Below are 144,179 nucleotides of genomic sequence, written 5' to 3'. Positions count from 1 at the left end.
AAAGCTCAATAAAAGAACTGCAGATCCTCTGAGGATGCATCATGCAGGTACACATGTCTCTGACCACATCAGTATTCAAGAAGCTTTTGAACATGCCATATTAACTTGATCCTTGTATGCACCTTCTGATTTTTGTTTTCCTTTTTTCTTATAGATTTATAACCAGCAGCCCATGTTTTACTTATACTGTGAAATGAAAGCATAAAATATAGTTGTCCTGTGGGTTATAAGGTCTTTCTTGAAAAAGTTGGACAAATGGCACATGGGATATTGTGAGCACTGTCCATCAGCAAACAACAGAGGTCAGATGACCCTGAATATCTGTCATTGTTCCTGATGTTATGAAATGACAACTACAGATTGGAGTCATAAAAAGAATGAGTGTAAGTAATTGGCTGGGCAAAGTATATTTGTTCTATGGAAAAGCTCACTACAGTCCCATTCCATTAGCCAATCCACTACCGCAGTAATAGTAAAATTATGACAATGTGAGCAGTCTAACATGGTAACAGCAATTATGTGTTTCTAAAGTCAACTAGAAACTGCAACTGCACCCACAATGTAAACATCCAAAAGGAAATCCCATTCCGTTGAAGGAGTTAAAAATGAGCCTTTCAATGGAAGTGTTTTTGTGGTATAGTTTATGTTTCTGGTAAGCCAGATGGCCTGTTGCTTTAAATAATACCAACAGGGAATATCCTGGACTTGTCATTGGTGCAGCAATGGGCTTTTAGAGAATACTTCCTTTTCCCACGCACTGAGAAAAGGCTAAACAATTGACAGTGCTGCATAAACAAGACCACCACTTATTAGAGCATACAAAAGCATACAGCAACCTACTGGTCTCACCAGTGTACTAAAAACAAAAGCCCAGCTTTCGAGGATGTAAACGGTCAGCCACTGTTAATAATGATGTTATACAAGAAGAAGAACATTTTCAAGGCAGTGGAGCTGTAGTACTGAATTGTACAGGAAATGATAAATACAGAAAGGAATTTCATAGATTCCAGATGTACCAAAGCTGAAAGGAAGCACAAGGGGGAATAAAGAAAAGAAATTGCTGTATGAGGCAAAGGGCTTAAAAAAAATAAATACACTGGAGGTTATACACCATTATCTAGTCAACTTGGAAAGTAATCACAGCAGTGATGACATTATTTTCCTGTTTATTGAGATTTAAGATAATAGTGAAAGCAAAGTGTCATGCAGTGTGGCTAGCCATAGACAACAACCTAACTTGTTGGCTTTCCAGGAACTGGAATTACACTGCCCACCCACTGGTGTGTGTCTAAAGGAGTCAGATCTGACTAATCCACTCAGTGGCCTCAAAGCAAGTTCTTTTTGAATTCCTGGTTCGGAGGAAAGTTTTGGTAGCATACAAACCAAATAGCCAATCACAGCCTTTATTTGGTATCCCCAGAAACACATTTCATGTGTGTGTTGCTCCCCAAACCATTTTACATTTGAATGTGGCTCATGGGTTAAAAAAGTTGAAGACCCCTGCTCTTCTAGACTGCAACCCAACCACCAGAAATTTGGGTTGTCTGGTAAAAGACGTGGCTAGTTCAATTCCATAAATGGATTCCAACAAAATGGGAAATAGGGAAGAACAGCAGAGGGCAAGTCATGCTGTGAGAGTTTTTGACAGGGGGGTTTGAAACAATGAGATGGCAGGATTGGTAGTACATTAGAGTCAAATGAACTGGCCTCACAAATAATTATGGGAATAATTAAAAAGAGAGCAAATTGAGAGAGTCGCTACTTCATGTAGTGTAATAGTTAGGACTTACCAAAGAGATCTGCCTTGATAGTGCTAGTAAGCTTAATTCTCTATGGCCATCTGGTAAAAAATACATCTATTTCTTTTTAATAACTCAGTGCAGGCATTTATGCAGCAAAGAAAATTTCTTAAAGGTTATGTGAGCTAATTTTTAGTAAGTTGCATTCTAATTTTGACACTTATATGAGAGTATATCAAATAAATAACTGAACAGCAATATATTTTCAATTTCTAATTAATAATATCCTATTCAGAAGCAAGCATATTTAGGTTTGTATGGCCTACTATTGCCATTGACCCCACCCTGCTATGATCAATGGAAAGTTCTGCATGTTGCCTAGGACACAAATTCAACAATGTGTTTTTGACAAGTTGCACCAAAGCCAGAAGATTTTGCCAAATCTTTAGCGATTGTTTAAAAAAAATTGAACCCTTAGGGTCCTTTAGACTGATTCTGCAGTCTTATCATGTATGGTCACCTTTAGGCTAGGGCCACATTGCTAGGGCTAGGGCCTGTGGAGAAACACAGGCTGAGAATCCGCTCCCCTGCCCCTTTTCTGCCTGCACCCGGGTGCGCTGTCTCCACTCGGATGCAGGCAGGCGTTGTGGATTTTGGCACTGAAACGCGACATTTCGTGCCGAAATCCGCCCTCCCTACAGAAGAGAATGGGAGCAGCCAGGTAGCAGATTCGATGCCTGTGGAGAATCCGTAGCGCCTGGTCATAGCCATACATTTTTCAAGTACTACATAAATCTGTATTATTTATAGGTGATCTAGTATTTTATTATTTTTTTTTTTTAAATGGATATGCCATTTCTACGAAGTGATCATTTAAATGAAATTTCCAATTTAAAACAATGCAGGCAAAGTTCTACATGACAAATTTGTTTCTGGACACACACAGATTATCTAAGACACACAGTTTATCTTTCAGTCCCATTTGCAGCTGGTAATCAGAATGAAAACAGGCACAAAAGAAGGATGTCATAACATCAGGACACTCTTCCTGCTAAGTCCATCAGTTTACAGCCTCTGAAGCCAGACGCTGCACTTGCAGAAAGGATTTCTTATTTTGTAACCGTCTCACACCAATGTCTCAGACAGGACACTCTTTCTCTTTCGTCTATTGTATTTAAATGTTGGGTCACTTCCGCCAACAATAGTCATTTATATCAGTAGAACCAGAAAAGTCAGTATCATTATTTTCCCTAAGTAGTATTTATTCAAAGTATTTACACTTTGTATTTCTGATGTAGGAAGAAGGGCAACATGTTAACAAAAACAGAATGTTCCTTATGACATGGACCTATGGAGAAGTCACAACTGACCTAAATTATATATATATATATATATATATATAATATTTTAGGTCAGTTGTGACTTCTATATATATATATATATTATATATATATATATAATATATATATATATATATATATATATATATATATATATATATATATTATATATATATATATATATATATATATTTTATTTTTTTTAAACCACCTCTCAGTATTATAGTATGGTGAGTGATGGGGTTAGTAAAAAGAAAGATTGGATTATTTGTGTGCATTAAAAAAGTCCTGAGAACTCCACAAATTGTTCTTTGTGCTGGTGTCATAACTTGTAAGCACATGCTTACAATATGAACAGACAAAGTGTAGGAATAACCACTGCTTTGGGCTTTTTGCATGTTGGCTTTCATATTTTAAACACCACATTCCACTCTACAAAAGAACAATTTTCCTATATGCTAAATGCAGAAGGTTTTAATTTAGGGTATGTGATAAATATTTGCAAGGAAGTGTGTACATTTTCCCAACACAAGAAGAAAATATTCTGCTAGTAAAGGGGGGGGGGGGTTGTTTTCTTGTTGGGTTTCCTCATATACGGCCCAAAGGGACAGTAAATCTAAGGACATCTAACTCGTGGTTTAACAGATTTTGTGATCTGCAATTCCCAGAGTCCTCAGCTAGAGAGAGTTCTAAGTGGATGCAGATTGCCATTAGATAGATAAGACAAAATAAGACTGACACAGCGGCTGCAGTAAGTAACTGAAAATGTCACGTGCAAGAGGGTTTTGTTTTTAGTAGTAACATCCAATGGAAACTTCTGTTACAGTAAAAACAAATAATTTTCATTAACGTGCATACTACAAACCCTGAGGTGCAATATAAAGGAATGTGTTATGTAAGAATGAAATGTGAAGAGTGGATAAATATTAGTTAGGGATCATTATCGCAACATCAGTGTTACCAAGTTCATATAGTTGCATGGAATCTTTACCCACATACAGTATAACTGGGGGGCTGCTAGCATGATGTAAATTCAAGTCAAACAGTAGGGCTCACAATTTACACTATACTGACCATTTCAGTTGTGCATTTCTTGTGACACACGCTAGCCAGCGAGATTACAAACAGCAGCTGGCATGGTCTAGTAGTGGTTGGAATGTCCCCAGCCGCTTCAGGTTCCTCTACCAAGTGCTGCTAAGTAATGAACAAAATATAAATGGCAGGATCAGTCTAGTAATAGTATCTTGTCCCCAGTGTACTTAACCTACATTGGTTTATGTACACTTCCGCTAGAGTCAGCTTATCGCATAGTATCTTTCTGCCCATAAATTAACATCAAGAGACATTAAAGGGGGTGCTATACCCAAAAACTGGATTTTTGCATAATGAAAGTAAATGTAGTCCTGAGCAATGTACAAGGTTCAATGGTTTTAAAGTTATTTGAACATGTAATTGCAGTTGAAGTGGTAAATGTGTGGGCCGACCCAATACCTGTGGGTCAAGAGGGTTTGAGCTGACCTGAGCACACCGTTAGCTGGACACGGACCGGTTTGGGTTGAGCTCTTCTGCCTGCTCTCCCTGTCCGCAACCTTAGACTGTTGGCTTCCCGCTTCCTGTTTTATAGACGAGCACTCGTCCTGCCCCTTTTGCGATGTCATTGGCAGGGCTGTGTGGGTCTACAAATAGAGGGGAGGAGACGAGTGAGGGCGGGTTCAGGTCGGGTCAGGTGTGGGTTGAGTTTTTCTCGACCCGCATATCACTAGTAAACGCAGTGTTTATCACGAACTGTTCTCTGGGTTTGACTCTTAGAACAGGAAGAGACCTGACTCCTGTTATGTTGTTTTAACTATATTGTATCAGCTGGCTTGCAACATTGTTTCACGAGTCATAACCCTGTGATAATATAGTTACTCACTGGCTCTTAGAATACTCATACAAATATAAATTACCCATAGAACTTGAAATACATATCTTAAACCCTTGGCCAAGGTCACACAGAAGGTGAAACATGCCTCATAAAAGAAACTGGTCACACAGCAATATCACATCTCCTGTACTATCTAAAGCAACAGTCTTATCTGTTATTTTAAATGAATATTGATTCCATGAATTACAAATTGACAAATACATTCATCAAAGCAGTAAAAAAAGGCAACCTAATGAATCACAACACTTTCTAGACACAGTCTCCAGTTTCTTAAATGGCCTGTATTGAAGTTTTTAGCATTTCTTATAGTAGGGAAAACAATTATCTAAAAACACAACTGGCACAAATCACTGGACAGCTGGCAAGACTGGAACATAGTGTAGCTGCCCAGCACTTCATTCATGAGTGTACCAATAAAAGGACAGTTTTCTCCAGTGATGTCCAGGACATGCCAGCTTTGCAGATTCATCGAAGGTCAACTTCATAGCATACTATATTTATTCTGCTGCCTGACAAATTGTTGGCAGCATCAGGAAAGGAACGGAGGAATATTAAAGAGCCCTAATACTGGGGAAGAATGAAACAAGAAGATGCAGTAATAAGGGGAAAAAATTATTTGCCACTTTAGACAAGACTTTAAACAAAGTACTAACATTTACCTGCGTTCGACATGAACAACCTTAGATGAACTATGGATTTGTTTGCTTGCTAAAACCACTTAGAGCTAGAATTGTGTAGCTCTTGCCATGTCAGAATTGTAGCTAAAATCCTAATCCTATACCCTGGCTTTGTTATAATTATATATAGTATCCAAATCCTTAGTATCCTCACCAGAGAAGCATGTTCAAAACACGCCTATGAGCATGTTATGCGGGAGGGAGCAAGAGCCAAGGTGAACGGATATTTTGTATGTAGTGGCATCTCCTACCTGCTGCCCTCCAGATGTCACTGAACTACAAATGCCAGAATATGCCTTGCATTTCTGTTTAGCATCAGCTCATATAACTGGCCCAAATTACTATTGCCTTATCACAAAAAAGCTTGGATGATGGAAATGTTCACACAGGTTGTACTGCTGCTTGATTATCTTGCAGCTGAACAGTTCTTGTCCTAAGAAATTAGTTTTTTGACAGCCTATATTAAAAGGAAATTATAAAGCAACCAAAATTATTACATTTCATTTACTTGACATCTCAATGTGTCAAGTACATTTTAAAAGGAGCACCACCAAAGAGCATGTGCTACATATGAATATGCTATATATAAATTACAGTTTACAGTGGTTTTAGATTCATTTGTAAATCATTACGTATCTCTAGATATGAAATGCGCTAGGACTCTGATTTTGACCTATGGAATAAAGAACAAAATTTTATTCAACTTGATGTGTCGCAGGAGTGCGTGCTCATTCAACTCTTTCCTTAATTATACCTTGGTTAGGATCAAGTATGAGGTTGATTATTTGATTACAGTGGAAGATGGACTTCCCTAATTTTGAGCATTCTGGACTACTGGTTTCCATATAATGGATCCAATTACTGTACAAATATTATATCCCACAAAAAAATTTGAATACTTACTTGTCATCTAGTTTTCAAACAATATTTGTTTTATGTTCCCCTTCTAACCACTTAGGGGCATATTTATCAAGGGTCGAATTTTGACTTGAAAAAAACTTTGAAATTCAAATTCAAAAAGACAAACCGAAATTAAGTCGAATTTTTTTTTTTGTTCGAATAGGTCAGTTTTAGATCGAATAGGTCCATATTCGAATCATACGAATTTAAGGAATAGCGCATTTGATCGAATTCGATCAATAAAATAGCTCAAAATTTGTTTTTGTTTTTTCATTGGACAATTCACCTCAACCTTTGATAAATCTGCCCCTTAATTCTCTATCAAGTATCTTATATATCTGTTTATTCTATGAAGGCTTTCAAAGGGATTCCATTGTCCCTAGTAGTTAATTCACTGTCACCAAAATTGTTAAGGCAAAAATGGTACAGAACTATTGTGGCAGCAGACAGGAATTAACTGCACACAGAAATTGGAGCTCGAGAGTAGTACCAAAACAGCTTTAATTTAACAGCATCCCTTAAGCTGGCCATAGACGCAACGATCCGATCGTACCAATCGTGGATTCGTACGATTTTCAGACCACGTGTGGAGAGTCCCGACATTTTTCGTCCGGCGGAGATAGATAGTTTCGTCGATCATACAGGTTAGAAAATTTCTGTCGCCTGCCGATAATATCTCTGCATATATTGCCGATCGTACTATTTTCAGGGGGAGACTAGCTTTGTCAGACATAACTATCGTACGATTGCTGTCAGAGGTAGAACATTGGCTGATCTGTTCTTTTACTACTTTATTTGATCGGTGTCAGGATAAGCCCAGGATCGATCCCTGGGTTCTGGACACGGCACCTTGCCAGATGAGCCACCAGGGGCTCTTGGGGCTCATCATGAACTCTTGTTGTTACTTATGTTATCTGCCTGTTCACAGTTTGTTCTTCTGTTCCTCCCTATTCTCCACCCACCTCGTTTACCCTCATGTGTTCCCCATTCCCAATTACCTGCCCTTTATTAACCCCGCCCTGAGCTTTGCTCAGGGCTGAGTCATAAATGTTTCTGTGCTGTTGTATCCTGGATCCTGTGCCCTAAATGCTTTGGACTTTGATTACCTTGTTCCTGAAATCCTTGTTTCCTGTGTGAGTACCCCATTACCTCGTATCCCGTGGAACCCCTGTTTTGACTTTGGCCTGACCCTATCTTCACCTTGCCCTTCTTGCCTTTGTTTACCCTTTTGTTGCTATTAAATCATCGTTTCAACCCTGCCCATGCCTTCTACCATCTTTGGCTACACCCCAGGGCTTCCCCCATATCCGCTCCCCAGGGAGTGGCTCTCCTCGATCACCCTGGTTCCCAGCGGTGATCATTACAATCGGAATGGTAAGACTTTGATCTGGATGGTTAGTGGAGGGTCGGGAGAAGGGAAAGTCCGATCGTACGTTAATTCGTATGATCGGATCTTTGCGTCTATGGCCAGCTTTACTCAGTTCATGGTTACAACGTTCATCTGCAGCCTGTTCCTATTTATAGCCTGTTGCCTTGCTCCTAACCACTGTATGTACTGCTGTTTGGCCCACCAGTCTTTTTACTGACTTTGCTAATTTATACCTAAACAAGGGTGAAGTGTCTAAGCCTGTGATCAATTCTTGAAGATTGTGCAGTATTGAACAGCTCAACTTAAAGACAAAAGGGTAGAATAAGAAATGTAAAACATATGTTTATGGTGTTCTGAAGTCACTCTCAAGTTCTACATGGAAAGCCTTAATAAAGCATCATCCACAGGACTGTATGAAGGATAAGCTTCAACAGATCACAATACCAAAGAACTCCCAGAATGCCACTAGCACCCTCTCTAATTAGGTTCAAATAAGCAGCATTATTCCTATAACTTAAACATGTTCATAAAAAAGCAGTCCTCGGGTATTCATGCATGCAAAAATGTAACAATGCAGTCTGTATTTTACGGTTCATTTTGCTCTGCAGATTGCATGGGTAAATACCACCACCATCACTATATTTTGCTGACCCCTCCTTTCCAGTTGGCTAAGTATGTGTAGTGATAAAATTTAAGGGAATGTGGTTACTCTGCATACTTGAAGACTCACAGTAGCCAATAATTACGTTACACATTAACTATGGATTGGACAGAGTACAAAGCTAAGTGATGTGCAGTCTAACCAAAACAATTGTCACTTATGCTTCTAGGTGTTTCTTAGGCAGTATCCCTTTCTTCCTCTGTTCCCCCCTTCCTGATGAAACACATATCCAGTACAGAGAACAGTCTGCTAGAGTCCTCACCAGAGAAACATATTAAAACATGTCTATGAGCATATTATGCGGGAGGGAGTGAGAGCCAAGGTGAACCAATATTTGGTTATGTAGTGGCATCTCCTGTTCTACTGCCCTGCTGCCCTCCAGATGTCACGGAAGTACAAATGCCAACATTTGCTGAGCACTGAAGTCAATCAGTGAATGATGGATGCCTTGCAATTCAGTTTAGCACCAGCTGATATAACTGACCCAAACTACTCTTGCCTGATCAGAAAAGACTTGGATGATGGAAATGGAAATCTTCACACAAGTTGGTTGGACTGCTGCTTGATTATCTTGCAAGTGAACATTTCTTGTCACCCACGTTCTATTCGTTCCTGTGGGATTTTTGGGAATGTATTTATCAAATGGTTACAACTTTCACCCATTGATAAATATGCTTCTAAAAATGCTATAGGAATGAACAGAATGTGGGTAAGTTTTTATTTATTAAAATCTAAACTCACATGTTGATAGATCTGCCCCTCAGAGGAAACGATAAAGCAACCAAAATAATTAAATTATATGGCAAGTAAAAGATTAGAGTGAAAATATCATTAAATATACTAAATCTTATTATAGTTTTCAGTGGTTTTAAAGTCATTTGTATATTTAATTGCTATTAAAAGCAATATCTGCCTGGCTGTTTACATTCTTAGCACTTCTCTTCCTGACTATGGCAAAAACAAAAAACAAAACATGAGCCACTCTTCTGCCCACTGTCTGTAGATACACTGACAATCATGGCATTGGCATGTCAGCTCACGCACAGGACAGATTTCATTGCAAAAATACAAAAGTATGCATTTTTGTGCCAAAATCCACCCCGTGAGTGCAGAAGGGAGCAGATCATAGACCTCATTTACAGTGTCCCAAACAGTGTGCAGAGCGAAAAAGTGTCTGCAATCGGCCATTTTTTGTACTGTGCACACTGTGTGTAGCAGGCGAATTATGCCACAGGTAAGGCTCTTTCAGTGGATTGAGCACTGACTGCATTAGTTAGTGCTTGATATGAGAGGGACTTGGAGGGATGCATGTAGGCACCCACCTGCACCCTATCTGCTCCTAACGTCATTTACATGTGCAATGAGGCACAGCACATATTGGGGCCTTGTCCCTTACTAAGGCAGGTGGTAGCAGAGACTAGTTACCCTGGGAATGCAATTGCTCTGTAAGTGAGCACTAAGGGGCAAGACCTGCCTTAATTTGTCAGACAAAATAAAATTGATTATTTGACCCGTCTGTGCAGTCATAACCATCACATTCACAATTTATCATACATGCTCAATTTTACTATGCCACCTGTGGGATGTATTTATTCTCATTATGGTAATGTATGGCATTCTCCAGTAAGACTTGTATACCCGTAAAAGGCATTACAAAGCAGATATACTGGTCCTTGGAACCTATGAAACAGCAGCTCCAGGCACAAATTCATCCGCCTATAAGAGGTAAAATTATAAGAGGTAAAATAATAAGAGCAACCAGTTCTAAAGCTGATATACTACCATAAGTCACATTCTGATAAAACAACTTCCTTCCATTTCCTTTAACAATCCTAACAAATTCCCTGCTTGCCATATGGTGAAGAGAATCAATAATATTTTCTCTGTTATGTATAATACTCAGTAATGTCAATGGTTACTATGCCCAGAACATTCCATATTACAAATAAAACATCTTCTATGTTGACTCTGGCAGCTGTTATGATCAGAGATAAGAATGCAGGGTTACAGCTAATGCAGGAATCAGACAATTAGCCAATAATTTTAAGACAAATTTCCTATCAGCCAGATAGAAAAACCATTAAAGGAGAGTTGACATTTAAATTAACTTTTTGTATGGTTTTTAGACCATACAGTTATTTAGACCATATCGTTATTTAACTTCTTATGCAAAAGCCCTAGGGATGCACCGAATCCACTATTTCGGGATTCGGCCGAACCGAATCCGAACCCTAATTTGCTAATTAGGGGTAGGAAGGGGAAAACATTTTTTACTTCCTTGTTTTGTGACAAAAAGTCATGCAATTTCCCCGCCCCCTAATTTGAATATGCAAATTAGGATTTGGATTCTGGCCCAAATTCTGGCCCAATCACAAACCGAATCCTGGATTCAGTGCATCCCTAAAAAGCGCTCCAGTTTGGAATTTCAGCAGTAATATGGTTGCAAATTTACCCTAGAAACCAAGCAGTGGTTTAAATAAGAAACTAAAATATGAACAAGTGATGTCTTGAATAGAAGATAAATAATAAAAAAGGAATAATAATGACAATGTAGTCTCAAAAAAGTTTCAAAAACAATAGTTTTATAGTGTAGGAATTAATTCTTAAAGTGAAGTCAATTTTATCCTGTTGCTTATTATGTCAATATCTGTCCAGCAATTGTACGCTGCAACTAGTGCAACCCCCAGCATACCCTAACTATGCAACCTATTCAGCTCATGTTGAAAGGCATCAACTGTGCAGAGTTGAGTATGCGAAGTGACCTATCCATTTTCTAGACATCGGAGCTAAACGGTTCTGTAGGGCAATGACCCAGTCTTATATGCTTTATATGTTTAGGAAATAGAAATACTGTGACAAAAGACAAATTAAATTTTTTAAGCAGAATCATCAATATTTTACACTAAAAATAATAGTTAATATTTATTATTAATAATAAATTATCACTGTTCCACATTTCACTCTTTAAAAGTAAAATATAAACTAAATTGTATTCACCCCAGTGTAGCATCGGCATTTCTGCCTAGATGCCAAAGCAACAGCTGTTACAATACCTGCCTGAAAAGTGCTTAAAAAGGCAAGCAATAAAAATGCCATCTACAAAAACTAAGCATGCAAAGAATTATTCTTTGTTTATATATTGTGGATAGTTATACAGTGCTCACATCAGACCCTGACCATTGGAACTTACAATGTAAGGTCCCTATCACCTTCACAAATGATAGAAAATTCTATCAGGTGCCAGGTAACCTGCCCACATATTTTTGGATTGCTGAAAGAAGCTGAAGTACCCAGAGCAAGCAAGATGTTCTGATCATGTTAAAGTTGACAGTGATACTCGACACTTTACCATCTAAATGAAAATAAATCGATTATACTGTGAATTTAATAACATTGTGCCCCTATAAACATCCATGCAATTCCATGAATGCTTGCTACCTCAGTTCTAATTCTTGTTTACTAGATAGCAAAGGTTCTTTGATACTTTTTCTATGATAAAATGAATGCTCTGCTTAATGCAAGGCAATTGTAGCTAAAAATAGCCAGAGTTAATGGAGACATGATTTCTCTGAATATTTGTGTAGGAAGACTAGAGACAGAAACCCTGACATGAGATTCTGTAGAATTAAATCCATTGTCTGTTCCTATATCATCACACAGTGAATAGTTAGGAATCTGACAGCTGTGTGATGTGCTATAGGACTGCACCACTGCCTTCCTTCTACAGCAATACATTTACAGTAAATGGCCATATCTAGTCCTTAATTATAGCTAAGCTGCTATGGCATCTTAGAAAATAAGTAAAAAACTGCTGGGTGCTGGGGGTTGTAAAGGCTTATAAGTCTATAGGTCTAAACCCCAAAGCAGTCCTGGAAAGGACAAAGGTGCACAATATGTGACTAAGTTCATATCAAATTTGATTTGCTAAAGTGTCAAACAGATTTTGGGCAACAAAACACACATGCTTGTGATTTCCAGCAATTTGAAGATCATGCTGAAATACGCAGGCCGATTTAACCCCCTACCATGGGCAGCAACCTCCTTCTTCTGTTCCCATCCGGAACCACTGTGTCAGCTTCAGCGCTTTTAGAGCTGACTCAATGGTTCTGGATGCAAAGGAGGCTTCTGCCCACAATATGGATTGCAATCGGACTGCATTTTTCAGCCAGCTGATTTCCTGTGTGGCCCTAGAGTAAACGATCCCCTCTCTCCCCTCGCTTACTGTTTTGGCCTACAGATAAGCGTAAGTCCATCATGAAGGGAATTATCTTTGTACTGGCAATTTCTCCGTTTACCCTGTTTAGTTCAAGTAAGAACAAAAACATGGATCAAGAACATGGATTTTTCTTGGTTAGGCAAAAAATCTACTCTGCACAACCCCTACTTATTCAACTCCTGTGGAGCAAGTGGTATACAGCTCATATAAGCACCAAACACATACAAAACAATTCAGCTGGTCAGAAAATGACTGAACTGTTTAAATAATCCACTTGTACTGTTGACCAACATCTAATCTATAATAATATTTAAATAAAATAATATGTAGCTCAAACACTCCTGACAGATGTAGTGATATGTCCCCCTCAGGAGATCCGCATTCTTCTGCATTTCAAAGTATTTTCTGACACCCACTGAAAAAGCGTTCTCCTGCGGGCGACATATGTGTGCCATTGGCCTTAAAATGACATTATCTTTTGAAAAATAGATTATATTGACATCTAAAAACTTTGTAAAAAGTTTAAGCAAACGGGACATATACGCTTTTTTTTCACTTTTACTCTTGTCAACTCATGCATATGGTTTTTAGGCAATAATTGTAACAATATCTGGCCACTAGAATGGTGCTTTAAAGGGGAACTCCGGCTTCCATACCAAAATTTGATAAAGAAGCCCACATAACACAGAAACCCCTAATATATCAATCACAGCTACCAGTTTCTTCAAAAAGTAGGAATAAATGCTAAAAACCTTTGCTAAAAAACAGCTGTTTAACAGTTCTTCTCTTTCTGCATTATTAGAAATCCTGGCAGAGAAGCAGGAACTAAAACACTTACATTACAAATTGTAACAACTTCTCCACAGCTTACAGACAGCATGCAGGAACTACATAACCCACAATGCATTGCACTGTGATGTTCCGTTCCTTATTGAAATCATGTGTGCAGGGAATTGTGCGGTTTGGAGGATGCAGGCTGAGGACAGATGGCTGTTGATACAAAGTAACAGTAGTCAGCCAGCTCGGCAAAGTAGTCAGAGAGATCAGCAGGAGAGCAGGGGGCTAGGCTTAGGGAACTGTCAGAAACCACTAAAAATCATGAAAAGTCTGCTTATTTTTTTTTAATTGATGTATATTGCAAAGTTGCTTGAAATTATGTATGCTTTTCAAAAAGCTTAAGTTATGTTTTTGTGGAGTTCCCCTTTAAGGTTACCAACTGCTTGAAGAATACTGGTAATGTTATAAAATTAAAATATTTCTAAGAACACATTGGTAGCTCTTTAAAATCTCCAAACACAGGTCATTGTAATACCCCTTCACCAGGTACATTCAGTACACTGACTCGTCTACAAACAGAAGTATGATTAAAAAGGTATTGTAAATGTTCCTTTATTGGTTCATTCCCATCAGTGATAACATCTGCAACAGGTTGCCTCACAATCACCACCACCACATTAGTTTTATTTGCAAGGCTTTAGATAGCACTAACATATTCTGCAGCAGTATGTGTAGGGCACACAAAAAAGCTGTCCTATACATAAGGACAGAAGAGCTTTGTATTTTATTAAAAAACCTGTATTCCTGATTGCAACCAATGTACAAGTACCAAGACCTTACTGTGAAAAAAGGCCTATATATTGGTCTTTCTGTGACCCCATGGGAAAATGTCTAAGAAGAAATTATTTATATCCTACAACCAACACAAATGTCAACTCTATTAATATAATTTCATTCCAGAGTTATCAGAAGAACCCTCTCTAGTAAATGAATCATATAAAGCTCCTGTCAGCCATTTATGCCAGATCAACATGTAACTCAAACACCAAAAATGCCTCAGTTGAGCAAAAAAAACAAATCAAATTGCAAATATGTTCACAATTCAGAGCTCATGATTAGCTATGCCGGCACATTCATCTATATATTTTAATAATCATGTGTCACTTTTTAATTAAAAACAAATAAGTCAAACCTTTTAAAACGTTTCAAAAATAATAAGTCAGATCGCCGGATCTAGTGAAAAAGTAGCATTACAAAAATATTCTATTAACCTGTTTTACAATATCTTTCTGCTGTAATTATCAACACAAAATGAATGGCTGGTCACTTACAGTAGCTCAATAATATATCCCTTTTAAGAAATAAATGATGTATTTAAAAACCAAAAGAATCCCTTGAAAGGAATACAAGATGTAAGCTTAGTAATAGGATCCTTTTTTCCCATTATAACATTACATAGGATGAGACTTAAAGGATGCATATATTCTAAGAAGGGATTACATTCATTTAAAATTTCTGATGAACTGGCAGAGGGGTGACAATATGTTAGCATTCCCCAGTGAATTCAATTGCCAAGTCTATTCCCTTGGCTGGAGAATTTCTAAATCTGCTTCACACTGCCATCTTTCATATAGTTTACAGGTGTGCAGACTTTGGGGCAGATTTAGCAAAAGGCGAGATAAGATCTTACTGCAAAAAAACCTCACACGTTCTACTTATTCCTATTGGATTTTTAGAAGTGTATTTATCAAATAGTTAACTCTAACTTTCACCCATTGAAAAATCCCATAGGAATAAACAGAAAGTGTGTGGACCTTATTTTAAAACACTGGACAGCTGCTAGTTAAACAATGGATGCATGCATTTGATTGGTTGCCAAGGGTTACTAGCCGGGGCAGATTTGCCCAGTGTTTACAAATGACTCCCAGTGAATTTTAATCTCACATTTTCATACATCTGCCCCTTAGACTTGCACAGAAGACTAAAACTGTAAACTGTTAGTATTCAGGTGATAATGCGCAAAATTGTGGGGAATGTTTATTATGCTGTTTAAAAAACTTTGGAATAATACACCACACATCAGGCTTTGCTGTGTAAATAACCGCGTAAAAAAGTGTTTTCTCTACGTGACTTCCCTTGGAATAATGGCAGCAAATCTGACAATCGCATGCCTTAAAACCCACACACACCATGTGACATTTTACACCATTTTTTCAGTGAATTAAATTTTACACAGCATAATAAATACGCCCCCAAGTCTAGTGAAGCATGTCTGCAAAATAAGGGTATGATGGTGGTACAGCGCTGCTTAGAAACTCCCTGGACTAGTACATTTTTTTTCTGCAGCGAGCGAAGACCTGGGTAATATATTTAGTGATTGGTTTGAACTTATTAGAATCTCAGTGTATTTAGCTTTCTTCTTCCTAAATTCAAATGCAAACATTTCCAGACATTTAAGTTTTGGATTTAATGTTCGACACTTTGTCAAGCCCTACTCCAAGGCAACATACAAGTAAAAATATGGCCTACAAGACAGCAATTTAGCAATGATCCCTTTAAGGGGCTCTAACCCACTCCAACTAGGGTGTGCTGGTTATGACATTTGAGAAACTTTACACTAATGAAAAAGATCTCTAGTAGTCATATGTCTATAAAAAAAAAAGGCTGTATGAGCTTACATGGATTTAGTAAAACGTAATCAAGAACTACACATCTCTTGGATGTGGTTACCCTCAGCAAGAGAACCCCACACAAAGCCTGCAGGTTACAGATTGATGAGTTGACGGATGCATGCAAATAGCCACCAAGAGGATTTTCTTTTAGAAACCAATTAACCCTGTCTCAGTGTCTCTATTGTTCATGAAAGAAAAATCACACACTGGTTTCTACTGAACTGAAATCCTTTTCAGTCAGTATCTTTTCAGCCCTGAACTTGGGAACTGTGCCTAAAGGTGAAAAAAAAATGAATCAGATTTGACACTTGATATGAAACCACAACCAAACTGTCAGTTCCTTTCATATATCCGCAAAGGAAAGTCTCTCAACATGTTAAAGAAAAACATTTTACTACTATTTAGTTTAGCAGCATACCAAGCGCAAGTTTTTACTGTCAGCTATAGAAACAAAGACTGACAAAATACTATACATCTGATAAGAATTTGGTCAGCATTAGCCAATTTCCCTCCTTTGCATGCTATGTCAATGCCTCTCTGTTATATGGGATAAGAAATCAACTCTACTTTGAAATGCAGGGATATTGGAAGGAGATCCCTGCCCATATTACTGCATAGGGGATCAGGCAGAATTCTTTTCTACAGATTTTGGAAGTTGGATTTGAGTCCTAGTATATCGTATTTTAACCCTTTTATGGAAACAAATAGAAGAATCTCCAACATTCCTTTAGGAATCACCAGTTGCATGGCATCTTGTAGTCTCATTTAGCGGAGATCCACCAGCACATTAAAAGTCAGGGTGCATTATGTCTTAATATGTCTGAACGAATCATATGACATGGGACATCACCAAGTGCAGTTTATAACGGAGGATATCACTAAGCAAGTTATCCCAGGCATCAGCGTATTATTCAGCTCATTTGGCACAATATAAAAATATTAGAATTCACTTAAAAAATAAAAGATTTTATAAAGGAACAAATCACACAGGTGACTTCACAAAACATGGGTTATAACTGATGACACCACTAAGCTTCGTTTAAACAGGGTATATTGTAGCCGCCCTAATGTAAAATATGAGGATGATAGTAGTGGAGGAGTTCCAATACCATATAAACACACAAGGTCAAGAGTTTTAATAAAGATCATAGTGACTTAATATGATATTTTCCAGCGGGGGATATATTAATTTATTTTTCCAACAATGCAAAGAAAATCCACACTCACGGGACTTATATCATTTTAAATGTGCATTTATTTGGGAGACTAACATTCTGGTTGTCAAATTAAGTTTTTATCATGCACAAGTTTCAGTCAGTCGTGTGACACAAATTACATCACTAACCACTGACATTGTGATAAGTGTTGACATTGGTAAGAACTCTTTAAAAGGGATATCATTTATAGCTCTTGTATATTATAAGAATCTATTTTACAAGTTATACCTCATTTATATATATATTGGTTTTGCCACTGATGCCGATAGGTTTCAACTTACAGAAAGGTATATCTGCCTAAATGGGAATATAAAGCAACATTAAATCGACACATTGAGCAACTAAAAGGATACAGTTACTAACTTTATAGCTGGAAAATTCTCAAAGCTTTGATAATTTGTGGGTGGGCAGAAAAGTCTGCCCATAGCAAGGGTTAACCCAGAAAACACAAGTTCTGTTATGTTCTGTTAAGAAACAAGCTGACATCAGTTTTATATTCAAGTCACTTAGGGCCTGGCATTAAAAAGAATTTCCACAGGGAAGGAATAATGAGCGCATTGTTACATCCAAAATGCTTATGCTGTCCCAAGGAGATGATTCTCTGACAAGGAAATAAGGCAGACATGTGCATCAACTTCTGCTTTCCACCAGTATAACCCCAGCGAATTGCACAGAACCATTACACATATGTTTTGCAGTACAGTGCAATCCAATGCAGTCTTTCTGAAAAGAGGATCAGACTATGTGTGCCCTATTACACCACTCGTTGACACACACATATATATACACAGAAATGATGCGATAGTTGGTCTGAATATATTGCAACATGCTGCAGCTTCTTTTAAACCCTTGGATACAAACTATAACTGACTGTGTAACACAGTGATCCCCAACCAGTAGCTTGTGAGCAACATGTTTCTCTCCAACCCCTTGGATGTTGCTCCCAGTGGCCTCAAAGCACGTACTTATTTATGAATTCCTGGCTTGGAGGCAAGTTTTGGTTGCATAAAAACCAGGTGAAGCCAAATAGAGCCTCTTGTAGTCTGCCAGTCCACAAAGGGGCCACCAAATAGCCAATCACATCCCTTATTTGGCACCCCAGGAACATTTAGCATGCCTGTGTTGCTCCCCAACTCTTTTTATTTTTGAATATGGCTCATGGGTAAAAAAGGTTGGGGATCCCTGGTGTAACATGAACAGATGCATCAGATTGTCAAATGTGGGGGTCGGGGGGAACTGTTGCTTGAAAGAGTTTTTAGAGCAAGAATATCATGCAGACCTCCAGCTGCTGAGGCAACAACACTTATCCAACTGTCAGTATTCCAATGTACATGGCCAACAGCTGGAGGCTGACAAACAGGGCTTCCCTGCAATATGGTGAGAAAATAAATAGTCTGAATCTGACAGGCAGCAGTATATAGTTACAGTACACCATACCACTGATTCACAATATCCAGGTCAGGGCCTACTAAAGGCACCCGCTTGTAGACCATTGGGTCACATTCATGTACCAGGTGTCTGGGCTGCTGTGCACAACAACTAAGGAATACATACAGCAGTAAACATGAACACAACATATGGGACTTCAAATTTCTGCCTAAAACTGCCAACAACTAGACAGAAGAGGACTGTCCCCTGAGATTACAGCAAATCTATTGAAAAAGAGATACATTTGTTACAATCACTAATCCTAGTACGATACTTTCATCACTAGGGGCGCTGTTTCATTGGAGTTTATAGACCTCTAGGCATTTGGCATATGGAAAAGGCATATGTGTAGTTCTATGCAGAGTTCAGACAGATGGACATAGTGAACATTATGCTGAAACAAATCGCCAGTAAATACGACTAAAGTTTCCTTAGAGCAGCACCAAGAGAGAAGCAGAAAGAGATCCCAGCAAGCTGCTGGAGATGATGACAGTTTAGAGAAAAGAGAGAGCTGACAGCTCTACTTGCTTCCTGGTTGCCCAAAGGGTGCAGACATGGTGCAAAATAACTTTGCAGCTTATTAGTGTTGCACAATGCAAAATGATATCCCCCTGGCATTACCACACACACCATGCATAGACTTCCACTCACCTATTTTTATCTTGACACTCTGGAACACCCGGATTCCTTCTTCCTCCACTGCCATGATTCGGCTCGCACTCAGCAGCTCCTTGCACTGTGCTGCAATAGCCCGCGCTCCGCGGGATTCTCTCTGGGATTCTTCTTTATGTTTCCGGCTCCTCCAAGCGCCGCTACTCGCGCTACTTCTGCAGTAGCACAGAACTTAGCAGAGCGCCAAGCAGATACAAGTGCCATCCTCCAGCCTTACCAGCCCCGGAGCCTGCAGACATGTACTGCCCAACTACGCCCCTCCAGCACCCCATTGGATTGTTCCGACGCTCGCTGTGACCGTAAGAAGTTTAGAGGTACTGCTATTGGTGGAGGGGCGGGAAGGGCGTGGCTTTCTTCTACTTATATTGGGAATGCGCCGGCTGTTAGAAGGCGCTAGTGAAAGGATTTCTGTGGTAAGACGAGTGCAAAAAACGCTAAGATCTCCTTCATTGTCAGACTAAAGAACAATTAAAGGAGTTGTTCTCCTCTGAGACAGCTTTAAGTATGATGTGGAGAGGGATATTCTGAGACAATTTGCAATTGGTTTTCATTTTTTATTATTTGTGGTTTTCGAGTTATTTAGCTCGATATTTTTATTCAGCAGCTCTTCAAATTGCATCTTAAGCAATCTGGTAACTAGGGTTCCATATACCCTAGCAACCATGCATTGTATGTAAACAAGAGATTGGAATATGAATAGGAGAGGTCTGAAGATGAGTAATAAAAAGTAGCAATAGCAATACATTTGTAGCCTTAGAGCAGAGACACACTGCTATTTCGGGAGATTAGTCGCCCAGCGACAAATCGCTTCTTCGGGCGACAAACCCCCCCGAATTGCCTTCCCGCCAGCTAGAATGTAAATCGCCAGTGGGATGGCACTCGGAACGCTTCATTTTCCGAAGTCTCCCGAAGTTGCTTCACGAGGAGCCCTTGCAGAGCATTTGTTTTTTTTTTTAGAAGGGGTCAGTGATGCCCTTTTGAAAGCTGGAAAGAGTCAGAAGAAAAAGGCAAATAATTATAAAGCTGTTATAAATAAATAATGAAAACCAATTGAAAAGTTGATTAGAATTGGCCCTTCTATTGCATACTAAAAGTTACCCTACAGGTGAACCACCCCTTTAACAGACACACACTCACTGCGGGGTGCTCATACCACAGGAGGCTACCCATAGGTCTCCAAAAAGTAAATGCAAATTTAGAAAAGTGGAAAGCACACTCTGTAAAAAAATAAAGTTTTATAAACTTATAAAGACCCTTTCAATATTATTTGTTTTGTTTCACCCATTAAAATGTTTTAATCATCATTATCATGGGCGTACTGCAATAAAACATTTTTGTACTCAGTGTCGGACTTGGCCGGGGACACTGGGAAAAAAACCCAGCGGGCCCCTGCCCTTGTGGGCCCCGTCGACCCAGACCCACTGCCACTGCTGTCTGAGACACAACTGCCGCTACTCCCTGATCTGATCACGGCCACTGTTGCATAAAGAGAGAAACAGGCACGCTCTGCCAGGGGTGGTGAAGCTGGAAGCTCGTGAGGGGTGCCTGAGGGGAGGGTGGTGGCCCAGTGGGAGGTGTGCAGGCCCCTAATGCGGCAGGGCCCCTCATTCCGATGCTGTTTATACTGAATTTCAGATAAAGCTAGTCTAATGCTAATGCAGTATAAATTAGGGATGCACCAAATCCAGGATTCGGTTCGGGATTCAGCCAAATCCAAAATAGTGGATTTGGTGCATCCCTAGTATAAATACAGGCCAAGGAACAGCCCATACACTTCTAGCTCCTGTCCAGAGCGGAATTGTGTTAGTATGGATATCAGTGGCCATGTGATGTCATAATAGTGAAAATTCTGTCATAATGGCACACTTTTTTTTGAGCAAGTACACTTGAATGCAACAGTTTGGGCACCCCTTGTCAAATTATGTATTTAGTTCCTATGTTTAAAATTCCTATATTTTAAAGTAAACGTGTTATGTAAAAAAACAAGAATGTACCAGTGCATTACATATTTTAGATATAGAAGAAATGTGCTTTATAAAGGTTGCATTTATGGTTACTTTATTGGAAATTTCTGCAAAAACACTACTGGTCCCGCCCATCTGTTCCACTTGCTGCTGCCTCCTTTCCAAGGCTGTGCAGGGGAGCCAGCAGCACTCAGCACATTGCACTGCTAGGCTGACCTGATAGGGAACTGAAGTCGGTCTGTGCTGTCCTCCTCTTCCTATTGTGCTTCTGGCAGGGGCCGTTAGGACACACCCATTCCTCATTTGAAATAGGGACAGGGACCAGAGAACATCAATGGGGAGCTCCAATAAAGGGGCTAATTTTGAAGACAATATTTATTTACAACCAAAAGTAAAACCCGCACCATATAGTATACATTATTGCCAACAAAATTAAAGGACAAGGACAAGGAAAGTTAAACTAAAGAAGTAGGCTAGAAATGTTGTACGTTATCTTTTGGGCCTCTGTACCAGCCCAAGGCAACCACAGCGCTTTAGCAGGGAAGACCTCTGCCTCCAAAGATGCCCCAGTAGCTCCCTATCTTCTTTTCTACTTATTTACTGCACATGCTCTGTGCTGCTGTCAGTTACTGAGCTTAGGGACTGACTCAAAATATACAGTACACATAGAATATACATGTCACAATATAAGGCTGAGTAATAATTAATACAGATAATTACTACGTGGCAGCATAGAAAACAGTGTAATAATCAGCCCTGTAGCATCAGCTTATATGACAGGCCAACCTCATTTTCTTCTTGATAATTTGCGACAACCCCTAAGCTTAGCTTCTCAACAGCTGATCAGAGCCCACTGAGCATGTGAGTGTCACAGACACTTCCCAAGATGGTGACCCCCCTGTGACAAGTTTGAAATCCTGGATCATTGCTGCTATTGAGAAGCTGAAACTTTAGGCTGGTGCAATAAGTTCAGTATATAAAACATGACATGTTTAGCCATATTCATTTTTAGGGTTTAGTTCTTCTTTAAGGGGGGTTTCATTTATCCTATATGTCTCCATTAAAGTCTGTAAAATCAAATGTAACTGTGAATATTTGCATATATGATGTTTTTCTTTACTCACTGATTCCTGCAGTAATAGTTGGTAAATTTGCACCTAACTAGGGGGATTGTGGATGCACACCTAAGGCCAATTTCAAAAAGTTTAAAGCCCTGTCTAAATGATTCAAGTAAATATGCAAGTGCATGTTATTTTGAAACAGGGTTTTTTTTGTTACAAAGTTATGATCATAATATTGATAAGCCACCATACCACGTCAAGGTAAAACCCCACATGGTGGTCCCTAACTTTAGTTATCTTTAGTCATAGTAAAAAAGGAATATTACCTCTCTGTGTAGTAACAATTCTTTATGTAAACATCTCCTGTGCTTTGGTTTCAAACTCTGTGCTAAATCCTCCCCCGCATCCACAACCCCCTTATAGTTATAAAATTTGCACCTAGGCAGTAAAGGTCAACCAATCACATTTTTGCTTTGTTTCTATGCAGCTGGCTGGACAAAGCTAATCTCTTAGTGATTTTCAAGGGTTACTAATTTCATATTTCTCCAGTGTTAGTAAATACGCCCCAGTGGGAACTCTGAAATTACTTTTAAGTTCAGGGTGGCAGTAGCTCCAGGGTTCGTCTTGCAGACTAGATGGGCACGATGGTACTTGGCAGAAATATATGCAAACCCAAGGAGCCTGTTTATGTGCAAGTACCTTAAACAAATGGCATCAAGACATGCAATGATTGTGTCAATTTTCACATCCACTTTTTGTGATTCAGTAGTAAATTAGCTAAACCCCCTTTATAGTGGTTTGAATGAGAGACTGATACATGAATAGGAGAGTGCCTGAATAGAAAGATAAGCAATCAAATGTAAACAATAACATTTTAGCCTCACAGAGCAATATTTTTTTTGGCTGTTGGGGTGCGTGACCAAGATTTGGAAGAGTCAGAAGAAGAAGGCAAGCAAAAACTATTGGCAGGGACTGATAAATAGTTTCCCCATTTATTGTGCAATCCCCTAAAATTTTGCCACTAAAGGGCCCCTTAGTTTTAGAGGGGGTAATGCCTCTCTTCCTGGGTCAAAGTATGACCCCTTGTAAGGGAACCTTACCCTGGTGGTCTAGTGGGCAGCGGGGTCCTACACCGCTCCTTCGGCGTGGACGCCCGCTGCGCTGCTCCTGTCTCCTGCTCTGCCGGTTCCCCTATTGTGCGCGCGCCAGGGAGCTTCCTGGCTTTTGTGCTGGCGTGATGAAGTCACGCGCATTGGCACGAAATTCAAACAGTATTTAAGGGGAATTTAGTTTTCAGCAAGTTGCCCGTTGTTAGGTTCAATTAGTTTGTTCCTGGGTGTTTATTACTTGTGATTCCTGTTTGATCTACTGACCCTTGCCTGCCTGCTTACTACTCTGATCTCTCCAATCCTGACCTTGCCTGCCTGAAACTACGTTGATCTCTCCAATCCTGAAACCTTTGCCTGTCCTCCGACTATTCTACGATCTCTAATCTGATTCTGGCCTGTCTGACTATTCTAACTGCTTGTGCTGGCCCGTTAGCTTTGCTCCTCTCTCTGTTAAGACCTGGCGGCATCCAATTAGCTGAGGGCTCCTCCGGAGGTTAAAGGCGGCGGTTAAAGGCAGAAGTGACCAGGGAGCTTAACTTGGGTTCTGGATATAGGGTGCCGAACGTGACACCCCTAGAGTTCTATTGTTTGGCCACTAGGTGGCAATATGTAAATATGTATAAAATGAGCACATGTGCTCAGGGTCAATTTTTTCCAGTCCCCTCACCCAGCAGGCAGGAAGGGAGCAGTGAACCTAGACAGGCCAGGCTAGAAAGGATAAGCTACTCACTTTAATAGATCACTGTAGGAGTGATAGACAATCAGGGCTATTTAGCTGAGCTCCACCGAGGAGTGTGAGAGGGATTTGATTTCAGAGTGTATTATTGCCCAGAACTACAGATTAAGTGTTTAGAACCAGGGATTAGAGAGATTCCCATGGGGTTCCACTTAGGATAACTCCTGAAAGCTGTAAAAAGAGTGCCTCTGTACAAACTGTTCTCACTCTCTCTTACCACAATATATCATGGAATGATGGGGCCAGTGTCTCTATGGGCAATTTGTGCTTCTGATGCTGCCGTTTCCATAAAACTGTTCATCTACTGGGTTTTTTTAGTGTTGGAAGGTATGCATCTGCCAGCCAGAGTAGTTATTCATTAGTCCTCAAAAGGGGGACATATATACAGTAGCTTATACAAATCCAAGTACGGGGAGCATACTACCTCTCCAAACACTGCTTCTCCATGCTGCACACCCCTTCCATCCCCCATTGGAGAATATCCAGACAATAGTGAGCAATTCATGGAGCATCAGGAGAAGGATTTTTTAAAAACGTATAAACTTTAATTGTCCATATTAAAAGGTTATTTCAGAAATTGAGCATACACAACAGTGGATCATTTGCTTTACGCGTTTGGTGGTGTCGAAGAAGTGGCGAGACGCCACGAAAAGCGTAAAGCATATGATCCACTGTTCTGTATGCTGAAATGCTGAAATAACCTTTTAATATGGACCATTAAAGTTTATACGTTTTTAAAAAACCCTTCTCCTAAAGCTCCGTGAATTGCTCACTATATATACTTCAGATGGGTTTTTTTTTGCCTTCCTCTGGATCAAAAAGGTTGAACTTGATGGATGTGTGTCTTTTTTCAACCTTACTTACTATGTTACTATGTCTACAGTAGCTGTCTACATTATATTACCATTGCCTGTCATTGAGGATCACAATATTCTAGTAGTGTAAATTACCCTATCCCTCCAAACACCAGGGCTCCCCAGGGGGCAGTTGTATGGAGAGGTCCATGCAATAAACTATGAGTATAAAAAGTATAAATTGTGCTAAAGTCTGTACCTTTAGTATAAAGTTTATAATTTGAATTGTACCCCTTATAGCGTTGGCTCGGCTGCTATAAGCCTGTGTTTGGAGAGGATCGGAGATTGGCCTGAAAAAGGGAAATCAGTCACTTTAGGGCTGACTGCTCTGTGTACCTGCACTAAACCAGATGCTGTCGTTTTCAGCGCAGATCAACTGAGCTGGGGAAGAATCTGCTTCTCACAGCCTGCAAAAACAATGCAGCGGAGCCATCGCTCTGTGTGGCCTGTCCCTAATGGGATTTGCTGGGTAGCTGAGTTACCACTAGGGTGCTACATGTAACAATGTAAAATGTATCACATGCATAACCTGCACTGATGATATTAAACTGCTGTTTAACTATTGTTATTGTATATCTAATAAAAAATTGGTACCAAGTAAATGGATCTGAGTTCTTTTTCACAGATAATAACTGGTTGGACTGGATGCCTTGCTTAACAGCTTCCTAGTGAATGTAAATTCAAGCAATGGGATAACACCTCCACCAATAGTCAATGCAAACAACTAATTATATGCCTTCTAGAGAGAACACAAGCTTCTGGTAACTCATATTTACCTTAACTAAATAAAGTGAGCGGTTTGAGCAATGTGTGGCATGAACAATAGTCTGTAGCTTGTAATTGCCTTGCTGTGGATAAACTTTATACCTGTGAAACCTCATCTAATTTTCTATATATATATAATTGCATTGTAAAAAAGAGTGCAGTGAACTGTGGCAATGAAAGAACCATAGAATGCAGTGTGCAAAAAACAGCCAATTGTGGCTTTTTTGCACTTTGCACACTGTGTTCTACATGGTGAATGACCCTGTCACGTTCGGCACCCTAAATCCAGAACCAGTGCTAGGCTCCCTGGTCTCAGCTCTTGCTTCTGCCGTTAACAGCTGCCTTTCACCTCAGGAGGAGCCCTCGGCTAATTGGATGCAACCAGGTCTTACTAAGAGAGGAGCAAAGCTAAAGGTTCTGAACAAAGGGGAATGATCGTTTGGCCAAGGATACTGGATGGAAGACAGGCCAGACAATATAACATGAACGAGCAGACTGGGCCAGCACAAGCAGAGTAGAGAATAGTCCGACAGACTGGGTCGGCGCAGGCAGAGTTCAGAGAGTCAGGCCAGGATCAGGATTGGAGAGCGTAGAATAGTCAGGCAGGCAAGGTTCAGCTTGGCGAGCGTAGAATAGTCAGACAGGCAATGGTCAGATTGGTGAGCTCAGAAAAACAGGTAGGCAAGGGACAGGATACAGAGTTCAGAATAGTCAGGTAAAAGGCAAGGGTCAAACCAGAAGAACAGGCAGGATTCAAATAGAGTTAAGCACCAGGAACTAATGAAACCTAACAACGAGCAATGTGCTAAACACTGAAATCCCTTTATATAGTCTTTGAATTTCGCACCATTGCACAATGACGTCATCACGCCAGCGCATAAACCCGGAAGCGCCATAGGCGAACCGGCGTTGGAGGAAGAAGGACACATGCGGCAGGCATCCCTGCCGGAGGCGCGGCGGGCACCCCCGTCGGCCACTAGACTACCAGGGAGAGCCACTGGACCGCCAAGGTAAACTATCGTCATTACAGACCCCTGTAGGAACTTGGAATGTTCATTGGTCCTTCATGGACCAATGACTATACTAAGGGGCCCATTTACTTAGGTCGAGTGAAGGAATAGAATAAAAAATACTTCGGATTTCGAATGGGCTACTTCAACCCTCGACTACAACTTCGACTACAATTAGAACGATTCGAACTAAAAATCGTTTGACTATTCAACCATTCGATAGTCGAAGTACTGTCTCTTTAAAAAAAACTTAGACTCCCTAGTTCGCTACCTAAAACCTACCGAAGTCAATGTTAGCCTATGGGGAAGGTCCCCATAGGCTTTGCTATCTTTTTTAGGTAGAAGAAAAACGTTCGATTGATGGATTAAAATCCTTCGGTAAATCCTTCGATATTCGAAGTCGAAGGATTCCAATTTGGCAGTCGAATATCGAGGGTTAATTAACCCTCGATATTCGACCATAAGTAAATTTGCCCCTAAGTAACAGTAATTAATACAGTGCTGGATACACTGGTGGTATAACTCTGATGAAACATATATGTACATTTGCTTGTTTGGTGGAAGGGCAGTTTACCAATTTTATAATTATTCAAGATAAATCTTTTTTCCCCAACTACCTCAATACGTTTTTCCAGAAACTGACTGCTCTTAGAAATCCTGTTTTTTCTGAAAGGGAAACCTTAAAATCTCATTGGATTTCTTCTTATTACCTGAATTGTCCCAGAAAAGAAAAGTTCATTTTAGAAATCTATATGCTGACCTTGGATAATGAAAACGTGTCAGTCATGTTCCCTCCGTGGCACCTCTTTTCTAAGTAAAGAAATATGTTTGCCTTTTTGCACATTTGAGCATTTTCTGGACAAAACACCTGTACCAACGTTGACAGAAAGTTTCCATTAAACTCAGTGACATACCCCATGGATGGTTTGGCTATTTTTTTTAAAGTGGAAATTTATTGGCCCAGAAATAACGATGCATGATGTTATCCTTATACCATTACAAGGCGTGATTACTAAATAGACTGTGTGGCACGTGCTTATGTGATCACTGAAATCCTTGCTTGTCCAATATAGCGCTGCTTTCTCATTGTAAGAGTTGAGCTCCAGCAAACTGAATTGTGGTCTCCTGAGTGATACCTACTTAAATGGGTGGTTCACCTTTAAGTTAGTAAGTTATAAAATGGATAATTCTAAGCAAATTTTCCGTTGGCCTTTATTTTTTTCTTTATAGTTTTTTAATTATTTGCCTTCTTCTTTTGACACTTTCCAGCTTTCAAATGGGGGTCACTGACCCCATCTAAAAACAAATGCTCTGTAAGTCTACACATTAGTTATTGTTACTTTTTATTACTAATGTTCTATTCAAGACCTCTCCTATTCATATTCCAGTCTCTTATTCAAATTAATGCATGGTTTCTTCGGTAATTTGGACCCTAGCAACCAGATTATTGAAATTGCAAACTGGAGAGCTGCTGAATAAAAAGATAAATAAGTCAAAAACCATAAATAATAACAAATGAAAACCTATTGCAAAGTGTCTCAAAATATCACTCTCTACGTCATACAGTGTGCCATAGGAAGCCAGTTCCCCTTTCCTTATACTGGAAAGATGATACTGACAGATAAGCATTTTTATCAGCACAGTTTTAACGGTGGACTGTGAGAATCAACACTTTTGTGCAAATAGCATAATTTTAGTTCCTATAAAGTAATTAAGAGTGGTTTAGTTGTGAGGTGAGAAGTATATGGCACTACTGCAATTACACAGTCATTGAATGGCAGTGCCTAACTGAACTGACATTCATTTTTAGTGATAAGTGATTTCAATGGCCTGCCCAGTTTAGAGCTCTACAAATTCATTTTTACCATTTATTTCTTCAGTATAGACTGAAGTATTTAAAGTGTAAAAAATATGTTATGTTCTAACACATTTTCCCCACACCTTTCAATATATTCATAATCCTTTCTAATTACCTATTTTATTGGCTGTATGATTTCCTATTTAATTTTACACTTTAATTCTTTTGAACTCTACTGGTTTAATTAATTCTTCACTTTCTTTCTTTCTTTCTCTCTTTCTTTCTTTCTTTTTCTTACTTTCTTTCCTTCTTTCTTTCTTTTCCCCAGTCTTCTTATTTGCAAATTCATTGTTTGTTGCTACTTACAATTTACAATATAAATAATGATTTATTTCTTAAGTTTCCAGGAGTCTCCTTTTTACTCCTATATCTTTATCCACAAAACTATTTATACCATTATACCATATACCATTGGTTAGGGCTTAAAATGACCACCCACATAGACAAAACTAGGGATGCCCAAATCCAATTTTTAGATTTGCCAATTACTGAACACTCCATAAAGGAATTGGCTGAATACTGAACCAAATCCAAATGCTAATTAGCATATGCAAAGCAGCAAAATCATGGTTATGCGAAGTATACAAAGCAAAAAAAAAAACCTGGCAATACCGTAGTCACATGTACTAAAGTCACATGGTTTAAAGGGTGGCCAGGCACTTGGATCTGGGCAAATCTGAATCCTGACGGAAAAATTTCTTGGATATAGGATTCGGTGTATCCCTGACAAAACTTATCTCTTTTCCTTTTGTCGTATACTTTCCAGTATAACCTTCAATGTGATTAATCCAGCCACATTTTGGAGATACCCAATATATTAGTGTTCTTGTGAGCTCTATGGGACCAAAATGCTTTATAGCCACCTTCTCTCTCTCACAGTAAATTCTACTTCCACAATTGAAAAGCAATGTATGAAGTACATACAGTTATTCCTTTATCTCCCCCTGTATGAGCAACCAATTTTAGTGTAATTTATTTATTTCAAGTGTTAATTAAAGAACAGTGGAAATTTTGGTGGCCCTCCTTCCATACAGCATCACGTGTGTCAACCGAGGAAAAACTAATTCAAATGTCGGCTATGGTCCTGTGCTATACCACCTCTCACATCCCTTTTCTTATCCCATCTTACTTTTAATCTTTTATTAAACTTTGATTGTAACATATAGTTAATACACTGGCACAGATAAAGCTTTGCACACTGAGAAAATGGTTTTAACAATATATTTTAACAGTTTTCTGGCAACTAGTTCCAGCAATACATGAGTCAAATAATATGCTGATCTTTTGTTTCAAGATATACAGAGCATGTGCTCATCTGCCCTTCAGGAAGCTTCTCTCCAAACTCATTGTATATGCCTGTTCTGCAGAGTGACAGGCGGGCCTCCCCAGGCACCCACTAGCCACTTTCATCTCAGCAGGAGTACCGGCTTTTCCCATAAAACAGTTCAATAGTAATTAGACACATTGACAATTATGCTCTATTTCCTTTCTTTTCTTTTCAGTCAATACTCTAGCTGTAGAATGAGACATACTGCTATAAAATTACAGTAGAACCCCCATTTTACGTTTTTCAGGGGTCCTGGAAAAATGATGTAAAATCAGGGAAAATGTAAAATCAGGGAAATGTGTTAAAGTAACATTTTCTTCAAGTACTGAATGGATATAAGCACAGGAGTCCTTTTTACTTTGAGATACACTATTTACTGTGTTAGTAACAAGGGTTAAGCTTTACAGCATTAATATTACACTATGGGGGGCATGTACAAGGCCTCTCTGTCAGTCACATACACAACCTAAAGCAATAAGTGATTGGTACAGGACTGTATAAGGGGCACACTAATTGGAATTGACCATTTACAGGCAGAACCATGGCAAAATATACATCTGGTTAGAATTTCAAACCTCTTTATTTCACAAATAATAAAATTCATAGAGGAAAAAAAGCAGTTTTGAGGTACATCAGGACAATATTTAGATGTAAAATCTGGGAAAACATGACTTAAAATAAGGGAAATGAACCTATTGAAATGCAGTTTAAATTGGTGGGACCACAAATAAAAAATGTAAAATGCGGGAAAACTTAAAATCAGGGGACTTAAAATCGAGGTTTCACTGTATATTAAATAGTAACCAAAATATATCAAGTCAACTGGACTGGACCTGTTAAAAAAAAAATGCAGTAATTAACACCATCTTTTCTGCTGCCGTCTGAAACCTTCTGAAATGTCATGTAAGAAAAGGAGTGATGAATTCAGTCGGACGCAGTGGGTTGCTGCAAAAACTGTGTTTTTTATTTTAACACAACATGTTTCGAGCTGTGCTCTAGAGCACAGCTCGAAACATGTTGTGTTAAAATAAAAAACACAGTTTTTGCAGCAACCTACTGCGTCCGACTGAATTCATCACTCCTTTTCTTACAAGTTATTGTCTTCATTGGACGGAAGCACAGTGAATGATCAGTCTAAATTGAATCCAATCGATTTGGCTTCTGAAATGTCAACTGCTGTAAAACAGCTCATCATTGCCACCTGATGGTCAGTTATTCAATAGCTGTTTGAAAAACATTATAATAAAGGAGTAACTCACCTTCACAAAGTGTCTTGTTTTCAAATAGTACAGACTACAGTTTTTTTTTTTTACAGTTTTTCTCAAATTTATCCCCCCCCCATGTCCTGCTTTCCAGTAGCAACTCAGTAAGCTATTTTGCCAACTCTTTAAACTGTTATATTTTGATTAGTGATGGGCGGATCTCTCCCGTTTGCAAAATTTGCGAAACGGCAAAAAATTATCGAAAAATCGTGAAATCAGAAAGTTCAAACGTTTTCATGAAAAAATCTAGCAATTCGAACATTTTCACGAAAAAATCTAGCAATTCGAATGTTTTCACGATAAAATCGAGCAATTCGAACGTTTCCACTTAAAAATAGTGAAAATCTGAAATTGACGCCGGAGATTCGCGAATTTATTCGCTGGCGGTGAAACGCGGGAATCGCCACAAATTCGTGCCAGGTGAATTTATTCGCCCATCACTAATTTTGATACATTATTTGTAGTGTTGCACCAAATCCACTATTTGGGATTCGGCCGAATCCCCGAATCCTTGGTAACAGATTCTGCAGAATGCCGAACCGAAGCCTAATTTGCATATACAAATTAGGGTCAGGAAAGGAAAAAGTGGAAAAAAAATCTTCTTTTGTGATGAAAAGTGATTTCCCTACCCGCCCCTAATTTACATATGCAAATTAGGATTGAGATTCGGTTCAGCCAGACACAAGGATTCGGCCGAATCCTGCTAAAAAAGGCTGAATCCTGGCCTGGATTTGGTGCATCCCTAATTATTTGCTGCCACTTCTCAGCACCACCTTCAGCAACTGTCACAATTTGGTATATTAGTTGCTAGCATTACAAAACTCTTCTTCAGAAGGTAGAGCAATACATGAATCAAACTGCGATATCTTAGAAAGTCGATGATCAAGATTAGTGAGCTGCTACTGGGAAATAGGAGAGAGTAGGGCATAAAACTGATTCCTGATTAAAAAGGATCTCCACCCAAAAAAATTATATTTGCATTAACTATATATTAATTCAAAATGTAATGGGTTTTAAAAATATTTATAAATGTAATTGCAAGTGAAAGCAGAAGTTTGTAATCCCTTTTGCAAACTCATGGTCCTGACTCTTTAAACGATGTAGCAAAAGTCTTTTTTCCTCCAGCTACATTGTTTCAGGATAAACAGTAGCACACAAAATATAAACAGAAAACTAGATATTGCTTTATGTAGCTATTACATTTACAAATATAGATGTATAGATACAAATGCAGATTTGCCAGTCCCTGTAAAACTACCCTTTACCTTTAGTGAGGTCTATTCACTATCAAGACAGTAACTGAATCACATAAAGGCTGAAGGCTGCATATGCTTTTCAGTTGTGTCCTTAGATTTTGCAGTTATCCTGTAAAAATGTCAAATAATTTTTTTATAGAAACAGGGCTCGTTTTTTTATTATATTCCCACAGTGATTTACAGAGAATATACACCAAACACATCAGTCCCTAACCCAGTGAAGCTTACAATCCAAGGTTCATATTGCATAAAGATACAAAATCTGTAATCACTGAAGTGTCAAGAGCACCATCTATTGAATTCATACACTATGGACAGGAGCCAATTAATCTGCTTGTATGTTTTTAGAGTGTGTACAGAACCCATGCAGGTTGGGTGGGGGAGAACATACAAAATACCCTGACTGGAACAAACCTAAGACTCCTAAGCTAAGCTTCCCCTTTTTATAAGAATTGTTCCGTATAAAAATAAAAGCTGGGTAAATAGATAGGCTGTGCAAAATAAAAAATGTTACTTAGCTAAAAATGTTATGTATAAAGGCTCGAGTGACTGGATGTCTAACATACTGTAATAGCCAGAACACTACTTCCTGTTTTTCAGTTCTCTTAGTTTTCACTGATTGGTTACCAGGTGACCTGAATTCTAAGGATATATTGCAAACTCACTGAACAGTTATGTCCCATGTGGGCCCCCTTAAAGTTGCTGACTAACTCAGAATTAGAGATCTAAAAAGCAGAAAGTTCTGTTCTTTTATGTTAGACGTCCTGTCACTTTATAGATTACACTTTTTTAACTGTATACTTGAAACATTTTTTTTATTTTGAACAACCTATTAACCCAGCTTTTATTTTTATACTGAACTGTTCCTTTAAAGGGGTGGTTCGCTTTTATATTAACTTTTAGGGGCAGATTTATCAAGGGTCGAATTTCGAGGGTTAATAAACCCTCAAAGTAAAATCCTTCGAATTCGATAGGATTTTAGTGCAAATGCTTCGATCGAACGATCGAATAAAAATCGATAAAACAGAACTATTCGAACGATTTTAAGTGATCGATTGAAGGATTTTTATTCAATCAAAAAAAGCTTACAAATAGTGCTGGGGAAGGTCCCCATGGGCTAACATTGCACCTCGGTAGGCTTAAATTGCCAAAGTATGAAGTCGAAGTATTTTTTAAAGAGACAGTACTTCGACTATCGAATGGTCGAATAGTCGAACGATTTTTACTTCAAATCATTCGATTCGATTGAATTCCATCGAATTCGATCGAATTTGATCAATTCGATGGTCGATGTACCCAAAAAATACTTCGAAATTCAAATTTTTTTCCATTCGAATTCTTCACTCGAGCTTAGTAAATCTGCCCCATGAATGTAATAGAATGGCCAATTCTAAACAACTTTTCAATTGGCCTTAATTTTTTCTTTTTTATAGTTTTTGAATTACTTTCCTTCTTCTTCTGCCTCTTTCCAGCTTTCAAATGAGGGTCACTGTTCCCATCTATAAAACAAATGCTCTGTAAGGCTACAAATGAATTGTTATTGCTACTTTTTATTATTCATCTTTCCATCCAGGCTCTCTCATATTCGAGTTTCCTATTTAAATCAATGCATGGTTGCTAGGGTAACAATTACATAAACTCAAAATAACTAAATAACTCAAAACCACAAATGATAAAAACTAAAACCAACTACTAATTGTCCCAGAATATCACTCTCTACATCATGCTAAAAGTTAAAGGGATACTGTCATCTGAAAACATGTTTTTTTCAAAACGCATCAGCTAATAGTGCTACTCCAGCAGAATTCTGCACTGAAATCCATTTCTCAAAAGAGCAAACAGATTTTTTTTATATTCAATTTTGAAATCTGACATGGGGCTAGACATTTTGTCTATTTCCCAGCTGCCCCTGGTCATGTGACTTGTGCCTGCACTTGCTTTTTGGCAGGCTGTTTTTCCTTCTCAATGTAACTGAATGTGTCTCAGTGAGACATGGGTTTTTACTATTGAGTGTTGTTCTTAGATCTACCAGACAACTGTTATCTTGTGTTAGGGAGCTGTTATCTGGTTACCTTCCCATTGTTCTTTTGTTTGGCTGCTGGATGGGAAGGGAGGGGGGTGATATCACTCCAACTTGCAGTACAGCAGTAAAGAGTGATTGAAGTTTATCAGAGCACAAGTCACATGACTTGGGGCAGCTGGGCAATTGACAATATGTCTAGCCCCATGTCAGATTTCAAAATTGAATATAAAAAAATATGTTTGCTCTTTTGAGAAATGGATTTTAGTGCAGAATTCTGCTGGAGCACCAATATTAACTGATTTATTTTGAAAATATTTTTTTTCCCATGCCAGTATCCCTTTAACAACCTCTTTAAAGGAGAAGTAAACCCTAAAAAAGAAAATGGATAAAAATGCCATATCTTATATACTGAACTTATAACACCAGCCTAAAGTTTCAGCAATGATCCGGGACTTCTAACTTGTCACAGGGGGTCACCATCTTGGAAAGTGTCTGTGACACTCACATGCTCAGTGGGCTCTGAGCAGCTATTGAGAAGCTAAGCTTAGGGGTCAAGCAGAAAATTAGGTTGGTCTGATGCTACAGGGCTGATTATTAAATTCTGATGCTAGTTGCACTGGTTTCTGTGCTGCCATGTAGTAATTATCTGTATTAATTACTAATCAGCCTAATATTGTGAAATTTCTATTCTATGTGTACTGTATATTGTGAGCTGGTCCCTAAGTTCAGTAAGTGACATCAGCACAGAGCATGTGCAGTGAATCAGCAGAAAAAAAGATGGGGAGCTACTGGGGCATATTTGAAGACACAGATCTTTACTGCTAAAGGGTTGTGGTTGCCTTGGGCTGGTACAGAAGCCCAGAACATAATGTACAACATTTCTTTAGTTAAGCTTTAGTTCTCCTTTAAATCTCAGCATTTTAGGCAGCCTATTTCTAATTTTAGAGAATAGGTAGTGAATACTGGGGAAGATGACAGTAAGCCATGGTTCTAAGACTAAATGCCCGAACAGGAACATTAAAATGTGGCCCAATTTGGTCCTGACTTCTGCTGCTTATTCTCCTGGTTGGTGATCACTGCCAGAGAGCTATGGACAGTGAATTAAGCGTCAGACAGCCTTGCTGCAATAATTTAACACAAAGAAGAACCAAGATTCTCATTTCATTCTGTTATTGTGCATAGCTTCTTTTATAAGGGATCACAAAACGTCTAATCTTCTGTTAGCAATATTACGTTTCCCCAAAATCAGGGGAAAAAAGTTAATAAGAAGGTTTCTCTGGAATTGGTTTAGATACGTTCCAAAGGTTTTCATCAATGAACTCTGATCTCTATAACACTATTTTTATGACACTGCTCAAAGGTTTGATATACCCTTCTTTTTCTAAATAATATCAAGAGTTATTATTAGTATTATGTTCCCTTCTGTATACTTCACATAAGAAGATACTATTTGTTAATAGTTTGTGTACTTATTGTACAGGGATCAGAGACAAGGATACACCACAGATCTAATTACAGTTATTGTTTGCTATTCTCTGAGCACGGTGTTTGAATAGCTACCACCAGCTATTCATTTTTCTCCAATACAAATGCCATGACAACCACCACATGACCGGCTTTAAACACACCACCGTCTCCAAGGCTTCCCTTCTCCACAAGCTGAGAAGTTGCTCACTTGCTGGGAAGTCTTCCACTTTGGCAGAATGCATCGATCCTATCAGCCAATCTTACCATGTGGTAATAAATACTTACAGCAAAAATGGGATGAAACCTACTACGATGAGCATAAAAGAAAGGTATGTCTAGTATAATGATATCAATAACAGCATTTAAAAAATTAGTAAAGTTGTTTGAACACATGTATCATACAGAACCTTGTTATAGCTCAGTGTTTATAGCTGTGAGTGAAGTCCCCAAATAGGTGCAAACTACCCTTGATAAATATGCTCCTTAATGAATTCTGTGTGGGACTAGGCTTAACCCATTAGAAAAGCCTAATCACATACAGAAAATTACATCCTAAATCAACAACATACACTTACAATGCATAAAATAGAGACATTAATATAAAAGACTGTCCAAAATTAATTATGGTAGTGTACATCATATCCCTAATGTTAAATAAATGAACTTTCATTTAAACTGTCCCAGTCACAAACTAATTACATTAAAGCTGTAAGCTACATGTGAATGGGGTATTTATAGTAAAGCGGGCCCAACTGGTTTTTTCACAAGATGCTGGTGTCAGAGGTGCTTTATAAAGTCTACCTCCAAGTTTCATGGATGCACTCACATGTAATAAGAAATAGACACTTTGTTGAAAATTGATTTTAAAAAATCATGTATATATAAACTATGGTGCCATAAAAAGTTTACACAAATCCACCAATAACATATGCCCTTTAATATATAATATGCACATAGTAAGCTGGCATAATTGTAATCTGGACATTATTTCCATTACCCCAAGGCCTAAATCATTGTTGGAGCAAACAGTTAGCTGCCTATGGGCACAATGATGCAATTTCACCCATGAGGTGCAATATTTGTTGCCCTATGATTCAAATACATATATCATATCTTTAGCTGTTGTAACTGTTGCAGTCATTCACTGGCATATTTTGTCTGTTTTGGGGACAACATCTCATTAAGGTTTTGGCATCACAGAAATGCATTAAGTGCCAAAGTAACACAATCATCACATAAATATGTTTATAAATCTGCCGCTATATCCCCATGCTTTCATTTTGATCTTCCAGCTCATGCATGTTTTATTCTAGTTGGATGACATTTTATTTTTCCAGTGATGCTTGTTGTCCCTAACACAGCACATAGGGCAGTCCATGAGGAGTCCTGCAGGTCAGATGTGACATTTCAAGATATATTTATAGTCCCCAACCTCTCTGTGTGTGCTAAAGGGCCTTCTCTGTATTGCATCTTCTCCTATGTTAGGTGGCATATTAGCAAGTAAAATGGCTGCCTGGAGAAATGCCCCTATTGTTTGTGCATGTTTTTTTTATCCAAATGAATTCTTAATATGAAATACCCTTAGATTACAAAATCTATAATCATTCTCAGAATGTGTTGTGACATTTCATCCAGCTTTTTCAGATCACTTTTTCTGGTTATTTATTGTAACAACAGAGATGGGGCTGAAAAGCCTAGGGCTGCCTTTGATATCCCAGAAGTGCAAGTCACAGCAAATGTGGTATTGCCATCAGCCTGAATGCATATGAGGCACACTTGTGTCAGCTTCCATAGGTGGCAGAAATACAATTGCTTCCAATTTATGCAAATGTCCCAAGGAAGCAGAGCTGTCACTTGATTTTATACTTCACAGAACAAGCTCCTCAAGAAACTGAATGTAATTGCCAACATTGTTTACTATGATTTTCTATGACAATACAAGTCAGAGGGGTAATGTAATAAAATGTCCAAGGTTGCAAAAGGTCTATTAAATTACAGTAATTAGGCTAAATTTACTGATTAGCTGTTTCAAAGCAAATAGCTTATTGGTTGGTAAGGGCTGGTACACCTGAACATACTTTTGGTCTTTTATTCCATTTCCCAAAGTCTACACCAGGGTTGAGGGAGCTCTGATCCTTCAGATGATGTCAGACTACAACTCTCAACAACCCTTGTCAATAATGGGCAGGATTGTGTAACCCATCTATAATTTAATGTGGAAATAGTATAGTGGAGTATAGAATGCTTATCCAGAATCAGTTATCTTAAAGGGATACTGTCATGGTGAAAACATTTTTTTTCAAAATGAATCAGTTAATAGTGCTGCTCCAGCAGAATTCTGCACTGAAATCCATTTCTCTAAAGAGCAAACAGATTTTTTTATATTCAATTTTGAAATCTGACATGGGGCTAGACATATTGTCAATTTCCCAGCTGCCCCAAGTCATGTGACTTGTGCTCTGATAAACTTCAATCACTCTTTACTGCTGTACTGCAAGTTGGAGTGATAGCACCCCCTTCCTCCCCCCCCAGCAGCCAAACAAAAGAACAATGGGAAGGTAACCAGATAGCAGCCCCCTAACACAAGATAACAGCTGCCTGGTAGATCTAAGAACAACACTCAATAGTAACAACCCATGTCCCAATGAGACACATTCAGTTACATTGAGAAGGAAAAACAGCAGCCTGCCAGAAAGCATTTCTCTCCTAAAGTGAAGGCACAAGTCACATGACCAGGGGCAGCTGGGATATTGACAAAATGTCTAGCCCCATGTCAGATTTCAAAATTGAATATAAAAAAATCTGTTTGCTCTTTTGAGAAATGGATTTCAGTGCAGAATTCTGCTGGAGCAGCACTATTAACTGATTCATTTTGAAAACATTTTTTTTCCCATGACAGTATCCCTTTAATGCCGGAATTGCAAAACTTTCAAAACTGCCTTGCCCCCAAAACTGTGTGAAAATATCTTGCAAAGTTTATATTTGTACAAGCAAAGGTTTCTTCCAACATTCCTGTTGCAGTGTACCATCACTGTGCAAATGAGTCAGAAATAATGAAATGGATTGCAGGGTGTTAGGCTATACTTTTATGTACTATATTCATGCTCAAGCAACGTCAGAAGGGATTTGATTAACATTTAACGTCAGATGTTGCATCAGTGGTATAAAGCTTACGCACTGGAGCACGAGCAACACAGGTCAGATAGTTTAGTGCCAAGAGACCTGTGGTGTATAACAATATCATGCAGGTAGCTAATTCTCTGCGACCTAAAATCTCATATTTTCCATAGAAAATGTCACGTTACTGCATTTCTACTATTGTGATGATTCACAGAGCAACATATTTCTAAGGAGCAAGAATTTGTTTCTAATGTTCCTTAGCTTGTGAACTGACTATTTTTCATACGATTAATAGATCTCATTGATCATTTGCCAGGAAATTGTTACATGATTGAATGGCTGACGTCAGATTTATCAGACAGAAGGATCTTTTTTAAAGCAACAAGCTTGATGTGGTTGCTAATTTTTTTTTCTATTTTAAATGCAAGCTGGGTTGGTTTGTTTATTATTTGTTGTTTACGTGTTGTTTAGTCTATGAGAGAGATTGCACGGCTTTAATAAAACCCCTCTAACAAATATTAGAACTATATATGTAGATTAACTCATTGTAATGACATGATGGCATGACTCCAAGCATTAAATTGCACAGAGGCTCCAAAATGTACTGACTTCCAGCATTTAATGTTAATTTAATGTTTTGCTGATACAAAATACTAAGGGGCCCATTTACTAATAATTGAATTTCGATTTTTTTTCCACAAATCTCTAAAAAGTTGTGGTTTTCTAATTTTTTTTTAAAAAAGCTCTAAAAATTAGAGATTTATTAAGGATAAAAACCACCAAAACCACTAATACAGTACGTAGCCAGGTAAAGGTTATTGAGGTCCTATGGAGCAATGGGAGCTGTACTGATCCTATTGGACCACTTTAAATCAATTCAGACTTTTTTTCGCTAGGAATTGTCTGAAAAACTCAAATTTTTAGAGGTTGAATTATCAGATATACAGGTAAAAACAATAGTATTCTACCTCTATCTGACGATTCAGCAGTGAACCCTGGCCGATATTCGTGAGTCTTTTCCGTCTTCGGTGATCGATGAACCAATGGATATCCAAGGCTTTTGCCGATATCGGTAAGTCTGTGAGTGCATGGTCAACTTTACATTCTGTCTCTTATCAGTCTATGTTTGTTTTGTGTATTCATGGTAATAATTGCCTACCTACACCATCATGCAAGCACTTACATCAGACCTCATTTAAAAAGCCAGGGGCATTGTGCAAAGTACAATAAAGAATGTAAAGCAATAAGTACAGTGCAGCCTATTGCCCAACAGCGCTGCACTGAAGTTTTCATCTCGAGCAAGGTGCAAAGAGCAGCCTTCAGAGACTATGGGGCAGATTCACTAAAGGGCGAAGTGGCCAATGCTAGAATCCCATCTGCAGGGACATCGCCAATTCACTTACAGGTGTAGAGGACAATTCGCTAGCCAACAAGATCGTCGGTAGTGTTCATTCGCACTCTATCACCAGGCAACTTTTTGCCCTGTCAAACGGTCGTTACTTCATGAATTCAGTAAAGTGTGAATTTTACTGAACGTTACCTCTTTCGCCAGAGTTTACTTCTACTTTCAGGCAAAACAACCGAGCAACATATTCCTCAGTCTTATGTCAGTGACATCATATCCTGTATGCCGGAAATGTATTAAAGTTGTAAAGAACTGCTGGCAACTTTTCTTTTTTTAATGTGGGATTGCGTGCAAAAGTCCAATCTATTAAAGGCTTATGCGTGAACAATTTTTATTAACTAATTAGAGGGACATGCCACATTTATATAAGTGTGGGCTCATGTCTGTGGCTTTAGAGGATCTCTTATGTCTTTATTATGGCTCATTGGACATTTGTTTTAAAAATTGGCCACTTCAAACATTTGCACCAACATTACTATTAAAGACGTCAATGCGACTTTTAGATACCGCCCTTTTCAAATTAACCTGTGCACACAAACATACCAACAAACCATACTTGTCAGGTCACATGAGACAATTAACAAACAGAGTTGTGTCTTTTTGCTTCCAGGCAGTACACAGACATTCACAAAATGGTGGCTCAAGGCAAGAGATGTAAAAGGGCAATATTTACTTATATATATATACCAGTTTGGTAATAATATGCCACTTAATATGATGTAAACTATTTGTTGCTTAATTGTTCATTTGGGGGGGTATAGTTTTCCTTTAAGGAAAACTATACCGTTTTCTACCCCTTAGTGCTCTGGCACTTGCGTTTAGGGCAATAACATATCACTGACATTTATTGTAAAATGTATTTATCTTATCTTTCTGCCCATGGGCTCCAGTCTCAATAACTATGCCTCTGGGTACCAATCAGTGTTTCATTATTTCTAGCCAGGAATAGCCAATCATCCCTAGTACAATGTCCACATTACCTTACTTGTCCCCCTTTCATTCTGTTCCATAACGAGTGAAAGAAACATGTTCTTCCTCTAGACTGTTACAAAAATAGTTATCATACATAGTTTGTGCATCAAATTAATGAACCATGAACAGATAAACATATTTATATGCATGACTCTAAACACATTGATGAAAACAGTGCTGCCACTTCAAAGACAATTGAATACAGTATATTCATTTTTCAGAAAAGAACAGTTTATTTATTCAAATACTATGGAAAGAAATAATGCAAATTATATGATTTATCTTAAATCTCTTGAAACTACAATGCATAAAAAAATGACAAGTGTATATTTTACTAGTTGTATCAAAGAGAACTATGCAAATTCAGAACAGTTCTGCTTAAAGTATTCTGGGGCATTATTCATTAACTAATATAAGTATGTGTATATACAGTATGTACAATAAAATAAAACTGTATTATAGAAAAAGTAAGCCAGCATGGGTAACAGTGTTTTTGCTTTGTGACTAAATATTATACTTTCAGCACTCATATTCATGCAAATTGCCAGGGTTTTACAGTAATGCAGGATTTCCCCCCAGAATAATGGGCATCCATTTAATGGCATGTGCCACAACTTGTGTACAATTTACAATAGTGGAAGCTGATTTACTGCTGATTTGGTAAAACATTTCCAAATTGTGTTCATATTTTACACAAGTCAGTGGGTTCGAAAATAATCTGAATTTTGCAGGAAGGTGTAGTGCAATTGTACCAAGCGCATTGCCCCTTTACGACCACAATGGAATTCTGGGGGGAAAAGTTGCATTGTGGGGAAAAAACATGGCAATTGTTCTCAAAATTGCAAATTCTCATTGCACTGGCAAATTATTGTGTGCCCTAACATGCTTTCATACTTCTTTTATCAGTTTAAAAACATAAATGTGTTGTGTGTCCTTAAATACTAATAAGTCCTTTAGGGTGAAGACACACAGAGCTACTAGTAGCAGCTACTTGTCACAGCTACAAAATAGTAATAATCGGCTATTCTAAGACGCTGCGTATGTTTTAGCAGAGGCAATTCTCAGTACTATTTTTTGCATTTTGTTGGGCAACAAGTAGCTGCTACTATTAGTTCCAGCGCTACTGGTAGCAGCTATTACTTGTGGCTACAAAATACCCTGCCAGGGCTGGGGCAAAAGGGGACCGTGTGCCCTACGCAAAACTGAGCGAATGCGCGGTGAGGGGAGGGCAAGGAGAAGAAGAGGGGAGGGGGGAGGAGGGTGAAGGAGAGGGGATGAGGGAGGGGAGAAGTAGAGAGGGCAGTGAACAAGGATGAATAATAGGTACCTGCCAAGCACCCAAGGCAGGTGCCTCTTCTGCCTACCCCTAGTTCTGGCCCTGTACCCTGCCATAAACAATACTGAGAATTGCCCCTGCTAAAACACATGTCGTGTCTTAGCAAAGCCAACAATCACTATTGTCTATTTTGTAGCCGTGACAAGTAGCTGCTACTAGTAGCTCTGTGTATCTTCACCCTAAGGCTTGTGACACACGGGCAGATTCGGGGAAATTTAGTCGCCTGGCCACTAATCGCCTCTTCTTCTGGGCGAAGATCAGGGAGATTAGTCACCGCGAAGAAGAGGAGATTTGTCGCCTGGCGACTAATCTCCCCGAATCTGCCCGTGTGGCCAGTCCCTTATTGTGAATGGAAGTAATTCACACTAATTCGCTACTAAGTAACTATGTAACCGTGTTGGGCTAACTTGATCCCTGTGAACTCGCGTGGCAAGTAGCACTAGGAAGGTTCAATGATTGATAGACTGCCTGGGGGAAATGCTACAGACAATGAGTACAATTGAATTGTAGATCACACGTCTGAAAATGACAAGTCTTTTCGGATGAATAGTTACTATTGAAATTTCACTGTAAATGCTACGAGGCATATCGGCCTGATCATCACTGGTGTTTTGTTGCTCCAAGGAGACACACGTGATGATGGACACCACCGAATAAAAAGCTCAGTAGACAAAAAGTAGACAAGTAGAAAGTATTCACTTTAACACTAAATTTATTGTGTCTGACAGTGAGCACAACTGTGTTTTAAAAAGCAAAAGAGAAAGCAGTATTTATTTTATTCAAATTGTATACTATATATTTATAAAGATTTTCCCTCTTAATCTGGAAATACGATGTTAATGCAGCTAAACTTATTTGTGCTTTTACAACCAGTTACTAATGAAGGTTCATATAAAGCTAAGTGGTTGGAGCTTTACTGATATATGGCCTATGCACTGAGTAATATTAGGGTGCAAGTTTGAGTGAGACACTTCCCCTTTCAATTCCACAGAGCAATACTGAAAGAGTGGGCTTCTTATATTACGTCACTTGCATTGCAATTTTATTACATCAACAAGTAGCAATTATTTTTATGTAGTATATTTGTTTGTGTGTAAGTACTGTTTACTAGTGTGGATTAAAGCTAGGAAAGCTATCTTAGTTTTATTCTATAGAACAGTGATCCCCAACCAGTAACTCATGAGCAACATGTTGCTCTTCAACCCCTTGGATGTTGCTCCCAGTGGTCTCAAAGCAGGTGATTATTTTTGAATTCCTGGCTTGGAGGCAAGTTTTGGTTGTATAAAAACCAGGTGCATTGCCAAACAGAGCCTCAATGTAGGTTGACAATCCACATAGGGGCTACCAAATAGCCAATCACAGCACCTCAAGAACATTTTTCATGTTTGTATTGCTCCCCAACTCCTTTTACTTTTGAATGTTGCTCCCGGGTTCAAAAGGTTGGGGATCCCTGCTATAGAACAATTTGCAATGCTTGTTAGAATGTTTAAATGTCCTTAAGACATATACTGATGTATAGGAACTTTTTGCACTTATCAAGGTATGTTATATCAGAACCTTTCATGTGAAATAGCTTAACCTTTCCTGTTGAATCACGGGAGTCCCTTTTATCTAATGAAATTATAATTTCTCAATTAAATGTATTCTAAATCAATAAACAATAGAATATACTTTGCAGTGTTGCTTAGGAAACAGGCACCAATAGAATGCAATAAAATTGAATGCTGGTTATGTTATCACCTGAACAGAACTGCCAAGAGTTGTGTTAATGCCAAAGATAGACAGTTAGTGGACCACCACAAATATGATAACCTTAGACAGGCTTTTAGTGCTAGTGTTTTGAATGCTGTGGAAAAGTTGTATTACTGATCATTACCATAATCATTTATTTATATAGCACAGTGTTTTACATTATGCGTTAAATTACACAGTGCTTTACATTACAAAAACGTACAGGGAACAAACAGTAAATAACAAACTAGGGTTTATGGGGTGCAATAGAATTAGAGGGCCCTACTCACAAACTAAAGGGTAATGATGAGAGATTTCTGATAAACAACATTGGTGCCATCCCTTGGATGCCTTCTCTTTAGATTAGTATTAGCATCTGATTAAACACAAGTAAGCTGTGCATTTTCAATTTCCCAATGATATCCTATTTTAATAAATTAAATTGATACTTGCTCTCACAGACAGGTTTGCTGACAACACAACCCTAAAAAACTAGACCAAGAGCACAATCTATACACTGTCCTCAATGTAAACACATTTATACAGTGTTTTACAGAAATATCATTCACATCAGTCTCTTTCCCATTCCCCATCATCCTCAAGACATATGTATAGAACATGCAGAATCAATATATTAGTCAGTAATTAGTATTTGGGACAAACTAATTTCATTTAGATACCTCTACAAGACATGCTTGAATCCCCACAGGACCCAAATTATGTCATCAGCTATTCCTGGCCCATGGCCCAGATGTAGATGATCATCTGCAAACGTTATAGTATATATTATACACTAAAGCCATGAATATCTCAGCCTTCGGCCTCGTATTTTTTATATGGTCATGAAACTCCTAGGTTATTTATAATATCCTTATATTTTACAAGAGGGGATACTTTATTAACTATATATATACTATAGCACTATAGCCTTTGATAAGAGTGCTAGCCGAAACGTTAGCTATTTGTTCCAATAAACACCAGAATTTTTGCATTAAGTCCTGTGAGTGTGATCAGCTGTCTACATTGTACCGTATTTTTTGGCTATTGCACCCAGGCACGATATACCTACTATACAAGTAGTGCCGGCATCCATTTCTCTCTCTCTCTATATTATACTTATGTTACTAAATCAGGTGAAGGATATTGCTCCATATACCTACTATACGAGTAGTGCCGGCATCCATTGCTCTCTCTCTCTCTCTCTCTCTCTCTCTCTCTATATTATACTTATGTTACTAAATCAGGTGAAGGATATTGCTCCAAAAATGCAAAACATGCAAAATGATTGGTGATATGTTTATTCTGCCTTTAATGCTAATCAGAGTAAATCTACCTGGCTCATATTGAATAGAAATAATAAAAAAAGTCTTTCCTTATAAATGGCCATACTACCAAAAATCTTGCCCCCCAATTCAAAGACCACAGTGAGGGACAGAGACAAAATGGTGCATATGTTATCAAAAGGTGTCACTTTTGATAAAAAAAAATGTTTGATCACCATTCTCTATTCACTTGTATGGGATTTTTAGGAGCATATTTCACCCTTAGATAAATATGTGAGGCAAGCTTCTTTCCCCTTTTGATAAATATGCACCAGAATCTTCCCGTCCCTTTCCCTTAATTTTCTTGACTATCTGTTTACTTGAGTTACTAATTATCATTGCTATAATGTATATGTTACAAAGTTTATGCTTTCTGGTAAACTTGCAATATATAATATTTATATGTTATAATCTGACAATGTTCCCTATAATAGATTTGATTAAAATCTAAAATAAAACATTGCAAACAGAAACCTTACATTTTTATTTTTCAGGTTCAGTCTGCCAAACCAATGGTAGATACAAACAGTCCACACACGTACGTTCATCTTAACCAAAAACTGAAGAAGCTAAAGGTATATATTTTATTGGTGTTTTTAGTATTTTTGCTAAGGGACGTGGTTCCTCAATGTAAATTAGTGATTTGTAAAAGGGATTATATGCGGGGGGGGGGTTATGTTATCTGTTCTTGGGCAGCTGCTGTCCTGACACCGTCACCTCACCCCAGTTTAATTCTCTTGTGTTCTTGCCCTTTCTGAACTAATAAAGCAGAGTTTTAAAAAAATAAGTTAGTCTTACATGATCATGTGCACCTATCTGCACAAAATTGTTTGTTGCATTGTTTATCTTGCCCAAAGGAACTGAACAGTGCAAAGGAAAATGTTGCCACTTTTTTTTAGATAAACTAAAATTATTTCTGAGGCCCATTTCTGCCCTTTAGCTGATTAATATCCAAATATGGAAAAAGGTGAACATACAATCATGCCTTCTCCAAAGGCCACAAAACCTATAATACAACTGTCAGAGGTAATTTGCATAACCATGCTTATGACTGACAAGATATTGCACTGCCAATATGTATGTGTGTTATTTCATTATCTTGTCAAAATCTCCTGACCTTGTTGATTTCTAGGCCACTTCTTTTTGTGTATAGAGATACAAATCAGTATGGATGTAGTAAATGTCAATATGGTTCTTTCTGTAGGAAATGAGTAATGCCTTTGTATGTTTGCTCTTATTAACAGCTAGAGGAGGAACGTTTAGCAGTGATTGAAAGAGACAACCATTTGCTACTTCAGAAGATGTCAACCATCATGAAAACAAAGGGGAGGGTGGACAATAAAAATGAGTATGAAGCAAAAAGGTATAACTACCTTTCACTTACACAGTATTGTACATAAACTTCTCAGATATCTTGCTTTAGCTGTGACATTATACAAATGTACAAAAGGTATACAAAAATACCTTATTATCTCATTCGTGGAATCAATTAGTGCTGAAATTTAATTTCCTCTTCTCCCCAACCAGTTTAAATAAAGAAAAACGGGACAGAGAATTATTAAAGGTATCCAGAGAAAATCAGACCATTCTGGACAGGATAACAAAGTGTGAACCTCAGTATCAGGTGGAGAAGTGGCATGAAGATTGGGTGAAAGCAGAAAAATACATGGACAGCATTGCTAGATACCCAAGAGGGTGGTGGTGCCTTGCACACCAAGAGAAGGTAATGTAGATTCTTGACTCCTGTGAACCAGTTGAAAGCTTTATCTTGTAAAGCTGGGCATATATGAAAAGATCTGCTCACTTGATTTGAGTCAAATCCAGATGATCTAATAGTTTATCCATAGGGCAAATGGTTGAATCATAATATGAGGCTATGCAAACCTGTCTGGAGAGGTTTGTATCAAAGGGATAATGCTTGTCCAATTGATCCAATTATCTCGATAGATCCCAAATTCCTACCCTGATACTGGTCAGATAGACTTAGCCCAAACAAATATAAAATAAGCATTGATTCACTTTGACAGGCTAAGTAAAAGTAAATAATGAAGACCAGTTGCACAGGTGCTAGTAATAGGCCTAGGAATAGGCAATTTTATAAAATACCATATTGACTTAAAGTGGACACGTCACCCAGACATAAAATCTGTATAATACAAGTCCGTTTCAAATTAAATATGAAATCCAATTTCTTTTTTTTAATAAAGCATTCATAGCTGTTGTAAACTCATTTAAAAATATCAGCTGTCAATCAAATATTGCCTGCCGCTCCTCTATGCCTAGGCATAGAGGTGGGGCAAGCAATTACTTTCACTTTCCATTCAGCACTTATTTGGTGTCACTGCTCTCCGCTCTCCCTACATTCCCCCAGCTCTCTAAACCATTTAATTGTATAGCCAGGGCATGGGGATGGAAATTGGGTCCCCCATTCTGGTGCACAAACAAGACTCTGAGATGATGCAAGACTTGTCTTAATAACAGTGTCCACAAAATGGCTCCTTCCTGCTTGCTATAATTATGAGTCCCAGACTGATGGAAACAAGATTCAAATAATTTATACAGTGTAATTAAAGTTCATTTTGCTTGAATAACATGATAAAATAGTATTTGAAATATTCCCCTTTAAGACAACTAATATTCACTTTTCTAAATCATGTCTAAAAGAGGGTTTAATGTCATAATGAGTAGGACTTAAAGATACATTATTAAAATAAAACTTTTAAGCCTAGAATTTTGCATTCCACTTTGGAGAGAGGCAAATAATTCAGAAACCACAACAAAAAAATGGGAACTGTGTAGCAACTTTCCCTTTCCTTAATAGGGCCTACATTCTAGGGGCACATTTACTTAGCTAGAGTGAAGGAATAGAATAAAAAATACTTTGAATTTCGAAGTATTTTTTTGGCTACTTCGACCATCGAATTGGCTACTTCAACCTTCGACTACGACTTTGAATCGAACGATTCAAACTAAAAATCGTTCGACTATTCAACCATTCGATAGTTGAAGTACTGTCTCTTTAAAAAAACTTTGACCCCCTACTTCGCCACCTAAATCCTACCGAACCTCAATGTTAGCCCCCCATAGGCTTTCTAGCCAATTTGTAGCTAGGAGGATTTAATCGTTCGATCAAACGATTATTCCTTCGATCGTTCGTTCGATCGAACAAATGAATATCGATAAATCCTTCGACTTCGATATTCGAAGGATTTAACTTCCACAGTCAAATATCGAGGGTTAATTAACCCTCGATATTCGACCCTAGGTAAATGTGCCCCCTAGTGTGGGTCCTTCCTTGAAGTACTTTCACTTCCCAGGGTGTCTGAAAGAAACGTAGTTGATTGTATAGGAAGTAAATCAGTAAAACACGGTGCACACTAGTACTGCTAAATGTATATTTCAAAATATTTTTTTTTGCAGAAATCTGCCAAACAAGTGGATTCAAGTGAAAGTTCAATTAGGGAGAAAACAACAAAAAAAGAAAATGTGGAACAGAAGAGGGCATCAGGGGTGGACAAATACAAAAGGAAGAGAATGGTTACAAATAGTGATGGACTAGTTACAAATAAAGAAGTTGGTGCAAAATCAAGGGCAACCAAGGGAAAACAGGCAAAGGCTACAAATGCAGCCAAGGAACTACATCAACAAGAACCTAAAAATGATACTAATAAACATGAGTTAGAAGGAAGAGACAGTGACTTTGGAGGTGATGGAAAAGGACATGATGATTCAGCAGATGATGAAGAAGGAAAAGAACATGCAGCAGATGAAAATCCTGCCAATGAAAATTATGATAAGGAAGCACTAGAGAAAGAATATTTAGAATATGATGAGAATGAAAATGGAGATGATTCTGACAGTGTTGCCAAATCAGAGAGTAGCAAATCAACACACAGTGGAGTGACAAAAGAAGATGAGCATTCTGAGGATGAGGACAACTCTGATGCAGAATAGATTTGTTTAGAATAGGCATGGACTACCTGTGGCCCTCTAGGTGTTCTTAAACTACAACTTTTTATGGTGGAATGCCAGGAGATGCAGTTCAAAAACATTAGAAACACAAGTTTCCCATTCCTGGTATAGAAAATGGGAGTATTTATTAAATACACTCAAATATAAAATTATTTAATTGCTGATTTCCCAGCAATTGTGCCAAATTAGCACTAAAACTTGAAGATGTTTCATTATCACTTTAACATGTCAGTCCAAAATATCTAACATACATTGAAAATAATTAAATTGATTTTACATATATTTATGAACAAATCCCATTACACTTTACATGGATTATGAATAGAAGTGCAGAATAGAACTACACTGAAATGTTTTTTCAGGAAATAGAGTGTGTAATCACCAATACCTTGGTAATAAAATGTATTTAAATAAAATAAGGCAGTTGTCCATTTTAATTAAAGTTAATGGCCTAGGTTAACTAAGGCATACACTGAACACATTATATGGTTATGGCTCTTTCCAAATGGGCGTGTCTGGCACAAGCCAATACTTCAATGAAAAAAACACACCATATTTTTGCTTGCTGACTGAAAAGTCATAGATATAACCGTGCAACATAACAATGAAAAATACAACAATCAGACAGAATAAAGGATAACACAAAGTTTTATAAATGCCATTTATTTTCCACTTTTCTTCCAGGGTAAATAATTTTACATATGATAAATAAGCTCCTTAGTATTACTTAATATACTGTATGAGCAATTAAATCAGAAGTACAGACTGTCCTTCAGTGCCATCTGCTGGGAAACTGTATATATTTCAGAACATATAAAACTTCTTAAAGGAACAGTAACATCAAAAAATCAAAAGTATGTTAAATTAATTGAAATATTTAATTTAAATTTAATATTGCTTTGAAGCAGTTGTTTTTGGACTCTTCACATCAGAGCCCTGTAGCTGATAGCAAGGATTTAGACGATTGCAGCTTTACTCAACTACGATTCTAAGAATCCCGAAATTTTGTCCACCTCCAAATTTAAGTCAAGTTGTGGAAGCTGTGCATCCAGGAGTATCTAGCAAAGCTGACATGCATTCTCCCAAAATTTCACCATAACTAGCCTTTAGCCTGGGTCCTTTCATTCACTGCTAAGAACATTCCTACCCAAACTCTAAGGCCATTCCCACATTGCCTTGGGTACCAAGGAAACCATATTAGATCAATTCACTATAACCTATACTGTGATTGTCATTTAGTAGTCATGAGTCATATGAAGCGGCATATTTGTCTAGGAAAAAGGCTGCTGTTCCGTGTGTAAATTGTAGGAAAAGTCAAAGAATGCTTGTGGTCTCACACATTTTTGGGAGTACCCATGTACAGGTATGGAATCATTCATCTGGAAACCTGTTATCCAGAATCTTTGAATTACAGGAGTCCATTTCAAGTAAATAATTCTAATTGTTTTTAATTATTTCATTTTGCTCTGTATTAATAAAACATAACCTTGTACTTGAAGGTAACTAAGCTACATGCATATTAGTGGCTAAACAATTCTACTGGGTTTATTTAATGTTTAAATTAGTTTTAGTAGTAGACTTATGGTATGGAGATTCAAACACACCATTTCTGGAAAATTTCAGGTACCAAGTATTCTGGAAAATAGATGCTAAACTACGTAGTATAATGTCTCTATAAGGGCGTGTCTGAAATTTTACTGGCATTTAGGGCCTGATTTATGATTGCTCAAGCTTTTTGGCTCCAGGAACTTTAAGGAAACCCTATGCGAGTTTCCTAGGGGTTTGAATTGAAAAAGCTCAGCTATTTCCATTATTTTGCCTGAAAGAGTTTTTGCAACAAAGATTTTGATGCCTAAACGTATTTGGGTTCAGGCCCTTCTTTGGTATTCAAAAAAGATTCCTTATCAGCTGTTTAATAATAGGTTTTTCAAAGTTTTTATCAAAGATAGGTTACAAAGCAAAGATACATACCGTAATAAAATGTCATTTTACACAATTATGCATGAGAACATCAATAAAATTTACATTTCTTCTGACAATTACAGTGTCCTGTGTCTCGTTATTAAAGGGGAGGTCAGGGTTGTGTAGTTAGGAGAAAGGGCCATTGGGGACACTTCCAGTAACCAAATCCTGGGGTAGTTCAAATCTACGAATCCAGGAAAGGAAAGATTTAAAGATTGCAAATGAACAGGTTACTATCAAAACTTAATGATCATAAAAATCATAACTATCAAACAATTCAATATGGTGCCTCCTTTAACTCTTCTCCGGGTCATAGAGTTTCCTAAAAAGGGAGACCCCATTTATGCAGTGATCTTCTTGGTTATCTCAGTTGGGGAGCATGTCAGTAAGATATTGCCCATTATATTCACTGTATTGAGTGGGGATCTTAGGTGATAATTCTACTTTGCTCATGTTTGCCCACTGGCCCATAGGCGTGTATTTCTTGCGGCAAGCGCAAGAAATACAGATAAACACAATGAATACAATTACTATTTAATATACCCAACTTTGTTATCAAGAATTACCGCTTCTAAATACAGCTTAAACAGTATTTATCCACTTATTTTTATAGTTAGATTGTGATTAGGGGTCATTAATAAAGACCCCAAACAGAAGTGCACAAGCACTAAGGAGCACAAAAAGCATGAGCCTTAGTGATTATTCAGGGAGTGCTTTTATCAGGGGTCTAGCACCATACCTGCCAAAAGCAAGCATTAGGGCAGCTCTGTTTTGGAGCACAGAGTCCTCAGCCAATTTATTTTCCATGGAAGGCAGGGGACAAAGAACAATTTGCTCCCTGCCTTTAATGACGTAAAAGTCCCTTATTGAGTTTGAAAAAAAGATGCACATCCATCAGGTTATTGCCACCATTATAAAATGCTGGTAATATTTTTGCATCTGCTAAACCCACAGATATTATCCAAACTACTATGTTTGTGCCCATAATCAAACAGAGTTAAAAAGCATGGTGGTTAGTTGTTAATTTTTTACCATGTACTTTCTGTTTAAACCCTCATTGATCTCATAGCTGGAATATGCACACTGAAATTGACATGGGTCTTGGTTTTGAGTGCTCATGTTCTTCAAGGGTGATAAAAAGTGCATTTAACATTTGAATATTGGAGAACAGAGCCAGTGTCGGACTGGGATGCCAGGGACCCACTAGAAAATGTTAGACCGTGGGCCCACTTTCCAAACTCTTATTCCTCATGCTCTTTATTCTCCTAGTCTTTTATATCTACTTACTATATTCTTCCATTATTAAGCATTTTTTATTTTTAATAAATAAATAGGGAAGGACCGTGAAATAGGCTAATTGGTTAGAAGCAAGAGGGCCCACAGACACCTGGGCCCAGCAGGAGTTTTCCTGGTATCCCGGTGGGCCAGCCCGACACTGAACAGAGCCCTACATCCTATTTTGTGGTATTTAGTTGGATAGGGGGTCTGTGCAGTGGTCAAAACAGGGTTTAAATGGTTAAAACTTATATTTGCTCAAACCTCAAATTCCCCATTCTCTTTATCACTGAAGTTATTACCCAGATATTTTCTTCTGGGTACTCCTACTGGCTGATGTTGATGCCAGCTGATGATGCCTGGTAAATAGAAACAATCTGTGAATCATCTATCTAGTTGAAATTCTTAAAGGAGAACTAACCCCCCCCCCATGATGTTAAGTCCCCACTCTCTCCCACTGTTGGCCCTGCTCCCTGCCTCCCCCTACACAGTCTTACCCCAGAATTCTGTCCCCTCTTGAAATAGTGACTGCACAGCGGAGCTCACGGGTGCCGTCTTCTACTCTTTGATAATCTTTGGATCTTCTTCCTCCCATTCGGCAATTTCTGCCTCTTTCGGCGCATGCGCAGTTGTCACGAACCGGAAGATTGCTCCAAATGCACATGCGCCATTACCCCGCTCAATTCACAAAGAGAGGACATGGCGCCCGTGAGCTTATCACATCCTTTTAGCTTCCTTTAAATATGCTGTTTAAATTAATATTATGTAGCTCAATGTGATGCTGAGTTGGTAAAAAAAATACAAAGATCAGGAACAAATATTTGCCATGTGTTTAAAAGCAGCATTTTTCTCATAATTCTAAATTAATTGTGGCGGCACTCCAAGTTGAATCTGCTGCAATTGCACATGATCATAAATAAGGGATGGAATTATGCTTTTATTTTGATCACCTGTGAATTCGAATTTGGGTATGGGGGAGGGGAATGGGGCCTACAGAGTAGTCTGTGTGATTTGATAGGGGACCTGTATTGGGGCCAAAATAGGTTTAAAATGGTTTAAAATTATTTAAGCTCAAACCTCAAAACTCTTCTCATACTCTTCATCAGTGAGGTAACTTACCAGATATTTGTCTTCCAGGTTCTCGTTCTGGCTGATGTCACTGTTCAGTCATCATCTAAAACTGATGATGACTCCTGGTAAATTTCACAATATCCAAAGAATAGAAAAGAACCCCCACTGGAACAGACTAAACTCAGGCAGTCACAAAATATTATTAACACACTTATTTGTAGTAGGTTAAAAAATTAAAATTAAACACCACTGGTCAGTGCATGAGGCTGAATATGCCACTTATTATTGTTGTAAAGTGCTGTGCAATAAATTATAAAGTGCACAGGTCAAAAAAATCATGGGTGTTTTCCCTGTGGGGACTGCAATATGTGCAATAAGTTACAAAAAATCACTACCTTTGTAGATCGTTTTGGTAAGACCCACAGGGTGAACGACTACATAAATTGCAGGACCCAAGGTGTAATCTATTGCATTGAATGTCCATGTAGGAAACAGTATATAGGCATGACCACACAGATGTTAAAAACTAGGATGCAGCAACACTGTAGTGCCATTAGAACAGCAGGAAATGGCAATAAAAATGAAAAAACTATCTCTACTGTAGCTCAACACTTCAAAAAAGCACACCACATGGATCCATCAAGAATGAAATTCTGGGCCTTGGAGAAGGTAGAAATGGGAATTCGAAAAGGAAACCTTGAACAGGCCCTACTAAAACGTGAAAGTTATTGGATCTTTAAATTAAATACGGTGTCCCCGAATGGGATAAATGAAAACAATTTATTTACATCATACATTTAATAAATCCCACATGAAACTGAAATGTTTTTAATAAAAAATTTTTATTAATAAAAACAAGAAAATTTTAGGAGTTCATATGATATGCTACATTTATGATTTTATGAATTTCATTTAATTAACAATTAATAAATATAATTTTAGGAATAATTCATATATGTAGTTAATAAGAGCAATGAATGTTTTTAAAAAGTTATAGAAATAAATAATTTAATTAAAAAACAAGTTCAGATATAATGGTGATCTATATAAATAAATAATAAATGCTCCCCAATGTCCCTGTGTGCATGGCAGCCCTTGATGTGGTAAGATTAATGCAGGATCTGCAAGTAAAGAATTGGAATAAGTAAGGGCGAGCCATAAGGGGTGTCATGTCTTGCGAGTTGGCTCCGAGTTGCGGCATGGGTGTCATGGCAACGGCGGCACCAATAGGAGGGAGGTACACGCACTCCTCGCGATAAGTGTAGTGGGAGCGTGTGAGTACGCGCGATCTCGGGGCGAGATCTCGCGAGAACTGATTGACGTGACGCAGGACGCGGAAGTAATTTAAACCACGCGTCCAAGGGAACACTATTATTACGCCTTGACAAAGCTAACATAGCGAAACGCGCGTCAGCGTTTCATTTCCAGATCTGGTTATCTTTTAAACTATTATTTAAACTTGGGGTCAAACAATTTCGGAGGGTGGTGGATAGAATCTTTGCTCGGTTCAACTCCTTCTCTTTCTCTGCAATACTAAAACTCCCAGGAGACCGCGGAATTGTGGTTTTATAGGATATCGTAGTCTCTCAAATCAGCTTAGGGCTCAGTTAATTACGAGACCACAGTCCCGGTTACTCTGCCTTCTCCACCTTTGTGGTGTCCCAGGGATAGAACAAATTAGGTAGCAGTTTTGGGACAACTCCACCATCTCCTTTTTCATTTTCCTCCTTTTCTTATGAATTTGAACATTGATTTATTTTTATTCTATCTAATGGCAGCCTAGTTAATTAACTAATCGAATCTTAGTAAGGATTACCTAATCCATTTAGCACTGTAGCACTTTATAATCTATTGTATTATATATTTCCATTTTAGTCAATCAATTATAACTATCAATTTATTCCTTAGTATTACTAGTAATTTAGAAACTGGTTATTAATTTTGGTATCACTTTATTAATCGCCGAATTTGTTGTGGGAAACAATAAATTTGGCCTCCCATGCTCCTCACTTATAATCCTTTGCACTGCACTTTATAATTTATTGCACAGCACTTTACAACAATAATAAGTGGCATATTCAGCCTCATGCACTGACCAGTGGTGTTTAATTTTAATTTTTTAACCTACTACAAATAAGTGTGTTAATAATATTTTGTGACTGCCTGAGTTTAGTCTGTTCCAGTGGGGGTTCTTTTCTATTCTTTGGATATTGTGAAATTTTTGAATACTGACTGCAGTCAGACCTCCACCAGAATTAGAAGGATAAAAACTAAGGGGTGTTTTGTGTTTGTAATTGACTCCTGGTAAATAGAAACAATTTGTCAACCATCTATCTAGGGGAAGTGCTTAAAAGTATCATTCAAATCATCATGTTCCTGCTGAGCAGAATCTCTGATTTTCATTACAGGCAGCTGTTAGAATTGATACAATAGTTGCTAATACTCCAGAGATGCTGCTGAGAAATGTATCAACTAAATGTAGCAAAATTGTAACAGTTTAGAGTCTGCGCCTGAATTACTGAGCTGCCAGACTGAAACACCAGAGACAGGGAAAATAAACTTTAAATTTAGAATTTGGAAAAAGAGTAAAAAATTAAACGTGGAAAGTATTTGAAAAAAGTCTATTTCTGGTGAAATCTGAAAATAAATGAACTGAAAAAAGTGTTTGGAAGGTGAACAACCCCTTTAAGAGAGAAACAAATGTTCAATACCAAGTACTTGTCATGTGTTTAAATGCAGCATTTCTCTCATGTGTTTTTAGCTTCTACTTGGTGTATACCATATAAGACTTGCTACTAAGCTGTTTTGTGGTTACATGCATTGTAGTCTTTTTTTTTTTTTTACCAAGCTATTCCTATTTCCATGTAACATACAAGCCAGTATTAATGTTCTTGATTGGAATATTTGGTGCATAAAGGTTTACCGATCTGAATAAACATGTTCTTACCCATTGCTCATCATATGGCATGTTGCTTTCAGAGGAATGGTAATGAAATGCCTCATAACAGTAGTCAGCATTGATTTGAACTTTAACCATTTGGAGAATCTCCCGGTGTTCAATGATGTGTAGTTCTTTCTAAATTCAAACAAAAGAGATAAAGTTAAATAAAATGCAGAACTTACTTATGAGGAATTACTGCTTCTAAATACAACTAAAACAGTATTTGTCCACTTATCTTTACAGTTACAGGGTGATTAGGGGTTATTAATAAAGACCCCAAACAGAAGTGCACAAACACTAAGGAGCACAAAAAGCATAAGCCTTAGTGATCATTCAGGGAGTGCTTTTATCAGGGGTCTCGCTTTACTCTGCACCACACCTGCCAAAAGCAAGCGTTAGGGCAGCTCTGTTTTGGAGCACAGAGGCCTGTGCTAATTTATTTTCCATGGAAGGCAGGGGACAAAGAATAACTTTCCCCTTGCCTTTCATGACATAAAAGACCATCATTGAGTCTGAAAAAAAGATGCACATCCATCAGGTTATTGCCACCATTCTGAAATGCTGGTAATATTTTTGCATCTGCTAAACCCACAGACCTGGGAACATGCCAGTATCTGGTTAGCATTGCCTACTTCTACTGCTGATCATAACATACAGTAAGGGGCCGATTCAATAACTTCGAGTGAAGGATTCGAAGTTAAAAAACTTTGAATTTCAAAGGTTTTTTTGGGCTACTTTGACCATTGAATGGGCTACTTTGACCTTCGACTATGACTTCGAATCGAAGGATTCGAACTAAAAATCGTTTGACTATTCGACCATTCGATAGTCGAAGTACTGTCTCTTTAAAAAAAACTTTGACCCCCTAGTTCGACATCTAAAAGCTACCGAACTCAATGTTAGCCTATGGGGCAGGTCCCCATAGGCTTGGCTAACTTTTTTTGATCGAAGGATATTCCTTTGATCGTTGGATTAAAATCCTTCGAATCGTTCGATTCGAAGGATTTTATCGTTCGATCGAAGGAATAATCCTTCGATCATTTGATCTAACTATCTGCGCTAAATCCTTTGACTTCGATATTCGAAGTCGAAGGATTTTAATTCCTAGTCGAATATCGAGGGTTAATTAACCCTCGATATTCTACCCTTAGTGAATCGGCCCCTAGGTGTAACCAAAGGCCTATTAGTATCTAATAACAGTAATAGTATGAAATCATTACCTCCCCCTGGTCATTGATGACTTCTATGACCACTTTTCTTATTTGCACTTGTTGCCATCCCTGTAACAAAAGTAGAGAAAGAAACTCTGTGATGTTTATAACCATAACAGTTTGGTAAAGCCAACAGATATAACATGTAGCTAGGGTAAGGTTTAGTGGCAGACTTAGAAACACAGAAAAAAAGAACAATTGGCACCCTGCCTTTCATGACGTAAAATAGCCTTATTGAGTTTGAAAAAAAAAAAATATGCACAAGCATCGGGTTATTGGCACCATTCTGAAATGCTGGTAATATTTTTGCATCTGCTAAACCCACAGACCTGGGAACATGCCAGTATCTGGTTAGTATTTTCTACTTCTACTGGTGATCATAACGTAGGTGTAACCAAAGGCTTAGTATCTAATAATGGTATGAAGTCATTACCTCCTTTCCATCGTTTTCTATGGTCGTTTCTTTTATTTCTTCTTCTTGCCATACCTGTAACAAAAGTAGAGAAAGACGCTCAGTGATGTTTATTAACTTAGCAGTTTGGTAAAGCCAACAGATATAACATGTGGCTAGGGTAAGGTTTAGTGGCAGACTCAAAAACACAAAAAATACAGAAAGGACAATACTATAGAGAGTATGACTAATTGGCAGAAATATAAAATGTACACTGAAACTGAAAGGGGTCTTGGTTTTCAGTGCTCATGTTCTTCAAGGATGATAAAAGTGCATTTCACACGGGAGAACAGGGCCCTACATTTTGTGGGATATAGTTGGGTCGGGGGTCTATGCCGGGGCCAAAATAGGTTTAAAATGCTTTAAAGTTATATAAGCGCAAACCTCAACAATCTCTTCAGCCTTTTCCTCCCGGAGGTCACTGCCCAGATAATCTTCCTCTGGGCATTACTGGCCAATGTTGTTGCCAGTTTCAGATGAGGACTCATCATTTTCATGCTGACAGTTGTACTGATAAGAGAGAGAAAACATTGTTTTATAAGATGGACTTGTCACTAGAGAATATGATGAAATACATCTTTTTTTTAAATGGTTTAAAGTTATAATAAAAAAGATGTATTAAACAGTCAAGTTCAAACCTCATCGCTCTCCTCGAGCTCCACCTGGCTGATGGTATTGCTCAGGTCCTCTGCCAGTGTTTTTTCTTCCTGGCTGTTGGTATTACCAGTTTCCAATATTGACTGCTGGTAAATAGAGAGAGAGACAATTAGTGTACAATCTAGGTGCAGAGCTTAAAAGTGTAATTAAAAATGTTTTATCACATCTATTCAGCACCCTAGGGAAGCTGCTAGAATGAATATTTTGTATCTCTATGTGACACTTGAATTGAAATTTTATCATAAATGTGTTATTTTATATAACAATCCTTTGCTGGTTACCTCATCGATGTTATTGCAGTGGTCTTCGCCTCCTTCCAAGATGTTCTGGTTAATAGAGAAAACATGGTTTTATAAGATTAACTCCGTTCAGTATAGAATATATTAAAATATAATATATTAAAATATATCTTTTAATTATATTTCTCCTGCTCACTGTGATGTTAATACAGAAAAAAAGATGAAGAATGAATTTATCACAGATCAAAGTATATATTATACTATTAATAATAATAATAATATTATCAATATACTAATAAGTATACATAAATATGGGGTGTGTGTAAGGCTGATGTTAATCAAAGGCTATGGGGCTATTCTATTCTTGCCAGGAGAGGAAAGGAGAAATAATGGGAAAATGTGGCCAGTTGAAGAATAAACTGACCAAACCCTCAGTATAGATTTTCTTTAGGATAAGCAGGAAGTGGAAATATATCTGGTGCAGCTTTATCAAGTGTTGAGTGAATGAATGAAGCTACATATAAATCTATAGTATATATAGAGTAAATAACATGGTTTACATTGCACAAATAGTGTTATTTCTATTTATGTTGGCCAATTCGTCTCTACTTACCACAATGTATTCATCACGATCCGTAGATTTTTTAGTTTGTTTCTAGAATAAAAAAACAGTTTTCATGAGAGAGAGAATTCAAAACTAGAATTCACTAAAGATATAATTTGACATTAAAACTGCCTCAATTAAGAGAAAATTCAAATGTGTATATATATATATATATATATATATATATATATATATATATATATATATATATATATATATATATATATATATATATATCATTAATAGAATCACATATAAAATGTACTGAATTATATTACAAGGCTAACGTTTACATTCAAAATGCAATGAATTAATAATTTCTAAAAAGAATAAACTATGCCCATAAATGTTAGTGGTCTATTTTATATAGTTTTAGAGTTTTTTTCAACCTCGACTGTGGCGTTACTACAGAGGAAGAAGACTCTGCTTCCCCAGGGAACAATGGGGTATTAATAATGAGGTCTCCTTCCTCTAAATTTATGTGGAAATCTCCCCTCCCCAGTAACTCTCTATAATTGAGAAATGACATGGAATAAAGAAATCCGCCGTGTAGGCAGGTTGGTGGGGTGGCTTTGTGCTCTGGGCCCCTCTTTAGATTTGTCTATTGCATCTTACAGCAGCCCCTCTGGCATTGGCCAGAATCAATATATTTCCACTCTGGGCATGACATTATCCCAGCACTTTTTTTAGGATTCAGATTTGGTGGAATGTCTGGCACTTACCCAAACCAAATCTGGATCCTTAGTGGGTTATTTATCAAAGTCCAAATTTATCTCTGCTATAAACCCCGATCAAATCCGCTCCGTTTTTTTACGCTTATATATTACATTTTCCCGAAAATGTTTGCGGGAAAATATCAGATTTTCACGATTTTTCCATTTGATTTTCACTGTTTTCGGAATTTTCAACCGAAAACTTTGGGTTATTGCAAAAACCCAGTGCACATGAAAAAATCATTGGGACTTTTCCATCCTCAGGGTTTAATAAATTCCGAAAAATTTGTGATTTTTTAAAAGTCCGATTTTATATAAAAAAAAATCTAAAGTTTTTTTGTGATTTTTTGCATTCAGAGTTTATTAAATAACCCCCTTAAAATCAAGAGATATTATCGGGAAATGTAAACATACAAATACAAATTTTGATTTGGTTTAGTAACCTGTAGTGGATGACTTCATGTTTAGTGCAATAAATATAGAATTGGTGCTGAGCTGAATTCTATAACCTAGATTTCATTATCATAAAAATAGCATTTCAGATTGTTTGCAGCACAATACAGTTAGCTAGCGATCTATCTGATTATGTTGAGTATCAGGAACTGTTAATTTAATTGTTAAGTCATCACAAAATGGCCAATGTATAAAGATCACCTAGTAACTGAATCAGAGGATAATTTCTATCCATGAAGTGATGAAATGTGTACAGTAGAAAGAATGAAATCCTTACCTTGCAAAAGCAAGAGAAACAAGCCTTAACTCTCTTCCACATTTTGAAATTTTTTTGAAAATTTTTGAAATTTTGTCTAGGGAGACAAAAAATAAACATCACATTAGTCATCCCTTCTATGCACAATCTATATATATATATATATATATATATATATATATATATATATATATATATATATATATATATATATATATATATATATTTGGATCAACTGGCAAATAGGTAGTTAATAAAAAAAAAAGGTTGAACTCGATGGACATGTGTCTTTTTTCAACCTTACTTACTATGTTACTATGTTACTATGTTACTATGTTACTATGTTACTACTACCAGACTCGCCATTGTGACATCACATGTGCAACCCAAGGTGGGAAATGTAGGTTAGACCTTTAGATAATGGCTGGTGGGTTGAGTTGATTCCAAGTTAAGTATTAGGGACAGATTTATGAAGGGTCAAAGTGAAAATTCCAATAATTTCTGGAATTATTGAGTTTTTTTTGTGAAATTTGACTAGGGAATAGTTAAAATTCAATTCGAGTTTTTAAAAAAAATTCTAATTTGATTTTTGAAATGCATCTTTAAGAATTCAAATTCGGCTATTCGCCAAATTGCTGTTTTAGCTTATGGGGAACGTCATGGGATCAATTTGGAGTTGTTTGCAGCCATGCTGAAAATTGAGGATTTTTTTCAAAGAAAAAACTCGAATCGAATTAGATTCAAATTCGATTCAGGTTTGATCCGAGTTTGCGGGTCGATCCCATTCATCCGAGTTTTTAAATTTGAATTTTTTTAATAAATTGCAGTTGGTCGAAATTTGGTCGAATTTCGAGTTCATGGGAGATTAAAGAAACTCCCATGAACTCTAAATTTGACCCTCGATAAATCTGCCCTTTAGTATAAATTTTTTTACATGTATTATTTTATTATCCACAAACATCCACCTTAAATTAATAGGGAATGTGGCAATATTCTCTGTAGTGCTGAGCCACAAGGTAATGGTGCCCAAGACAGACCCACACTTCCCCCATCCCCCACTCATTCATTCAGTATCCACCTGCACCCCCCCTGCACCAAATACCCCACAGTGAGACAGCAGTTCGTGAGTTGAGGGGGAATTTGGGGCGTCATACCTACAGCAAGGCCAAAATTAGAGGTAGGCAGAGAGAAGAGGTATATTATATGCCTAAACCCTCCCCCACCACCATTGCACCCTAACCTAAGCATCTGCCACTTCTGCCTACCCCTAGTTCCAGCCCAGATTTTGTGTTTATAATATACAGTGACCAGGTACAACATCCTCCTTTAAAATCATTATAAAATATTCTAAATTATTCACAGTATCACTAGCAGTCTCTAAGCCCGTACAGTAACAATATTAATAACATTATATTTGCTAATATTTCCACCAAGTATCTTGACTTCTACTCACCTCAGTTGTCTGATCAAGAGTGAGCCAATCTGGGCTGCAGCTGTACACTTTAACTCTGTCCAATGACATCACTATAGGAAAATTCTCACCACCGCACTCCTGTATATTCACTCCTCTGCTTCCAGTGGTGCTGGGTCTCCGTGAACCCGGCAAGGTCCCTTATAAGCGAATATAGAAAATTACGGATCCGCACACACTTTATCTTCAAGCAGATGGGGGTTAACCCAAGTTTATTGTACCACCACTAAGATCTTAGTGGTGGTACAATAAACTTGGGTTAACCCCCATCTGCTTGAAGATAAAGTGTGTGCGGATCCGTAATTTTCTATATTCAATGACATCACTATGACATCACCTGGGCTGCAGCTGTGCACCTTGACTCTGTTCATTATGACATCACCTAGGCAACACAAGTCAGGAGATGTGGGTTAGCAATTTACATAATGATTAGTGGGGGGAGTTATAAAATACACTGGTGAATTAATGCCATAAAGAAATAATGTATTTTAAATAATCTAATAAATTGTAAGATCTTTAGAGCAGGGACCTCATCCCAACTGCGCATTGAAAGCGCTAAGCTCTTAAGCATAGATTTATCTATTTTACTGTATAACTTGATACAATCTATACCCCTGTTGATGTTTTCACCTTTTAAAGCACTGCATAAAATTGTGGCACTATATAAATAAATACAAAATACATCTATACATTGCTAATACCTACATGCATTTTGTAGGTTCTTCGATTTTTACTATTACTATTTAGATGAAATTTGGTTAATATAACACAAAGGGGCATATTTATCAAGGGTCGAATTTAGAGTTTATAAAAACTCCCATAAGCTCGAAATTCAGAAAAAAAATGACCAATCAAAATTTATTAAAAATTTTTAATTTTTTTAATGTAGGTGAATAGGATTGACCTGCACACTTGAATTCGAATTGAATTCGATTTGAGTTTTTTCACCAAAATTTTTTTATTTTATTTTTTTTAATTTAAAAACGAAAAAAAAAAAATTATTTTCAAAAGTCCACCAAACGTCTCCAAATTGATTGTAGGCTAAAACACCAATTCGGCAGGTTTTAGATGGCGAATAGTCGAATTTGAATTCTTAAAGGGACAGTACATGATAAATTTAGAAATTCAAATTTAGAATTTTTTTTAACTCAAATCTAATTTGGACTTTTTCCTGGTCAAAAAACACTTAAATAAACTTGAAATTCTAATTTAAAAAAAATTTAATTCAACCCTTGATAAATCTGCCCCACAGTACCCCTATTTATGTTTTTACCTTGTAAAGCACTGCATATATTGCTTCTAACAGCTAATACCTACAGGTATTTTGTAGGTTTTTCCCTTTTTACTGCTACTATTTAGATGAGATTTGGTGAATAAAACACAAAGTTGTTGCATTGCAACGCTCTCTTTTTCTCATGCTTCCAAATTTACTAACCAAACCCAAATGGAGGGCCATGCTATTAGGAGCAAATAGTTATAGGGTGTCACAGACCAGATGAACAAGGTAATTGTGCAGTGTCCAAGTGATGCCTAGCTCATGCGCTGACTGTACCACTTGGATAGCCAATCACATGAGCACAGCCAGGTACAAAACACTGGAATTCAAAAGCAGCACATTCAATTTGAATGGGAATCAAGGAATTCTATAACTTAAAACATCTGCAACACTGTGCACCTCCAGGCGCCGTTGAACCATTCTTTCATCAACCCACCAACAGTAAAAGTAAAAAGAGGTGGTGGCTATTTGTGCTTAAACGGATACTGTCATGGGAAAAAACATTTTTTTCAAGATGAATCAGTTAATAGTGCTGCTCCAGCAGAATTTTGCGCTGAAATGCATTTCTCAAAAGAGCAAACAGATTTTTTTTATATTCAATTTTGAAATCTGACATGGGGCTAGACATTTTGTCAATTTCCCAGCTGCCCCTGGTCATGTGACTTGTGCTCTGATAAACTTCAATCACTCTTTACTGCTGTACTGCAAGTTGGAGTGATATCCCCCCTCCCTTCCCCCTCCCTCCCCCCCCAGCAGCGAAACAATAGAACAGTGGGAAGGTAACCAGATAACAGCACCCTAACACAAGATAACAGCTGCCTGGTAGATCTAAGAACAACACTCAATAGTAAAAACCCATGTCCCACTGTGACACATTCAGTTACATTAAGAAGGAAAAACAGCAGCCTGCCAGAAAGCATTTCTCTCCTAAAGTGCAGGTACAAGTCACATGACCAGGGGCAGCACGTTTTTTTGGAAGGACTGTCCAAGTGAAAACTGCCAGTCCGAAATTTCCATATTAGGAAATCCAGACAGGACATTGGCATGGCATTCAGCAAATCACAGCTCTGCCCCTGCCATCATCAGCCCCACCTCCAACATCACCCACCTCCAATGTCACGGCCCGCCCCGGAGTTGGGCAAAGGAAAAGGTGGCAACCCTACCTATGACAATGAATACTTCTGTAATTTTCAATTTCCCTCTTTTTTGGAACATGTTCTCCTTTTCACACTGTTGCCTCCTCACCTACATGCTGATGCACACACGCAGGCCTTTCAGTTAATTTGCTCTCAAGCCTCTCAAGCCTGATAGTAGGAATGGAGTTTGAATCAAGTAGATACACAGGCTGTATTGGGTGCGCTGGCTCAGGGGAACAGTTTGCATTCATGCTCATGCAGTAGGGTAATCCTAGTATAGATACACATATCTTCTCTTTCATATATAGTTTCAAGTTTATAACTGGATAAAATATTAACCAATGATTATAATCAACTCTTTTTGTCTCACCTGCTTTTTCATTCTTTGTTCTATGTTTGATGTGTCAGAATTCCTTGAAGATGGGCCAGGCTCAGAGCTCTCTGCACTGTCTTCCTCCTGTCTGCCTTCTGTAACCATAAGGTACCATGATAAAGAATAGTGAAAGGAAATGATATAAACAACCTTGCATCTTCTGATTAAAGAGGTACTTGGTCAAAGCTAATATTACTAAGTTGAAAGATAAGCTGAAGACATGGCAGATATCAAGTTTAACACATAAGGTGATGGCTATGGTTCACTCATACACTGAATCTTGAAAGACTTAAATCTATTCCAGCAGAGGAATTCCCCAGTAGTGAACACAGTTCTACAGAAACATTTTAGGGTTTTGTGGCATAGAATATGGCATATGACGCCAAAGGCTCTCACTACAGTTACAATATGATTTGTGTTACTGGCTTCATGCAGACCAGTAAAGTTCTTCCATTCCCATCACATCAAACCAATTCTGAAAGGGCCTTCTCCAGATTGTTATGGTTCTAGGTTGTAGGGTTCACTGGATCCAGGGGTTCTTGCCCAAACCATGAGAAACTGCACCAGATCATTACTCATCCTCAGCCAAATTTTACAGTTGGCATTGCGCATTCAGCTAGGTAGCATTTACCTGGCATCTGCCAAACCAGACTATGCTGGTGAATCTAGATTTATCATGCATGATTTTAGAAGGGGTGTCTGGCCATATGCTGTTTATCATTCTTTTAGTCAGGTAGTGTAAATATGCATAAATATGCATATATCACCTCTATATGAACAGTTTTGTGGCATACATACTGTATTATTTCTACTTATTCTGTAAGCAACATTTATGTTGTCAAGTTTAGTTATAGCATCTCATACACTAATACATTCTGCCAGTGGGCTGATTGGGCAGAGAGGGCACCTGGTCAGCCAGTGCTACCAAAACAATGCCTGTATTAAATGGACCGCATAAACTTTGGGTGCAAAGTACTTATGCCATCCTCAGGTGTCACTAACAACCTTGTCAAATGTTCAGTGTGATATCTCACCATTAAGGTCTGTCCTTATAGCGTTTGTTTTCTTTCTGTAACAGAAAATGCATTTGAGATTAGTGAGTTCTGAGTAAGGCAAAAAAAAGAATAATTCCTGTCTGTGCTTTATTTATTTGCCAGCTGATGGGTAGTGAGAATCAGCCAAGGTCAAAGCTAAGGGTATCAATTTAAATCAATCCAATCAACCTGTCTATAAATGATTATTATAAATTATAAAATTGGAACAAATAACATTTTCTTAAATATGAAGAGTGCTTCTATTATTCCACAGTTTCTATGTTGTTGCTTTTACAGCAGTTGTCTGGCATTTCTTTTAGATGTTTTATTTCAAAATATACGCAATTTAAAATATCAGTGTTTACATGGGACACAAGCTTGACACAGGTCTAGTGGAAAAATGATACAGAAATGATAGACGTTATATTTCATTTATGAAGGGATTTTGTTGCTAGTGTTAAGCTGGCCATTGACACAACGATAACGTTGTACGAAACAAAGGTTTGTGCAATTTTAGGTCCGGCTAACGATAATACCTCTGCATGTATCGCCTATGTGATGATATCAATGGGTGACTACTATTTGTCGGGCATAACTTTCACACGATTGCTGTCTGTCAATTCATGGCCTGAACATTGTGTGATTTGTTCTCTTTACTACTTTATTTATCTGAATGTTTAGTGATAGGTCGGAAGATCGGAAACGGACAATTGTTCGTCCGACATAAGGCTAAATATGCAGGTCTATGGCCAGCCTGAATATAAATAGAGAGTTTTACAGATGATCTCGGCAAAGGCAGGCATGTAACATTGACAATATCCTGAAAACCCAAGCTGTCTGCCGAAGATTTAAAAACAAGTCATTTAACGCTATGCATAAATTATGTTTGTTTCATGACGTGCTGCTCAAACAAACTCCATAAAGATACATCTTTATTAATTATATGCAGCAGAATATTTTTATAGAGAATTTCTCTTTACCTTGTTGTACCACTCTCAGTTTCCTTCTGTTTCTAAATAAAAAGAAATATTGTTTATTAAATTATGTTGTAGATAAATGATAGAACATCAAGAACATATGTAAAAATATGTAATTTTTAGGAGGGTAAAGGTTTTGCCAACCTTTTTTTCAGGTAGTTCCCCAGGAATGTAATACAGAGTGTGAGCACCCCATCTTTAAAAAGACGTTACATTTGGTGCAATCATTAACTAAAGTGCAGTGTTGGACTGGGCTGGCAGGACCCCGGGACAAAACTCAATGGGCCCTGGCCTTCATTGCCCACTCCCCCTCCAGTGCTCAGGCTTGCTCCCCCACCTGGACACTCAAGCAGAAAGTTAAGGAGGGAAGGCTAAGGGTATTGGGTGGGCAGGCACACATAGAGAGGGGGAGGGGGTGACCCATGAGTTCACAAAGAGGACCCTTACAGTCACAGCCCCGGTGGGCCCCAGACAACCCAGTCTGACCCTGCCAAAGCAAGAGAAAAATGCTGCAGACCTGGATAGAAATAAGGCACTGCAAGCAGAGTTTGGTGAAAGAGAAAGAAAAGCAGACAAAGGTAGCAAATGGTGCCAAGAGGATGACCACCTGGAAGAACAATGGATGGTGGTGGGGCCATATCATTTTCATGCATGTGGCCTACATCTGTAAGTGGAAAATGCATGTTCCATGCCTGTTTAGTGTGGAGGACACTCTCCCTTGTGTAAAGTGAAGGTTCACATATCTGGTGCAAAGGTTCCTGTGTTAAGGAACTCTTTACCCTGTTGATACCCAAAGTGGGTGAACTTGTGTTTATAGATGAACTGTGGCTTGTGGTAATGTTTCTTCAGACCACAACTATTCTGTTCCAACTTGGCAGCATTGCCTTGATGATTTTTTGTGTTTGTTTTATTTGATAAATTAAACTATTTCTGGTTTCAAAGAAAATTCTTGTGTATATTCACATTTGCAGTTTTTCTACACATGTTTCTGCAAAGTAACTGCAAGCTTGAAACCTGACAAATCTGTCCCTTAATATCCTAATTTTGAATTTTTCTCAACTAAAGTTTATTCAGCAGCCCTATGACAAAAAATACCCCTTCTGAAGTGATATTCGTGATTTTGATGTGCAGTTTTGTTGTGTACCACTAGAAGGAGCTGTGTATACACATGTTCTTTCATTGATATGAATTGTCTCTGTTAGTGGATGTGTTTTTCTAGCTTCAGTTATGTTTGCTCTCTATAATTATATATACCTTCTTGCAAAATGCCTGTACATAGTTAGTCATGTTAGCACTCAAATAAATCAGTTGTTAAAGGAGAATTCAACCGTTTAAAAAAAAAAAGAAGAAAAACCCGTACCCCCCACCCCAGGTAGATCTCCTCCCTCCTTCCCCCAGGCTAACTGCCCCCACCCCGGGAAATGCCCCATACTTTATACTTACCCCTCATCGCAGATTCTGGCAGCAGACTTCACGGCATCCATCTTCCAGGTCCTCGGTAATCTGACTGGGAGATCGGCAATCTTCGTAAATTTCAGCGCATGCGCTGTTGTTGAAAATCTCCCAGTCAGCTTACCAAGGACCCGGGAAGATGGATGCTGTAAAGTCCGCTGCCAGATTCTGCAATGAGGATTAAGTATAAAGTATGGGGCATTTCCCCTGGGGGGCATTTAGCCTGGGGGAGGAGGGAGGGAAGTCTACGTGGTGGGGGGGGGTAAGGGTTTTTTTTCTACAGGGTTTCCTTCTCCTTTAAGAATCACCAGTGAGCACTTCCACTGTGAACACAAAAAGTTTAATCCAATATTACACTTTGCTTCATACAAGTAGCTCGTACAATCATCTAACTTTGTGTTTTTGAACTAATTAAACCCACTCCAGCCAGGGGTGCTTCACCAATGAGGCGAGTTGAGGCTGTCGCCTCAGGCGGCAGCGCCCCACTAGGTACCAGGGGCGGCAAAAATGCTGCCCCTGGTACTTTAAGAGCGATCGCCCCTGACTCCAGCCTTCAAGTAACTGGCTTTTTGTAAGGTTAAGGGCAGGGGTGCTTTGCCAATGAGGCAAGTTGAGGCTGTCACCTCTGGCGGCAGCGCCCCACCGGGTACCATGGGTGGCAAAAATGTTTTCCAGACATTTGATGGGCTTGCCACATATGTTTTAGGGTTAGCTCATGCCTAGGCCATTGGAGGATCTTTTAAGTCTTTATTATAATTCCTTGGACATTAATAATAAAAAGTGGCCACTTCAAGCATTTGCACCAACATCTCTAATAAAGATGTCCATACGACTTATGTACTTATGTACCCGCCCTATTCAAATTGACCTAACAACGTTTCACTAACAACGTTTCACTAGGCAGAAATAAACGTTAATAAAACTTCAATATAAATTGTTCGCACTGCCGAAGTAACGCTAGTGAAAAGTCGCCATTGTTCGGCTGCCGAGATGCAACTTTGCATTTAAGTGATTTAGCATTGTGGTAACAAATTTGGCGCAAAGTGTGGCAAAGCGTTCACTGGTGACAATTTGCTCTTTAGTGAATTTGCCCCTTGGAGTCAGGAAGGAATTGTTACCCTCTCTGAGGCAAATTGGAGAGGATTCAAATATATATTTTTTGCCTTCCTCTGGATCAGTTAGCAGTTAGACAGGTTAAAATAGAGTTAAAAGGTTAAACTTGATGGACATGTGTCTTTTTTCAGCCTAATTTACTATTTAACTATGATGTTCCTATTTAAATTTCACCACTGCTGTCTAACTGGCAAATCAGCAAATTATAATTTTAAGAGCAAACTATAATTACTCTTGCAGTCAGGCATTAATCTCTCTAAAGCTGGCCATAGACGCAAAGATCCGATCGTACGAATCAACGTACGATCGGACTTTCCCATCTCCCGACCCCCCACTAACCATTCAGATCAAAGTCTTTACCATTCCGATCAAATAAGAACAGATCACCCAATGTTCTGCCCCTGACAGCAATCGTACGATACTTATGTCTGACAACACTAGTGACAGTCTCCCTCTGAAAATCGTACGATCGGCAATACACGCAGAGATATTATCGGCAGGCGACAGAAATTTTCTAACCTGTCCGATCGACCAAACGACCGATCTCCGACGGACGAAAAATGTCGGGACTCTCCACACACGGTCCGAAAATCGTACGAATCCACGATTCGTACGATCGGATCTTTGCGTCTATGGCCAGCTTTACTCTTTTTTTCCTTCCTCTTGGTTTGATTGGTGCATCAGAATCCTCTGTAGATGAACTGGAGCTCAAAGCTAAGCTTGTCAGTGCACTTGAATTATTTCCATCTTTATCCTGCTTGTCTAAACAGAACACAGAGCCTTACAAACAGTGTTAAAAACAGCTTTGTTTTTCTAAATTAAAGGAAAACGAATCCCTTTCATTGGTCATCCTTTCCTTTCCCAAACTGCCTCAGTCTTGTTCCCCAAAACAGCCCTGTTCCCCTATACCAGTCTTCCTATGCCAGAGTTGTGCAGTAGGGATGGTGGGGCACCTCGATTGCCAGCCAGGGGCACAGACAACAGAGGAGAGGACCACACTGGCTTCTAGTGCTCATGCTCCTTTTCATTACATAGGAGCAAAAGAGATAAAGTGAAGCAACTGAACATGGCAGCTACCTACCCTGCTTCAGAATTTTGCATTTGGAAGACATGCACATAAACACAATTAACTGACTAACCAACAATGCAGGGGTCAGTTCTTGAAAATCATGTTTTTAATATCTTGATATTTTAAAGATGTAAAAATATTCAATTTCCAGGGAAATAACAGACCTGTTGGCTAGGAATTTATAACTTTGTGCTCAAAAAACCTTAAACGAGAAAGAAAAACACATTTAGCTACTTAAAGGGGTGGTTCCCCCTTCAAGTTAACTTTTATTATGTTATAGAATGGCCAACTTTTCAATTGGTCTTCATTATTTATTTTTTATAGTTTTTTAGAATTAACTGCCTTCTTCGTCTGACTCTCTCCAGCTTTCAAAAGGGGGTCACTGACCCCATTTAGACATCAAATGCTCTGAAAGACTATAAATATATTGTTACTACTACCTTTTATTACTCATCTGTTCAGGCCCTCTCCTATTCATATTCCAGTCTCTAATTTAAATCAAACCATGGTTTCTAGGGTTATTTGTATCCTAGCAACCACACAGCTGAAATTGCAAACTGGAGAGTTGCTGAATAAAAAGCTAAATAACTCAAAATAATAAAAATAATAAACAATGCAAAACAATTGCAAATTGTCTCAGAATATCACTCTCTACGTCATACTAAAAGTTAATTTAAAGGTGAACAACCCCTTTAAGTTGTACAAAAATACATTTGTTTTTATAAATGCATAAAGCTGGAAATCTGCACAATTCAAACTATTGTGTTACTTCAATACAAATACAATTGGTACTTATTAATAGACTGCAGAATTTGTATAAATGCATAAAGCTGGAAATCTGCACAACTCAAACTATTGTGTTACTTAAACACAAAAACAATTGGTACTTATTAATAGACTGCAGAATAATATATGATAAATATATGACCATTCTGCATTCATTTTATGCACACATAACTTATTAAAAATGATTTTAAGATCGCATTACTTACCATTTTGATGGTCTTTACAGTAAATTCTGTAAAACAAGGAATAATAAGAAAATAGAGATAAATCATGTTATACAGGTTGCATTTATTTATTCAAACCCGGAAAACTTGGTGAAGAACTTTTTGGCTTGAAATTTTGCTTTTTGCCAGCTGTAACAAAGGCTTTCAAATATGGATGTGCTTCCTTTGGAAATAATTGGCAAGAGAGGATGTTGGGTAAAAACCAGAAACAGAAAAAAACTTAATCCATGAACTACATACCCATTTTAATACAGAGCAAATAATCAAGTCAGTATGAAGAGGAACCCTTTCAGCATTTGTTTGGGCATTTTTTCCCAGAGGAAAAGAATATCCAGGGCAGTAAACTGTCCTATATATTACAGTTATATATTACATTTTACCGTGGAACCCTCAGAAATGTATTCCTTCAAAAAATAGGTTAAACTAACTTTTTGCAAAACTCATAACTAGAGGAAGCACACCCCACATTCGCAGGGGGTGCAGAGGAACAGGGGGGCCAGACTGTGGGGTCTGCTTCCTCTATAGCTAATTAAAAAAAACCTCCTCCACAGCCGCTCTCTTACCTGTGGCTAGGAAAAAAGATGCAAGTCGGATGTGAATGGGCGGGGCAAAGTCAGGAAGTTGGCAGGGTGATGCTGGGGTGGGAGGATGGGGATCAGAGTGTGCCAGGCCCCTCTCAGGATTTTTTTTGCAGGGGGTCTCAGCACACTCTATTTACACCAATAATGATCATCAAGGGTTTTATAAGTGACACTGTTCTACCAGTGTGCAATATAGCTCAGAAATGTACTCACACATATATTTCTTTATCCTCACTTTTAATAATTTCAGCACCAGCATTTTTCGCACACATATAGTGAAAGGTTTTCTAGCACCGTTTTAGCTCACAGCCAATAGTTGCTCCAGTTTCTCCACAGACTGTGCATTTCTGAAATCAAAACATAATAATGTTTTTATTTTGAGAAATAAAACTGCGGTATGATTACATTGGGAGGGATGTGGTTGTATATTATCAAGTGGAAACACAAGCCCCACAGTATTCAAAGCTATACAACAAGAACTTCGTGGAAAGTTTAGAGGATCCTTAACCCCATTTCCTAAGGCTCTTCTGTGCTTTTTCTGATCTGTCCAATGCCAGAGTGTAGTAAGGCAAAATTGTTAATTTTTGAAAGGGATGCTGTCATGGGAAAACATGTTTTTTTTCAAAATGTATCAGTTAATAGTGCTGCTCCAGCAGAATTCTGCACTGAAATCCATTTTTCCAAAAAAAACAAACAGATTTTGTTATATTTGATTTTGAAATCTGACATGGGGCTAGACATATTGTCAATTTCCCTGCTGCCCCCAGTCTTGTGACTTGTGCTCTGATAAACTTCAATCACTCTTTACTGCTGAACTGCAAGTTAGAGTTATATCACTCCCTCCCTCCCTCCCCAGCAGCCAAACAAAAGAACAATGGGAAGGTAACCAGACAGCAGCTGTAAAAACCCATGTCCCACTGAGACACATCCAGTTACATTGAGAAGGAAAAACAGCAGCCTGACAGAAAGCATTTCTCTCTTAAAGTGCAGGCACAAGTCACATGACCAGGGGCAGCTGGGAAATTCTAAGGGGCAGATTTATCAAGGGTCGAAGTGAATTAGAGGGAATTTTCGATACTTCGACCATCGAATAGGATACTACGACTTCGAATTTACTTCGACTCTAAGTAAAAATCGTTCAACTATTCGATAATCGAAGTACTGTCTCTTTAAAAGAAACTTCAACTTCAATACTTTGCCAAATTAAACCTGATGAAGTGCTATTTTAGCCTATGGGGACCTTCTACAGCATTTTTCGAAGTTTTTGAAGTTGAAGTAAAAATCGTTAGATCGTACAATAAAATCGTTCAATTCGAAGGATTTAATCGTTCGATTGTTTGATTTTACTTCGACCGCAGAATAGCGAAATTCGATGAAAAAAAGTTTGAATTCGATATTCGGAGTATTTTAATTCGATGGTCGAATTTTGAAGTATTTTTAACTTCAAAATTCGACCCTTGATAAATCTGGCCCTAAAACTACAAATGTCGTGATATAAAAATCTGAATTAAAAAAAAGTAAGAATGGGAAATTATGTTAAAACATACGATATGAAAATATGAATACCTAGAAAAATGTGTGTTTTCCGGACATTTCCTTGCAAAAAAAAAAAAATCTGAATTGATTTAAAGTGGCCCTATAGGATCAGCTCCAGTTGACTTCTATAGGAACTCGCAAACTTTTACCTGGCAAAGTTTTGCATTCGTGGACTGCATGGATTTTACACTTTATATATCTCAAATTTCTAGAGCTTTTTAAAAAAATAAGGAAACCATTAATTTTTACAGATTTGTAGAAAAAATGTAAATTGGATTGATAGTAAATTTCCCCCTGAGTGTTCTGTACCCACAATATCATTTCTCTAGCACGCTGTCATATTCTTACCATCCTCTTTCCACGCATGATTTCTTTCTCCACAGAACAAGTATCAAATCCACCAAACTCCTCACTGGGTGGCATTGCTGATATCACTTTTGGTGAATAGATGTAGTAGAAAATACAGGATAATGGATGAATGGAATTTTACTTGATGCACCAGTTCCCATGGACAGGATCCCTCCCTTCATTTTTGGCACATTACAAAAAGCTTTTGCATTTCACGTAATTTAGGAACAAGCCCTTCTGTGGTTATAGTCAAGGAAGTAGACTGTACATGTATCTATATATTTATTTAGTCCTATTTTATGCAATTTCTACAATAAATCGTAGGGCCCCTATGGGTTAATCTGTACTGCAGCTTTAAGGCCCCCACCTTTTTCTTAGAGTGATCTGCCAGGAGAGGTGTGACAGCTTCCTGCTACACTGCACTATAGTGTGTGTAAGGAGTGGCCTCTTCCTCTTTTGCCGCTGGATGTGCTCAGGGGGACTGAGTGCAATAGGCCCAGAAGAAGTCATGTGTCCAAGTCGGGGACCGGGAAACCCCGCAAACTAGGCAACCTATTTCAGATTATAAATTGATAAACAAAGCTCATATAACTGCTATTATGGTGCAATAATGTAGGTAAACACTTCACTAGTACAGTTTCCATTATATGTAAATATAGTTATAGTCAACTTTAATACAGTCACTATTAAAGGAAAACTTTACCCCCAAAAGTAATAAGCACCAGAAATACTACAACTCAGAAGTGTGGAAGCAAAAGATTTAATATGTATGGTTTGTTTGGTTTGTTTGGTATGTTTGTGTGCACAGTGAATCCTACAATCGCAGGGGGTGGCCCTTCTTTTTTAAAATGGAAATTTTCTATTTAGGATTACCCATACCTCCCAACTGTCCCGTTTCGAGCGGGACAGTCCCGCTATTGACAGCTCAACCTGCTGTCACAAATTTGTACTGATAAGTCCAGGTTTCTCTTTGATCTGCTGCACTGAACAGCCAGAAACAGATACAAAGTTTCTAACTTAATTGTGTCTTGGCAGACAGCCCAGAATAGATATACTTTTGTGACAGTTTGATAAGATAAGAATTTAAGACTCACAACTTAAAGGGCAATTCACCTTCATTTGCAAAACTGTAATAACACATAAAAACCACAGAAATGTGTTCAAACTTTCATAACCTGTCAAATTGTGTAAAATGAACATGGTAATTAGGGAGTGTGGGCAAAAAGAAGGGCGTGGCCAAAAAAATCTTTTTGTCATTCTTTCTGTTTCCTAAATGTTGGGAGGTATGGATTACCCAATGGCACATACTACTAGAAAAGTATATTATTATGAAAATGGTTTATTTCCATGAAGCAGGGTTTTACATATCAGCTGTTTAATGCAATATCTTTTTATAGAGGCCTACATTGTTGGGGGAGGGGGTATAGTTTTCCTTTAAGGAATAAAAATGTAATAAAAGATGCAGTTTGTTATTGTGGCTATTCGTTAACTATAAATGCGTTCTTCTTTTCCATTGAGACTAGGGTAGCCACCTCCCCAGTAAAAAAATATGCTTGAAGCCAATGTTATTAATAAAAGTAAAATGAAAATGTAGAAAGGCTAGTATTTTTTTTTTTATTTATTTATTATTTATTGTAAAAAACGAAAAGATTCTAATGTGTAAAAATTCGTCCATGTGTGAAGCCTACCCAGCAACCAGACAATTATAAAAAAAAAAAATGCGAAGCACATCTGCAAGCTACCATACTTCAAGCCTTCGGTGCTTTTTTCTTGCGGAACTTATAACGCCTGTCACAAACACATGCCGAGCCTTCATTTGTGGAACGCAGTGCACAAACCTTCGTTTCCGCCCGGCGGGTTAAGCGCGTTACACTCATCCTGCAGCGAGGAAATCTTCCGATCATGTTCATTGCTTCGGTGATAACGTCAACGTTGGTTATTAGTGTGTTTAAGGAATAGAGCTGGGGTCTGAGCAGGCGGAGACCCCAAATTATCCTAACAGAGATTTCGACCCGAGCTTCGGATAGCGGGAGCGCGCACAGAACTCGGTAGCGTGCTCTCCCATAGGCACGCGCTTTTTCGGCATTTCCATTGAATAAAATGAACCTGGATCGTCTGAGGAAGCGAGTCCGGCAGTACATAGAGCAGGTGAGAGAGAACATTGGGAGTCTGACGTTAGAGAAGTGGTTTCTGATGGTACTGAGAGCTCAGTCCCTCCCACTGATTCCAAGTAAAAAAAAAAAATAATACTCTCCCCACAGTGACCTGATATGTAGCTTTGCATATGTATTTACACCATAGGAGTGGTATACATTCCCTGTTTGACTTCCTGTCCCTGAGTATGTCACATGTTGTAAAACTAACAATAAATCTCCATTTTAGTGGATGAGTAGACATTGCTTGTGTTTTCATAACATACAAATGTAGTCCACTTGTTAAAGGAGTCAGAACTATCAGTTTAAGTCAGTCGTGTTTTGTGTAGTCGCTGGTTCCATCTATGGGGTAATGGCATAGAATGTTTCTTCTGCCCAGTTTTTCTGTGAAACGCAAAAGCTGAACACTTGTAAAGCCACACTAATATATGCGGGGACTTGTAAACCTGAAAACTTGCACAGCAGGTGTCAAACTACAAAGCAGCAGAACAGCATAATATAGTGAATAAAGTACCCCCTTTTGTAAAATATAAGGATATTATAAGTTACCGAGGAGTTTCATGACCATGTAAAAACACGAGGCCGAAGGCCGAGTGTTTTTATACAGGTCATGGAACTCCAAGGTAACTTCTAATATCCTCATATTTTGCAACTGGGGGTACTTTATTTATTATAATACACAAATTTCGGTGAGTCATGTGACAGAAATGACATCAGAACTCACCGTTTATAACTGATGACATCAGAACTCACCGTTTATAAGGATATAATTTACAAGATATTCATGGCTTTTGTGTATTATAAAACATATATCGAGCAAGGTAAAATATTGAAAGGAAATCTCTGCTTGCTATAATTGACTGCACAGAGCGGATAAGCTCTTACATTATGTATATGTGATACCTGGAGGCTACACTAGTCAAACTACAAGTCAACAACGGCACAAGAAGCATAGTAACATGTATATCAGGTTAACTAATGAAAGGAAATCTCTGCAAGTGACTGCAGATTACCCTGGTGTTTGTTCATAAAATCCACCATTATGTATATATGGATAAGTGATGCCTGGGTGTAACACTAGTGAGAAAACAACTGTGACTGTTGTGTTGTTTAGTTACACACAAATAATATAGTGAATACAGTACCCCCTCTTGTAAAATATAAGAATATTATAAGTTACAGAGGAGTTTCATTTAAAAATACGAAGCAGAAGGCCAAGGGGTTGATTTATCAAAGTGAATTCGAGGGAATTTTCGAAGTAAAAAAATTCAAAATTCACAGTAATTTTTTGGATACTTTGACCATCAAATAGGATACTACGACTTCGAATTAGATTCTCTTTAAAAAAAACGTCGATTTCAATACTTCGCCAAATTAAATCTGCCAAAGTGCTATGTTAGCCTATGGGGACCTTCTAGAGCATTTTTCTAAATATACCCAAATTCAATGAAAAAAACTTCAATATTCAATTCGATGGTCGAATTTCAAAGTATTTTTAACTTCGAAATTTGACCCTTGATAAATCTGCCCCGAAGTGTTATTGTACAGGTCATGGAACTCCGAGGTGACTTCTAATATCCTCATATTTTGCAACAGGGGGTACTTTGTTCATTATAATACACACGTTTCAGTGAATCATGTGACAGAAATGACATGACTAAGCTCCAATTTATAACCAATGACAACACTAAGCAACGTTTATAAGGATAAAATTGACAGGATATTCATAGCTCTTGTGTATTATAAATACATATACATAGTAGATAACCTTGAAAAAAGACTTTCATCCATCAAGTTCAACCTTTTTGTCTAAGTGAGTCTAACTGCTAGTTAATCCCGTATACCATTTTGCCAAATATCTTCAACACAAATATATACAATGGAGTTATTAGTATGCACTGCAATATTCTACTGTGTTTCAAGGTCTCTTCTTCTATAGGACATTGCTAGGCATACTAGATTGTTGTAAATATAAATCTAGATGGCTCTTCCAATGAATAACCCCTACAAAGATTGCTCTGATTATTTTACCAAGAAAGCTGTTCTCAGCATCCTAAGGATGCTGAGGATGATTCCAATGCAGCCCTGCTTGCTTGAACACTACCTCCGGCACATTTAACAGAATGTAAAACACTTACTTTCTATACTGCCCTTTGCACCAAGTACCTTCTGAGATGTGCTCCACAACAAATGCTTCGTTTACTGTATAAGTCAGGGCAGCTACTTCAGTGGACAATCCCTAAAATTACTTTCAGAAAAGCTGTAGCCAACAAACCGCAAGTTAGAGCAAATAAGCTGATTCCAGTCTTAAAGTTGTCTGGAATGTGTTGCAAGGGCCTCATCTGCTATCATGCCTGCCTGACTAGACCTGTGGTAGTAATCATTTTGGGTTCAGTCACAAGCAGGAGTCCATTTTCTCTTCTGTTTGATTATCTAGTCACACTTCCCAATAACTGCTCTCATTAGAAACAGGTGCTCCAGGCCTTACTCTCTCCTTGCCCTCATGTAACAGGTATATCTCTAGTACCTGTTCCCCGAGTCTTACAACTACTTCAGGAATAAGATCTGTTATCCGGAAACCTGTTTTCCAGAAAGCTCAGAATTACGGAAATGCCATCTCCGATATGCTCCATTATAATCAAATAATTCATTTTCAAAATGATTTTCTTTTTTCTAAAACAGTACCTTTTACTTGATCCTAACTATGATATAATAGATCCCAATTGGATGTAAAACAATCCTATTGGGTTTCATTAATGTTTAAATGATTTTCTAGTAGACTTAAGGTATGGAGATCCAAATTATGGAAAGATCGCTTGTCCGGAAAACCCAAGGTAGCGAGCATTCTGGATAACAGGTCCCATACCTGTAGTGCCAGATCCTTGGTAAAAGTTCTCTGTGAAGTCCATAGAGAAACCCGCACAACAGGAAATAATGACTACCCAACTAAACCTCATGCTGGTACTCCTGGCAGTAGGTACACAGAGATAATTATGTATTTGACTTTATGGTATCAAATTTACTAAAACAAACTGTTATAATATCTGATTGTAATATCTCAGAAAAAAGGGACTTAAGTATCTAAAATATATAGTTATGCTTGGTTTCGGATGCACTATTGTGGGCAATTGTGGCTCTAATAAATACGAATGTAAGATAATCTATGTGTTTATCTCCCAAACAGCAACAATACCAAAGTGCACTCTTTTGGGCAGATAAAGTTGCTTCATTGTCACATGGTAAGTCATTTGTCTTAAATGTATTGGTATATGTTGAAATCACTTGTTATATTGGATGTCTGTATAATCTGTAAATGCAGAATATCTCATTGCAGATATATGATTGAGACTTCTATGGTGTACTAATGCCATCTAATGAGCCAGTGTGATGTGTCCACTGAGCTGAGCAATCTGTTACACAGAGATAACGTGTCAAAAATAAATCTTAGCTGTCAGTTGTTAGGAGTAAAATGCAATTTAGCTTTAGTTTTCATTTAGTCTGGTTTGCATTGCATAACTTTCCAAACAGTCAATATTTTAAATCTGACTTTGTAGGGGAAACTAAAGCCCTGAGCATTTATTTTGTGAGTACCCTTAGCAAATAGTTGAAGTGCACTAGTCTACACAAACCAAATAATCACCTGCTCATCCGAACAGGGTATATTAATAAAGGCTTGTAAAATGTTATGCCTTACAAAAGTGTAAACGTTGGTTTAAATTAAATCGTGAGGCTCACAGGTTTTCACAACTCTCTGTGTAGATACATTGCTGGGGAATACTGATTTGTTCCAGTTTTAGTTGCAATATAAAAAAATTCAAGTACTTTTAAAATTGTGGGAGCTTGGTAAGTGAGGGAGGTTACTAGTGCTGGGAGGTTTCAGTAAATTCCTTTGTTGATTACTGCTGTGAGTTTTTATGTAATAAATAATGGCACCTCTAACTAGAGGGTTTATTTACTAACATTGGTGCTAAATTGTAAATAAGTCAGGTAGCTGGCAGCAGCCCAGAGCATGTGTAAATCAGTAGAAAACAAGATTGGGAGCTACTTGGGGTGTAACTTGCTCCCATAAAAGTAAGTATAACAAGAAGTAAGTGTGAAATTGCTTTTATTTTAGAATTTCTGTTAAAAAGAAAGTTACAGATTGTGTATATGAGAAAACAAAAGAGCTTTGATATGAAAAGGAATTCAGAAAATTATATATCTGTTCTAATATGTTATTAATCTTGCACTGTCAGTGCTGAGGTACAAGATTTTAGTACAAATTTCTCATCTTATAAGCATTTAATCACTCTTGCATTTTTTGACTGAAACTGTTTCTTTACAGAAGAGCCACAGGATATTTATTGGCTGGCACAATGTCTCTACCTAACTGCTCAGTATCATAGGGCATCTCATGCTTTAAGGTCACGCAAACTGGACAAAGTAAGTTTTACAGTATCATCTACCAGCATTTTCTGAGAATTTTTATTTGACCAACGTAAAGCATTAAAGTAAATCTCCCATTACAATCAGACCAAGTAGTCTGTCTCTGAATTGTAATGATGTATCTAGATTTAATCATTAAAAAAACCTTACTACATTAAGTTTGTGGAACACAGGTTTTTTGGATCGTTGTGATTATATAGGGAGGAGCAGTGGTTGTCAAAACTCTCTAGCCTCTCAGTCAAAACACCCTGTGTACTGGTCACATTGGGTTTAATTGAACTTTGTTATAAAAATATTATCAAAACATTCCTAGAAGTACAAGAATTGTGCAAATATTAATAATACAGCACTGGGCTTCCAGTTGTACCTGTTTCACAAAAAACAGGAAGAAAATTGGTAGAATGGGAAATGAAGTGAACTAACAATAACACTGCATGATATTTTTAACTTTTTTTGCTGTTGGAATTTATGCAAGGAGATTTATTTTTATTTCTTGCTCAGGTACACGAGGCATGCAGATATCTTGCAGCACGTTGTCATGTAAGTTAAGTCCGGTTTGATTTTCAGAATTATTACTTTTTGCCCCCCCCCCCCCAAAGCCCCCAAAAGAAGAAATAGTGTTCCTACATAGGGGGAAAAAGTTAAAAAGCGGGACTTTTTGCGGGACCATTTGTGGCTGTTTCACCAAAAGAGGGAAAAAAAATTTTCATTCATTTTAATCATTCATATTACACATATTGTAGAATAAAGGGACGGCAAGTCCAAAAAATTAAGGGACTTTATATAATTTACTTTTGCTCTGCATGTTTAAACATTGTAGGCTTGCTTCAAGAGCTCAAGTGCATTTATAGGATATAAGTTACCAGCGTGTTCCATGTCCATATAAAGGCACAATGCCGAGTGCTTTTATACAGGCTATGGAACTCCAAAGTGACTTATATCTTAAATTAAATGTTTCATTGTTAATTATAAACAATTTTCAGTATGTCAGGTGCCAGAAATTACATCGCTAAACACTGTTTGTAAACAAATGATTTAGAGGATATTCATGTATCTTGTTTAATCTACTTTGTAGTACTGGAAATAGCCACACAGATTCTGTAGGGTTTTTATGGCCCATATACTGCATAGCAAATAACAGATACATTTTATAAGGAATACAGTGAATATAATATTCAAAAGTATACACACTTTTTTAAAATAGCTTTTTTTAACATTACATTCTCTTCCTGCAAAGATTGTATCTGCATTTGTTTTACTGGCTATCAATTTTTATAATAGGTGAGGTGGCCCTCCTTTACCAATATAAGAGCAAAGGTACACATGTATAGTCACTCATAATAACTTATTTTTGATAATTGATTTTTGGGGGCCTTAGTTTTATGAGAGATTTTAAGTCTTAAATGAAAATAGATAAGTCACTTTCAGTAGTCATAATGATTCATGTGGATGTTATTCATCAAGTTCATTTCTTATTGCTGTTTTTTTTGCTCTTAGCAATTATATTCAAAATATTTGTATGTTTCAATTAACAAGAACATTATGTTAATTGTCTGTATAGTATGCTGCAAAAGAGTACCAGCAAGCTCTGGATATACTTGATATGGAAGAACCAATCAACAAGAAATTATTTGAGAAGAGTCTGAAAGAAGATCTGAAGGAGCCATCAGGAGAATGGCAGATGTCACAGTCTTCTGTATGGCCTTTTTTAAAATGATTTATTCAACAACAATCCTTAAAGGCGATGGCTCCCCAAAAACATCCATTTTCTACGTTTAATTTACAAAATAGTGTAATTTTAAGCCACTTTCCAGAATGGCTGAAGTTGCAATGTCGATACAACATCACAATGGCATGAGTTGTCAAAGAAAGGAGAGGAGAGAATTGCGAGAAACAGACAAACCACTTTCAATGGCAGTTGCATTACAAACACCTTTGAAATTATTTTTAAAAATGTTAATGTATAGTGGAAAGTTGCTTAAAATTACATTTGCTTTAGCCATTTGGCTAAATGGTAACTAATAAAGACGTGGGAAGTGCATAATATTTCACAGAGGGTCAAAATAAAAGACGTGTGCTTTCTGTTTGATTATCCAACTAACTTTAGGAAATAGAATTTCAGGTTGGAAATTAGCTGATTGCTAAAAGGGGAAACCGTTTTAAAACCACAGTGCATCTTAAAGGACAAGGAACTCCAATTCACAGGGGTGCCACTATGTTAAGCACCCCCCAGTGAAACATAGTGCAGTTTTTTTTTACCCTGGGCAAGTGCTCTTTTCCTGGTTTTGAGTTAGACTAACATACACACAGTAGAGTAAAATGTGCATGTCTAAGTCTGCACTATGAATGCTTGAAAAAGGTAAGAAAAATGGTGGTGCAGCTTTTTTTCTACTACTGCCCTGAATCAAAAAATTTGATAAATTGTCCTTTAAATTACATTAATTTGTAGTTTTTCTCCTTTAAGAAGAAATAACTTGTTCGTGAATGCAATCTTATGGCATTTGGTATTGTACTGTATCCATGCAGTATTATTATTATCCTTTATAAATCCCCAACATGCTTACATAGAGCTTTAAAGACATTCACAACAGACCCTGCCAGTAGGCTACCAGTTCAAGTTCTCTAACTCTTTTACACCAGGGACGTACACCGGGGTCTGTTTAATCAGGAGCCAACTAACCTACCGGTATATTTTTGGACTTTGCATCCTTGCAGCAATGCTAGGTCTGCTATATGTAATTGACCTATTTTATTTTGCTGTTTATTTTTCAATTGCAACTGATTTCCATCTCTTTGTCATTCTAATGCAGATCAAAAGCTCCATTTGCCTTTTGCGAGGGAAAATCTATGATGCCTTAGATAACAGAACTTTAGCAACTTACAGCTACAAAGAAGCCTTGAAGTTTGATGTTTACTGCTTTGAAGCATTTGACCTCTTAACAGCCCATCATATGTTAACAGCACAAGAAGGTTAGAAATTAAATCATTAATACTCCTCGTTTTTAGCTAGGGATGCACCGAATCCAGGATTAGATTCGGGCAGGATTTGGCCTTTTTAAACAGGATTCGGTTCTGGCCGAATCCTTCTGCCCGGCCGAACCAAATCCTAATTTGCATATGCAAATTAGGGGTGGGGAGGGAAATCGTGTGACTTTTTGTCACAAAACAAGGAAGTAAAAATGTTTTCCCCTTCCCACCCCTAATTTGCATATGCAAATTAGGATTTGGTTCGGTATTCGGACGAATCTTTTGTGAAGGATTCGGGGGTTTGGCGAATCCAAAATAGTGGATTCGGTACATCACTATTTTTAGCTAAAAAAACATTTTCTTCTGCAGATCGATATCTTTATTAGAGTTATCCATTGTCTTGTGTTTTCTCACCTACATATTTTGCCGAGAACCATTCTATCCTATGGGGCACACAAGCATTTCTTTTATGGAAGAATTCTATAATTGGACTTAAAAATGTATGCCTTGGGTGCTTTCATGCCTCAGACAATGGACATGAACAAAAATAAATATGATAAATTAAAACTCTGCAAATAGAGAAAAAATTATAAATGGTACTCTGATTATCTTACATGCGAGATCTATCAAGAATAAATATTCATTTATCAGATTTGGAGCAGCCACAACATGAGTTTATGGATATACTTTGGGGACTTTGTATGTTACCTGTAAAAAATGTAATTGATTGCAGAATTTATTATGTATTCAAACCATAGTATGAAGGGCATATAACTACTAACTCATTCATATAACCCTCTTATTTCTATATCTCCTCAGAAAAAGAACTTCTTGATTCTCTACCTCTTAGTAAAAAGTGCTCAGAAGATCAGGAATTGCTTCGTTTCCTCTATGAGAACAAATTAAAAAAGGTACAAATGTACGGGTCCAGTGTTAGCCTTCCCCTTTTTATGGAATGACAGAAGGTTTGCATGCTACGTTTTAAGCAAAAGATAGAGGAAAGTATAAAGCCATGCAGTGAACAAGGCTGTAATGTAACAGCAACCTGCTGGTGAGGCAGCAGTCTGACTGGCTGAAAAAGGCACTTCCCTTGCCACACAGGAATTACATTTCTGATGCTGCTTCACGTTATCTTCTCCTCTTCTGTCCTCATAGTGGAATTAGAGAATCCCTTTATAAAAGACAGCAGGTTGCCAGCACTTTACTTGCATAAAATACATCTTTACCTTACAATGTTTTCACTAAACAATAGCAGCACCGGCCATTTCCTGTTCTGTATTCGTTGCCAGTAGGTATTTTTGTTCTAATCTGTCTTTCAGTACAATAAGCCAAGTGAGACTCTAATTCCGGAATCTGCAGATGGACTTCAGGAAAATCTTGATGTTGTTGTATCTTTAGCGGAAAGACATTATTACAACTGTGACTTTAAAATGTGCTACAAACTTACTTCAGTGTAAGTAAACCTCAGCTGTTCCTTATTCTGCATTTCTTAACCACGATGAACTAAAATTTTCGAATGTTTTAGATTTTGTTCACGGAAAATGGAACATTCTAGAGTTTATTTTAACTTTCTTAGGTTGTTATGCAGCAGCTTAGTGCAAACTTTGTGCAAACCAAATCTATTAATAGTGACTCTCAGAGGCAATTTAATCAAATAGGGAAAGAGTCACCTTTGTGAGTCAAGCCTTTGTCAGACATTGCTGGTTTTAGTGCATTGTTATATTTTACTGTATTAGGTATCCAATATGCCTGTTACTAAAGCAGACTTTGCTTTGGATGCTCCTTTTTCTTTCAGGGTTATGGAAAAAGACCCTTTCCATGCAAATTGTTTACCTGTTCATATTGGCACTTTAGTAGAACTGAACAAAGCAAATGGTAAGCACTAAAGCATGCTAAATTGTTAAAGCAAATTGTATTTCAAGTTAATAACTCAAGAAATATTTTTTCAGTAGCATAGTATGATACAGAAATCCCTAAATCTTCAATAGCATTTTACTTAGATATGCTGAAACCTAAAAATTGTGTGGAAATGAGTCCAGTCACTTTGCCTCCCAGAGTTAACCTATACCAAAACGTGTGCTTTGTGATCTCTGGGTATAATACTCCATTTCTTGTATGCTTCTCAGCTACTAAAAAGCTGACTTGCACATTGTGTTTCTTTGTTATATAACAAAATATTAAAACCTTGAAAAAGCTTGTTTCCTGTATGAAATGTTACAGTTGCTTTGATCTTTGTCCCTACAGAACTTTTCTATCTTTCCCATAAATTAGTGGATTTATATCCAAACAATCCTGTAAGTATTAAATAATTGATATGTAATATTTTTATTCTTTTGTGTAACTACATTTTAAATTATCCACAACAATAATAAATCAATATATACCTTTGCATAATATTATATTTAACATGACTAAAGAAGGTTCAACAGATAACTGGGTGGGGGGGCAACTAACAAACTATCTGTTCTTCCTCTCTCCAAAATGCATTTTGTATACACTTAATCTGCATAGGCAAATGCTGTATCTTAGCACAAATAGATCTCTTGAATACAAATAGGTGGTATAAACTAGTTAATTGGGTATAAGCATGGTTAATAAGCATTACTCATTGGTATACTTGTCAGATGATGCCGTTTATTTCTATGATGTGAATGTGTTTCCTTTTGATTGTAGGTGTCCTGGTTTGCAGTGGGTTGTTATTATCTCATGGTTGGTCACAAAAATGAACATGCCCGGAGGTATCTCAGGTAGAAAGATTGCTTTAAAAATGCAGAAACACTGATATAATTAAGTATTTATACAAAGATATTATCTAGTCACATCGCCACCTTCCTAGTTGATGTGCTTTGGAACATTACATATTTTTGAACAGAAAGCCTATGTTAATAGAAAATGAAAAAGGCACACAGATCAGTGTAATCTTGAAACATTTGCTTGTCGTAGAAACACTTGAGTAGCCATCCAAATCAGTGGAAATGATAACTATGGGCAAGCTACATTCGTACATAAGATCAGCTCCACATAATTAATTGATATATATATATGCTACTTTTTCAAGAATTATTCCCCTAGGGCCTTGCATTAGGTGTGTGTGAGTTACAGTCAGTAGTTTGCTTGTGCTGGTTCACTAGATCTGAAATAATCGAAACAAATGTTTTTCATAGTGAGAACAAAGGCTTTGCTTTTTTTTATTTATTTATTTATTTAATTTTTTTTTTTCAAGAATACCAGCCAAAATTACAATTGTGTCTATAGCTGTCTGACATGGGTTACGGCCCAGGTGCAAATTTGCCCAGTGAATATAAATTATCTTCACTGATTAAAAGAAGGCACATATGGGGGATGTTGTACTGATGACTTAACCACATAACTAATAAATACATTGTTCTGAATTTCAAATTTATACAACATAATGTTATAATTATGCAGGCATGTGTTGATCGGATATTACAACTGTTTCCAGGTATTAAGCTTTTTTGTTTTGTTATAGCAAAGCAACTGCATTAGAACGAAGCTATGGCCCTGCATGGATAGCATATGGACATTCATTTGCTGTAGAAAGTGAACATGACCAGGCTATGGCTGCATACTTTACAGCTGCTCAGCTAATGAAAGGGTATGATCATGATAGATAGAGCACAGCACCCAATCAAACCATTTTTATACCATGTACCAATACCATTTTATTATAATTTCTTTTGAGTTCATTATTCTAGCAGTTATATAAAATGTAATTACCTCTCTTAAGTTAAGTAGTTGTTGAGATTGAAAAAAAAAAAAGACAAAATGTCAGTAAGTTCAAACTCCTACCCAAAAAAAAATCCTTTGTAATGTCTATCATGCAGAATAACAATTATTCTGCATGATAGACAGAAAGGTAATAAAAGCTTAAACTATCTTCACATTGCTTAAGTAGGGCAAATAATCTACTTTATTACTCCAAACTAGTAATTGTACCTGTTCCTGGATGAACATTATTGGATTACTACTAGAAAAATTGTACCTTCTCACCTGCTAAAAAGTGATATGTGCAAAAAAAGTATCTATTGTATCTGCAACTGATTGTAATGTCTTATGTCAAAAGTTCCAAAAGTTTGAATAAGTTAATGTGTCACTTTTATCAGCCACACAGGCACTCTGATACTGAATATGCAACATAAGTTTTCCCAGTCTTTATAACTTCAAGTCTGCTTTGTAGACCAATAATTGTAATAATAAGTGTCCCAGTTACTTAACTGTTCAGTGCTAACCATAGGCCACCACTGTCTATGGAGACTCTGTGTTTTCCAAACCTCGGCGTTACTTGAGAAATGCTTCTAGCAGTCTTCCCTGGTAAGCGTCTCTGGCCACAAACCCATGTGGTTGTAGCACAATAGCCTAATAATTCTTCAATTACATATAAGTTGCACTTACAATGTTAATAAATTCATATTGTAAAGTTGCTTAGAATTATGTCCTCTTTTATTAACCAAATTAAATTTTTGGTTTGATATGCCCTTTAATGCTGCATGAAAGTCTCTTAATTGATCCCATCCTAAATCTGCCCAAAGTTATATCAATGAAGACGTGGGGGGAATAAGGGTGATTTTAATGCACCTGATGTATTGGTTTTTTTTTTTTTCTTTATATGTTCATTCTATACACCCATTTATTGTTTAGTGTTGCAGAATATGTGGCACTTTATAAATCTGAGTTATCAATAGCTGTTCATATTACTATTTCATCAATTTTCATGAAGTTTTACAGATTATCCTTTTCTTTCCCTAAAACTAATAGAATTTTATCTGCTTCTAGGTGCCATTTGCCGATGCTCTATATTGGATTAGAATATGGCTTGACCAATAACTCAAAACTAGCAGAGCGATTTTTTAGCCAAGCTTTGAGTATTGCTCCTGAGGACCCATTTGTTATGCATGAAGTTGGGGTTGTGGCATTTCAAAATGGAGAGTAAGTAATTGCAAGACTTCTGTCCATTGAGGATGAAACCATTACTATATGGTTTGCTTTTATATATATCTGTTGCTGCTAAATAATATACAATAATTTCTGCTTTGTGTTAATGCTCATGATTATATATATATATATATATATATATATATATATATATATATATATATATATATATATATATATATATATATATATATATATATATATATATATATATATATATATATATATATAATGTCATGATTTTTATAGTATTGTTTCTATTACTAAATTACACTTTGTACATTGCAAATAATTCATGCTACCATTTAAAATTTAAAAAAATATATACATTTTGTGTTGTAATATTGGCATGTATTCAGCCATCTCAGTTCATTGTGCCTGGTCAGGTGCACTTCATAAAGGAACTGCTTTTAGATAAGCTGCTGTTTCTACTACTCAATATAGCTAAATGAATGGTGCTTGGACTTGGATTTTTACTATTGAGTGATGTTCTCATAGCTACCACTAGGTAACTGAAGTTTATCAAAGCACAAATCGTATGACTGAGGGAACCTGGAAAAACTTGTCTATAACTTGTCAATATGTCTAATCCCATGTCAAATTAAGAAATTAAATCTAAAAAAAAAATTGTATTTCAAGTTAATTAACCTTTTAAATGCCACAGATCGTAGAATCTACGTTCTGTGGCAAAGGTACTTGAAATGCCACAGAACGTAGATTCTACGTTCTGCAGCATTTCCTGTTTCAGGAGCGGAGGAGCGGCTGTTAGAGCCGCTCGCTCCGTTCCTGCTCGATCCCCTGCCCCTAGGCAACGAGCAGAGCAGGGGATCGAGTGGCCCCTGGGGCGCGATCGCCCAGGGGCCCAAAAACAGCAGCAGGCACGTGTTACTTACGTGTCCTGCTGCTGCAGCCTGCACCGGATCGTCGATCTCCGCCCCCACAGCACACAGACAGGAACTACGAGGCAGATGTCTTCCAGGGGCTCTTCCTGATCGCCTGCAACAGTCTCCAGCGATTTTTTCAGGTTAGTGCAACAATTACACACACAAACACACCAACACACACTTATTACAGTAATACACACTTAGATTCACACTTACACACACTTACACATACATTTTTGGGGATTGGGGGGGTCACTTACACTCACTGCACTTACACACATGTGCACACGCACACACGCGCACATAACATGTAATTTACCATTTGTACACACGCACACGCACATACATGGCATTGTGGCCTTTTTTTTTTTTTCTTATCGCATCGTTTCTTTTTTTGGCTGAAAAAAATGTTTTATTGCCATTACGCATAGCGTATTCGCTAACCGTACTGTGCAATACCTTTTGTATGTTATTTCGGTGATTATATTGCAATTTTGGGTATTTTGGTGCATTTTTAGCCATTTTATTGAATTTTTAGCCATTTTATTGCATTTTCAGCTCTGCATATATTGTGTTCACTTTTTTCTAGCCGTATAACCTGTTTGGCCCATCTAAAATATTCAAACTGTGATTCTGACAGCTGATAACACTAGTCTGGAAAAAAAACATTGATTTTTGTGGTTTTATTGGATTTTTTTGCATTTCACCCTTTACTGCCTTATTTTGTTTTGCCTTGTAAATTTTATCTACTATATATCCATTTGGGGGTCTCTGTGCGCCACATAGTTTGGTATATCTATGCATTTTGGGCATCAAAGTGTTCAGTAGACCTCTGGCGTTCATATTTAGGATGTTTTATGCTGATACGTTACGAAATGTGGGGCATATAATGGGGTAAAATTCAAGCTTTCTGACAATTTTCAGAAATTTGATAAAAACCGTTATGTTCAGCATTGCTTTGCAGTTTGGCAGTTTGCAGTAGAAACACTTATTTACCCATATTGGATTCGTCAGAATGTGTACTTTCTGAAAATATATGGTTTTCTGGGGTCTTTGTACTGTTAGGGGGGTCTAATGTCGCATAATACACACACCAGGTGCTTATATTGCAGCAGCCAGCGCGTCAGCTGTGAAAATGTATATACACTATTGTCATTTGGGGGTCTCTGTGCGCCACATAGTTTGGTATATCTATGCATATTGGGCATCAAAGTGTTCAGTAGACCCCTGGCGTTCATATTTAGGATGTTTTATGCTGATAAGTTACGAAATGTGGGGCATATAATGGGGTAAAATTCAAGCTTTGTGACGATTTTCAGAAATTTGATAAAAACGGTTACGTTCAGCATTGATTTGCAGTCTGGCAGTTTGCAGTAGAAACACTTATTTACCCATATTGGATTCGTCAGAATGTGTACTTTCTGAAAATATATGGTTTTCTGGGGTCTCTGTACTTTTAGGGGGGTCTAATGTCGCATAATACACACACCAGGTGCTCATATTGCAGCAGCCAGCGCGTCAGCCGAGTATAATGTATATACACTATTGTCATTTGGGGGTCTCTGTGCGCCACATAGTTTAGTATATCTATGCAAATTGGGCATCAAAGTGTTCAGTAGACCCCTGGCGTTCATATTTAGGATGTTTTATGCTGATACGTTACGAAATGTGTGGCATATAATGGGGTAAAATTCAAGCTTTCTGACAATTTTCAGAAATTTGATAAAAACCGTTATGTTCAGCATTGCTTTGCAGTTTGGCAGTTTGCAGTAGAAACACTTATTTACCCATATTGGATTCGTCAGAATGTGTACTTTCTGAAAATATATGGTTTTCTGGGGTCTTTGTACTGTTAGGGGGGTCTAATGTCGCATAATACACACACCAGGTGCTTATATTGCAGCAGCCAGCGCGTCAGCTGTGAAAATGTATATACACTATTGTCATTTGGGGGTCTCTGTGCGCCACATAGTTTGGTATATCTATGCATATTGGGCATCAAAGTGTTCAGTAGACCCCTGGCGTTCATATTTAGGATGTTTTATGCTGATAAGTTACGAAATGTGGGGCATATAATGGGGTAAAATTCAAGCTTTGTGACGATTTTCAGAAATTTGATAAAAACGGTTACGTTCAGCATTGATTTGCAGTCTGGCAGTTTGCAGTAGAAACACTTATTTACCCATATTGGATTCGTCAGAATGTGTACTTTCTGAAAATATATGGTTTTCTGGGGTCTCTGTACTTTTAGGGGGGTCTAATGTCGCATAATACACACACCAGGTGCTCATATTGCAGCAGCCAGCGCGTCAGCCGTGAAAATGTATATACACTATTGTCATTTGGGGGTCTCTGTGCGCCACATAGTTTAGTATATCTATGCAAATTGGGCATCAAAGTGTTCAGTAGACCCCTGGCGTTCATATTTAGGATGTTTTATGCTGATACGTTACGAAATGTGTGGCATATAATGGGGTAAAATTCAAGCTTTCTGACAATTTTCAGAAATTTGATAAAAACCGTTATGTTCAGCATTGCTTTTCAGTTTGGCAGTTTGCAGTAGAAACACTTATTTACCCATATTAGATTCGTCAGAATCTGTACTTTCTGAAAATATATGGTTTTCTGGGGTCTCTGTACTGTTAGGTGGTCTAATGTCGCATAATACACACACCGAGTGGTTATATTGCAGCAGCCAGCGCGTCAGCCGTGAAAATGTCTATACATATTGTCATTTGGGGGTCTCTGTGCGCCACATAGTTTGGTATATCTATGCATATTGGGCATCAAACTGTTTAGTAGACCCCTATGTTTATATTTAGGATGCTTTATGCTGGTAATGATACATGGACAATACGATGCTGGAAAGTTGAAGCTTTGAGGCAATTTCCAGATATTTCACCAAAACCGCCAAATTTGGCAAAGCCTTGCGACTCAGTAGTTTGGAGCAGAAAGGCATGGGTACCCATTTTAGATTCCGTAGAATGTGTACTTTCCAAAAATATATGGGTTTGGGGGGTAAACATATATTTCTGTGTTTTTACCCCGCAAAAATGCAGTCAATGTGTTGATCTTTCATTAGCTGAAGTTACCCACAGGACTGTTTGTATGCGCTAACTTCATTTTGGGGCCTCTAAATGCCAGATACTTTGGTAAACTTATGAACAATGGCCACCAAAATGTTCAGAGGAACCCTGGCAATCATATTTAGGGTGCTTTTTCTTAGTACGTAATGACACATGGGTGATATGGTGCTGGGAAGTTGAAGCTTTGAGGCAATTTTCAGATATTTCACCAAAACCGGCAACTTTGGGAAAGCCTTGCGACTCGGTAGTTTGGAGCAATAAGGCATGGGTACCCATTTTAGATTCTGTAGAATGTGTACTTTCCAAAAATGTATGGGTTTGGGGGGTAAACATATATTTCTGTGTTTTTACCCCACAAAAATGCAGTCAATGTGTTGATCTTTCATTAGCTGAAGTTACCCACAGGACTATTTGTATGCGCTAACTTCATTTTGGGGCCTCTAAATGCCAGATACTTTGGTAAACCTATGAACAATGGCCACCAAACTGTTCGGAGGAACCCTGGCAATCATATTTAGGGTGCTTTTTCTTGGTGCATAACGATACATGGGTGATATGGTGCTGGGAAGTTGAAGCTTTGAGGCAATTTTCATATATTTCACCAAAACCGACAAATGTGGGAAAGCCTTGCGACTCAGTAGTTTGGAGCAGAAAGGCATGGGTACCCATTTTAGATTCTGTAGAATGTGTACTTTCCAAAAATGTATGGGTTTGGGGGGTAAACATATATTTCTGTGTTTTTACCCCACAAAAATGCAGTCAATGTGTTGATTTTTCATTAGCTGAAGTTACCCACGGGACTGTTTGTATGCGCTAACTTCATTTTGGGGCCTCTAAATGCCAGATACTTTGGTAAACTTATGAACAATGGCCACCAAAATGTTCAGAGGAACCCTGGCAATCATATTTAGGGTGCTTTTTCTTAGTACGTAATGACACATGGGTGATATGGTGCTGGGAAGTTGAAGCTTTGAGGCAATTTTCAGATATTTCACCAAAACCGACAACTTTGGGAAAGCCTTGCGACTCAGTAGTTTGGAGCAGAAAGGCATGGGTACCCATTTTAGATTCAGTAGAATGTGTACTTTCCAAAAATATATGGGTTTGGGGGGTAAACATATATTTCTGTGTTTTTACCCCACAAAAATGCAGTCAATGTGTTGATTTTTCATTAGATGAAGTTACCCACGGGACTGTTTGTATGCGCTAACTTCATTTTGGGGCCTCTAAATGCCAGATACTTTGGTAAACTTATGAACAATGGCCATCAAAATGTTCAGAGGAACCCTGGCAATCATATTTAGGGTGCTTTTTCTTAGTACGTAATGACACATGGGTGATATGGTGCTGGGAAGTTGAAGCTTTGAGGCAATTTTCAGATATTTCACCAAAACCGACAAATTTGGGAAAGCCTTGCGACTCAGTAGTTTGGAGCAGAAAGGCATGGGTACCCATTTTAGATTCAGTAGAATGTGTACTTTCCAAAAATATATGGGTTTGGGGGGTAAACATATATTTCTGTGTTTTTACCCCACAAAAATGCAGTCAATGTGTTGATTTTTCATTAGATGAAGTTACCCACAGGACTATTTGTATACGCTAACTTCATTTTGAGGCCTCTAAATGCCAGATACTTTGGTAAACCTATGAACAATGGCCACCAAATTGTTTGGAGGAACCCTGGCAATCATATTTAGGGTGCTTTTTCTTGGTGCGTAACGATACATGGGTGATATGGTGCTGGGAAGTTGAAGCTTTGAGGCAATTTTCAGATATTTCACCAAAACCGACAATTTTGGGAAAGCCTTGCGACTCAGTAGTTTGGAGCAGAAAGGCATGGGTACCCATTTTAGATTCGGTAGAATGTGTACTTTCCAAAAATATATGGGTTTTGGGGGGTAAACATATATTTCTGTGTTTTTACCCCACAAAAATGCAGTCAATGTGTTGATCTTTCATTAGCTGAAGTTACCCACGGGACTGTTTGTATGCGCTAACTTCATTTTGGGGCCTCTAAATGCCAGATACTTTGGTAAACTTATGAACAATGACCACCAAAATGTTCAGAGGAACCCTGGCAATCATATTTAGGGTGCTTTTCTTAGTACGTAATGATACATGGGCGATATGGTGCTGGGAAGTTGAAGGTTTGAGGCAATTTTCAGATATTTCACCAAAACCGACAATTTTGGGAAAGCCTTGCGACTCAGTAGTTTGGAGCAGAAAGGCATGGGTACCCATTTTAGATTCAGTAGAATGTGTACTTTCCAAAAATATATGGGTTTGGGGGGTAAACATATATTTCTGTGTTTTTACCCCACAAAAAATGCAGTCAATGTGTTGATTTCTCAGTAGCTGAAGTAAAGTCCTGATCAATTTGGATGTGCTAACTTCATATTGGTGTCTCTAAATGCCAGATACTTTGGTAAACCTATGCATAATGGGTATCAAACTGTTCAGTGGACCCCTGGCAATCATATTTCAGGTGCTTTTTCTTGGTACCTAATATAGTTTGGGATATGCGGAGCAGCAAAATAAAACCTTTGAAATGATTTTTCAGAATTTTGAATTTTTTTTTGAAAAACCGCTATTTTCAGACAAGCTTTTATGTTTGGTAGTTGGGAGTAGAGAGACATAGTTACCCATTTTGTAATCGGCAGAATGTGTACTTTTCAAAAATGTATGGTTTTCTGGGGTAAACCTACGGTTTCAGGATTTTTTGCCTTGGAATCTAAAGCATGCCGTTTTCTGCCTTAGTGCTTTCAAAATTCGGTAATATACTGCCGGGAGTTTTTGCTGTACAGAAATCCTAAATCTCCCTAAAACTATACATATCTGGTATTGGCACGTTCGAGAGACATAAGGCTTTCCAAATCAGTTGGATTTTCATCCCTAAAATGAAATATTTTTCTGGTATAAATTGATATACGATGAAAAATGGTAATTTTTCATTTTTTTTTGGTATTTAGCACTATAAATTTTTTTGCACAGGTGGAAATACATGAAAACTCCGGCAGATTTAGAAAGCTCAGTTTCTACCGAAAAAAACAATGTATAGTTTTCCTAGGTAAACTATAGGTTTCCCCTCAGAAAATGCCCCTAAAGTGAGAGAGCACAAAATGTTTCAAAAACGGCTGGCATTTCGCGTAACCAAAATGTGAAATTCTGCTGGCACTTAAAGGGTTAATAACTCAAGAAATATTTTTTCAGTAGGATGGTATGATACAGAAATCCCTAAATCTTCAATAGCATTTTACTGCTAAAATGCTGAAACCTAAAAATTGTGTGGAAGTGAGTCCAGTCACTTTGCCTCCCAGAGTTAACATATACCAAAACGTGTGCTTTGTGATCTCTGGGTATAATAAAACTTTGAACTTCAGACTAAGTAAAATGGTAAAAAACAAAATGAAGTTGGAAGAAGCAATATTTGCTGGTTTACTATTTGAAAACAAGGGATCTTAGAAGGTGATCTACCCTCAGGCAAATTGATGTGATTCCAGAGATTATGTAAGCAATTAGCAGACGATATTTTAATGTTAATATGCTGGCACACTGCAAATCAGTGTCAACTCTTTAGATTCTACTTCTGCTTATTTTCAGCTGGAAGACTGCTGAGAAATGGTTCTTGGATGCTTTAGAAAAAATCCGAGTCATTGGAGATGAGGTAATGCAGTTTTATTAATGGCCTTCATGTGTTACAACCCCAGAGTTCAATAGCATTGAAAACAAGTCCACTGAGGGATGCTGTAAAGTACTACAGGGAGTTTATGATACAGAATACTTTACAGTACAATTGATAATTCAAATAATCCATTATCCAGTTTCACAGAAACATTATTTCGTCCATATGAGTCATCTCCAATATATAAATGGTAGTTTATCAATGATCAATGTTTTCCTCCCTTGCAGGTAACTGTGGATAAATGGGAGCCACTGCTTAATAATCTGGGTCATGTACTAAGAAAACTGAAGTAAGTACATCTTGTGTCCAGTTTATGAAAGTGTGTGTGTATTTATTAATACTTCTGGCCCCCTTTCCTTAAAGAAAGCACTACTGCCTCGGTTTTCTAGACCAATGGAATTTAACTTGTTTTCCAAACAACATTGAAGATGTGTGATAAATGCTTTTCTCAACACTGTCCAGTTATTTTAGCAGCTCTCATCCACCCCTGCAGCTTTATTACTGCAGATCTGTGAGACCTTTATAGCCACCGCAGAGGTGGCTTCTGATCCACTTGAGGATTTCTACAATATATCCTGTGGTGTTTAGGAGTTCCTCAAGGGGTTGTCCCCATTTCTTGACCTGAGGATTTCTACAATATCTCCTGCGGTTATTAGGCGTTCCTCAAAAGGTTGTCCCCACTTCTTGACCTGAGGATTTCTACAATATCTCCTGTGGTGTTTAGGCGTTCCTCAAAAGGTTGTCCCCACTTCTTGACCTGAGGATTTCTACAATATCTCCTGCGATGTTTAGGTGTTCCTCAAGAGGTTGTCACCACTTCTTGACTTTTGTTTTAGTATCCAGCACCTCCTTGTTAAGCATCATAAGGAAGGATCTGCTTAGGCAACAAATAATATGACAACATTTTTTGGGTCTACCCAATAAACTTTCTTCTTATCGTTTCCAAATTCATACAGTGCCTGTTTCTGTAACTGCCCGTGTCTGCAGCAGAGAATGTGATTTCACTAGCACTCTATTTAAAATAAAAAGAAAGTGTTAATCAATGGCGTTGGCAATTTAAGCACCACTTCAATTATTATAATGACTTACCTCAGACCCTGTACCCGTGCTTGTCTTCACTGAAGAATACTATTGACTGGGGTACTATTCTAGTGCATGTCATCTTACCTTTCCCAGGGTTCCCTTGGAGCTAGAATACAGAGGAAAAATACAAACTTTTACTATACTTCACATGCACACAGGCTGCAGCCCCTGGTCAAGGACCCCTGATTTTAATCACTGGAGGGGAGGGTTTCCTAACAAACTGCAACCCCCATTGATTTAACCTTATACTGGTATGTTTACCCAGTGTGTTGTGTGGATGTTTGAAGCTTAGGCTCCTTTTACTGCACACCACCTTGATAGATTAGTGCGCCTGTAACATGCTGAAAACATGTTTTTCATTTTAAATTGGTGTCCTTCTTTTCAAAATGATGTACAGAACAATAACAAAACACTAATTTTCATTGTTTACAAATTAAACTGCAGTTTACCCTGATATTACTGTTATAATTACTATATATAACAAGCCATGTTCCACAGCGCTGTAAAATAGATGGGTTTATACATTGAACACACAGATTATATAATAGATAGCAATACAACAATACAAGGGGTAAAGAAAAACCCTTCCTTACAAAGATAATGGACTGAAGCAGTTGCATCTGTATGAACTCTATTCAGCACACCTAAGAGCAGCAGTCAAGCCTGCTTTCAAGAGTGAGCATGTAAGGTTAATGAATGCTGGTTTACGGGGATGTGCTTACTGTTATAAGTGGTTAACAACAATGAGGTGCTGCAAAAATAATCCTGTACTGAAATGCATGCATGTGAGGGTTTTTTTTTTGTTCATCTTTATAGACAAAGAGCTCAGTAAAGGCACAAGATGTTCATTAACATTTTATTACCTCTAACAGGAAGTATGATGAAGCCTTGGAGTATCATCGGCAAGCTCTGGTGCTTATACCACAGAATGCTTCCACTTACTCTGCCATTGGATATATACACAGCCTAATGGGAAATTTTGAGAGCGCTATCGATTATTTTCACACTGTAAGATTTACTTTCTAATAGTATTTGTCTTGTTAAAGTGATGGTTTCCATGCCATTTTGTTAATACGGTATGGGACCTGTTATCCAGAATGCTATGGACCTGGGATTTTCTGATAACAGATCTGTCTGTAATTTGGATCTTCATACCTTAAAGGACCAGTAACGGCAAAAATTTTCTAAAAAAAAAATTCACTAGTATGTTACGAAAAAAAGACGCCAACACATATTAAACTTTAAAATAGTCTTTATTAAGAAATAACTTGCCATAACTCCGCTTGTGCTCCTCTTCAGAAACGGCGACAGGACAATGATCCATTGTGCGGCGCTTGATTTCTCCTCCCTGGCTATCTCCTAGCAGAGAGGAGAAATGGAGTGCCGCACGATGGATCGCAGATCGCCTTTTTTGAAGAGGAGCATAAGCGGAGTTTCGGGAACAGTTAGGGAACATGGACAGGTTGTGGCATTCAGACTTTCCCTTCTGTATTCCAGGCCCTTGGTCTCAGGAGAGATGATACATTTTCCGTTACAATGCTTGGACACTGCATAGAAATGTATATTGGTGACTCTGACGCCTATATTGGTAAGTTTAGTTTATAAATATCAGATTATTAATTCGAATCTCAGGATCGGTGTGGGTGTGATAAAAAAAATAATTTAAAAATATTACACCATGTACTACTTCGATCTTTCTGCTTTTTGTTTCCTCCTCAATAACCTGGGGTTTTGAGGCATACAGCAATCCAATCTTGGAAATTGTCTTTAGTTTATAAATATTCCTGATAATACTTTTAAAAGCAAGGATGGTTTGATTCTTGGGCAACTCGGCAAAGAAAATTCATACTTTCATTAGCTGGAAACCAACAATAGCGTTCACATTCTCCATGCTTAGGGGGTTATTTATCAAAGGTCAAATTGTGTTTTTCCAGAAAAATTTTAGTTTTTCAAGAATAATTTCAGTAAAAACTGTAATTTTTTTGAGATGTATTATGCCCCGAAGCTGAAAAAGCTCGGATCCAAAAATACTCCAGCTAAAACCTGTCACAGTCATGTAGAAGTCAATGGCAGAGGTCCCTTCAATCATTTGAAGATGTTTTTAACCTTCATGATTTCAGGTTTTTTCAGTGGTTTGCACTCGAAAGCTTAATCAATTTGAGTTTTTTTCGCAGCTAACTTGATCAATTTGTGTATTCAAGTTTTTCCCACAATTGCATTCATTTGAGTTTTTTACATTCAAGTTTTTTCATAGATAGGCAAACATTCGAGTTGTGAGTTTATTCGAGGTAGAAAAAAACCTCACAAACTTGACTTTTGAGAAATAAACCTTTAGTGTGAACTAGAGCTTAAAGGGCACCTATCACAGCCAAAATCAAACACATATTAACAATCTGACCAGTACAACATAAACACGTTTAATCAAACTACATATATAGTTTTTTGAAAAAAACTGCAGGTTTTAAAAAAAAAAATCCCTTATTTTGTCAAATGGGTTCTTTCACTGAGGGAGGCCATACTGAGACTATAACAGAGACTGCTTTGAGTATTCTACCCAGAATGCCTTGTTTTAGTAAACGCCTCCACTAAAAGTATCGGGAGATTTCCCTATCTTGTCCCCTGCTGGTGATGTTATTATGCAAATGAAGGGCACACACTAACTTCCAGCAGGTGGCAGCACTACTGAACAGCAGCTAACACAGACGTTTGGCTCATTCGAAAATAGCTTAGAAGGGTTGATAAGCAACAATAAATTTCAACTGAGCATGTGCGAGATTTCAGAGCTGCAGTTGGCTGGGAAGATATAGGTAGGAGGAGCCAGTGAAATCCAAGATGCCTGCCTCAGCTAGAACTGCAGGGGAGATAGAGGAGATCTTGCAGAAGGTATAGTGAGCTGATCATTTACATTATACAAACAATTCTGTTTTAAAAATCGGATTTCTTGAACTTTCACATAGTGTATTTACTTAGGAAATGATTTTAGTTATGATTGGTGCCCTTTAAAGCTGTCAAAAGATACTTGGAATTGTAGAATGACAATATTCCCATGCTGTGCACTATGTGTATTGTCTGCTAATGGGCGCATTTTTGTATCCATTAGCAACTCTTGCACCAAGCATGAAATACATAGTATCCATTTACCCATAAGTGAATCTATATGGAGAGAGAAAGCCTGAGTTAATTGCTTACTAACTACAAACTGAAAGTTTACAGAACAATAAAAATGGGAGCAAATGTTATTTTTAATTGAACGTATGCAAATAGTAGACTGTTTCATCTTTGTACATTTATTATTGACTAAAATATGTTTCTCCCTAGGAACTGAAATTAAAGACAAGTTAAGGTGTTATGACTTTGATGTCCACACAATGAAAACCCTGAAAAATATAATTTCACCCCCCTGGGAAGAAAGAGAATTTGATTTTGAACGTCAGTCCCTTGATGAAAGCGGCATTATGGCTTTGGAGACTTCTAATCTTCTACCAAAATCCTCTGACACCAGATCCCCAATAGAAGAAGCACTTGAAATTGAAATGAACGAGAGTGATATGATGCTGGAAACCTCCATGTCTGATCACAGCACATGAGTCTAGCAGTTGTTCAGATATGGTCACATTGCACTGCGCAAGGCTCCTCTTGAGGATAATTTCCGCTTCTCTGGGGGAAGTTATGGAAGAAAAAGATACAACTTCTTACCTTAACTCGTACCCTGATGTGCACAGATGACTCCTCTGGCAATGGAAAACATTAAGTTCTCAAAGTGTTTCCCATTTTACTGTTAAATATAGGAAGCATACATTTCATAGTTTTTTTTTTAACATTTTAATGTATTCATGATCAGCCATTATGATTGTATAAACTATCACAAAATAAACCACATGTCTAAAGGTTAAGCATGTGAGGATCAACAGTCTGATGTATTAATGTGGGAGCATTTTTGTATTGAACCGAGAAGCCGCCTACTTCAGATGAAATGTGAAATGAATTAAAGGCCATATTATTTGTGTTAAATGTTCACAGTCCTTCAAAAATACACAGATGTACAAAATAATAAATGCTTTTTTGCATCAATTTGCCAAGACATTGGCTGTGTATTATGGCAACCCAGTGTAGGATGGGTGAAATACAGATTACGATATCCCCTTATAATTAGTCATTGTTGAAGTAGTTTACTTATATGTAACTTTTAGTATGTCCTATAATATCCTATTCTTTGCAGCTTTTCAAATGGTCTAAATGTGACCTTTTCTGCCTCATTCCATCTTTCAGACTGGGGTCAATGACGTTGTACTGTGAGGTTTTATTGTTATTATTTCTCGGTATTACTTCTAGTCTCTCATTCACACCACTGCCTAGTTGCGAAAGTAACTAGAACAGTTGCACACATTCCAAATTGGAAAGCTGCTGAAGAAAATGCTAAATAATTCAAAAACCACTCAAATTAAAACCAGTCACAAATATAACAGTTTACCTCTAACGGGCAAATATTTCCAATTAACATGCACAATTCTTATTATAGTGGCTGATTTCTTTTTATTGGACAGTGCTGCTTGTTTACCTTTTCCAGCAATGAAAGGTTCGACGTTTTTGCTCAATGTCTATCAAGGGCACTTACATCAAAGGCACCTCTTTCAGTAATAACACACGCTTCAAGTACTGTATTTTCTTTTTACAACCTTGCTTGGTGATTCAGTATTTGTTCAGCGTGACTATATAGTATCTTACTCTGTGGATATGGGTTGTACACCTACAAAATCCACTCTCGCTTACACCCATGAAGATGCCTGCCAAGAAAATGCCACCTGCTCTTCTATTAAAAGCTCTTCTGCTTCTCCACAAAGACCATTTGTGCCAACATGTTCTGAAAACAGGAGTGCTAACCCAAACTTGCTTTCTGGTAAGTGGGTCATGCTATAGAACTCATTGGCAATGTGAGTAGTTCAATGTGCTGCTAAAGGATTACCTTTCTCCTGTTTGTGGATATACAAATGTATTATTTTTAAGAGCTTTTTGCAGGTAAATAAAAGCAGTTAGTGCAACTGTAAGTATATTTCCTTGCAGATGTTGTTGCTGGCACTAGTGTAGTGGCACAGAGACTATTCCATGTACAAATACCCCATAACTCATAGAAGGATGGCACAGAGATTATTTCATGTATAAAAACCACCAGAATTTATAAGAGTATGACAGAGACTATTTCATGTATAATAACTACCAGAACTCATAGCAGCATGGCACAGAGATTATTTCATGTATAAATACATCCAGCACTAATTAAAGGATGGCAGGCACAGTACCAGATTCACAAATGATACCCACTGAGCACCGTTATTTTTATGTAAAACAACCTTCGCACATATATAAAAATAAATGTCACATTGTCGGAGATAATGACAGATGACAAGGGAAGAGTTATGGCTGGAGTTCTTACCAGTATTCTTCTTGGGGGGGAATCTGGAAAGTAGCCAGCCACAAACTTGCCTTCAGCCAAGATCTGCAGAGCCCAGCATGAAAATTCTTTCCCCCGCAGCTTAGGAGTCAGGACCCGATGTGTGGGCGGGAAATTCAAATCAGCGAATCTGTAATATCACCTGCAGTTGTTTAGCTTTCTTCTGCCTATTTGCTCTCTTCCTGGAGATGAGGAGGATTTAATCACAGGCATCGGAGTTGGGCCTCAGATGTAAATGATAGAAGTAATCGAATCAAAGATCCGATCGCATTTCACCCTAAAACTAGGCGGGCCCTAGGCAGGTGCCTAGGGCACCTAGCAGGTAATCCGGCACTGCTATCCTGCGTGCACCCGGAACAACATGCGTCTGATTTCAGCACATGAATGCAAACTCCTGTGTTTCTTCTCCAAGATCAGCCACGTGTGCCTGCCCTTAGGCTGACATAATTGTTCCGGGACAGGCAGGACAAGATGCTAATACCAGCATAGGGCTGATTCTTGGCCTTTGTGTTTTAGTGGGCTGATTCTCAATTCAGTTTTAGATTATTATTTGGAATCATACTACTGCTGAAAATAGTACAGGAATTGGAACCTGTTATCCAGAATGCTCGGGACCTGGGGTTGTACCAAAAATAATTAAAATATTAAATAAGCCCAATAGGATTGTTTTGCCTACAATAAGGATTCATTGTATCTTAGATGGGATTGAATACAAGGTACTTTTATACTGCAGAGTAAAAGAAATCGTTTTAAAAAATGTGAATTATTGGATTAAAATGGAGGTTTCTGGATAATGGATCCCATACCTGTATTATAGATTTCTACAGCACCATTTGTAAACAGATTTTGCTTTGTTTTTCTTCCCATTGGGCTGAAAAGGAACCATGTCAAAGATGAATTTCTACTCTGAAATGGAATATGTTTTGAACTAAGCATTTACCACATACTGTAACTAATTTCCCTCAGCCCCCATGGACAGGTGATTTAACCCCTTTAACCTGTTAAGTGGTTGTAGAACACAGAAGTATCAGAATGCCAGTGACGTCTATATACCACTGTAAAAATAAGAGAGTCTTTTCATAGAGGAAAAGATAATACACATCTACTAAATATTTGGGTCATTTACAAATACACTGCAAATTTTCCACTCAGCCTGAAATTTCTTTTTTATTTTTGTCTCTTATGTTATTTTCTTTTGGATGTTCTTAAAGGCCATGTTAACCCAGACAAAAAAAAGTTTTTGTTTGGTCAATCTGGTCTTAGGCTATTTCCTGCAGCTATACTTTCTATTATATACGTTAGAGCTGGTTTGGCTCCTCTCCTGTACTTCTGGGACAAAGGGTGTTTCATTTGGGCTTTTCATGCCCTTTAATTATGAATTATGTCAGTGAATTTGATACATATATTGTTTGTTATATATTTGTTTTTAAATATGAATTTGTATTATACCATAGTGTGGTATACATAGTGTGTAGATAGATAACATGGACATAAATGGCTTAACTATACAGTAAACAGGATTTACATATAACACAACAATATGAACACATATTGACCACAACAATATGAACATTTGTCTAATGTAGAGTGATTCTTTTTTTTCTACTTTGTTTTGCACATGTTTGTGGAATTCTATGTAGAGTTTACAAGCCATTCCGCATAGCCCTGCAGGGAATGCTGTAGCTGTGGAAAATGTAGCACACGCCACAAAAAGCAAATTAACCATGAAAATGCTGTGGTAGAATTACATTCCACTTGACCAGAAGTGAGTATACTTATGTCAGCATGGACCTGTACCTCCCTCGAGATTCTGAATCCAGCCATTGCAAATCAGGTATTCCATTTCCAGATGCCTAGTATAGTATAAGCTCAGTATAAATACTGATCTTCTTTCAATGTGTTTGATCCTAAAAGGCAAACTTGGGTATCAACTTAAAGTGTATGTATAATTTAAAAAAAAATCTGCTTATGGCATTTGTGTCGCATGCAGTTATTTCTTCCGGTGATCACCTTCTAACTCCTGTAAGGCCCAACTCGAATGGAGGAACATCACTATAGGCACTCGATCCAACCCCTCCCCATAGTGTGGAACCCTCAGGATTGCAACTACCTTGAGGTAAGCTCCAGAATATATGAAACTGTAGTGTGCCTAATTCTTTTTAACAAATAGGTTTAAATGTTTCATCATTGTGCTTCTTCAGCCTAAATTTGGGAAATTGAATTTCGTCTATTTGCACCTCTAAAATAATCAGTTTGACTAACTTTGAATGTCAACTGTCAGTGCTATTTCTCAGTCATGTTGTTTAGGTTTTTTTTTTTACTGAAAAACCTTGTACCTCTTGGGCTCTAACTCTCACAAAGTTCTAAGTCACTAGAGCTGGGTGTGAAATTGTCATTTAGTTTACGCAAGGGTTTGCTATGTCACCCTCACTTTGAGCCTTAATCTGAGGACAGTGTCCAGTCTCATCTCAAAAGACTAATAACTTGACCAGCAGTGTGAAATGTGGATGAAAGTTTTTTTTTTCTCTCTAAGCGTTGACCTCAGTCACTATGTAGATCAGATCAATTTGCCAACCTTTTTCCTTAAGCTAAGTTCTATTGGCATCAAATAAGTTAATCAGATCTATAAAGGAGCCGCGTGGAATGTTTGCATGTTTGGGAAGCTTTATGTAGGTGCAGCAAAAGGTGGCTATGGGACTGATGCCCCATAATATAACTTGTCCAGTGTGAAAAGGGGCTGCAACATACACCTTGGGCATTACCTCATCCGTCTACTACAAAGTGTGTGCCAGAAGAGGGGTAATGAAAGCATAGCACTGGAGCCCATAAATATTCTTACCTTATACAGGTTATTGGTGTAAGCAACTGGAGAAGTGATTATTGGTTAGGGGAAATATGTAAATGAAGGTATGTGTTCATTCCATGCCCTGAAAAATGCTTCTTGTGATTGGCTGTAAGATATACTAGAGGCTAGTCTGTGGGGGTTGTTCCTCAGAGCAACTGCAATGTGCTCAAAGCCATCTTAGGGAACATTTTTATAATATTAAAAAATAATGTATTTTTCCCCTAATTTAGTAAGTAAGTAAGTAGGTGACTATTCTGTACCAAATGCTTTCCCTCTGGTGATAAAGTGAATCACTGGTTGAAAAACATATGTGTAGCTTCAGCTTCCCAAAGTCGCTTGAAGTTGCCTCGGAAACTTTGGGCAACTTCAGAAAGCCAAACGCTGCATATGTTTTACTACTGGTGAGGAGATCTTCTCAACTACCATTGCCCAAAGGGGACCCGTCAGAGCCGCAAAAAGGTCTATAATCAGGGGGGGGCGGAAGGGGGGAGTGTTGTACCGGGCCTGGAGGCTAAGGGGGGGTCCGGCAGTGCTACACTTACTTGATCAGCTGGGCCCCCCTCCTTTCAGAGAGCTGATGACTTCGGAAGGGAGGGCGGGAGGCATTTTCAGCCCATTTACTTCCCTTATTAGTCACAGAGTTTAAGTCCCGTTTGAGATGCTCGGGGATTGGATAGCTGAGGTTTGAACTTCCCCTCCAGCTCACCCAATCGCCATGCAGCTTTACTGGGACTTAAAATTCTGTGACCAATAAGGGAAGAAAATGCTGTCACTGGAAGAAGATGAAGCCAGCTGTGCTCCCCCTTCCAGGGCCGGAACTAGGGGTAGGCAGAAGAGGCAGCTGCCTAGGGCACAACGATTGGGGGGCGCTGGGCAGCTACCTCTTCTGCCTACTCCCAAACCTTGCACTAGAATTGCGCTTGAGTATGGCCCTTCTGAGCATGCTTACACGAAAGCTGTTGCCGCGCATGCGCACTCGCTGATGACGCACGTGATGATGACGTGCATGCGTGTGTGCGTGGGGCAGCGATGGGGGTGAGCTGGCTGGCTGGACTGCCTTGGGCGCCCGATCAGCCAGGCCCGCCTCCCATACATGTACTTGCCTTTATGCCCATTCCCTGTACCATATACCTGCTATTTTCTTTGTATTTTGCTACAATCTGCACATTTTCTTGTGGTTCATCAAGCTACCTAAATGTTTTCTTGTGATTACAAAGCACAAAGGCCAGCTAGTTCAGTGGGTAACTCTGCCATGTCTGTAACTCTGCTGGCTTCTGCTATATAATTTTAGTAGTCAGAATCAGGAGTGCTGAGAATGTAAACAGCCATACCGTTACTACTTTCAATAACAATTACATTCAGAAATTCATCGTAACCTCGGGCGGGTTGTGGACGACTTCCACATAATGTTCTCGGGCCGTGACCAGGTTCGTGCTGAACATTCCCCACTTCCACCTCCATGCATGCCTTTTTATATATGTGCACCCATGTTCCCCACCCCCTTCTGCTACATCGTAGCATGGTGGATAACAGACAAGCCCAGGATTAGGGTTAATCATAAACCATTAAAAATATGTAACTTATGTATATTATAAAATTTCAGAATAGTTTTCTTTGACTGTGCTCCACTGGGAAATGAATGACATATGACGACAGCAGCTACTCGTTGGAATATATCCTGTGCTATAATTATATAGAAAAAAAACTTTTTATTGAAAATCATAAAACATTTTAGCGACTGCAATTTACAATTGTTCACTGCTCAATAATAAGCAGCAATTGTCTCATACTTAAAAAGAAAAGAAAGCATGTAACAAAACAAGAGCTGAGGCTGCTGAGCCTCCTTTATTTGCAGACCCTGCCTGACACTAGCTTAGGTCTGAAATAACTAAATCACAATGACATTGCTGATGTTCTCCTCACCAAGCATTTTCATTCTCTTCACTGCTCATCTGTTATACTGCTACAGCTACATAAAACTATTGATAGCATTAACCATCACTTATGTAGTTAAATGCCTTGTGAACTTATGTTATTATTCTTAGTTAGGCTAAAGGAGGACTGGTTATTGCCATCTGGTAGAAAACGGAAGCTAATGAAATGCCCCTTTTCTGTTTATCACTACTTTTGTAGTTAATGTTAATGGCAAGTCACCAGGCTGATGTATAGAGTTATGACCTTTGAGCTAAAGTGTTGATTTCATTGTGTGGGTCCCTAATATGATGTTTCTGAATTTCTACCAGTAGTAGCAGTGCCAAGTAGGGGCATTTTTGTTTTTGTTTTTTCACTGCAGCATAAAGCTGACCAAGTCAGCATCTTATCTAACTATTGGGCAGGTTCAGGCCCAGACTGGCAATCTATGGATTCTGGCAAATGCCAGAGGAGCTGCTCTTAGTTGGAATAGAAAGTAACTATTTAGTGGGCTGGTGGGGGGCTGTTTGGGCCTCTGTGTACTTGGAATGCCAGGGCCTATTTTGACTCCCAGTTTAAAAATCACATTGGCAGAAGCTGAATGTGTGCAGGGTCCATATGATCAGGTAAACCTGATTTGGCCCAGAATATAGGTGCCCAAATCATTCAAAGATCTGCTTGTTTGTAGACCTTGCACATGCACCGATCGCAGGACCCCCAGGTACTCCTTCCCCCCCACCCCCAGCTTTGAATCTTAAAGGGGTTGTTTACCTTCCAAACACTTTTTTCAATTCAGTTGTTTTTATTGTTCCCCAGAAATAAAGACTTTTTTTTCAGTTACTTTCCATTATTTATTTTTTACTGTTTTTCCAAAATCTAAGTTTAAAGTTGAATGTTCCTGTCTCTGGTGTTTGAGTCTGGCAGCTCAGTAATTCAGGCGCAGACTCTAAACTGTTACAATTTTGCAACATTTAGTTGCTACATTTCTCAGCAGCATCTCTGGAGTATTAGCAACTATTGTATCAATTCTAACAGCTGCCTGAAATGAAACTCAAGGATTCTGCTCAGCAGGGACAAAGATAAGAAATGTATCAACTAAATGTATCAATTTAGAACAGTTTACATGGTCGGCGACCCCCCATCCCTGAACTGCTTCAGAAGGTGAAAAATGACACTTCACACTTCAATATTAGAAAAACGGTCACACATAGAAAATAGAAAGTCATTGTAAAAAGTCTTTATTTCTGGTGATCTATCTGAAAACGACTAGCTTTTTGAAGGTGAACCACCCCTTTAGGGCAGCTGTGAATAATATATGGTGCTGGTCTCACATTGGACTACAAATGTATGTTTTCTTTAAAAACAGCCCCTTTATTGGAGCTCCTTATCAATCTGCTACAGTCCCTGTCTGTGTTTCAAATGAGTGGGAATGTCCTAAAGGCCCCTGCCAGAATCACAGTAGGCAGGGGATAGCCATTCCCAGGCCTGCAGTCACATAAGCAATGTCCAGCTTTAGTTACCTATCGGGTCAGCCTAGCTGCTGATTGGTTCCTATCCTATTTCCCCTGCACAGCCTGGGAAAGGAGGCAGGGAGGCAAGTGGAACAGAGGGAAGGGATAAGTAGGGTTTTTACAGAAATATTCAATAAAACAGTCTGAAACACTACTTTTTTTAAGCACAACCCTTCCATGTTTAAAAGAGCATAATGTACTGGCACATTCCTGTTTTTTATATCTACCATCAAGGTACCTATAGTGTGTCTTTGTGGTAGATATGGCCTGAGAGCAGGGCCGGATTTACATAGTGGGCGCCCCTAGGCCCACTGCCGTTTGTCGCCCCTCTCCCCTCCAGGGGGACAGGAGCAATGGGGATTGGCGCATGGGAAATGATTATATGTCCAGCGCATCCCCAGTGTTTTTGAACCAAAGTGGGTGTGGTTGGGCAGCATGCCGCCCCCCTAAAATCCTGCCGCCCTAGGCCCGGGCCTAGGTGGCCTTTCCACAAATCCAGGCCTGCCTGAGAGTAGATGGGTTAGGGGGCAGATTACTAAGGGTCGAATTTCGAACTTTTTTCAACAAATTTGGCAATCCTGCGGTCGAATGAAAATCATTCGATCGAAGGATTTGAACGATTTTAATCGATCGAACGAAGGATTTCTATTCGACCAAACAAAACTTAGAAAAGTGCTCTGGAAGGTTAGGCAAACATTGCACTTCGGTAGCTTTAATTTGGAGAAGTATGAAGTCGTAGTTTTTTTTAAAGAGACAGTACTTCGATTATCGAATGGTCAAATAGTCGAACTATTTTTACTTCGAATCGAAGTCGAATATAGCCTATTCGATGGTCGAAGTACCCAAAAATTTACTTCGAAATTGGAACTTTTTGACATTGGAACTATTCACCCCACTGTTCTATACTGGAGTCAAACATATATACTGCTGGGAATGACATTCTCTCATTATGCAAAACCCTTTCCCCCAGTCAATACACATGAACACATCATCAATATGAATATAATTAGCGCCACATGCCAAAACATTGAAGTAAATTTGAATTTCCTGATGAAGTAGATCCGGTTTGCGCCGTTTCTTATCTTTTATAGAAGCAGAGACAAGACCCGAGTCGCAGGTTGCGGGAGCGCGCATCTGTCCGTGGGTGGGGGACGCGCAGGCTACTCGCGCTACCAATGAGTTGCTGATGCCGCAGCATCCCTCACAGAAAGGCAAGGGGGACAAGACACCTGCCTGACGACAACATTACACCTTTGTTGTTTTTAATACAATCTATGACGGTTTTATCCCCGAGCGAGGTGACGTGTTTTGCTTATCGAGGTGCACGACCTGCTCTAAAGGAAAAATAAACAAACGTTTGCTACCTGTCTAGCCCAAACACTTTTCAACAACCTGTGAGGCAGGAAGACATGAGGAATGAAAGGGAGCCTGCGCCGGCTGTGCTAAGGGCCAACCGAGAAAACAGGACCTTTGACAAGCAATGCCGAGAGCTGGAGACGGAAAATACACCTAGCAACGGCCTACGGCACAGGGAGGAGAGAAAAGCAACGCTTAGCAAGGTATGGGGTTACGTGCCTTTGCCTCGCACTGATATACGTAATATTTATATATAAATGTCTATATCCCATTCTCCTGGATGCCCAGGAGCGTTCTCTTTGTGGTAGCCGTGTAAGGAGCACTGATTGGGCAACCCGTGTCACGTGGGAGTCGCTTAGCCGCCTGCACCTGCATCTCGCCATTTAAAATGCTGTGGCACGATTGAGTCGCGCCATAGATCTGTAAAGTCAGTCACAGTGAGGAGTGTAGCGCTAGCAGTGCTTTTCATTATGTCTAATCTAATTAATCTAATCTTTGTATCTTCCCAATTTGATTTCCAGTGGCTGCTATTTTCTACATATTAGGGTCAGTCCACACGAGCAGATTCAGGGAGATTAGTCACCCCAGCGACAAATCGCCTCTTCTTCCGGGCGGCAATCTCCCCGAACTGCCTTCCCCCCTGGCCTCGGCCGACTAAAATGAAAATCGCCTGCAGCAATGCACAAGCCCGAAGTTTCCTTGCGACTAATCTCCCCTGAATCTGCTTGTGTGGACTGACCCTTGGTAGCCATAGACACAAAGATCCGCTCGTTTGGCGACATCGATGTGCCATGGGCTCCGGCGGGATCAGTCGGGTCAAAATCAAATCTGACCAATCGACCAAATGACCAATCTCCGCCGGACGAAAGCTGTCGGCACTCCCCACACACGATCCGAAAATCGTACGACTCCTCGATTCGTACGATAGGATCTGTGTGTCTATGGTCACCTTATAAATGATTTACATACCACCGATACGGCCGAACAGTCAGCAATAGGGAACCTGTAGGTATCACTAACCGATAAGTACCCTATTACATAAGTACACCAAAAAGTCTTATCTGTCAGTGACACTGGGCAGGATGAGGGTCATGATCCTTCCTGAGGCTGGACTGGAGTAAAAATGTAATGTACAAATAAATGTACAAATGTAAACAGAACTTCATCATACAAAGTGAGTATAGGTATTATGGTCATGATAATCTAATGTGCATGTTTGAAATATCTCTTGTAGGTTGTAATACGGCGACTCCCTCCCAACTTTAATAAAGAACAGCTGGAGGAGCAGCTACGTCCTCTTCCAGCACATGATTATTTTGAGTTTTGCACTGCTGATCCCAGGTACAACTTTAATTTATCCTATTACTATTGACAATGTTAAGTAGGGATGCACCGAATCCACTATTTTGGATTCGGCCGAAACCTCAAATCCTTCTCAAAGATTCGGCCGAATACGGAACCGAATTTGCTTATGCAAATTAGGGGTGGGAACGTGAAAGAATTTTTTACTCCCTTGTTTTGTGACAAAAAGTCACGTGATTTTCCTCCCCTGTCCATATTCTGCATATGCAAATTAGGATTTGGTTCAGCCAGGCATCCGAATCCTGCTAAAAAATGCTGTATCCTGGCCGAATCCCAAAGCGGATCATGGATTCGGTGCATCCCTAATGTTTAGAACTCCGCAGGGGTCATTCATGACCCCGGAGCACACATGTACAAGAGCACTAAGGGCTTGTTGCTCTTTACACTAAGGATGCACCGAATCCACTATTTTGGATTCAGCCGAACCCTTCACGAAAGGTTTGGCCGAATACCGAACCAAATCCAAATTTGCATATGCAAATTAGGGGTGGGAAGGGGAAAACATTTCTTACGTCCTTGTTTTGTGACAAAAAGTCATGAGATTTCCCTCCCTGCACCTAATTTGCATATGCAAATTCGGATTCGGTTCGGCCGGGTAGAAGGATTTGGCTGAATCCTGCTGAAAAAGGCTGTATCCCTAACCGAATCCTGGATTCGGTGCATCTCTACTTTACACAGAGTGCCAGATCAAACATCTGGTGCCACGTGGAAACAGCTATGTAAGGAGGCACAACACAGCCCTGTCTTACTGCTTGCCTTAGACAAGTTGGTAAGGACAAGGCTGCAATGGAGCAGGCAGGACAAATACATGCCTCCTGCTGCTTGTCCCAAATAGACACTTGCTTAATTTAAGGCACAGTCCACAGGTCTCTGTGTTGCCTGCAGCTATTTGCACAATTCCCCATGCAGTGGGCAAAGTGCAAGAAAATGGCTGATTCCGGCCGCCTTTTGCACACTGCATGGGGCATTTTAAATGGACTGTTATTCCTCCATGTTGTGGCGATGTGATGTGGTTTTAGTTCTATTGATCATGAATTGCTACAAACATCACTGATCTACAAATGCTAATTTATCCTATTACTATTGACAATGTTAAGTAGGGATGCACCGAATCCACTATTTTGGATTCGGCCGAAACCTCAAATCCTTCTCAAAGATTCGGCCGAATACGGAACCGAATTTGCTTATGCAAATTAGGGGTGGGAACGTGAAAGAATTTTTTACTCCCTTGTTTTGTGACAAAAAGTCACGTGATTTTCCTCCCCTGTCCATATTCTGCATATGCAAATTAGGATTTGGTTCAGCCAGGCATCCGAATCCTGCTAAAAAATGCTGTATCCTGGCCGAATCCCAAAGCGGATCATGGATTCGGTGCATCCCTAATGTTTAGAACTCCGCAGGGGTCATTCATGACCCCGGAGCACACATGTACAAGAGCACTAAGGGCTTGTTGCTCTTTACACTAAGGATGCACCGAATCCACTATTTTGGATTCAGCCGAACCCTTCACGAAAGGTTTGGCCGAATACCGAACCAAATCCAAATTTGCATATGCAAATTAGGGGTGGGAAGGGGAAAACATTTCTTACGTCCTTGTTTTGTGACAAAAAGTCATGAGATTTCCCTCCCTGCACCTAATTTGCATATGCAAATTCGGATTCGGTTCGGCCGGGTAGAAGGATTTGGCTGAATCCTGCTGAAAAAGGCTGTATCCCTAACCGAATCCTGGATTCGGTGCATCTCTACTTTACACAGAGTGCCAGATCAAACATCTGGTGCCACGTGGAAACAGCTATGTAAGGAGGCACAACACAGCCCTGTCTTACTGCTTGCCTTAGACAAGTTGGTAAGGACAAGGCTGCAATGGAGCAGGCAGGACAAATACATGCCTCCTGCTGCTTGTCCCAAATAGACACTTGCTTAATTTAAGGCACAGTCCACAGGTCTCTGTGTTGCCTGCAGCTATTTGCACAATTCCCCATGCAGTGGGCAAAGTGCAAGAAAATGGCTGATTCCGGCCGCCTTTTGCACACTGCATGGGGCATTTTAAATGGACTGTTATTCCTCCATGTTGTGGCGATGTGATGTGGTTTTAGTTCTATTGATCATGAATTGCTACAAACATCACTGATCTACAAATGCTTTGTATTTTGCAGCTTGTATCCCCATCTCTTTTCAAGAGCCTATATTAATTTCAGAAATCCAGAAGACATCCTTCTATTTAGAGACCGATTTGACGGATATATATTTATTGACAACAAAGGTTAGAATTAAGTTTTTTTTTTTTTTAAACTTTGTATTTATTAAAGCTTTACAGAAAAAAAACATACGATAGAATGTATTTCTCACATTTGTTCAAAGGGGCATGAATAAAGAACATTTTGACATACATTCTCAGCTTGATTATTTTTGTTTTTTTATGCAGTTAAATACCGTATTATCATATACAAATATGATAAGAACTATATAGTGGGAAGGGGAAGAGAAAACTGGGGGGGAGGCAGGGGGAGGGATTTTGGTGGTTGAAACGTTATATCTGTCTATGTAGTAAGCCTTCTCGCCAAATATTCCACACTTCGAATTTATGTAATCTATTGTTTATTAGGGCACTTACTTTCTCCATTTCGATAAGAATTAAGTTTTTTTTTTTTAAATCGTTTTCTCTACCTGGCCGACTGACACACTTACAAATGTCTTTCAAGAAGATAGTTACAAAGTTACAGCTTTTCAAATTATATATAAAAGAAGGGGATTTATGTTGAATATTTGATTCAAAACGTATTGCAGATGAAATGGCCAGCTTTACACATCAGAGTGCATGCAAACTCTGACTCCAGTTTTTTAAAAAATAGCAGTAATATACTGTAAAGAGCATATAACCTATATGCAGACAGAAGAGTGTGTCCTTTAAAGATCAAGGAAAGGTGGATTCACTGGTGAAAAGCGAATCAAATTGCTGAATTTTCTTTTCCTGGGCTGGTGCCTCTTTTTGGAAAAAACTGTACTTCACAGTAAAAAGTTTACAATTGTACTTACCTGTCCCAGACACCCCTAATGCTGACTAATGCTCATGCATGCTCAGTAGGGTAAAATAATTTTTTCTACCATCCTCTCTTCCTTCCAATTTCACCCATGCTGATGAAAGATACTGTTTTTATTAGATTAGATTATTAGATTTGTGCCACATTCATATTGCCTTGAACTTTGGTAAGAATAACAAAACACTATTTTGGTCTCACCTGGCCTCAAAACCTTTTCTTACATTGTGGGTTACACCTAAGAGTTTGGACAAATATGTTTCTTTATTGAGTAATGGCTTATTTGGTGCCACCATCCAATGTTATACTCTTGGTAAACTCCAATTGTATAAACTCTTAATATATGCCCTTTGCCTACTGTCAATTTTGAGTTTTGCATTGCTGATCCCAGATAAAACATTTATTTATCCTGGTGGTGGAATCTTCACGTTGTGGGGTTGGCTTTTCATCAGCAAGGATCGAGTATCTTGTTTAAAAATGAAGAAATAATGAATGGTGCACAATATAGGTAAATACTGCAAGAAAAACTGTTTATTCCTCTTAAAACCTGTGTGAACGTTTTTAGCAATGTCACCTTATTTGGAAACCATTGTGAAAATGAAAATTTTATATAAGCTCCAGCATACTGAAATAACTTTCTAAATGACTTTCTAAATACAATCAATTAAATATTCTGTACTGTTTCTGAAATAATCATGTTTATCTTCACTATCCCTTTCTCAGCATAAGTTTTCTTCCTTTCTCTCTTCATGCAGCAGTTGGGTGTCAGATAATCATTGACAGTTAGATCCAATATATCTTATAGGGGGGGGGCTCCTTTTGCCTAGAAGATGTATTAGAGCTCACCCCATTGAAATCACCAGATACCTTGGGGCACATTTACTAAGCTCGAGTGAAGGATTCAAATGAAAAAAACTTAGAATTTCGAAGTATTTTTTTGGGTACTTCGACCATCGAATAGGCTACTACGACTTTTGACTTCGTTTCGAACAATTCGAAGTAAAAATCGTTCGACTTTTCGACCATTCGATAGTTGAAGTACTGTCTCTTTAAAAAAAAACTTCGACTACATACTTCGGCAGTTTAAACCTACCGAGGTACAATGTTAGCCTATGGGGACCTTCCCCATCACTAACCTTTTTTTGATTGAAGAAAAATCCTTCGATCGATCAAACATTTCTGCTTCATTAGAAATCCATCATTGTTTTATTAAATGCCATTTATTCACAATACATTTACATCCTGTGTGATTATTTATATCCTTTTTTATATTTTTTTTCACAGGGCAAGAATATCCTGCAGTGGTTGAATTTGCTCCTTTCCAAAAGATTTCTAAAAAGAAGCTAAAGAAAAAAGATGCAAAAGCTGGAAGTATTGCAGAAGGCATGTATACAAATTTAGCACCTACAGTTTGTTCATAAATTTGCCTCTCAGTTTGTTGCTAGCATAGTACAGGTATTGGACATGTTATTCAGAATGCTCTGGGCCTGAGGTTTTCCGGATAACGGATCTTTCCGTAATTTCGATCTTCCTATCTTAATTCTACTAAAAAATCTTTTAAACATTAAAAAAACCAAATAGGCTGGTTATGCTTCCAATAAGGATTAATTATATCTTAGTTTGGATCAAGTACACTATACTGTTTTATTATTACAGAGCAAAAATAAATCATATATAAAAAGGTGAATTATTCGATTCTATGGCATATGGCCTTTCCGTAATTCACAGCTTTCTGGATAACCGGTTTCCGATTAACTGATCCCATACCTGTATCTTTAATACTAATGTGTGTTAGGTGGTATAAAGAATGGCATGAATACACAACACTGTGCCAGATGTACATACTTCCTTGCCAGTCTTGTAAAATGCATCTGCAAGGTAACACGGAAAGTAGGAAATTTAGGTGGAAGATTCATAAAGGGGACCTGTCGCCCAGACATAAAAAAAGCTCTTACTACTTTTTGAACACTCTATAAACACATAAACATTCTATGATACAGAGTAAACTGTACTCTTATAAAGCATGTTCAATAAATTTAATTCTTACGTGTATTTAAATGCAGCACACATATTCTTGTAGCATCTGACACGTTTTTATTAATATTGATAAATTGTGATATATTGTGAAAGGCACAAAAACACCTCATACAAGCACAACGTGAACACATTTATACTTATATTTACTCATACATATATCTACTTATACATGTGAACATTGTAAAGCATATATGCACTCCACATGTTCGTAGCTATTTCACCTAGGATGCCTTCCCTTAAAGCAATTCAGTTATTGACATTATTGTAGAGTAGCCAATGCAGTCACAGATCTGTTTAATACTGGAAAATTTTGCTCCCAGGCAGTAATTTGTGGCTATCAATATAATTTTTGCTTTCAGTGTTCTAATTGTGGTTTGTTGAAAAAAAAAGCTAGATTGGTTTCTACGTCTACTCACCTAGGTACAAGTGTGCACAGTGTTGGTAAATGAGTCCCAAAGTATTTTTTATCCTGCACTACATAGTAAGAGCTGCAGTGCAAGTACATTATTATTTTTTTAGGGATGCACGGGGCCAGAATTCGGCCTTTTTCAGCAGGATTCAGATTCGGCCAAATCCTTGTGCCTGGACAAACCGAATCCGAATCCTTAAAATAATATTATTTTTAGGGATGCACCGGGCCAGAATTCGGCCTTTTTCAATTCGGCCGAATCCTCGTGCCTGGGCAAACCAAATCCGAATCCTTAAAATAATATTACTTTTTGTCACACAACAAGGAAGTAAAACATTTTTTAACGACACACCTTCCCATCCCTGATTTGCATATGCAAATAATAGTTTGTTATTTAGCTGAATCTTTCACAAAGAATTTGGGGGTTTTCGGACGAATCCAAAATAGTGGATTTAGTGCATCCCAATTATTTTTGCATCCATTTTTAGTTCAGATATAACATCTTTACTCTTACAATCTTTTATTAATGATGTTTTATTGTGTTCAATTAATGTTTTGATAATCTCTGTTTTTAGACCTCGAGTACAAGAAATTTTTAGAAAACTACTGTGCTGAGGAAGAAAAAGTTTATGCAAATCCAGAGACTCTGCTGGGAGAAATTGAAGCAAAAACAAAGGAACTAATTGGTAAGTTTTTCATATACATACAGTTCTGTGTTGTGATGGTTAAATGCTCTGGTTTGATGTTTATATTATATGTTAAAATGTTGGTAATTTTTTTACAAATATATTTTAGAAAATTTTTATTTAGGCCTTTTTCCAAAAGCAAATGTTGATGAGAATTCTGTAATGATGATGGTCTGCCATCCCAAAGTGGCCATGTACAGGCACTAATAATATCAGTTATGGATACTCCAGTGTGACACCAGTACAGGGCTATTTAGGCAACTTCCTGGCAATCTGTTCATAATTATCAATCTGATCATAATTAAAGGACAACAAAATTCCTAATTCACTTTGGGGGCACCCAGTGAATGAAATCACAAAGTTTTTTTTCCATGAAAAGAAAGGTTCACTGTAGCACACCACAACTATTGAATGTAGAGCTTCAAAAGTGCTTGGCTCCATTTGTAGATCCAGACGGCAGTGTGACGCATATAATTTTAGCACCTCCCCAGTGAATTAGGCTTTCCTTGATCTTTAAAGGAGAACTGAACCTTAATAATTAGAAATACCATAATATATAAACAACATGGATAGGCTGCACACCTTAAACTAGTAAGAGACCTGGGTGCTCATGCAAAAAATCGTCATAAGCTTGTCTGTAGTTATGGCACTCACAGTTTTGAACAACGGAATAGGTTTATTAATTATATATATATATATATATATATATATATATATATATATATATATATATATATATATATATATATATATATATATATATATATATATATATATATATATATATACTGTCCCAAATAAGGCATGCACTTACAGGTCTTATCCAAGGTGAACAAATGGTGTTTATTCAGCAACAAACTGCTAAAGTTTCAGCTAGCCCTCTAGCATTTCTCAAAGCCTTATTTGGGACAGTTATCTTATTGTTTACATTTTGCACCCAGGCACACTTAACCTTTATACGTGCTGTGTCGGCTTCAAGCAATTTTTGAGTATATATATATATATATATATATATATATATATATATATATATATATATATATATATATATATATATATATATATATATATATATATATATATATATATATATATATATTTATATACATACAAACATGTTGTTGTGTCTTGGATTTTGATAAAAGATTCAACAACACTGCACATAGTGTGCTCTACGCAGCTGTAGGGAGGGCGCAACTTTGCTATAGAAGCTGATGCTACAGGGCTGATTATTAAATTCTGATGCGAGTTCCACTGGTTTCTAAGCTGCCATGTTATGAGAATCTGAATTAATTACTATTCAGCCTTGTATCATGACTTTTATATTCAATTTATACAGTATGTTGTGACTGAGTCCCTAAGGTCAGATAACTGACAGCAAAAAATTAAATAATAATATTATATATAAGTAAATCTGTTTGTTTACAATGGAACTTCATATAATTGTTTTGGTGAAATGGCAATTTACTTGATTTATACATCTCCTAATTAATAAATATCCTAATGTCTTAAATATCCTTATTATAAAGATATCAAATTAAGAAAACTTGATATATCTGTGAATTATTTTTAGCCAGAAGAACAACTCCTCTACTGGAATTTATCAAAAATAGGAAATTGGAAAAGCAGGTAAGCATTTCAAGCAAAAATAATAAAAACAAACTAATGTATTTTGTAGGAGCCCTAAAAGATGGAAATTAATAGATTTTTATTTCAAAGAGAATAAGAGAAGAAAAAAGAGAAGAGAGAAGGAGGCGTGAACTTGAGAAGAAACGGATAAGAGAAGAAGAAAAGAGAAAACGTAGGGAAGAGGAAAGGCGTAAACGAAAAGAAGCAGATAAGCAAAAGAAAATATCTGAGAAAGAAATTAGAATTAAGGTAAATGAAACCATAACTTGTAAAAAGAAGTGTGGAAATGGTGTAAGCCGGTTACTAGCAATATGACATATGAGAGGTCCTCATGGCAGTTATGTTTGTGTAACGCCCCTGATAAATGAAGACATTTTTCTTGTAGGGCTAAATTGTTACACTGGACTTCAGAAGACCTAAACATCTCCCACAGCAGCAGAGGGGCCCCAAGAGGCCCTAATTAATAAGTAATTTTAATATATTGTGAAAACATGACAACCTCTGGAGAGTTTGGGGGACCCTCAAATTATTTTGCTGTGGGTCCCAGTAACATCTAGTTGTGCCACTGATTCATTCATTCAGTTTGAAATCTGAAAGAGGATAGAAAGACATGTTTAGGTCTGCCAAATGGTAGGGAAGCAGCTATTTAGGGAAGCAGCTATTTTTATCAAGGTACGGTGAGGTAACACCATGCAGTCCGTTTTCAACAGTTTTGCATCTATAACCGTATTTTAAATTTTAATTTTGCACGCATGCAGTTCTTAGAAAAATTTGATTAATCAACAGAAGTACAAATGGTAAAAATTATCTTGTAGCTTCTTAAGAAACCAGAAAAGGGAGATGAAGCTGCCAGTGAAACGCAAAAGGAGAAAATAGAGGAGGCTGAGGACGAAGATACAAAACTGGAAAAGCCTCCAGTATCTGGAAGTATAAAAGTTCGGCCATTTGAAAACAGTGTCAAAGAACTCAAAGAAAAGTAAGGTTTCTTTTATATGTTACTGATATTACTGATGATATGTGTGATGCCAGAGTAGTATAGCGCTGACATTGTACAGGGTTAACACTGGAGACATTTGGTTTTGGGCGCACAAAGAGACCCCTAATTAGACATTTCCACAGGGGGGTTATGCAAAGGTGTTATCCATATCTGCCTTCTGAGACAATTCAAAGTCACACCCCTCGGGCAAGGAAGCTGGGTCAGTCAGTTCTTTGATCAGTTGATAAAAAAGAAAGTAGCCGGTAGCCTAAGCTGTAGTGGGGGAAAGTTAGTAAAAAAAAAAACATGGATTATAGGAAAGGATCCATATCTCCTGTCTTATAGGATTCATATCCTCATAGCTTACAAATTGGTTATGAGGAGGTCACATGCTTCCTAATGATACAAAACAGGGCCAGTCTATAACCACCAGTTAGAAGAGATGGTTCTTGGGGGACTGGAACATGAGACACCCCTCATGTTTGGTATCATTCTGATCGCCCACATATGGATCACATCATGCCCATATTTTCACTATAATATTGGGTGCTAGCAAGCACCAATATTATATTGGGGAGTTTGACCTGAAAATAACAACCCCCTACACGGGGTCGTAAATTACACATTCCTGGGCACTTCTACCTCATGCATAAGGTAATGAGGAGACTGTCCCAGCAGGCAATAAAATAGTGACAGATCCAGTACACCATGTCATGCATGGAGGGTCCAGTTCCGTGAATTGTATGCCCAGTGTTTCCCAACTCTTAAGAGGACACAACAGGAAATTCCTAAACTTGGCTAAGTACCTAGGGTTTTTTTAGTAATAAAGTCAATAATAGTGCCACACTCACACTGTACCGCTTGTTGGAAGCGTCGGGTGCACGGCTGTGTTCCTCTCTGCAAAAGTAAATTCCCACAGTACAACATAAAATCAAGCAGCACTCCGATAAGTGAATCAAATATTTATTCGTGCCACTAGCCAAGCGACGTTTCGGGCTATTCCAGCCCTTTATCAATCCGATAAAGGGCTGGAATAGCCCGAAACGTCGCTTGGCTAGTGGCACAAATAAATATTTGATTCACTTATCGGAGTGCTGCTGGATTTTATGTTATACTAGGGTTTTCTTAGTGTTTTGTTCCCTTTTATTTTGTGTACTGTTATGCAATTCTATGTTTAATGTATGTCTTCTTTGTTACATGTTTTTTTATATACATGAACTGTTTACTGCGGTAATATTAAATATAATATTAATACGTTTTGTCCATGTGCTCTAAAGAACTGATCACCCATATGAATGCTTTTGCCTATGTGTATTAATTTTATTGTATGTGTGGAAAGATAAATTTGCCTATTTATATGTTGAACAACTAGTACGGCTAGCAGGTGTGTTTGAGTGTAAATTAGTTGGTCGCTGGAGTGCTTGTTGAGCTAGTAGGATCTTACCCTGACTATCTACCATAGGAGGAGTATTTGATGCATTGTTGTATTGTGAGTTATTACCTGTGATAGAGGGCAGGGGAATAGTCACATTAGGTTTTTATCGCCTGTTAATGATAGACGGTGGCAGCGAATGAATTTTCTGGGTGTTACAATGTTTTGGGCTATCTGTTTTCATGACAATATGAAATAACTGTTCACAAGAATAATGCCATGTTGTAGAATCCCATACTTATTAATGAACTAAAGGAAAATATGGATACAAATGCTGTAATTTATATAATAAACTCACAGTGATTCAGCAACTCTATAACAGTTATGATTCATGGTTTCAAAGTTGTCCACAGCAACTCCCAATTTTTGGTTTTGTAAGGCTATAAGTAGCATTGAACGTGCTCATTGTGCTCTCAGCTGCTGTTAAGAAGCTCCGCTTAGGCACTGTGAGCTATCCTCAAAACATTAGCCGAAGGTGAGTTTACTGTCCTAGAAGCTGATGCTACCAGGCTGATTGTAAATGAATTCTGATTTCAGTTGAATATTTATACCTTAAGTGTACTAGAAAATCATTTAAACATGAAATTAATCCAAAATGATGGTTCTGCCTCCAATAAGGATTCATTATATAGTTTGGATCCAAGTACAAGGTACTGTTTTATTATTACAGAGAAAAGGAAATCTTTTTTTAAATATTTGGATAAAATGGAGTCTATGGCAGACAGCCTTTCTGTAATTCGGAGCTTTGTGGATAATTGGTTTCCAGATAACGGATCCCATACCTGTCCTATGAATTTGAAAATATGGCATGATTAAATGGCATCTTTCAGTTGCAATTGTGTGGTGGAATGATATCTATTTTGTGTCAGTCCTATGTGACATATTAGCACATTTAATGGACACTTGAAAGGTTTATGGGGGGAATTAAAAAAAAAAAAAAAAGCAATAATGTATGCCTTTGTGCGAACATATTTGTGGATGACGATGAATGTGTTGTCGTCTCATAAATTTTCTCTTCTTTACAAGAAAAACATATTTCTAATAAATATTAGATATTCACTATGTAAATTAAAGAACAAAAAATCCCAGTAACTTACTGACATATCTAAAATATACTGTCTGTCAGCAATGTGTGTATTTATGATATTCCTCTTGAGTGCAGTGGTTAGGTGTAATAGAAAACAGATATTGCCATGATAAGGTTGTCCCTAAACAGCCTGGCATATGATATGTACATATTTACCCTTGGTTCCAAAATTCTTTTCCACCCTTGTCAGGAACCCGAATGAATGTGATAAAGAACAAAGGGATAAAGAAAGGAGATTTCGAGATAAAGACCTCGAAAGACAAAGGTTTCGGATGGATGATGGCAGAAAGCACAGAAACCACTATGAGTATGACAAGTTTATGAGGCGAAATGAAGACGATCAGAAATGGGGCAAGGGATACAACCAGGACAGGTGCAAGAAAGGGAGTCACATCTCAAGCTTTGCATCGGATGCAGTAGACAAACTGGGTAAAGAGGACAAGTGTGATGACTTGGCATCCAAAAAGGACCGCATAAGAAATAAGGTTCTTTTAATCTTCTAGGATCATTTCTCATTATCTAAGCATATCTCTGGTAATGAGTGTCCTTTATGCACTAAAATCATTTGGATACTATTGAAGTTCAAGTTTCCCAACTTTTATAACTTGACACAATTTGTCAAATAAGCATCTATTCCGGATGTGTTTAATGTATGTTTTGTCATAGCCGGTTTATTTTAGCAACTGCATCTTTAATGAGAAATGCATTCATCCCTCTGTGCACTGAGAAAACTGTTCTGTATGTAGATCATCAATCAGTCTTAAGTCTGGCAATACTTATCATTTATGAATTCATAATAACAGAGGAGTACATGGATGCATCCTGTATTGGCCTATTTATGAGCATGAAGGTAAAGATTTTTAGCTAGTTTCCTAGCCCTTTTGTGCATTTCTATTATAAACATGTTTTTCAGCTGGAATATGAGAAATCTAAAGTATTGTGATGGATAACGCACATTTCCCACAGTAATTAAATGTTTTTAAATTGTATTTAGTAGTTTGTTGCATAGCCAAAGTTCACAATTATTAATCAGAAAATTTTCTAGCTATAGATTTTATCATTATAGTATTTTATGGTTAGGGGCAGTTTATAAAGGCATATTATTGACAGTTTGTTGCTGAAGACAACATGTAATTTGTAATGTAAAAACCGGTTTACTTCTTAAAAAAGGCAAAAGTTGTGCTCATCTCTATGCAGTTTAATAATTACGCAGATTTTACAGTAGGTGCCATTACATTTCAAAAACATTGCATTGTAGGTAAAAAAATATGGCAATCTGTGTCAGTTTTGTGTACTTTGCTGTTCTTTATTAATTGAGTCCTAATATTTCATTATGCCCTTTTATCATTTAACTGCCAATGACATAACATCTGTCACTGGCAAAAAAGTTACCAGAAAAAAATTATACCGTTCCAGATACCAGTCAGATGAGTTTAAAAAATGCTACTGGAGCCGCAGCTATAGTGTTAGTGCTTTTAAATATACCTGTAAAGTCTTTATGTCGGCTTACTATACATGATGTCTTCTCATGTGCAGGATCGCCCAGCCATGCAGCTGTACCAGCCAGGAGCTCGCAATCGCATAACTACAGGATTTACAAGTAAATATCCTGAGGAGAACTTCTACAGAAAGAATGACACCAACAGTGTAACAAGAAGAGGTACAGAGAAGAGTGAAGATGCTGGGTAAAACTCTTTATGTGTAGAAAAGATAGCAGACTCTCTGTCCACGTGAGTGCATCCCAGTATTGCATGGGCAGTAGAAACAGATAAGTCCACATGTGACTGCCGCCTACTTCTGCCAGAAAAAAAGGGAATACTTACTATGAAATCAGATTCCTGATTCACTACCCTTTAGTGCCAAAGAGCTCCAAATAAACTGTATTGTAGACACTCTCTATTTGCCTAGTCTATATGTCATTATCAAATGGAGCTCTACTTGTGGCCAGAGTGTTCTTTAGAAATATTTCGTAATTTTTCTGCCCGTTACCATGGGATGTTTCTTTAAGTTTTCTAGGGCAACATTAATAGAAATACTACACTAGCTACCTGTTAAATGCCCATAGAGCTGTGCCATTGCCGCAGCTGTTTTGTGTGCTAGCAATATAAAACTCTTCATGCAAATAGGAGTTTGTTGAAATAACTAAGTAAAAAATGCCTATGACACAGTAGGTGAGATCTGTCGGGTAATATTGCCAATCATCCTGCACCAAGAGCCTGTACATACATGTGTGTGTGAATTTGAGTAGTGTTACTCTACATTGCCTCCTAACTGCATTTAGATCCATGGCAATGCTAGAAGGGACCTTTTTTTTTTTTTAATGGATCCCTAAACATAGGCATAAACCTGTAAGTGGAATCTGTAAGGAAAACAATAAGGAATATAGAGCAGGTAACATGTTGTGCATTGCTGTTGAATGTTTTGATGATTGATGTTATAGCCATGCAAATATACAAATAAGTCTCTTTAATATTGCTATTGTGCTATGTTCTTACTTTTTGAAGTCTCTGCAACTTCATTTTAAAAGGCAGTAGCTGCCCTGCTTGCAGCCATAAATTAACTTCCATATTAACCCACGAGCTGCGAATACATTTAAGACTGGAGAAAGCCAGAAAGAAAGGTGAGTTTCCACAGAGGTTTAAGTGGCATAAGGCTGCTGAAAGGAGCACTATACTTTCATTTTTCCAAATTTATTTGCCCTCTCACAAGGAAAGAATAAACTAAATTTGTGGAAAACAACAATACTTCATTCACATTAGCAATATGCTTTCATTAGATTTATTGGTTTGTTTTACAAATCATAGGCACAATACATACTTTCAAATGTATGCGATACCATCACTGACTAAGTTAGGTCAAACTGAGACTAATTGGAAAGACTTATGTTCTGAAAACTGGGATGGATGACATTTATATATACACACAAACAGAGATTAGAGATGAGACTGATGAATCGATTATGCTGACATTGTAATTAGAAATAACAACCAAGTTGTGTGGCAGAACATCTAAAACTTGGCCTGACAGAATGTCTATGTAATTAATATTAAATAGGAAAAGTTATTTAATGGTCATTCACACAATAGTATTCTTTGGTAATATTATTTGACATCAAACTATGTGTGAGCCCAGAACAACCCAATATTCTGTATTAGTTGAGATAAACAGAGTATAATCTGAAATTGCTGCCATAGGCCTTTCTATGACATCAAGCATGTGATCTTCCAGTAATTAAGGTGTTTAACCATCTGCTTTTTCTTTTATGGATGCAGACCTTTCCCTTTGAGTAGCTAAACCTGTATATTTCTAACTACTGCTTTTGACATGGATAGTTATGTCACTGAAGACTTGGAATATTTCATAGCATTGTTGCTTACATTGCAGATGTAGTTGCAATTAGATATAGCACAAGCTAATATACATTGTTTGTTACTAATCTGTATTTGCGTGTAGAATTTGCAGCCAGGCAGCTTGAGATTTAAACATGCCTGATACCCCAAACAGACTCAAGCCTAAATGTTTTTGCCTTTGATCATCAATAGTATGTCTGTGTAAGTTTGAAATAATAACAATATTTTGTCATTCTTTAAAAATATGAATTCTAAATAAACTGTTTATATACCAAGCCAATGGGATTTCTTTGTATATAAAGTTACTTCTCTGCATGCACCATCATTTTGTATCTTATGAGAGATGCACTGAATCTTACCGGTAATTGTTTTGTTTTTTTCAATCCGCCAAGAGTTTGCAATATAAAGCAAATTGCCTAACATTTATGTTAATATTAAGCAAATTGCCTATGTATAGTTTGTTTCTCTATATAGCATATGTGGGCACCACTCCTTTCCAACAAAGCTACCTAGTAGCTGCCCTTGTGCATAGAAATTCAATGCATAGGGAAAAAAACAGAGCCAGCACCAAAGATCTTACGATTAAAAATCAATATATTATCACATCATTCAAATCTAAAACCAACTAACATTAAAAAGTGGTAAGGGTAAAAAAAAGGGTTGAAATGAAAGAATCTAAAAAAAACAGGGTTTTTAGTAAAGAGAAGATGACAACATAACCGCAAAACTGTTACATCCTACCAAATCAAAAAGATTGCATAAAAGACACACATTAGGTTAACTGTAATGAAATGCAATGAGGGAGCTTTTTTAATTTTTACTAATTCACATGTTTGTTATAGAGTTGAGAAAATGTCTCATTTTAGCATGCACCTATGCTGATTCTCCAAATCATTTAAGCTTACAGGATCACACTGATCATTTTATTTGTGTAGCTGTGTAAATTTTGTTATGCATATATATGAACTAGAATGCTTTTAGAAAGCACACGTCTGAGATCGTTGTTTTTACAAGTTCTGGACAGCTATGTACTGCCCTGAACAGGCATTTTTTATTTATTCATAAAGCATTCATAGCTGTTGTAAACTCGTTTAAAAATCTCAGCCGTCAATCAAATATTGTCTGTCCCTTCTCTAGGCCTTAGGCACAGAGGTGGAGCAGGCAATTACTTTCCGTTCAGCACTAGATGTCTCTGCTCTCCCCACACCCCCCCATCTCTCTTTACCATTTAATTGTGCATGGGGATGGACATTCGCTCCCCCATTCTGGTGCACAAACAAGATTCTGAGATGATACAAGACTTGGCTTAAAGGGGTTGTTTGAGTTAACTTTTAGTATGATGTCGAGAGTGATATTCTGAGATAATTTGCATTTGGTTTTCATTTTTTATTATTTGTCGTTTTGTAATTATTTAACTTTTTTTACTCAGCACCTCTCCAGTTTGCAATTCCAGCAATCTGGTTGCTAGGGTCCAAATTACCCTAGCGATCATGCACTGATTCAAACGAGACTGGAATATGAATAGGAGAGGCCTGAATAGAATGAGTAATAAGATGAGTAATAAAAAGTGGCAATAACAATAAATTTGTAGCCTTACAGAGCATTGACTTATAGATTGGGTCAGTGACCCCCCCATTTGAAAGCTGGAAAGTGTCAGAAGAAAAATAAATAATGAAGACCAGTTCCAAAGAATTGTTTCGAATTGGCCATTTCGGCTCATGTGCAGTTGTCGCAAACCGGGAAACTGCTCCAACTGCACATGCGTTGGTCTCATTCTCAGATTTCCGAAAGACCCGGAAAATGGCTGCAGTGAACTCCGATCCCTAAATCTGCACCAAGGGGTAAGTAAAAAGTTAGGGGCATTTGCCCGGGGTAGCAGCTAGTCTGGGGGTGAGGAGGGAGGGGGGATCTATGTGGGGTAGGGTTTTTTTAATAAGGGGTTTGTTTCTCCTAAGTGCTGTATTTGTGCCTAATATAGTTTTTTTTTTTTTTTTTACATCTTGCTAACATCTACCTTAGCTGTGTTTTGGGCAGCACAGATGCAAATCTTCACTCACTTTAACCATGACTTGAGTCAGCCTCAGCCTACTGGAAAGCACAGAAACCTGACTTCCACCACAACTAAACTGATTTAGGACTGGAAGTTTGGAGAGCTGATATGACATGTGTAGTACTGTGAAACTGTGAATTGGACAGCTGTGACTATTCCCTTTGGATAATGGGGAACCATATAAGCAGTAGAGAAGATATGTTATAGGATATGATTGGGTCAACCAAACTCTTTATTCTTTTCTTAAGATCATTTTTGACCAATGTCAATTTAGTTTTAATTATATAATGAAAGTTGTGTCATTTTTGCTAATTATAACCAATTTTTAGGGGGGGGGTAATAATGAAAAATATCAAAGGTAATATTTGACACATAGAGTATAAAAGATTGGGGTCTACATTAAAATGAAAGTGGAAGGGTTCGGGGAGCCACAATGTAGGATAGAGCCGGTCTGAAGGATTTTATTACTTGTGCTTGTTGGAAATCTTGATTTTCTTTAAAACAAAGTGCTTCTTCTTCTTCTCTGAAACCAGGCTGAACGCTCTGCCATTTGCTTAGTATTTTTTATCTTTAGAGAACCTGGAAAGCCAATCCGAGGAACATTGCTCATACTTTTCTCTTGCCTTGCTTTGATTTTTTCCCAAAACTCCTCACTGCTGCACAACTGTAAAGCAAATGGTGACAATGAAACCTTAGTAATTGAAAGAACAATACAAAACCCTCATTATAGCATTGATAGACAGAAGTAATACTTTACTGATAAATCATATAGGAGTAAAGATTCAGACATTTGCCAGCATGAAAAACACTTTTAGTCTAAAAGTCTAAAACTATTTTACGACTAATTTGTACCACTTGTTAAAAAGTGATGACCATGATGAACAGGCCCTTCAGTTTTGTACCATTCAATGATTATTAGCACATTTTTACCCAGTGATATCTCTGGCAATATATTGTTTATTCTCAAAGCATAATCTGTCTGCATAATCTTCTCTGTCTGAAAAGTCTAATCAAAACAATAATAGTGTTTTATAAAGGGTCATATGATCTCAGACCATGTATTCTGTATTCACTGTAGGAGAGTTAATTACCACTGCATTTACAAATAATTTTAAAACATACCTTTATGTACTGCTATAGGAAAGTTGCTTAGTACAGTATTTGCTTTCATTATGCAGAATAGTATGTAGTCCCTTTACATTTTGTGTATGTTGCAAATGGTGTTGGCATTAAAAAGGGCAATGGACACAGAAATGGTTCAAAGAAGAGTGCCTTTTTTTACCCATAGAGTGTAAAATAGAGGGTCAAAATACTCAAACAATCGTAAAATAAGAAACGGAGCAATTTCCCAATAACATATATCTGCTTTCTGCTAATTGGCTGCCATCAATGACTTACCTTCTGAAAAGCTTTGCATGTTTCTGACATATGTTTGATATCATTTGTGTCAAGAAAAGAGAAGATACGAATTTTGAGATCATCTGGGAGCCGGACTATGAAATCACAGTTTCCCCTGCATGTACTGAGCACATATTCTATTGTTTCTTTGCCGAAGATCCTTTGTACCTGCTCTGCATGCAAGCAAACAAGAAGAGTCAAATAACTGAAGGTTCACCTGTCTGTCTTGAACCCAATGGTTTATTATTCTTTTTGGCAAGTTTCACCTTATTGACTTGGGCTAAATTAGAGCCGCAGCTATAACACTTGCTACTTCATAAAGCTTTGCATAACTCAGGGCTGCCAATTGTATGAATTGTGTCTAGTTTCTGCAAGATGTACAAGGATATCCAATTAGAATTTCTAAAGAAAACAATTACTATGTTACCTTGGCCCATGCCTGAGAACCTAGGATCATTTTCTGCATCCAGATTGACAATTAGCTTGTTCCTATAGTTGGCTGTTGCCCATCCCAGTTTGCATCTGAATCTCTGCTGCCTGCCCTCATCCTGCACCTTTTGCAATTTGGCCTTGACTCACGGGATGATTTACTAACATAGCTGCTAAATTACAGCAGTATAGCTGCTGCACTTGTGCAGCTTAGCACCTAGCTTAGTAAATAGGTTAACCTCTACTGGATAATCTTCACTGGCAGGGGCAATCTGGCTCCTAAGACACACCCCTCCCCAATGTTCTAACATTTCGTGCCAGAAGGGGGGCGCATCACTAGTACTCGCTTGCACTAGAAGAATTTCTGGTATAAAAACTAAATTTGTCTATTAAAGTTACCAGGAGCGGCTTTTTGCCTCCCCTGGTAACTTGTGTGGAAATACCACCTGAGGAACAGTTCTCACCTGAAGCCTATGATTAAGTGCCCCAACAGGCACAACATGTGTTAGGCCTCCACCTGTAATGTCCTAATAAATGTATTTTAACTACTTTTTGCTTGATTCTTTAGAGGAAAACTCACAATTTTTGCTGCTGTTTTATATACATGCACCCATAGACTGGGGTGAATTGTGAGTATATCTTTTCCTCTATGATTTTCGTTTTTGCTATCGGATTTAGTACACTTTGGTAGTGTTTAAAATTGGCTTTTTGCACTATTCCTCTTTAACAGCTCTCATCTTGCCTCATGACAGGCAACCCCTGCTCACTGCAATGGTTTCCTAGGGAATTCACTACTAGAGAGAGGAACTAGTGAAACATTCTCTCAAAAGGTAATCCTTATACCTTAATCTGATGGACCTGATTTTTGCAATAGGGCTTATTGATGTTCCTTCTGCCTTATTATTCCAGCCATAATGTGCTTCTCCTCTTCACACTTCTGACAGGAGATAGCACTGTACTAATAGATATATCTTGCCACTTGTGATTGGCTGCACATGGAGTCAGGCATTCTTACATGAAGGGCAGTTTTATGTCGAGTGCTTGGTTGGTCTTGAAAAATAAATACAAATAAATAAATCAAAGCTGACAGGAGCTGGAAGGAATATTGCCAGGAATTCTTTCTTTAAACGCAGATTTGTGCCCAGACATGCCAAAGCATTGTGTGCTGCTGATATATTAACATTAGGTGTTTCCTTATCAAACACTATTTGGATACAGTTGACATAGTTATTCAGAGAGACAAACGCCTGTTACTGATACAAATTATCCCTGCTAGGTGAGATGATACTGTACATGTATTCACTCAAACTGAAGGAGTTTTGGTTCATGTTTAGCAAACAATTTTTCAGTTTTGTTGGACATGTTATTTCCCCTCTAGCTAAGGTCAAATGCATTTCAACTCTAAAGCCTTTAAGGTGTAGAGTTCAACATCCCTGGATACGCGATGCTCCAAATTTGCCTTTATGGCGTCTATACCAAGGGCTTCAATTTTGAGTACAGTAGGATTTACAGTGTAGAGGAGATGTATCATTTGAAGAGAGGAATAACCGAGACAATTTCAAGCTTTTGAATGAAAGGAACTAGATACTAGAACTGAAAAGATGTCTCTGCGCTGTACAATACTGGAACTGCTCCTACAAGCCTTCTAATGGGGTGGCTCACTTTTAAATTAACTTTAGGTATGACATAGACATTCATATTTTTATTATTTATTATTATTTTTTGTGGTTTATGAATTTTTATGTTTTTTATTCAATGGCTTTACAGTGTTGGAGTTTTTGCACTTGTCTGATTGCTAGGGTACAATTCACCCTAGCAACCAGGCAGTGGTTTAAATAAAAGGCTGGAATATGACTATCACAGGGCCTGGATAAAAAGATAAATGATAAAAAGTAACAATACCAAAATGATTGTAGACTCTCAGACCAATAGTTTTTGACTGCTGCAGTAAGTGACCCCAATCTAACAGCTGGAAAGAGGCAAAAGAAGGAGGCAAATAATAATAATAAAAAAAAAATAGAAAAAATAAATAAAAATGAAGGCCAATTGAAATAGTTGATAGGAGTAGGACTTTCTATAACATACTAAACGTTAACTTAAATGTTAAAAGGTGAACAAGACTGGTTTGTTACAGCTGTAATTTACTTGAAACATTTAATTGTCCCAGCCGCTGAACAGATATCACTGGTTCCTAAGATGCTCTTTAAAGTTTCTTATAGGCTTAGTTTTCAGTAAGAATATTTATTAACAATAACTGTGCTCAGTTGATTTTTCTATGAAGTTCTATTACCAAAAAACATACGGGCATATGAATTCTTAGTTGTTCCCACCACTACAGTAACTTTTCTTATATTGTTCTCTAAAGAAGCACAATGAGCAATGCTTACTGTCTGCATTTTGCCTGGGGTATGCATGGCAAGGGTGCACAGAAGTGTGCAAAGTCTTCCTAAATGCTACAGTTATTATTACACATAAGTAGGGTGCCAAACCAAGACTTGCTCCATGGCACAGGAAGACCTACGCTTATCAAGTGATTTTGATTTCTTTAACTTATTAGTAGTACCCTTACTGATTATTTAAAATGTATTTTGTTTGGTGCCAGTAAATCTTACTCTGAAAGCCAATGTCCTCCAAAAAGTCACTGTGGGTTTTCTTTACTTCTCTTGGCAAAACTTTTCTGTGCTCAGCACGGACAGAAATCTTCCAGGATCTTAGTATTACCTGGTGAACACAAAAATATATCACTAGACAAACGATTGAGATATATATATAAGTATATATTATTTATTATTTTATCTTTTCTGTAGGTGTTCAGTAAAACTTGTAAGTGTAGATCTTTTTCTAAGGTGAAACTTTTGCAGTGGGTTGCAATTTCCTTAGCATTAGTAAATAAGCCCTAATTGTAATTGCAAAGTTGCTAGGAATAAGACATTCTTTACCATACTAAAATTTAACTTAAAGGGTAGTTCATCTTCAATTTAACTTTTAGTATGTTATAGAATAACCAATTCTAAGCAATTTTTCAATAGGTCTTCGTTATTTAATTTTTATTGTTCTTTTTATTATTTGCCTTCTTCTTCAGACTCTTTCCAGATTTCAAATGGGGGTCACTGACCCCATCTAAAAACAAATGTTTTTTTAAGCAACAAATGTATTGTTAGTGCTTCTTTTTATTCTTTATCTTTCTACTTTGGCTTCTCCTATTCATATTCCAGTCTTTAATTCAAATCTTTTATTCAAATCAGTCTTTTATTCAAAGCAATTTAGACCCTAGTAACCAGACTGCTGAAATTGTAAACCGGACAGCTGCAGAATTAAAAGTTTAATAATTCAAAAACCTCAAATAATAAAATTTAACACAATTATAAGCAACTTACCGATATGATTTTATTAAAAATTGTTAGTGCTTTAAACGTTATTTGTAAATGGAATTGCTATTGAAAGCAGCATTTGTGTAACTCCTGGTTGTTACTTTATAAACAATGTTGCAAAGCCAGTCTCCTCCAGCAACACAGTTCTGTCAATTCTTTGGCTTGTTACATTGTTTCAAAAGCGAGAGCCACCAAGAACAGAAAGGAACGGACAAACACTGCTTTCAATAGCAATACATATACAAATAACAAATCTTAGAAAATGTATAATAAGTGTATATTGCAAAGTTGCTTAGATTTATGTTTTCTTTTATTAGGCAACATATATTTTTTGGGGTGACGTCCTTTAGACATATTATCCAGCAAATATGAGAAGAACCACAGGTCTACTTTTATGTAACAAGGAATAATAATATAAGACAAACATATTATATGACAAACGTAATGGATACTATACAACCGATTTGGATCCCTCCACAGGTCTGGGCCTCTTGCCACTATATCCTTCTGTATTATGTCCTTTAAAAAAGACAGTAGATACTAAAAAAGCACAAAACCTCCTCCTCTCTAACATGCAGAGGAATTATTTGTAATTACCTGAGTTTTCATGACGACGAGGTGATGAAGGTCTTTGTTGGGAGCAGGGGCTTGGCCCTGGACTTCATACAGTATATCCTGTAGCAGGGAAGCCATGATAATTTAGACGGCACACTGTGGATTGCTACCTTTCCACTCAACAGCTGAAATGTCTATGCTATATTCCTTCTCTGTCTGGCACAGTGATAAGTGATAAGGAAGAATATTAGTGCTAATCCTTTATTAGTTATCATTTGTTTACAGAAAAACATGCTTGGTTTCTGGCACATTGTCAGTGAATGTGTGTGAATAATTGTTGACCTGCTGCCAAATTAATACAGTATAATTACTGCTTTTGTTATTATGGCAAGATGAATGTTTTCCTGAGTGTCAAAGTTGTGTATTGTACCTTACAAGAAAGAACCATTGTAAAGAAGGTAGTTATTAAAGTCACCTAGGAGTGAGGCTGGATTTATGTTCTTCTGTACTGCATATTTCTTATATGCTGCTCTGTTCAGCCTAATGCTTTCAAAGCTTAAGGGCTAGTCCACACGAGGAGATTCAGGGAGATTTTGTCGCCTGGCTACTAATCGCCTCTTCTTTTGAGCAACTATCTCCCTGAACTGCCTCAGCGTTTTTCCCCATAGGCTACAATGAAAAGTCGCCTGCGCTAATGCACACACGGCGATGCGTTTTCAATAGTTGCCCAAAGTTGCCTCAGTTGCCTTACCCTTAATGAAAATTGAAAGTTCTTAGTCCAGAGGGTTTCTGGTGACATATTTGTCATGAGGGGCATCTCTTAGTGCTCTTGCACTTCTGTCTGGTGTTTTCTCTGCAGGTGTATGTCAGAAATTCTGAAATACACTGGAGGAAGAGTGAGCAAAACACTGCCAGACACCTTTTATTAACTTGAATGGGAACTGTCTAACTTCCAGTGTGCATGGTTCTTGGCTGATAAATGCACAAGTGCCTGTACTAGCACTGCCGATGGGAGCCAAAAAGGCAGCTGCATGCTCTACCTCTCTAGCTAAAATGTACCGGCATTAAAAACATCCCATGTGCTATCAGCCTCAGACAATATTAGGTAGGTTACAGTACCATTTATTAAACACAGCCCACTTTAAGGGGAAGGAATGTGCAAAATGAGTAAGCTTTAGTTCTGTGTGCCATTATATATCGTTTTTACTATACTTACATCATTTCCCTGTCCTTCTCAATTGCTCGATGTCCCCTCATTTCCATTTCTGGCCTCTGGCCATTGCATGCACACATGTCTATGATCAGCAAAGAATTTCCCCATTTTTGTATTGTGCCCATTCAAGGAAGGAAAAAAAAACCTGGCAAATGTGCACCAGCAGGTGGTGCTTGGGGGAAGTGACAGCAAAGAAAGTGGTTCAACCGACAATATCTACAGTAAACATGCAATAAGTTAATAGAGTATTGCCCAGCTGAACTGCTATAAAATCATTAAAAACAACTGCATTATAATTGATTAATCTATTCTATAGAATAGAATTTGCTATTGTCCTGAATTAGCAGTATAAAGATATCCTGCTGATCTGTAAGTCTGTGGCAAAGGCAATAATTAAGAAAAGAGAGAAGTTCATTATCCAGAGCTTAAAATTGCTCATTAAAGGAGAACTAAACCCAGTACAAAAAAACCCTACTTAACTGCCTAGCATTGCCCCCCACACGGTGCATTAGTAAAAAAAAACCCTTAACAAAATCTGACCCTAAATGCAGAGCAGCAGAGCTCCAGGGCACCATCTTCCACCGTGTCGTATTCTTTCAGGGCTAAACGCCAATTTGAGCATGTGTAGTTGAAGCTAATTCCTGACTTGGCCCAACCATGAGTGCTCACGCAGACTTTGTGTCGGTGTTGGGGCCTGAAAGAATACAAAGCAGCAGAAGATGGTGCCCTGGAGCTCCGCTGCTCTGCATCTTAGGGTCAGATTTTTTTAAGGGGTTGTTTTTTGACTAATGCACAGTGAGGGGAGGTAGATGGGGGGGGCAATGCCAGGCAGTTAAGGGGGGCTTTTTTTTGATATGGGGGTTTTCTCCTTTAGACATACAGGGCTTTTTTTCCAGGTGCAAGAAGGAAGAGGCATTAAAGCTGTCTTTCATTTTATTACCTCTTTTTGTATTTGTTTTGATGGACTTTCTAGGAATATGAACTTTGTGTTGGCCAAAAGTTTTTGCATACACACTGAACAGAAGCCCAAAAGGAGCAGCAGTGGATGCGGCACAGACTATGTCTCATTTAATGCAATGGAAACCACAGCTGAATATGAATCCATGACTACACCACTGAATTTATATGTCACTGCTCCTCTGGGGACCTGTCCCTTCACCTCTGCTGTGTTGTTGCCTGTATAGAAAATATGGCCCTGCTTGTGTATGCTGTTAGTGTATACCTGGGTTACTTACTGAGCTGGTGTGCTACTGTATAAAAGTACAAAAAGAAAACACAATGGTTCATATTTAATAGAACAAAGAGGATGAAAATGGACAAAGAAGAATCTCGCTAGTCACACCATTTTATATTTGATATTTATATTTAATATATTTAGAATACTCCCCCACTAAATTACAAACAATAAAAGATGTGTGCATCTTATGCTCAGTGATAAGGTTGTCTCCTGTCTATTATGAAGGTGTTGATGCAGATACTGACAGTACAGGACAAATAGAATTGTTCAAAACTCTGTGGCGACAACTTCCGGTTTGGACACAGACTAAAAATCATATCAACTTTGGACTGCGTAACGTTTTGTGGCCACACCCCTAATTACCATGTTCATTTTACAAAATCTGGCAGGTTATGAATGTTTTGAACACATTTCTGTGGTTTTTAAGTGTTATTACAGTTTTGTTAATAAAGGTGAATTGCCCTTTAAGCTGCAAATCCCAGTTTCCCCTAGAGACCTGCTTATCTTAAATTTTTACAATTGTTTTTTTGCTTATCTAAAATTCTTATAATACCTGCCACTTATTCTGGGCTCCCTGCCAAAAGCAAATTAAGTTAGAAAACTTTGTATCTTTTTTTTGGCTGTTCAAAGAGAAAGTACGGATATTTCAGTAACAAACCCAGGACTGCGGGCTGAGCTGTCCAAAAGACATAAAGATCTTATGTCTCCTCTATGCGTCATTATGTAACTCAGTGCTACGAGATGCCAATCATTACCTTGCCTGCTAGAGTATTGATTTTTTCATTTATACATTTTCTGAAAACTTTGTCCCCTAATGAAGATTGTTTACAAAAATACAATGTATCCATTTAAATAAGTACACACTGTTTATGTATTAAAAAGAAAACTTAATTCTAAGCAACATTGCAATATGCTTACATGGTTTTTATGTTATTTATACATGTATTGCTATTAAAAGCAGCGTTTGTCCCTTTCTATTCTCTACCCTGAAGACTGATGCAATGTAAGACAAGGCAGTTGATTAACAAACCTGTCTTTGCTGGGAAACTAAGACTTTTGCAACAAAGTAACAGCCAGGAGTGAGTCAAATGCTTAACAACAGCAGTTGTTGTTACAAATAATTTTAAAACACTGAAATATTATATATAAGGCAAAATGTTGGGGTTGACTTTCCATTTAATGTATTTTATTTGGCATATAAATGTTGCCTTTTAGAAAGTTTCATAGCAGCAGCTTTGACTGACCGTTTTTAATTCTATCTATAGACTGAAGTATGAAGAAAAGGCATTTGACTTATACACAGTAAGGCATACACATATTTCTTTGTTCTTTTATGGATAAAATACATAAAAACAGAACCCTACATAGAACTATTGTATTTCTTTCCGGTTAATTATGATTTATTTCTGACAATATATTTCTTATAATACTTTCTATTCACAGGAGGTTAATCATGACAACAGCCTTTAAAATAATCTGAAAAGTACTAGTAACTTGCCCAATTATATTAGATTGAATCATTATTTTGGTGATGTAGCATATGTATTATAAGGCATACTCCATACCTTTGTCCACAGCCTCTTGTCTCTATATGGCTGTGGCATCTTCTTACAAGCTTACATTATATATCTTTTGACTGTGTTAATTAATGCTAGAAGCAACATTAAACAGAATTTGAAGTGGGTTATGTGCCTGTAAACATAGTAATTATATACTCCTGCATGAGTATAATTTTTTGCTTATTATTTATAGGTAACGCTGACACCTGAACTGCTTCAGGAATAAAAGTTACCTAGCCCGAACGCTAAAGAAGAATGAAAGTCATGAAAACATTTACTGAACAGTCATTGAACTGTGATTGTTGTAATTTTCATGGCACCTCTGTGATGAGATGGATACTGCTGGTTTTGGCAAACTAGTGTTTTTATCAGAAAAGTGCAAGACTGTTTCATTGTCACAGATGCTTTTTCAAAAGCAAGATATTTAGCAATGTTTATTGTCATATTTTAGCTCATCATGGAACTTCTTAAAAATGGGTAAGTGAAGAGAAACCTATATTAGAAGCAAAGTCTGAGCCAATTACTGTAAATATTTCTGAGAAAAATTCTGAAAACAGCACAAGCGAAGACGAGAAATCTATAGATGATCAAGAGCAGGAGGACAAATTGAGTGAAGATGAAAAAAATACCCTTTCTTCTTGGCCAGAGAAAACGCCAAAGGAAGAAAGTCAGGAAAGTTCTGATCTGCAGCATTGTGGAAAAATCGACTGCACAATCCCCAGAGGCAAAAGATAAGGAGTCAAGCAGTGATCTGGACTTAGAGTCTGAGTCCAATAGCAGCAGTAGTAAACTAAGCAAAACTAATTCTATTCCTGGTAGAGATGAGAGCCAATGAGTTCTCTGACAATGAGGCCACATCTTCACATTCAAAAGACATCCCAGAATTCTCAGATGAGGATGAGCCTGATGTTGACACACCTGCTTCACCTGATAGCCTTCCTCATTTTTCTGAAGATGAAGAAATGGTAACACAACCTAAAAGTTTGGAAGAGTCCTCAGATGATGAGGAACAGTCATGAGGAATTGAGGATATTTCTTAAGATGAGGAAATGCCAGTGGAGGACAAAGGCATAGAAAATGTATCGGAGGATGAAGCTCCAATGCACTCAAAGGAAGTGGCAGAGTCTTCAGAGGAAGAGGATGTTCCAACTAAAGAGACAATGGATTTTTCTGAAGAGGATGTGCCGCCTCTGACAAAAGATGCGTTGGAATTTTCAGAAGACAATGAGCCAGCCAATATAACTAAAAACATGACAGAATTGTCAGAAGAAGAGGATGAGTCCGCCATTGCAGAAAAAATTTTAATTGGGTTTACAGAAGAAGAGGAGACCACAAATTTATCAAAAAACATCATAGAGTTTTTAGAGGAGGAGGACACGCCATCACTGTCTAAAGAAATTATGGTGTTTTCAGAAGAGGAAGATACTCCAGCAATGCCCAAGAGCATTATGGAATTTTCTAAAGAGAAGGACAGTTCTCCTCCATCAAAAAATATGCCCAAATATGTAGAAGGTAATTTAACTCCAACTTAGTTAAATGACACGCTAGATGATGCTGAGGATGGAAATACTGCAGTGAAGAAACCATCAGCATTATCAGAAGATGAAGAAACTACAGATGAATCAAATTTTGCACACACAGTGGGTGGTTTTCCATTTTCAGAAGATGAGGCAGCAGCATCCGGGTCTAACGATTTATCAGAGACACCAGAAACTGGTAACATTACTGCAAATGTTTCAGACATGCCTGATATTTCTGATGATAAGGATGGATTTATCGGAGATGAGGAAATAATGAAACATGTTCGGCGGGTAAAGGGAAAGATTTATTGCGTTATGTGAATGCCGCCCACTTAAATAGGGACCTGTGTTGCACCATCTAATTACTAGGCATAACGTGCCCAGCCCATTTATATGTAAAACATGTGGAAAAAATTTGTTATGGAGACACATCTCAAAAACCATCTGGCATCCCACACCATATAAATGTCATCGTTGTTGTTTTCAGACCGATCATCCAAGAGGGTTTAAAAAGCATCAAACTCATTGCCTGAGATTCCACAAAGACGAGACAGAGCAGACCGTTTTGGACTTTCAACAGAATAAAGAGGAAAACTGATAAGATTCTTGACATGGTTGGGTTTTTAGTGGGGAGAAGACTCTTTTTCTGTTAATGTTAAGTTGGCCATAGACGCCATGATCCGATCATACGAATCCTTGATTCGTACAATTCTCGGATCGTGTGTGGAGTGTCCCGACACTTTAAATTGCCATTTAAAAAACAAGGGCCTCCTCTTGAGATCCTAGGATTCACGGTGCACACAAATAAACCATATATGTTTGGTCACATGAGCCAATTAACAGACAGAGTTTTGTCTTTTGCTTCCACACTTCTTCCTGTTACAGTTAGAGTTGTAGTATTTCTGGTCAGGTGATCTCTGAGGCAGCACAGTGACAATCTCTATATGGCAGCTCAAGGCAAGAGATGTAAAAGGACAATATTTAATTAAATATATATACCAGTTTGGTAATATTTTTTAATATGCCACTTAATTTGATATAAACTATCTGTTGCTTAAGTGTTCATTTTGGGGGTATTGTTTTCCTTTAACTTGTAGGCTAATGTCAGACTGAGTGTTTGAGCACTGTTGCTATTAGAAAGAAAACATCAGCGCTTATAACTCCCCTCTGCCTCGCACCTCTTTCATATATGAATTTATGGAAAACTCTATGCTTGAAGCAAATGTGGTTACAAGCAAAACCCTGCTTAAAATCATTAGCTTAAACTTTGTGAGCAGGGTTCTATTAATCACTACCTCATGTGCTCCAGGCACAGAGTTTCCATAGAATTCTTTGCAAAGTAGTGGCAGGCATAGAGGAGAACGGTATGTCACTACATGCCAGTACGTGTCTATTGCTAACACCTTCAGCACACAGGCCAAGTGGCAGATCATTTCACTAATCATGTGCCCAAATATTACGGCTACGTGATTTCTTAATGAGTCGCAGAGAATAAGTCCAAAGAGACTCTACTTCTCCATTTCCTAAACACTGTGTACGCGTCCATCTCCAGTAGTGAATGATCCTGATCACAATGGAATGGATGTCAGGTTGACTGGTCGGTCCCCATATATTTTCACCTCACCAAATCTGGCCCGAAAAAAGTTTGGACACCCATGTCCTAATCATCATCTATTTATATAGTGGCAGCAAGTTACATAGAGCTTTACATGAATTTACAACAAACTGGTCTTCCAGTAATTTAGCAAACAATGCCTACAGAATAGAAAACATAACATGACTGCCCTACTTGCAAGAGCTTGCATTTTAAAGTGATTGTATGCTGGAAATGGCATTTAACGTACGGTGACGAACTTTGGATTTGGCGCCTGATTTGACAAACTGTGCACTCAACAAATGTATTTATTTTGATGCAATTGCAGTGAATGCAACTCTGCGTTCAGCTGCAAAGAAACTGGAATTGCATGGGGGGGGGAATGTGTCATTATAAGAAAAAAATGACAAATTGCATCTGAAATTGCACCTTGGAATTCCATAAAATGATAAGGCTGAATATCCAACCAAAGTTGAACCCATATTTCCATATTATTTATATAACAGCAACACATTCAAACAGGGATCTTACAGTCCTGTCAGCCTTACCCAAAAAGCAGTAAAAATGCCTATAACAAATAAGCACTGCATCTTGATGCACCAGTCAAAACTGCTCTATTTGCTAGAGCCTACTTTCTATTCATTTGCTTTGGAAATTTTATATAAGCAATATCCTTCATCATTATTGGAACATGTGTCCGTGATCAAAGCCCCTTATAGACTGAGCTGGGTGCTTATACTTATGGGTGCTTCCTTATCTAACGATGCGGACGCCCCACAACTTGACCCATGCTTCCATGCCTCCAAACGAACTAAGACTAATTGCAGATCTGGTGAGATACAGGTAAATACTACAAAAATAATTGTACATCAAAAATACATTAATTAGTATAGGGCTTTTATTTTTTGTGACCTTCCCTAGCTTTGACTAACTTCAGAGAGGTACAAGTTAAATGTGTTTGGTAAAATTCAATCACCCTATTGCCTCTTTATAAGACTTTGTATGGACCTCGGTTTACAAGGAGAGCTTTGATGGGTCTAATTGACTAGGATAGGGGCTTGGCTGCTTTGGTACGCTCAAAATATTACTTACTTACAAGTGGGAGATCATATACCGTAGGTCCATTATAGTAGGAATTCAGCTTGTTCTTGATAGGATGTACTGTCTTCCCTGTAGCCAGCAGATGTCACTGTTACCTTATTGTTACTTATGCATACAAATAATCACAACTTTTCTCTAACTTTCTGTGCTGGCTTCTTTTTTTTTTTTTTATCTATCTGGTCCATGTGTTGCCACTAACATTGTGTAAATCAGTACTTTTATTCTAATGTTTACTGTTGGAAGTTACTGACAATTGCTTTTTGCTTGCATGAGGAAATTATTTCCTGACATTTGTGTGCCTTATTTCCTTTCTGGCAAACAGAAAGAATTATGATTCAGTATGACAGGCCTTGGAGAAATACACTCACATTCAGGATTATCCCTTATTTATATAGCATCAGCAAATTTATGCAGCCCTTTAAAATGATTGGTTTATCATTCACATGAGTTCCTGCCCCGTTCCCTTTCACATTCACACACATAAGGG

The 144,179-nt window shown here is 37.9% G+C and overlaps 5 protein-coding genes, 4 long non-coding RNA genes and 1 pseudogene across 14 annotated transcripts in view; 4 read left to right on the top strand and 6 right to left on the bottom strand.

The window, feature by feature from the left end:
- The window catches only part of rasa3.L (RAS p21 protein activator 3 L homeolog), a 110,343-nt gene extending 90,513 nt beyond the window's left edge, over nucleotides 1–19,830 (bottom strand). For 2 of the 4 annotated variants that reach the window (XM_018245126.2, XM_018245127.2), the window contains exon 1: nucleotides 19,575–19,829. In XM_018245126.2, the coding sequence (XP_018100615.1) occupies nucleotides 19,575–19,629 (55 nt within the window). In that variant the 5' untranslated portion in view covers nucleotides 19,630–19,829. 4 annotated transcript variants of the gene reach the window in all.
- Nucleotides 19,831–36,451: 16,621 nt separating this feature from the next.
- LOC108708418 lies at nucleotides 36,452–52,161 on the top strand. The gene is made up of 5 exons (XM_018247093.2): nucleotides 36,452–36,616; nucleotides 46,668–46,748; nucleotides 47,418–47,536; nucleotides 47,701–47,896; nucleotides 49,594–52,161. The coding sequence occupies exons 1-5, from the start codon at nucleotides 36,524–36,526 to the stop codon at nucleotides 50,125–50,127; spliced, it is 1,023 nt and encodes a 340-aa protein (XP_018102582.1). The 5' UTR covers nucleotides 36,452–36,523; the 3' UTR covers nucleotides 50,128–52,161.
- Nucleotides 52,162–52,177: 16 nt separating this feature from the next.
- LOC121400019 lies at nucleotides 52,178–59,863 on the bottom strand. Of its 2 annotated transcripts, XR_005965485.1 has the most exons (8): nucleotides 59,695–59,863; nucleotides 59,441–59,566; nucleotides 59,039–59,092; nucleotides 58,615–58,674; nucleotides 57,401–57,529; nucleotides 54,502–54,575; nucleotides 53,647–53,741; nucleotides 52,178–52,291 (listed from the first exon to the last, which is right to left on the bottom strand). It is a non-coding gene; the product is annotated as an uncharacterized LOC121400019 (long non-coding RNA). The 2 variants fall into 2 exon arrangements; XR_005965484.1 differs by having other exon boundaries at nucleotides 53,647–54,575.
- A 133-nt stretch (nucleotides 59,864–59,996) lies between these two features.
- LOC121400020 lies at nucleotides 59,997–63,644 on the bottom strand. Its single transcript, XR_005965486.1, has 4 exons — nucleotides 63,432–63,644; nucleotides 62,000–62,075; nucleotides 60,566–60,607; nucleotides 59,997–60,039 (listed from the first exon to the last, which is right to left on the bottom strand). It is a non-coding gene; the product is annotated as an uncharacterized LOC121400020 (long non-coding RNA).
- A 34-nt stretch (nucleotides 63,645–63,678) lies between these two features.
- Nucleotides 63,679–67,305, bottom strand: LOC121400021. The gene is made up of 3 exons (XR_005965487.1): nucleotides 67,269–67,305; nucleotides 66,232–66,329; nucleotides 63,679–63,831 (listed from the first exon to the last, which is right to left on the bottom strand). It is a non-coding gene; the product is annotated as an uncharacterized LOC121400021 (long non-coding RNA).
- Nucleotides 67,306–72,866: 5,561 nt separating this feature from the next.
- Nucleotides 72,867–75,668, bottom strand: LOC108707731. Its single transcript, XR_001934321.2, has 3 exons — nucleotides 75,355–75,668; nucleotides 73,684–73,817; nucleotides 72,867–72,897 (listed from the first exon to the last, which is right to left on the bottom strand). It is a non-coding gene; the product is annotated as an uncharacterized LOC108707731 (long non-coding RNA).
- A 1,765-nt stretch (nucleotides 75,669–77,433) lies between these two features.
- On the top strand, nucleotides 77,434–102,497 carry cdc16.L (cell division cycle 16 L homeolog; the record flags this gene model as incomplete). Its single annotated transcript, NM_001093624.1, is given in 18 exon segments — nucleotides 77,434–77,502; nucleotides 80,692–80,746; nucleotides 81,832–81,929; nucleotides 82,434–82,472; nucleotides 83,494–83,628; nucleotides 84,743–84,902; nucleotides 85,719–85,810; nucleotides 86,219–86,352; nucleotides 86,695–86,774; nucleotides 87,144–87,193; nucleotides 87,573–87,646; nucleotides 88,390–88,515; nucleotides 89,694–89,846; nucleotides 97,423–97,486; nucleotides 97,732–97,793; nucleotides 99,460–99,595; nucleotides 100,085–100,175; nucleotides 101,906–102,497. Coding segments are annotated over 18 exon segments (1,866 nt in total). The 3' UTR covers nucleotides 102,175–102,497.
- An 8,922-nt stretch (nucleotides 102,498–111,419) lies between these two features.
- On the top strand, nucleotides 111,420–127,940 carry upf3a.L (UPF3A, regulator of nonsense mediated mRNA decay L homeolog). Of its 2 annotated transcripts, none has more exons than XM_018247091.2 (10): nucleotides 111,420–111,862; nucleotides 112,894–113,000; nucleotides 115,178–115,284; nucleotides 117,344–117,442; nucleotides 119,081–119,191; nucleotides 120,765–120,820; nucleotides 120,911–121,069; nucleotides 121,636–121,796; nucleotides 124,506–124,800; nucleotides 125,852–127,940. In XM_018247091.2, exons 1-10 carry the CDS (start codon nucleotides 111,713–111,715, stop codon nucleotides 126,002–126,004), a joined length of 1,398 nt encoding a protein of 465 aa, XP_018102580.1. In that variant the 5' UTR covers nucleotides 111,420–111,712; the 3' UTR covers nucleotides 126,005–127,940. The 2 variants fall into 2 exon arrangements, with proteins under 2 accessions (XP_018102580.1, XP_018102581.1); XM_018247092.2 differs by having other exon boundaries at nucleotides 111,423–111,862; nucleotides 124,506–124,744.
- Nucleotides 127,941–130,084: 2,144 nt separating this feature from the next.
- On the bottom strand, nucleotides 130,085–135,905 carry LOC108707730 (F-box only protein 36). The gene is made up of 4 exons (XM_018245717.2): nucleotides 135,511–135,905; nucleotides 134,155–134,263; nucleotides 131,114–131,286; nucleotides 130,085–130,379 (listed from the first exon to the last, which is right to left on the bottom strand). The coding sequence occupies exons 1-4, from the start codon at nucleotides 135,604–135,606 to the stop codon at nucleotides 130,212–130,214; spliced, it is 546 nt and encodes a 181-aa protein (XP_018101206.1). The 5' UTR covers nucleotides 135,607–135,905; the 3' UTR covers nucleotides 130,085–130,211.
- A 3,827-nt stretch (nucleotides 135,906–139,732) lies between these two features.
- Nucleotides 139,733–141,676, top strand: LOC108707729 (annotated as a pseudogene).
- Nucleotides 141,677–144,179: the final 2,503 nt, after the last annotated feature.

Source organism: Xenopus laevis, chromosome 2L (genome assembly GCF_017654675.1).
Source record: "Xenopus laevis strain J_2021 chromosome 2L, Xenopus_laevis_v10.1, whole genome shotgun sequence".
Classification (NCBI taxonomy): domain Eukaryota; kingdom Metazoa; phylum Chordata; class Amphibia; order Anura; family Pipidae; genus Xenopus; species Xenopus laevis.
This window is presented reverse-complemented; position numbering and strand designations above follow the sequence as displayed.

Coding starts and splice junctions, on each gene's coding strand:
- LOC108708418 (XM_018247093.2), top strand. CDS start 36,524: ATGCATCGATCCTATCAGCCAATCTTACCATGTGGTAATAAATACTTA. Junction 46,749..47,417: donor AAAAACTGAAGAAGCTAAAG/GTATATATTTTA, acceptor TCTTATTAACAG/CTAGAGGAGGAACGTTTAGC. Junction 47,897..49,593: donor GCCTTGCACACCAAGAGAAG/GTAATGTAGATT, acceptor TTTTTTTTGCAG/AAATCTGCCAAACAAGTGGA.
- upf3a.L (XM_018247091.2), top strand. CDS start 111,713: ATGAGGAATGAAAGGGAGCCTGCGCCGGCTGTGCTAAGGGCCAACCGA. Junction 113,001..115,177: donor TTTTGCACTGCTGATCCCAG/GTACAACTTTAA, acceptor TGTATTTTGCAG/CTTGTATCCCCATCTCTTTT. Junction 121,070..121,635: donor AGAAAGAAATTAGAATTAAG/GTAAATGAAACC, acceptor ATTATCTTGTAG/CTTCTTAAGAAACCAGAAAA.
- LOC108707730 (XM_018245717.2), bottom strand. CDS start 135,606: ATGGCTTCCCTGCTACAGGATATACTGTATGAAGTCCAGGGCCAAGCC. Junction 131,287..134,154: donor GGAGGACATTGGCTTTCAGA/GTAAGATTTACT, acceptor GCTTGCATGCAG/AGCAGGTACAAAGGATCTTC. Junction 130,380..131,113: donor CATGCAAAGCTTTTCAGAAG/GTAAGTCATTGA, acceptor TTTGCTTTACAG/TTGTGCAGCAGTGAGGAGTT.